Below are 144,179 nucleotides of genomic sequence, written 5' to 3' on the forward strand. Positions count from 1 at the left end.
TCTCCGTTTGTACTCAAGATCACTAATTCTATCTTCTTTTGCAGTTACCCTAGCATTTAGAGAATTTAGATTCAATTGGAACTCATTGAAAACATTGTGAACTTCATCCATGGTGGCTTTCAGTTCTGCCCCATTCATACTTTTGTTGTTGTTGTTGTTGTTGTTGTTGTTGTCATCCATGGCTTTCTGAAACCTACCTATTGCCTGGATAATTGTGAGCCTGTATTCTCTTTCATACATATTGACTTTGTTGAAAGCCATTAGCTCTGTTGCAGAAGGCCCATGCTCTGCATGTTTCTTCTCTGTTACATTCCTCTTCATAGTCATTTTTGTGACAGATGATTGAACGGATATAGCTGGATGTATCGACCGAGGTGCAGTCAAGGTGCACCCTGGAATGCATCTGAGCAAACAGAATTCCCCACCGAAATGAGAGAAAAAAGAAAAGGTAAAGAAAATAAAGAGAGATGGAGAGTGAGGGAAAAAAAGGGAATATAAACAATTTTCAGCCCATATGTGCCCTAAGGAAAGATTTAAAAACACAGACAAACAAAAAGACTGATAAATGATACATATCATGTCATATACTTTTATATGGATATATAGCGGGTGATCCTGATGTGCTTTCCTTGATATATATATATATATCTATCACCTCATCAAAAAGAACACCGAGTATAAGAATTGTATAATATCAGGACAAACACAAAAATACGGAAACACTGGCGAAGATAAAGATAGGAGATTGATTATAAATTCTGTGTGGGTGAGAAAGTTTATTTTCATTCTTCCTGGATGTATCTTCATATTTTTGATATCTTTGTTAAAAAACTCAACTTTCCTAGATAAAGGGGGATTAAAAATTGGTTTACCTATAGAGGTAGCATTGATTGGGTAAAGGGGATTACCTTGAAGTTTAACTCTATATTAACATTAAAAAATAAAAATTAAAAAAATAAACCAGACTAAACTATTCTAAATTTAAAAAAATTAAAAATAGAATGCATATACTATATGCATATAGTATTTACTATACTAAATTTAAAAATTTAAAAATAGAATGCAAAAGAAAAACCAAGGTGTATGATTCAAAAAGTTCAGGTTAGAAGGTTAATATGGAATTTGATGTACTGGACATCTCAGTGTGATGGGAAATTGGTTAAAAAATTATCTATATATAACAAATGAACCAGAATAGTGGAAAAGGGTTAAAAATCAAAGTTGTGTCTCTGAAGTAGTGGTGGTTGTTCTCTTGTAGTCTTTGTTTTTTTTTTTTTTTCTGGCTGGTATTTTGGGGGAGGGGCCTGCCATGTGGTTTTCAGTCAATGATGTTCCCTGATTTAAGTCCTTCCACCTCTCTCAAGTGGGTGGGCTTTGAGGAAACTTATGTTTTAAGCCTTTCTTCTCTGAAGGTTTTGTTTGTTCAGTTTTTTTTTCTCTTGCCTTGACTGCTTTTGATAGTTTTTGGAGGTTTAGAGGAAAGCAAACTGCACCCCGACCTCCCTCTCAGAGAGAAGCCTCAGTCTGCTCACCTGCGGGTGCTGCAGTTTCCATATAAATTTCCCCTTGGCTGTTGGCAGAGCAGATTTTTAGTCACGGTCCTGGGGTATGCAAGATCTTTTGCTTGTAGAAAAACCATGGCAGCAGACATTCTCTGGGCAGCTCCAGACCGCCAGAGAAGTTAAAAGGAGTGAAGGCACACTGAGATTTTCATGTTTGCCCGTGCTGGGAGTGCCTGGCATTTCATGGTCTAAGATTGCCTGGCTTGCAAGCACCTCTCTCAGGGAAGGGTTTGGGTCACATCCATATTAGGTTCTGATAGAAGGGCACGGGTCCAAGAGAACGAGCCTGGACCTTCGCACACCGATCTCAGAGTGTGTGAGGCACGCACGCATCTCAGGCTCTGATGGTATGGTGTTCGTCGAAAAGCACCGGGCAGGGCCTTTGCACACCTTTCTCAGGTGAAGTAAGGGGTGCATGTGTCTCAGACTCTGTTAGCAAGGCTCACTTTTCTGCTGTCTGGTGAGGCTCCCAGCCCATCACAGGAGCCAGATCCCACACGATCTTGGGCTCACTGGTGGCTCAGGGACCAAGACCTGCTTTCCCCACCACACTCCCTCTGGCTCAGTGTCAGGGGAGGCTGTCCTGGGTTCAGGGACTTAAGTCCCTGTCCTTAGCCACCTGATTCCCACAATTTACCACCATGATGCTTTGCTCTTTTTAAGTGCTGTCAAACAGTCCAAGTTAATGCTGGTCCCCAGATGCAGGACACTCTAGTATTGGGGTATTACTTTTCAACTGGCCACCTTGGGTGGCTCCATTCCATTTTTGTTTGTCTTTTAATCTCAGTCTGTTGTTCTCACTCTGCTTTTCCTGCTCACTTGTGTCTTCTGCCCCTGTATAGATCTAGACATGTACAATTCGAATCTCAGGCTGATGTCTTGGGTTATTGGAGTTCTTTGGTAGGAAATCACCATCCTATGCGGTAAAGGCTGAGACGGTGACTTTTCCTACTTTCCCGTTATCTTGTCTCATCTCACATAACACTTATTATGAAATTTCAAGAGATAAGAGGTCGGCCATTATGGATAGCAAATCAATTTTATATGCCTTGAAAACTCACATTTTATCACGTTCAACATTTTCTTCAAATTATGTCCCATTTAGTCCTCTTTTATAAACACGTATTCCCACTAACCTGCCTTAAACACAAAATTTTGTGTGTCTGGGGAAAGTCGTATTTTTTGTCCCTTTACCCCTGCTTTTTCACATGTTTTATTACTACCATGAGAGAGTGAAATCACATATTATTTGTCTTACAGAGACTGAGATATGTGAAGTAGCCCAATGCTCTCCATAACTATGCCACATGAGGCAAGTGGCAAGAATTCATTCTTCCTTAAAGCTGGGTAATAGTCTGTGGTGCCTTTGCAGATAGTAGTAGTGTCTGGGAACTCCAGGCTTGTCATTAGCCATAAAAACAAAAGGAAGATAACTACATCAACTGCACATGGCAGAAATTCACCTGAAGCCTACAAAGTAAGTGCTACATCAAAAGAGAAAAAAGTTGCAGAGTCTATGGAAGAAAATTGGAGCATGGCTTAGGGACGTTTGGTGCTTTAGAGGGCAGTAAGCCAATGCAAAAGACAAAGATACAGGAGAGAGGAGAACACTGGGGAAACCCCTAAGGAGCAAGTTTGTCAATGCCATTGGCTGTGGCCAGCAGAGGATCTGGAGGACACAAGTTACTGCCAAAAAAATGTCTTGAGGTCGGATTGTTCAGATCAGCAGGCTTGGCAGATATCAATTTGAGACAACATGAGACAACACTGTTTTGCTCCTAGAGATGACACCAACAAGCAACCTGGAGATGACACGAACAAGACAGCCTGGAAACCATGATCAGAGACAGTACGAGGGGTCACAGTGGGAAGATGGTGTGTTCTGGCAGTGCATCTGAGAGAGGCAGTGTTCGTAGAGATGACTTGATGGGGGTACAATAAATTTGGGGCTCTTGCACAATCAGCATAAAGACCGAACTACTGGCAAAGACTTGACGGTGAGGACATTAGCTGCCTCATGTACAAAAATCAAGTCCCAACCTTGGAACACTGGGGGACTGCCTTGCTAAGTCCAAGTTGCTTAGTTAAAGGAGAAGAGATTTTCCATTAGGGTCTAGAAGAAACCCTGCTCACAAGCTCTCTACTGACCAAAGCATTCCGCAGGCTTTCTTTCTGTTGAGTTGTTGACCAATTCATTTCACAGGCAAACCAGTGCATACCAAGCTAAACCTCACCATGTACAGCACAGAAACCAAACGCACGAAATGGCAGGCAAGGAGAGACTCTGCAGATGACTGTCTTTAAGGACAGGGAACAGCCACAACACAACAGCAAAGGGCATGCATGCCACACTCAACCGAGTCTCCCTCAAGGTCCATCCCTTGGACACTCCATGATCTCTTCATCCTAATGCCATTAACCTAAGGGGGTAGAAAACAGAATGGGCTTTGTGAATAGAGGAAGACAGAGACCTAGATACAATGTAAAGATGGAAGAGTCAACTGATGCTGAGGAAAAAGAATAAGAATTGATCATGGCCAGGCAATCAAAGTGAAACCTCTAAATGTAACACGCCCAATGGAGGATTAAAAGGAACAAACAGGATACTCACTGTACATCAGAAACACACAGAAGACATCAGGGAGTCTCAAATCGTAGAGATAAAACTGATAAAAAATATAATAAAGTATTAGGTCCCTGATGAAAAGATTTGTAGCAGACTGGATGCAAAGTCAAAAAATCTGGCAGAAGCATGGGATGAAATTAATGACCTGTAAGACAAATACTGTAAGAAAATGAAGAAAAGAGAAAGAGAGAAGGAAGAATGATGGAAGATGACAATGAGCTTGGGAAATCATCAACTCCAAAAAATGGAAAAAAGGTGCCTATTGTAGGAGACCTAGGAGCAAGAGAATGTAGAAGGCCAAACATTTCTTTGAGAAATCAGAGCTGAAAATGTCCTTCATCTGGGAGAAGAAACAGAGATCCAGATTCAGAGGCACAGAGGACTCCCATCACCATCAACAGAAGCAGAGCACCAAAAGACAAAGTGTCATTCCCCTTGCAAAAGCTATCAATGGAGTAAATCCTTTTACCCAAATTCGTGTGGGAGAGTAGTGTGTCCATAGCCAAGTCATTTACTTCAAGATGATAAGTCATACCAGCTCTTGAAGCAGGTTGGATAGAACAAGACAAGCTAGTTCAAGACAAAATCCTTACACCCTGCATTTCTGAACAATGACAGAGCAGTGGTTCTTGTCTAGAACTCTGAGCTAATAAGAAAACAAAAATTGGGTCCTGTTGTTTGTCCACCAGTTCAGAGGCAGCCTTCAGCTCATATCTATGATCCCAGGGCCATGGCCTTGACTGTGATCTCAGCTTCCCTGCTCAAGGGCAAGTGTGATTCTCCTCCCAATCTCCACCCTCTGTATGTGATATTTCTGTCTCTCTCTCAAATACGTGCCTGTGCATTCTGTGACAAAAAACAAACAAATGAACAAACCCTAAGAAATGCAGTCAGATACAGAGCACCTCCCACTATCCTAAAATGCCAGACCTTTGTTCTGTGCTCCCTTGTTCATTCTCCTGTTCTTTGTCTTTCTGTACTTCCTCACCAACTTGTAGCATCCGCTGTGTGTCCCGCTGCTGTGGACTTTGGTTGTCACATTGTTCTTCCTCTCCTGGCTCCATTAGAACATGCACATTTTCTGCAAGAGACACTGGTTATCGCGTGAATGCAATAGGGGGATTTTCATGAGAGGGTTAAGGCTTGTGCTGCCATATCTCCATCTGTTCCTCCAGGGTAGCTGCATCACCTTCTGGGAATGCTCAAGGTTCTTCAACATTTGAATCCTCTTCCATGTTTCCTTTTGGAAATACATGTTTACTTCTTGAAACGGGGAGGAGTGTCTTTCAGATGGCTTTCCTTCTGCAATATGTCTATTCCAACATACTTCACACTTGATCCTGTGGACTCTAAGTACATGAGCTCGTCCTGGGACTCATGTTCTAGGGTGTAGAGTCTGACTTTCATGCTTGGTCACTTTGAATATCGGGAAGCCCTCTTGGCATGATTTCCTGAGATGCTAGAAGAACTCATGTCTTTGCTGTTAAAAACTCCAGGCTTACCTTTGGCAAGGTTGTGGGTGCTTCCGGTGAAGCTTCCTTGGATGGGCTTTCCCTAGTCAGAAGTGCCCTGATTGGGTGGGAGGACCATATACATGTGGGGGACATGGAGTTCCTCCCAAGTCTCTGTTTAATACCTGATTCTTTCTTCGCCTATCGTGGATGAGATGGAATGGTGGATTCTTGTCTTTTGCTGTAGTCCAGATGACTGGTGCTGTCTGTCACGACAATAGACTGCAAAAGTGGCCTTGGGGAGTGTGACACCGACTCGCTTTGCAAACTGTTTTAGTGAGAGACCCAGGCAGCTCCAGTGGATTGGGAGGACTTGGAATTCTCTTGGCCCACCCATGACTAATCCAGCCAAGTGTAGATCATGTGTGGTTTGGGGAGGAGTGGTTTCTATGACTTCCAAGCTTGGTGACATCACATAAGTTGGCTTCACTGAAGCAGCCATCCCTTTCCCATGACCTTTGATTCCTATGGCTTTAGGTAGGAAGCCGGGGGAAGGACAGAAAAAGAACCCTCTGAGTATGGCCAAGAACTCAGGATGTCCTGGGTGTTAATGTCCCACTACCCCTTTCTAGACAAAGAGAAAAGAAAATGATGTCTGATATAGTGACCTGGAAAAAAAGACTGGAAAATAAGGAAGGAAATCCAAAGAGAGAAGGAAGAATGATGGAACATGGCAATGAGATTAAGGAAATCATTGACTCCAAGGAATGGAAAAAGGTGCCTATTGTAGGAGAACTAGGAGTGAGAGAAAAAAAAAAAAAAAGAGGGCCGAACCTGTCTTTGAGAAATTAGATCTGAAAATGTTCTCATCTGGGAGCAGAAAAAGAGATCCAGATTCAGAGGCACAGAGGACTCCCATCACCTTCCACAGAAGCAGAGCACCAGAAGACATAGTGTCAATCCCCCTGCAAAATCTAACAGTGGAGGAATTATCTTTACCTAAATATGCATGGGAGTGTATTGTCTCCATAGCCATGTCACTGACTTCAAGAGGACAAGATATCCAAATCAGGTGAATAGCTCAAGCAACACCAGCCCAAGCCAAAATCGGTATCCTTTGCATTTCTGAACAATGACAGGGCAGCGGCTCTTGTCTAGAACAAGGATGTATTCAGAAGTCAAAAGTTGGGTCCCCGGTGTGTCCATCAGTTCAGAGGCGGCTTTAAGCTCAATTCATGATCACAGGGTCTTGGCATAGACTCTGGTCTCAGGTTCTCTGCTCAGGGAGAAGCCATCTTCTCCCTCTCCAGATCCACCCCATGATTGTTATCTCTCTGTCTCTCTGTCCAATATGGGCATGTGCATTGTTTGACAAAAACAAAACAAACAAACAACAACAACAACAACAACAACAAATTCAGTGTGCCAGCATTGACTGGGCCAGAGAATGTTTTATTTAATTTGAACCTAGGTCCCTATGGAATGAAGCAAGTTAGAGAGAACCTCCCACCATCCTAAAATGCCATACCTTCGCTCAAAGATCCCTTGTTCTGTCTCCTGTTCTTTGTCTTCCTGTATCCCATTAACAACCTGTAGCATTCATTCTCTGTCACGCTGTAATGGCCTCTTGTTGACACATTGTACATTTCTACTGGCTCTATTAGAACATGCCCATCTTCCACAAGAGGGACAGTTTCCTTATTGCATGAAACCATTTGGGGGATTGTGATGAGAGGGTTAAGGCAAGCTTGTGCTTTCACATCTCCATGCAGTTCCCCAGACAGAAGCTGCTACACCTTGTGGAAATGCAAAAGGTTCTTCAACATTTGAATCCTCTTCAAAGCGTCCTTTTGGAGCTACAAGTTGTCATTCTAAAACAGGCATGGAAGTCTTTCAGATCACTTCACTTTGGCTATAGGTCTCTTCCAACATGCTCCATGCTTGCTTCTGTGGACTCCAAGTACATGTATCCTTCCTGGATCTAACGGTATAGGATGTAGAGTGGTGCATTGTCACTTTGAATATAAGGAGGCCATTTTGGCACAATTTCTAGAGATGCTCGAAGTACACGTGTCCTAGCTCTTGAAGACTCCAGACATGTCTTTGGCACTGTTCCGAGTGTTCCCGTTGAGCTTTCCTTGGGTGGCCTTATTCCTGGTCAGAATTTCCCTGTTTGGGTGGGAGAACAATAATCATGTCCAGGGCTCGCATTTCCTCCCTTGAGGCTTTGTTTGAGGCGTGATTTTTTTTTTCGGCCTTTTATGGCTAAGATGGAATGGTGGATCATGCCTTTCTCCGAAGTCCAGAAGGCTGGTGATGACAGTCACGACCAAAGACTATGAATTCGGCCATGGAAAATGTGACAACGACTTGCTTTGCAAACAGTCTTGATGAGAGACCCAGGCAGCTCCAGCAGTTTGGAAGGGCTTGTGTTCCTCTTGTCTCACCCATGACTATTCCAGCCAAGTGTAGTGATCAGGCGTGGGTTAATGAGGACAGGTTGTTATAACCTCAATGCTTTGGTATTCACAGAAGGTGGCTTAACTGAAGCAGCCATTCCTCTAACGTGAACTTTGAGTCCTACAGCTTTATGTAGGAAGCCCCGAGAAGGACAGAAAAAGAGCCCTCTGAGCCTGATCATGAACTCAGTTTGTCTTGTGTGTTAATATCCCACTTCCCCTTCTACACAAAAAGAAAAGAAAATGAGATTAGGTATACCAGGATTTAGTCCAGAATTTCTCCAGAGACAGCAAGGCTTTGCTATTTCCACTACAATTTCTAGAGATCTCAAGAAACAGTAAAGCCTCTTGGGTATCATCAGCTCTCTGTGAGGTTTTCATCCTGTGCGTGAGAGAGTTCTTTGTCATCATCTTTAACCTATGGATCAGTAATGACTAAGGGACGAAAAGTCTCTTTTCAAGGAAAGATGTTAGGGCATGGAAATATTGTGCTGTCTGGGCCCACATCTCCTAGTTTTAAGAAATACTAGTCATAAACGATTAGGGGGCTCTGTTTACCTGGCTTTACCTTAAATGTCTTTGCAAAGGCTTCAAGGAGTTTGTCCTTCTGCATCATAGATAACCCTTAAGGAAGAGCACTTGACAGCAGTCCTTGTCATCACTAGTTAACTCTATCTTCTGTGGTAATGGGTATAGCCATGTTTACTAAGTCTTTTTAATCAGAGGAAAATGAATGACCTATATTGATGCCCTACAAGGTCCAACTGAACAGAACTGTAGATTGAGCCTCAATGCCTTTGCAAAGATTAGTGGTTAAAGAAGGTGTAGTCCATATTGCCAACAGAGTATTCCTCAGCCATCAGGGAGTTTGAACCCCTGGTACTTGCATTGACACAAATGCCACAGTACTGGGTGATGTGAAATGGAAAAGGTGAAAAAGGGCGATATCATATGACTTCCTTCATAAATGCCCCCAGGAAGAATACCATGGCCTTAGTAGAAGGAAGGGAAAACTGAAAAGAATATGTAGAGAAGGAGACAAACCAGGAGTGACTCAGGTCTCTGAAAACCATGCTGAGGGTTACAGTAAAGAGAGACATGCAGGGAATGTGGGAACTGGCTAATGGGTGTTTAGGAGTTGTGGTATATCTATGAGTTGTGGTATAATCTATGAAATAGCCAAGATGGCGGGGAAGTAGGAGGGGGCACCCTTTCAACCTGCACCCCAAAGTGAGCTGGTTATCTTCCAAGGATCTCCAATCATCCACGAAATCAGCCTGAGATCAGATTTATACATGTCTGGATCTCTACTGGAGCAGAAGACGCCAGTGGGCAGGTAAAGAGGAGTGGGAAAGTCAGACTGATATTGGAAGATAAACAAAAGGGGGAGGGAGCCACCAGAGGTGACCCTTTGGAAAGTAATATCCCAATACGAGAGTGCCCTGCACCTGGGGATGAGCATTAACTCTGGAGTCTGTTAGAAATCAGTCAAAAAGAGCAAAGGATTACGGGGGGTAAATTGCGGGAATCTGGGTGTATGGGTCGGGGCTTAAATCCCCAGACCCAGGACAGCCACCCCTAGCCCATAGCCAGAGAGAGTGCAGTAGAGAAACCATGTCTTGGTCCCTGAACCACCAGCACGCCTGAAGGTGCGTGGCACCCAGCTCCCGTGAGGGGCCAGGAGCCTAACCAGCCAACAGAAGCACAGCCTTTTTGCAGTCCCCACACAAGTGCCTTGTTTTGCCTTCAGAGTTCTTTCAATTCATGCCACAGACCGTCCCCTGAGATCGGGGCACACAAATGCCAGCCAGGTGCTCTCAGACTGGAAAGACCAGGCACTCCCAGCCAGTGGGAAAATCTCAGTGTGCAATCGTTGCTTCGATCTTCTCTGGCTGTCTGGAGCTGCCCAAACAGCCACCACTGCCATGGTTTTGGGTACAAGCAAAAAGTCCTGAGTCCCCAGGGACCACGACAGGGAACCTGCTCTGCCAGCGGCCAAGGGGGGATTTATTTGGGCTCTGCAGCCAGATTGAAGCATCTCTATGAGAGGGAGGTCAGGGTACAGTTTGCTTTCCTCTAAACCTACAAAAACCATCAAAAGCAGTCTAGGAGAAAAAGAGAAGCAAAAGTGAACAAATAGAAAAACTTCCAGAGAACAAAAGCCCAAAAAAACAGTTTCCTCAGAGCCCACCCCCTTGAGGGTGGCGGGAGGACATAGCTGAGAGAACTTCAAGGACTGAAAACCCACATGGTAGGCCTCTCCCCCAAATAACTAACCAGAAAAGGAAAAAAAAAAAAAGATGACAAGAGAACAACCACCCCTACTGCATAGGAAAATTTTTATTATTAATTAGATCCCACTATTCTGGCTTATATTTTTTATAGTTAATTTTTTATTATTATATAGATAATTTTTAACCTATTTACCGTCACAGTGAGATGTCCAGTACATCAAATTCCATAATAAACTTCTAACCTGAATTTTTGATTCAAACACCTGTGTTTTCCTTTTGCATTTCTATTTTTTAAACTTCTTTTTTTAAATTTTAGTTTAGTTTATTCTAGTTAATTCATTTTTTAAATTTTTATTTTCGAATATTCAGATAGAGCTTAACTTCAAGGTAATACCCCTTCCCCAATCAATGCCACTCCTATAGGTAAACCAATTCATTATCCCCCCTTACCTTAAGAAAGTTGAGTCCTTTAACAAAGATATCAAGATTCATCCAGAAAGAATCAAAACAAACTTCCTCAACCACACAGAGAATTTACAACCACTCTCCCAACTTTTTCTTCTACCATAATTCTGTGTCTCTGTGTTTGTTATAATAGCATATAAATCTTACAATCAGGGTTCTTTTTGGGGAGGTTCTTCCTTTATTTGCATATATATATATTTTTTTTTCTCTTGTCATATACGTTTATCAGTCTTTTTGTTTGTCTGTGTCTGTTTGTATACTTCATATATGTTACCTTGGAGCCCATTTTGGCTAAATCTTGTTTTATCTCACCTTTCTTACCTGTCTCTCTCCCTCTCTCTTTTTTTCCTTTTCTTTTTCCTCTCATTTGGGTGGGGAACCCTGGTTCTCAGAAGCATTCCAGGGTGCACCTTGACTGCACCACAGTTGATACAGGCAGCTACACCCATTAAGCAATTTCACCCAAAATGACTAGGAGGAGGAATGCCCAACAGAAGAAAAATACAGAGGATGGTCCTTTTGAAACAGAGATAACGGCTATCAACATAGACAATATGTTGGATAGAGAATTCAGGCTAACAATTATCCAAGCAATAGCTAGGTTGGAGAAAGCCATGGGTGATCAAATGGAATTGACTAGGGCTGAACTAAAAATGACCTGAGATCATATTTTTAATATAAGGAAAGAGCTGAAAGCTACCAGGGATAATCTTCACAATGCTCTCAATGAGTTCCAATCTAATCTAAATTCTCTCAATGCTAGAGCAACTGAGACATAATAGAATTAGTGATCTAGAGGACAAACAGATAGAGATAAAGGACCAGGAGGAAGCCTGGAACAAACAGCTTAGGAGCCACGAAAACAGAATTAGGGAAATAAATGATGCCATGAAAAGTTCCAACGTCAGAATTATTGTAATCCCTGAAGGGGAGGAGAAATAAAGAAGTCTAGAAGATATAGTGTAACATGTTCTACATGAAAATTTTCCAAATTGGGAATGGAACCAGGTTCATGTACTAGAGGCTGAAAGGTTTCCCCCCAAGATTACAGATCCTCGAAAGTCCTTGATACACCTAATAGTAAGAATGAAGAATTATAATTGTAGGCAGAACCTCTTGAAAGCAGTTAGGAAAAAGAAGATCCTTATGTACAGAGGAAAGCCCATCAGAATAACGTCAGACCTGTCCACAGAGATCTGACAAGCCAGAAAGGGCTGTCAAGATATATTAAGGGCACTGAATGAGAATAACATGTAACCAAGAATACTTTATCCAGGAAGAATGAAATTCAAAATTGATGGAGAGATAAAGAGTTTCCAGGACCGGCATGGCTTAAAAGACGATGCAACCACCAAACCGAAACTGCAGGAAATATTAAGAGGGCTTTTTTAAAGGAGGAAAAAGCCCAAGAATAGCATTGAACAGAAATATAGCGACAGTCTACAAAAAGAAAGTCTTCAAAGGTAACATGATGATAATAAAAACGTATCTATCAATAATCACCTTCAATGTGAATGGCCTAAATGCGCCCATAAAATGGCACAGGGTTGCAGAGGGGTAAAACGACAGGACCCATCTATATGTTGTCTACAGAAGACCCATTTTAAACCTAAAGATACACCCATACTGAAAATGAAGTAATGGAGCAGCATCTTTAATGCCAATGGGCCTCAAAAAAAGGCTGGGGTAGCGATTCTCATATCAGACAAATTCGATTTTAAACTAAAGACTTTAGTCAGAGATACGGAAGGACAATACATCATTCGTTTTTTTAAATTAATTTTTTATTTTTTATAAACATATATTTTTATCCCCAGGGGTACAGGTCTGTGGATCACCAGGTTTACACACTTCACAGCACTCACCAAAGTACATACCCTCCCCAATGTCCATAATCCCACCCCCCTTCTCCCAAATCCCCTCCCCCCACCTACCCTCAGTTTGTTTTGTGAGATTAAGAGTCACTTATGATTTGTCTCCCTCCCAATCCCATCTTGTTTCATTTATTCTGCTCCTACCCACTTAAGCCTCCATGTTGCATCACCAATTCCTCATATCAGGGAGATCATATGATGTCTTTCTCTGCTTGACTTATTTCGCTAAGCATGATACGCTCTAGTTCCATCCATGTTGTTGCAAATGGCAAGATTTCATTTCTTTTGATGGCTGCATAGTATTCCATTGTTTATATATACCACATCTTCTTGATCCATTCATCTGTTGATGGACATCTAGGTTCTTTCCATAGTTTGGCTATTTTGGACATTTGCTGCTATAAACATTTGGGTGCACGTGCCCCTTTGGTCACTACATTTGTATCTTTAGGGTAAATACCCAATAGTGCAATTGCTGGGTCATAGGGCAGTTCTATTTTCAACATTTTGAGGAACCTCCATGCTGTTTTCCAGAGTGGCTGCACCAGCTTGCATTCCCAACAACAGTGTAGGAGGGTTCCCCTTTCTCCACATCCTCGCCAGCATCTGTCATTTCCTGACTTGTTGATTTTAGCCATTCTGACTGGTGTGAGGTGTTATCTCATTGTGGTTTTGAGTTGTATTTCCCTGATGCCGAGTGATGTGGAGCACTTTTTCATGTGTCTGTTGGCCATCTGGATGTCTTCTTTGCAGAAATGTCTGTTCATGTCCTCTGCCCATTTCTTGATTGGATTATTTGTTCTTTGGGTGTTGAGTTTGCTAAGTTCTTTATAGATTCTGGACACTAGTCCTTTATCTGATATGTCGTTTGCAAATATCTTCTCCCATTCTGTCAGTTGTCTTTTGATTTTGTTAACTGTTTCCTTTGCTGTGCAAAAGCTTTTGATAGTGATGAAATCCCAATAGTTCATTTTTGCCCTTGCTGCCCTTGCCTTTTGCGTTGTTCCTAGGAAGATGTTGCTGTGCCAGAGGTCGAAGAGGTTACTGCCTGTGTTCTACTCAAGGATTTTGATGGATTCCTTTAGCACCTTGAGGCCCTTCATCCATTTTGAGTCTATTTTTGGGTGTGGTGTAAGGAAATGGTCCAATTTCATTTTTCTACATGTGGCTGTCCAATTTTCCCAGCACCATTTATTGAAGAGGCTGTCTTTTTTCCATTGGACATTCTTTCCTACTTTGTTGAAGATTAGTTGGCCATAGAGTTGAGGGTCTATTTCTGGGCTCTCTATTCTGTTCCATTGATATATGGGTCTGTTTTTGTGCCAGTACCATGCTGTCTTGATGATGACAGCTTTGTAATAGAGCTTGAATTCCGGAATTGTGATGGCACCAACGTTGGCTTTCTTTTTCAATATCCCTTTGGCTATTCGAGGTCTTTTCTGGTTCCATATAAATTTTAGAATTATTTGTTCCATTTCTTTGAAAAAGATGGATGGTACTTTGGTAGGAATTGCATTAAATGTGTAGATCGCTTTAGGTAGCATAGACATTTTCACAATATTTATTCTTCCAATCCAGGAGCATGGAACATTTTTCCATTTCCTTGTGTCTTCCTCAATTTCTTTCATGAGTACTTCATAGTTTTCTGAGTATAGATTCTGTGTCTCTTTGGTTAGGTTTATTCCTAGGTATCTTATGGTTTTGGATGCAATTGTAAATGGGATTGACTCCTTAATATCTCTTTCTTCTGTCTTGCTGTTGGTGTAGAGAAATGCAACTGTTTTCTGTGCATTTATTTTATATCCTGACACTTTACTGAATTCCTTTATAAGTTCTAGCAGTTTTGGAGTGGAGTCTTTTGGGTTTTCCACATATAGTATCATATCATCTGCGAAGAGTGATAATTTGACTTCTTCTTTGCCAATTTGGATGCCTTTAATTTCCTTTTGTTGTCTGATTGCTGAGGCTAGGACCTCTCGTACTCTGTTGAATAGCAGTGGTGATAATGGACATCCCTGCCGTGTTCCTGACATGAGCGGAAAAGCTTTCACTTTTTCTCCATTGAGAATGATATTTGCGGTGGGTTTTTCATAGATGGCTTTGATGATATTGAGGTGTGTGCCCTTTATCCCTACACTTTGAAGAGTTTTGATCAGGAAGGGATGCTGTATTTTGTCAAATGCTTTTTCAGCATAAACAAAAGCCCAGGGCCAGACGGCTTCCCGGGGGAATACTACCAAACATTTAAAGAAGAACTAATTCCTATTCTCCTGAAACTGTTCCAAAAAATAGAAATGGAATGAAAACTTTGAAACTCATTTTATGAGGCCAACATCACCTTGATCCCAAAACCAGACAAGGATCCCATCAAAAAAGAGAGCTATAGACCAATATCCTTGATGAACACAGATGCGAAAATACTCAACAAAATACTAGCCAATAGGATTCAACAGTACATTACAAAGATTATTCACCACGACCAAGTGGCATTTATTCTAGGGCTACAAGGTTGGTTCAACATCCACAAATCAGTCAATGTGATACAACACATCAATAAAAGAAAGAACAAGAACCATATGATACAATACATCATTCTTAAAGTGACTATCCACCAAGATGATCTAACAATTGTAAATATATATGCTCCCAATATGGGAGAAGCCAATTACATAAGAAAATTGTTAATCAAGATATGAATCATATTGATATTAATACACAAATCTTAGGAGATCTTAACCCACCTCTCTCAGAAATAGACAGATCATCGAAGCAGAAAATCAATAATGAAACAAGATCATTGAATGACACATTGGGCCAGATTGACCTCATAGATATGCAGAACATTCCACCCCAGGCAAAAGAATACTCATTCTTCTCAAGTGCACATGAAACCTTCCCCAGAACATACTGGGGTCACAAATCAGGACTCAACCAATACCAAAAGACTGAGATTATTCCCTGCACATTTTCAGATCACAATGCTTTGCAACTTGAGCTCAATCACAAGGAAAAGTTCCGAAGGAACTCAAACACCTGGAAGCTAAAGAACACCTTGCTTAAGAATGCTTGGATCAACCAGGAGATCAAAAACAATTCATGGAAACCAATGACAATGAAGACATTTTGATCCAAAACCTATGGGATACAGCAAAGGTGGTCCTAACGGGAAATACATAGCCATCCAAGCCTCCACAAAAACCTGAAAAATCCTGAACACAGCTGCATTCTCTACACCTTAAAGAACTGGAGAATCAACAGCAAATCAAACCAACTTGACAGATAAGAAGGGACATAATGGAGATGAGAGCTGGTATCGATGAGGTAGAAACCAGAGATACAGTAGAACGTATCAATGAAACTAGAAGCTGGTTTTTTGAAAGAATCAATAAGATCGATAAGCCATTGGTGACACTAATCCAGAAGAAAAGAGAGAAAGCTCAAATATATAAAATTTTGAATGACAAGGGAGAGATCACAATGAACACCAAGGAAGTAGAAACAATCATCAGAGGTTATTATCAACAGTTATATGCCAATAAGCTAAGCAACCTAGATGAAATGGATGCATTCCTGGAAATCTATAAACTCCCTAAATTGAATCAGGAAGAAATTGACAACCTGAATAGACCAATATCTAGTAACGAGATTGAAGTGGTGATTAAAAACCTCCCAAAAACCAAGAGCCCAGGACCTAATGGATTCCCTGGAGAATTCTACCAAACTTTCAAAGAAGAAATAACACCTATTCTTCCGAAACTGTTTCAAAAATATTGAAGCAGAAGGGAAACTTCCTGACTCTTTCTATGAAGCCAGCATTACCCTGATCCCCCAAACAGGCAACCACCCAACCAAAAAGAATATTTTCTGACCAATATCACTAATGAATATGGATGCTAAGATTCTCAATAAGATCCTAGCAAAAAGGATCCAACAGCACATTAAAAAGATTTTTCACCATGACCAGGTGGGATTCATCCCTGGGCTACAAGGATGGTTCAGCATTCGCAAATCAATCAATGTGATAGAACAAATTAATAAGAAAAGAGAAAAGAACCACATGTTCCTCTCAATTGATGCAGAAAGAGCATTTGACAAAATCCAGCATCTGTTCCTGATTTAAACGCTTCAAAGAATAGGGATAGAGGGAACATTCCTGACCTTCATCAAATCTATCTAAGAAAGACCCACAGCAAATATCATCCTGAATGGGAAAAAAAAAAAAAAAACTTGCGTCCTTCCCGTTGAGATCAGGAACAAGACAAGGATGCCCACTCTCACCACTCTTGTTCAACATAATATTAGAAATCCTAGCAACATCAATCAGACAACAAAGGGAAATAAAATGTATCCAAATTGGTAATGAAAAAGTCAAACTCTCTCTCTTTGCAGATGACATGATCCTTTATATGGAAAACCCAAAAGACTCCACTCCCAAACTACTAGAACTCATACAGCAATTCAGCAACGTGGCAGGATACAAAGTCAATGTACATAAATCAGTGGCTTTCTTATACACTAACAATGAAAATACAGAGAGGGAAATTAGAGAATTGATTCCATTTACTATAGCACCAAAAACAATAAGATACCTGGGAATAAACCTAACCAAAGAGGTAAAGGATCTGTACTCAAGGAACTACAGAACACTCATGAAAGAAATTGAAGAAGACATAAAAAGATGGGAGACCATTCCACGCTCTTGGATCCGAAGAATAAACATTGTAAAATGTCTATACTGCCTAGAGCAATCTATACTTTTAATGCTATTCCAATCAAAATTCCACCGGTATTCTTCAAAGAGCTGGAGCAAATAATCCTAAAATTTGAATGGAATCAAAAGAGACTCTGAATCACGAAGGAGATGTTGAAAAACAAAAATAAAACTGGGGGCATCACGTTACATGGTTTCCAGCCTTACTACAAAGCTGTGATCATTAAGACAGCATGGTACTGGCATAAAAACAGACACATCGACCAGTGGAACCGGGTAGAGAGCCCATATATGGACCTTCAACTCTATGGTCAAATAATCGACAAAGCAGGAAAAAATATACAGTGGAAAAAAGATTGTCTCTTCAATAAATGGTGCTGGGAAAACTGGGCAGCTATATGTAGGACAATTAAACTCGACCATTCTCTTACACCGTACACAAAGTTAAACTCAAAATGGATAAAAGACCTCAACGTGAGACAGGGGTCCATCAGAATCCTAGAGAACATAGGCAGTAATCTCTTTGATATCAGGCACAGAAACTTCTTACAAGATATATCTCCAAAGGCAAAGGAAACAAAAGCAAACATAAACTTTTGCGACTTCATCAAAATCGGAAGCTTCTGCACAGCAAAGGGATCAGTCAAGAAAACAAAGAGGCAACCCACGGAATGGGAGAAGGTATGTGCAAATGACAGTACAGACAAAAGATTGATATTCAGGATCTATAATGAACTTCTAAAACTCAACCCACACAAACAGACAATCATATCAAAAAATGGGCAGAAGATATGAACAGACACTTCTCCAATGAAGACATGCAAATGACTATAAGACACATGAAAAAATGTTCATCATAACTAGCTATGAGATAAATTCAAATTAAAACTACATTGAGATATCACCTTTCACCAGTTAGAATGGCCAAAATTAGCAAGACAGAAAACAACATGTGTTGGAGGGGATGTGGAGAAAGGGGAACCATCTTACACTGTTGGTGGGAATGCAAGTTGGTGCAGCCTCTTTGGAGAAAGTATGGAGATTCCTCAAGAAATTAAAGTAGAACTTCCCTATGACTCTGCAATTGCACTACTGGGTATTTACCCCAAAGATGCAGATGTAGTGAAAAGAAGGGCCATCTGTACCCCAATGTTTATAGCAGCAATGGCCATGGTCGCCAAACTGTGGAAAGAACCAAGATGCCCTTCCATGGACGAATAGATAAGGAAGATGTGGTCCATATACACTATGGAGTATTATGCCTCCATCAGGAAGGATGAATACCCAACTTTTGTACCAACATGGACAACTGAAAGAGCTTATGCTGAGTGATATAAGTCAAGCAGAGAGAGTCAATTATCATATGGTTTCACTTATTTGTGGAGCATAACAAATAGCATGGAGGACATTGGAGTTACAAGGGAGCTGGGGATTTTGAACGGGAGGTGAATCATGAGAGAATATGGACTCAGAAAAACAATATGGGGGGTTTGAAGTGGCAGGGGGAGGGAGGTTGGTGTACCAGGTGGTGGGAATTATAGAAGGCATGGGTTGCATGGAGCACTGGGTGTGGTGAAAAATAATGATACTATTATTCTGAAAATCAATAAATTGAAAAAATAATGATACTATTATGCTGAAAATAAATGAATTTTTTAAAAAAGGGAAAAAAAGAGCTGTGTTATATCTTAGGATGAACACTAGGTCGTATATGAAACTAAGGCATCAGCGACTAATCTGTCAAAAAGCTATGATGGATGACAGGCTGGATTCCTCAACGTAACAAAAAAGTTAACATAAAAACAAACTGGCCCTTTCAAAGCAGTTGAAGACAGAGAAAAGGAATGGAGTATATTTTTCTTATCTTTACTTATTAAAATGGCATGGAATTTGGTTTCTATAATGTCCTTATCTGAATTGGGTCTTTATACTTCTAAATTAGAATATACATGCCTCCTCCATTTCTGGAATTGATGAAATGAAACGACCTTGTCTTCATTAAATGTCTAGGTGAGTTGACCAGGAAAATGATTTGGACCTGGCCTTCTGTGTGTTGGCAGGTGTTTGATTACTGATTCTAATGCCTTAGTCACTAGTAGGAAGTTCAGATTATGTAGGAATTCTGACATAATCTTGGGAGTTGATATGTTTCTTGGAATTTATCCTTTTCTCTCAGTTCTTGGATTTGCTGACATAATTCTACAGACGGGTCCTTAGGTTATTTTTTTCCCCCTTCTATCAGGGTCATGGGGTCTCAAACTTCCAACTGTGTGCTTGTCTCCATGTTTTAGCCAGGAAATGGCTTCTTCAGTTTGTGAGCTTTCAAAACTGACATGTGAGTTCTCTCACTTTTTCCTAATGGTTGGTTTGTATTTCTTTTATTTCAATGAACATTTGTACTATATCATTTTGTCTGTTAGCTTTGGAGTTCGTTTGTCCTTTTCCAGTTCCTTATGGAGTCAAGGTAGGTTGCTTTTTACCTGTGTTTTTAATTGCTTAAAATACATGCGTTTACCCTTATATATTTTCTTCATAATATGTTTTGGCATCATCCCATTTTTTTTTTTTTTTTTTACTTTCCATTGTTCATGGCACTTTCTGATTTTCCTTTCAATTTCCTTTCTTTGATTCATTAGTTGTTAATGAGTGTGTTGTGTTTTTCACCTATTAGTGCCCGGATGTATTTACCTTTGGAGAGTGATTTCTTTCCATTTTCATACCTTCGTGGTCATAAGTATTCAAGATAGGATTTGAATTTTCTTCCATTAATTAGGACTTGTTTTGGACCCCAGCACAGGATCTGTGATAGACAAGTCTGCAATTGGGATGAACTTTTGTTATGGTCACGAGAGACACAACTTATGCATTCTTCCCCAAAATTCAAGGTGTCTAGAGCGCCCATGATGATGTCTGTTGATATTTACTACCTTTCCTTCTGGATGATCTATCCTATGCAAAAAGTGGACATCCTAGTCCCCAAATATATTGGATGGAGTTCCACAACTCCCTTCCTTTATTTTCACATGCTTTCAACATTAAATACACCCATGTTGGTGGTGTATATGTTGGCAGTTCTTCCATGTTTCTTACGTTTTGATAATCCACCAAGACAATACACCTTCCAGTAACCTTTTGTCTCTCGAAGGGATAAAATCTCTCTATCTGCTATAGGCACAATCACATTGGCTCTCTTCTCCTTGAAAATTGCATAACCTATGTCTTCCCCATTCCCTCACTTTCGAGCTAAGCGTATCTTTATATTAGAAGGAAATCTCCTATGGGCAACAAAAGGTTGAGCTTGTTGTGTTTTTTATCTTTTCTTATTGGAATTTTTTGCCCTTTTTATTTTTAATTATCCAGCCCAACAATCTGTTTCTAGTGGTACGAGAACTTAGTCCTGAATACTTGAACTAACTATTCATAGGTAAGTACTTATCTTTCTTATTTCGGTTGGTTTCTGATGTGGATTCTCTGTGACTTCTACTTTGTAGTATTTCATTTGGGGTTTCCATCCTTTATACTATTCCTCACTTCCTACTCATCTTTTGTGTGTCTTATCTGTGTGTGTGAGTATTGTCTCTGTGTTTCACATAACACATAATTTGAAATTTCAAGAGATAGAAGCCAGTCTTCTTTGGATATCAATTTAATTTGATATGCCTTAAAAACTCACATTCCATCACTTTCAGCCACATTTCCTACAAAGAATGTCCAATTTAGTCCTCTTTTATAAACACGTGATATCACTAACCTGTCTACAACCAAACTCCAAATTTTGGGTGCCTGGTTAGAGTCGTATTCTTTGTCCCCTTTCCCTTGTTTTTTTTTTTTTTTTTTTTTTTTTTTTTTTTTGTTTGTTTGTTTGTTTGTTTTTATATTTCTCTTGACTAAAAGGAGAGAGTGAAATCGTATGTTATTTGTCTTTCTGGCACTGATAGATATGACATAGGCTAATGTTCTCCACAATTCTGCCACATGAGGCAAGTGGCAAGAATTCATTCTTGCTTATGGCTGGGTAAGATTCTGTGGAGCTTTGCAGGACAGTGAGATGGTAGTAGTGTCTGGGAACTCCAGACTTGTCTTTAGCCAGGAACACAACAGGAATATTACCACATCAACTTCAACATGGCAGTAATGGACCTGGTGCCTACAAAGCAAACTCTATAGCAAAAGAGAGAATATGTTGCAAGATTGGAAACATGGTTTACAGGGAAAGTGGGCGGTTGGTGCTTCAGAGGGTTGTGAGACAATGCAAAAGACAAAGTTATAGGAGAGTGGAGAACACTGAGAACCCACAAGGAGCATGTTTCCCAATGCTATTGGCTGTGAACAGCAGAGGTTCCAAATGGCATGAGTTCTTGCCAACAGAGGGTTTTGAGAGCCGGAGATTTCAGATTTGCCAGCTTTGAAGATATCGACTTGAGATAACACTGTATTTCTCTTTGAGAGGACACCAACAAGCAAGAAGCAACCAGGTTCAGACAGCCTGGAAACCATGAAAAATGACAATACCAAGAGACACAATGGGAATATGGTGTGTTCTGACAGTGCATGTGTGAGAGGCAGTGTTCGTGGAGATCACTCAATAAGAAATTTTGGGCTCTCACAAAAGCAGCATAAAGACGGAGCTACTGGCCAAAGATAGGACTGTGAGCACATTACTGCCTAACCTTCAAACACGAGGTCCCAACAGTCAAACACAGGGGGGACTGCCTTCCTCACCCAAGTTGCTAGTTCGAGGAGAACAGACTCTCTTGTAGAGGAATAGAAGAAAGCCCTGCCCACATGCTCTCTCATGAGCAAAACATTCTGCAACCTTCGTTCTGTTGAGTTGTTTATAGGTCTCCTTTCACATGAACACAAGTGACCACCAAGATAAACCTCACTGTATTCAACCCAGACACTAGGTAATCAAAACTGCAGGCAAGGAGAGCCTCTGCAGATGACTGGCCTCAATGACAGGGGAGAGCCACAACACAACAGCAGAGGGCATTTATGCCACAAACAATCGAGACTCCCTCTTAGGCCATCCCTTGGCCACTCCATGATCTCTTCTTCCAGGTTAGAAAAAAGAATCCGCTTTTTGAATACAGAGAAGAAGAGAGAGACCTAATTGCAATTCCAACATGGAAGAATCAATTGCTACCGAAGAAATAGAACAAGAAATGATCAAGGCCAAGCAATCGAAGTGAAACCTGTACATGTAACAGGACCGAGGGAGGATGGAAAGCAGCAGTCAGGATACTCACTGTACATCAGAAAAACATAGAAGTCATTGGGGAGTCTAAAACTACAGAAAGAAAAGAGATTAAAAAAATAAAATAATGAGGCCCTGATGAAAGATGGGTAGCAGACTGGATGCAAAGTCGATATACCTGGCAGAAGCAGAGGATCAAATTATAATGATGGAACATGACAATGAGCTTAGAGAAGTCATCAACTCCAAGGAATGCAAAGGTTCCTATTGTAGGAGAACTAGGAGTGAGATAAATAAAGATGGCTGAACATTTCTTTGAGAAATCAGTGCTGAAAGTGTCCCTCATCTGGGAGCAGAAACAGAGATGCTGATTCAGAGGAACAGAGGTGTCCCATCACCAGCAACAGAAGCAGAGTCCAAGAAAACATAGTGTCGTTCCCCCTGGAAAACCTAGCAATGGAGGAATTCTCTTACCCAAATATGCTTGGGAGAGTAGTTTGTCCATAGCCAAGTCACTGACTTCAAGACTAAAAGCTATACCAGTTTTAGAAGCAGGTCAGATAGAGCAAACAACACCTGCCAACTCTAAATACCGTATCCCCTCCATTTCTGAGCAATGGCAGTGCAGCTGTTCTTGTCTAGAACTAGGAGGTATTCACAAGACAAAAATTGGGTCCTGTGGTGTGTCCATCAGTTCAGAGGCGGCCTTCAGCTCAACTAAGGATCCCAGGGTCATTGCATCGATCTTGGTCTCAAGTTCCTGCTCAGAGGCAATTCTGCTTCTATCTCTCCAGCTCCACCCCCAATTGTGATATCTCTGTTTCTCTACCAAATTTGTGCATGCCCATATTTTGATAAAAATAAAAACAAAAACTGTTAAAAAAATTGACTGGGTCCAGAGGATGGTTTATTTAATTTGGATTTAGGTCCCAGTGGAATGCTGCCAGGTACAAAGAACACCCCACATTCTAAAATGCCAGACTGTCACTCTTAGCTTCCTTGTTCATTATCTTGTTCTCTGTTTTTCTGGATCGCCTCACCAACCTGTAGCATCTGATGTCTGTCCCGCTGTAATGCCCCCTTTTGACACATTGTCATCCTTTCCTCGCTCCTTTAGAACATGCCCACTACCACAAGAGGCACTGTTTGCTTATCGCATGATATGTTACCACTTGGGGAATGATCATGAAAGCATTAAGGCAGGCTTGTGCTGCCACATCTCCATTCATTTTCCAAGAAGGTAGCTGCGCCAAACTGTGGAAATGCTCAAGGTTCTTCAACATTTGAATCCTCTTCAATGCATCCCTTTGGAGATACACGTTGTTATCTTCAAATGGGGACGAAAGTCTTTCAGATGAATTCACATGGTCTATGGGTCTATTCCAGCATGCTCCACACTTGCTCCTGTGAAATCCAAGTACTTGAGTCTGTCCTGGGCCTCAGGATTTTGGGTGATGAGTCTGCCTTTGGTGCTTGTTCACTTCTAAAGAACGGGAGGCCATTATGGCCCAATATCTTGAGATGCTAGGGATACTCATGTCCTTTCTATTGAAGACTCCAGACATATTTTTGGCATGGTTGTGGGTGTTACCTGGGAGCTTTCCTTTGGTGACCATTTTCCTGGTCAGAAGTGACCTTATCGGGAGGGAGATCCATAGCCATGTGTTCAGTGTGGAGTTCCTCCCCCCAGTCATTGTTTGACGCCTGACTCTTCCTTGGCCTATCATTGGTAAGATGGAATGGTGGATTCCTGCCTTTCTCCGGAGTCCATAGGGCTGGTGCTGACAGTCATGACCAAAGACTACAAATTCGGCCATGGGGAAGATGACACCGACTCGCTTCACAAACTGCCTTGGTGAGATACCCAGACAGCTCCAGCTGTTGGGGAAGGCTTGGGATACTCTTGGTCCACCCATGACTACTCCAGCCAAGTGCCGTAATCAGGCATGGTTTGGAGAGGAGTGGTTGCTAAACTCAAACTTGGCGACATCAAAGAAGTTGGTTTCACTGAAACAGCAGTCCCTCTCTTATGACCTTTGAGTCCTATGGCTTTAGGTTTGAAGCTCCGGGAAGGATAGAAAAGGAGCCCTCTGAGATTGATCAAAAACTCGGTCATCTTGTGTGTTAATTTCCCACTTTGCCTTTCTAGACAAAGAAAAAATAAAATGACATACAGTATACCATCCGTTTGGCCAACATTTCTCCAGAGATGGCAGGGTTTTCCTATTTCAACTGTAATTTCTGAAGATCTCAAGAAACAGTGGGGCCTCTTGGGTATCAACAACTCTCTTTGAGTTTTGTCATCCTGCGGTTCAGAGAGTCCTTTCTCAGAGACTTCTCCATATGGGTTAGTGATGACTAAGGGATGGAAAGTCCCTTTTCAAGAAAAAATGTTAGGGAATAAATGTATTGTGCTGTCTGTGTCCTTAGCACCCAGTGTTCTGAAACAGGAGTCATAAGGGATTAGGGCTCTGTCTACCTGTTTTTACTTTAAACATCTTTGCAAATTCTTCAAGGAGAGTGGAATTCTACATAGTATCTACCCTTACGGAGAAGCCCTGGAGAGCACTCCTTGTTATCATTAGTTAACTCTACCTACTGCGGTAATGGGTATAGCCATGTTAACGAAGTCTCTTAATCAGAGGAAAAGGAATTAACTATATTAATGCCCACTCGAGCAGAAGTGTGGATGGAGCTGCAATGCCCTTGCAAAGACTAGTGAATAAAGAAAGTGTGATCCGTATTGGCAACAGAGTATTCCTCAGGCATCAGAGAAAATAAACCACTGCTTCTTTCACTGCCATAAATGCCACACGACTGGGTGTTGTGAAATTAAAAAGGCAAGCAGACAAATCAAAATATCATATGGGCTTTCTCATATGTACCCCAGGAGGAATACCATGGGCCTTAGTAGAAAGAAGGAAAAATTGAAGGGTAAGAAGTCAGAGAAGGAGACAAACCAGGAGTGACTCAGGACTCTGAGGAACCAAACTGAAGGTTAGAGAAAAGAGAGACATGCAAGAAATGAGGGAACTGGCTAATGGGTGTTGAGGAGTTGTGCCATATATTAGGAGGAGCACTAGGTCGTATATGGAACTAAAGCATCCGTGAATACTCTGTCAAAACAGATGATGGATGAGAGGCTGGCTTCCTCAACATAAAAAAATAAAATAAAATAAAATAAAAACAAACTTGCCCTTTGAAAAGGAGGTGAACACAGAGAAAAGGAAAGAATTTTATTTTTATTATCCTTTCTTATTAAAACAGTATGGAATTTGTTTCTGATAACGTCCTTATCTGAATTGGGTCTTTGTCCTTGTAAATTAGAGTCTACCCGCCTCCTCTATTTCTGGTATAACTGAGAAGAAACGACATTGCTTTCATTAAATGTCTAGGTGAGATGACCAGGAAAATGATTTGGATTTGACCTTCTGTTTTAGAGAGGTGTTTGATTACTGCTTCAAACACTTTAGTCACTAGTAGAGAGCTCAGATTTTCTAGGTTTCCTGACCCAATCTTGGGAGTTGATGTGTCTTGCATTTTATTCTTACCTCACAGTTCTTGGATTTGCTGTCATAATTGTGTAATGGGTCTTTTAGGTTATTTTTTTTTTCTTTTGATAAATTGTCAGGTAGTCTCATACTTTCAACTATATCCTTGTTTCCCTGTTGAATCCAGGTAATGGCTCCTCCAGTTTGTTAAAGTTTTCAAAACTGACGTGAGATTTCTCCTGATTTTTTCCTATTGCTTTGTTTGTATTTCTTTTATTTCAACGATCATATATATTATGTCTTTTATCTGTTCACTTTGGGGTTTGTTTCATCTTTTTCTAGTTTCTTATGCTGTCGGTTAGAAGGCTTTTTTTCGGTGTTTTTAATTTTTCGAAATAAACGCATTTAACCATATATTCTTTCCCCATAAAAAATTTTGGAATCATCCCATATGTTTCTTGACTTTCCTTTGTTCAAGGTACTTTCTGATTTTCCTTTTGATTGCCCCTCTTTGACTCACTGCTAGTCCGGGAGTGTGTTGTGTTTTCCACATATTAGTGTCTGGCTGTGTTTCCCATTCCTAAGTGATTTCTTTCCATTATCATATTTTCGTGGTCATAATTTCCAAGATAGGATTTGAATTTTCTTCTATTAATTACAACTGGATTTGGACTCCAGAACAGGATCTATGATAGACAATGTTAGGTCTACCCTTGGGAAGACCTCCTCTTATGGTCCTCAGGAACACAATCTTAAGCATATTTTCCCAAACTCAAACAGGATGACGTCTGTTATTCCTTAACACCTTTCCATCTGGATGATCTGTCCTGGGCTGAAAGTGGATATCGTAGTTTCCAACGATATTAAATTGTGGTCCCCATCTCCCTTCCTTCCTGTTCATATGCTTCCAAAATTTAGATATACCCATGTTAGTGGTGTATATGTTGGCAATTCTTCCAAGTTTCTGATGATTTGATGCTCTATCAAGGCAAAACTCCTTCCGATAATCTTTTCTCTCTCGAAGGCATAAAATCTCTCTAGCTGCCATAGGCACAATCACTTCAGCTCTCCTCTCTTTGCCAATTGCATAACCTATGTCTTCCCAATTCTTTCACTTTCAAACTATGTGTATCTTTATTGTCGAAGGAGATCGCCTATGGCCAACATAAGCTCGAGCTTGTTTTGTTTCTGTTGTTTTATTGTTGACCTTTTTTGCTTTTTTTTTTTTTTTTTTTTGCTTTTTTTCCCTAAATTTTCATCCAGTCCAACAATTTGTTTGCAGTGACGGGAGAATTTAGTCCTAAATACTTGAACCACTTCTTGTTAGGTAAGGAGTTAACGTTCTCATTTTCGGTGTTTTCTGACTCAGATTCTCTGTGCCTTTCCCGTTTATGATATTTTTTTTGAGTTTGCTTCCTTTAGTCCGAATCCTCACTTCTTACCCGTCTTTTGTGTGTCTTATCTGTGTGTGTGAGAGTGTATGTGTTTGTGTTTTGTCTGTGTGTATTGTCTGTTTGTGTTTCACATAACACTTATAATGAAATTTCAAGAGATAGGAAGTTGGTCTTTTATGAATAGCAATGCAATTTGATATGCCATGAAAACACGCATTCCATCACTTTCAGCCCCATTTCCTGCAAAGAACGTCCCATTTAGTCCTCTTTTATAAAACGTGATCTCACTATCCTGCGTTCAATCAAACACCAAATTTTGGGTGTCTGGTTAGAGTCATAGTGTTTGTCCCCTTTTCCCTTGATTTTCACAGGTAACTTGACTACCATAAGAGAGTAAAATCCTGTTATTTGTGTTTCTGAGACTGATAGATATGACATACGCCAATGCTCTCCACAATTCTGCCATATGAGGCAAGTTGCGAGAATTCATTTTTGCTTATGTATTGGTAAGATTCAGTGGTGCTTTTGGAGGACAGTGATATGGTAGTAGTGTCTGGGATCTCCAGGCTTGTCTTTAGCCAGGACCACAACTGGATGATTTCCACATCAGGTACAACATGGTGGAAATGGACCTGAAGCCTACAAAGCAAACTCCACAGCAAAAGAGAACAGAAGTCACAGATACATTGGGGGAAGCCTGGAGACATGGTTTAGAGGAGACGTGTGCATTTGGTGCTACAGAGAGCAGTGAGCCAATGCAAAGAACAAAGTTACAGGAGAGAGGAACACACTGGAAACCCACAAGGAGCATGTTTCTCAGTGCCAGTGGCTGCGACCAGCAGAGGTTCCAAATGGCATGAGTTCTTGCCAACAAAGGATTTTGAGACCCGGAGATTTCAATCCGCAGGCTTTGCAGCCATCGACTGGAGAGAACACTCTGTTTCTCCTAGAGAGTACACCAACAAGCAACAAGGTGCAGACAGCCTGGAAACCATGATCAGAGACAATACCAGGAGACACAGTGGGAAGATGGTGGTTTCTGACAGTGCATCCATGACAGGTAGTGTTCGTCGAGATGACTCAAAGTGGGCACATTAAATTTTGGGCTTTTGCACCAGCAGCATAAAGATGAAACTACTGGTCAACGATAGGACGGTGATGACATTAGCTGCTGAACATGCAAACACGAAGTCCCAACCGTGGAACACCTTTGGGACTGCTATACTTAGTCCAAGTTGCTTTGTCCCAGAAGAACAGACTTTCCTGAGGGGACTAGAAGAAAGCCCTGTCCACATTCTTTTCACCGACCAGAGCCTTCTACAGGCCTACATTCTGTTGAGTTGGTTGAATGTCTCCTTTCACAGGCACACCAGAGCCCACCAAGGTCTAGGGTGTACAGTCGACCTTTGGTGCTTGGACACTTTTAAAGATTTGGAGACCATTTGGCATGATGTCTGGAGACAATGGGGTTACTCCTGTCCTCACTGTTGAAGACTCCAGACATGTTTCCAGGTATTCCCTTGGAGCTTTCCTTGGGTGGCCCTTTTCCTGGTCAGAAACACCCTAATTGGGGGGAGGATCATAGCCATGTGCAGGATGTGGAGTTCCTTTCCTTAGTCATTGTTTGATGCATGATTCTTTCTCGCCCTATTGTGGGTAAGTTGGAATGATGGTTCCTTGCTTTTCTCTGGAGTTTAGAGGGCTGGTGGTGACAGTGACGAGCAAAGTCTGTGAATTCAGCATACAGAAGTTGACACTCATTCGCTTCACAAACTGCCTTGCTGAGAGACAAAAGCAGGTCCCATTGTTGGGGTGGGCTTGGGATTTTCTTGCCCCACCCATGACTGCTCCAGCCAAGTGTAGTGATCAGGAGTGCTTTGGGGAGGAGAGGTTGCTATGAGCTCAAAGCTTGGTGACATCACAGAAGTGGGATTCACTGAAACAGCAGTTCCTCTCTCATTACCTTTGAACCCTATGGTTTTAGATAGAAAGCCATGGGAAGGGCAGAAAAAGAACCCTCTGAACCTGATCAAGAAATCAAGTTATCTTGTGTGTTCACTTCCCACTTCCCTTTCAAGACAAAGAGAAAAGAAAATGAAGTTCAGTATATGATCTTTAGGCCAACCTTTCTCCAGAGGTGGCAAAGTTTTCCTATTTCTTCTGAAATTTCTAGAGACATCAGAAACAACAAGGCCTCTTGTATATCATCCCGTCTCTCTGAGGTTTGTCATCCTGTGGATGAGAGAGTGACATTATACATAATAGCTAAGCCTTAAGGAGGAGCAATGGACAGCACTCCTTGTTACCATTATTTATCTCTACCTACTGTGTTAATGGGTATAACCCTGTTGACCAAGTTTTTTTAATCAAAGGAAAATTAATGGCCTATATCGATGGCCTGCAAGGCTCACTTGAACAGAACCTAGAATTGAGCTGCAATGTCCTTGCAAAGACAGTGGATAAAGAAGGTGTGGTCCATATTGGCAACGGAGTATTCCACAGCCATTAGGGAGGATGAACTCTTGGTTCTTGCACTGACATGAATGCCACAGGACTGGGTTTGTGAAATGAAAAGGGCAAGGAGACAAAGGGAAATATAATATGGCTTCTCTCATATGTGCCCTAGGAGGAATACCATGGCCCTTAGTAGAAAGAAGGAAAAACTGCAGGGGGATAAGTCAGAGAAGGAGACAAACCAGGAGTAACTCAGAACTCTGAGGAATCAAGCTGAGAGTCAAGGAAAAAAAGAGACATGCCGGGAATGAGGGAACTGGCTAATGAGTTTTGAAGAGTTCTGGCATATCTTAGGAGGAATACTAGGTCATATATGGAACTAAAGCATCAGTGAATACTCTGTCAAAAATGGATGATGGATGACAGGCTGGCTTCCTCAACAGTACAAAATAATAAAACAAAAACAAGGTGGCCCTTTCAAATGCAGGTGAAGACAGACAGAGAAAAGGAAAGAATTATATTTTTATTATGTTTAATTATTGAAATGGAATATAATTTATTTCCTAAAATGACATTATTTGAATTGGGTCTATATACTAGTAAATTAGAGTTCATCCACCTCCTCTGTTTGTGGAATTGATGAGAAGAAAATGGCATTGCCTTATCTAATGTCTAGAAGAGTTGAACAGGAAATGATTTGCACTTTACCATCTGTGTGTTGACAGGGCTTTAATTACTGCTTCAAACGCTTTAGTCACTAATACAGAGCTGAGATTTTGTAGGTTTCCTGACCTAGCCTTTGGAATGAATATGTGTCTTGGAATTTATCCTTTTCTCTCAGTTCTTTTATTTTGGGTTTGCTTCATTAGTGCTATTCTTCACTTCCTCCCCATCTTTTGGGTGTCTTATCTGTGTGTGTGTGTTTATTTTTGTGTGTGTGTGTGTGTGTGTGTGTGTGTGTGCTGTCTGAGTGTGTTTCAAATTACAATTATAATTAAATTGATGGATAGGAAGTCGGTATTTAATGAATGCAATTCAATTTGACGTGCCTTGAAAACTCACATTCCCTCTCTTTCAGCCTCATTTCCTACAAAGAATGTCATCTTTTGTCCTCTTTGATAAACACATATTCTCTAAAACCTGACCTAAACAAACACCACATTTTGTGTGCCTGGTTAGTGTCATATTGTTTGTCCCTTTTTCCCTTGCTTTTTCATATGTCTCTTGACAGTCATGAGAGAGTGAAATTGTATGTGATTTTTCTGTCTGGGACTGATAGATGGGACGTAGGCTAATGCTCTCCACAGTTCTGCCACATGAGGCAAGTGGTAAGAATTCATTCTTGCTTATGGCTGCATAAGATACTGTGGGGCTTTTTCAGGACAGTGAGATGGTAGTAGTTTCTGGAAACTCCAGACTTCTCTTTAACCAGGAACACAACAGGAAGATTACCACATCAACTTCAACATGGTAGAAATGAACTGGAGCCTACAAAGCAAACTCCATAGCAAAAGAGAGAATAAGTCGCAAACACTATGGGAGAAGATTGGAGACACGATTTAGGGGGAAAGTGGGAAGTTGGTAATTCAGAAGGCAGTGAGACAATGCAATGGACAAAGCCACTAGAGATCGGAGCACACTTGGAACCCACAAGGAGTACGTTCTTCAATTCCATTGATTCTGACCATCAGGGGAACTGCTTCATACTAGTTTATGCCAAAAAAGGGCTTTTAGGTCTGGAGATTTTATACAGCAGCCTTGGCATATCAACTCAAAAGAACACTGTATTTCTCTGGCAGAAAACACCAACAAATAGCCAGGTGAAGACAGCCTGGAAACCACGATTAGAGACAATACCAGGTGACACAGTGGGAAGATGGTGGGTTCTGGCTGTACATTAGTGAGAGGCAGTGTTCTTGGAGATGATTTGATGGGGCCAAAATAAATTTGGGGCTCTCGCACAGGCAGCATCAAGTCCGAGCTACTGGACAAAGACAGGATGGTGAGGGCTTTAATTGCCTCTCCTGAAAACACGAAATTATAACCATGGAACACATAGGGTACTGTGTTCCTCAGTACAACTTGCTTCATTTTAAGAGAACAGATTCTCTCATAGGGGACTAGAAGAAAGCCCTGTCCACAGGCTGTCCCCTGACCACAGAATACTACAGGCCTTCATTTTGTTGTGTAGGTTGTATTTCTCCTTTTGCAGGCTCACCAGATCCCACCAAGCTAAACCTCATCCTATTCAGCCCAGACACCAAACACACCAAAAGGCTGGCAAAGAGAGCCTCTGCAGATGACTGGTCTCAAGGACAGGGGACAGCTATGATACAACAGTAGAGGGCATGCATGCCACACACATACCCGAGACTCCCTCAAGGGCCACTCCCTGATCTCTGATTTCTAAAGAAATTACCATCAGGATAAAAAACAGAATTGATTTTTCAAATACTGATAAAAAGTCAGAGACCTATATCCATGACAAAGATGGAAGAATCAATTGTTGCCAAGGAAGAAGACAAGAAAATATCATGGCCAGGTAATCGGAGTGAATCCTCACATATAACATGTCCAATTGAGGATTGAAAGCAGAAAGATATCAGGGAGTCTCAAACCACATAGATAAACTGATAGAAATAAAATAAAATAAAGTAAATAAAATAAAATAAATTAAAATAAAATAAAATAAAATAATAAAATAAAAAGAGTTCCTGAAGAAAAGATTGGTAGCAGACTGAAAGAAAAGTCTAAGAAGCTGGCAGAAGCAAAGGACCAAATTTTTGACCTGGCAGAAAAGGATTGGTAAATAAGGAAGTAAATCCAAAGAAAGAAGGATGAATGATGACACATGACAATGAGCTTAGGAAAGTCATCGACTCCAAGGAATAGAAAGAGGTGCTTATTGTAGGAGAAGTAGGAGTGAAAGAAAAAAAAAAAGAGTGCTGAACATGGATTTGATAATTCAGAGGTAAATCTGTCCCTCATCTGGGAGCAGAAACAGAGATCCAGATTCAGAGGCAAAGAGGACTCACATCACCATCCACAGAAGCATAGAACCACAAGACATAGTTTCCTTCTACCTGCAAAAGCTATCAATGGAGGAATTCTATTTGCTAAATATGCGTGGTAGTGTAGTTTGTACATAGCCAAGTAACTTACCTCAAGAGGACAAACTACACCAGCTCTCGAAGCAGGCCAAATAGCTCAAGCAACAACATCCCAAGCCAAAATTTATTTCCCCTGCATTTGTGAAAAATGACAGAGCCGTGGTTCACAACTAGAACTAGGACGTATTCAAAAGTCAAAGATTGTGTCATGGATTGTGTCTATCAGTTCAGAGGCGGCCTTCAGCTCAACTCATGATCCCAGGGTCTTGGCATCGACTCTGGTCTCAGGTTTCCTGCTCAGGGGTAAGTCAGCTTTTCCCTCTCAAGCTCTACACCCTGATTGTGATCTCTCTGTCTCTCTGTCAAATATGTGCATGTGCATTGTTTGACAAAAAGACAAAAACATAAACAGGGTACAAGGATTGACTGTGGCCAGGGGATGTTTTCTTTAATTTGGACCTAGATCTCTATGGAAGGCAACCAGGTTCAGAGAATCTCCCACCATCCTCAAATGCCAGACCTTCGCTCAGAGCTCCAATGTTCATTCTCCACTTCCTTGTCTTCCTGAATATCCTAACCAACCTGTAGCATACGCTGTCTGTGGCTCTATAATGGCCCTTTGTGGACCCACTGTTCATTTCCTGCTGGCTCCATTAGAACACGCCCATCTTCCACAAGAGGCACTGTTTGCTTATCCCATAAAACCATTTGGAGGAAGTTCATGAGAGGGTGAAGGCAGGCTTGTGCTGTCACATCTACATGTACTTCTCCAGAGGGAATCTGCAGGACCCTGTGGGAATGCTCCAGGTTCTTTGACATTTGAATCCTCTTCAATGCGTCCTTTTGAAGATACAAGTTGTCTTCTTGTAACGGGCACGGAAGTCTTTCAGATGTCTTCCCTTGGGCTATGGGTCTTTTCCAACATGCTCCATGCTTGCTCCTGTGGACTCCAAGTACATGAGTCCATTCTGGACCTAAGGTTCTAGGATGTAGAATCTGCCTTTGGTATATCATCACTTTTGAAGATTTGGAAGTCATTTTGGCCCGATCTAGAGATGCTAAGGTACTCCTTATAAGGGCTGCTAGGCCAGAGGGAGTCATTTTGTGTTTCTGTAGTAAACTTATATTGAACCCATGCAGTAAACTAAATTGACCCTACTCCTCCAAGAGGAGCTTACTCTCAAAGCCTAGATACAAGGGTGAATCAGGACAGGTGAAGACATCCCATAGTGTGGCATGCATATATGTACTAGGGTAATTTGAGATCCAATTGTCCACCCATGTGTTACCTAGCATTTTTGTTTTTGTGGTGTAACCGACTTGGCACGACTGTGCAGTTTTTTCTGTATTGTTATCTCATTGGCCACCTTTGTATAGCCTGGCTAAACTACCGCTATAAATGTTAGTCTGTGAGGCTGGGAGGGGTCGCCTCTTTGCAAGAGAAGGCCCTGACCGGTCAATATGATTCTCGATGCTTTGTGCAAAATTAACGTTTGCTTGACTTTCATTTTGTATCAGTCTCGCTCATTTGAATAAGGACCTTATCTTTGGAGGGCCACCCAAATTCAAATGATGAGAACTGAGCCAGCACTGGAATTTTTGGAAAAGCCTCTGGAGGTAAGATCATGGGATACTGCATTGATCTGCAGGGTATGATCCAGTGGTAGAAGCCGGCAGCAGCCATGCTCCCCAGAGCTGGTGTGGATGTGGAGATACCCCATGCTGGTAGATAGTATGTGGGTTCAATTCCCCCTTGTTGGTCAGGGGGTTCGAGTCCCCCTAGATAGTCAGTGGGCTCGAGTACCCCTTGGCGGTTAGAGGGGGTTCAAATACCCCTAGATGAACTCCAGGGGGTTTGTGTACTGCTGGACAGTCAGCGGGGTTCGAGTCCCCCTAGACATTTAGGGGTTCAAGTCCCCCTGGGCGGTTTGAGGTTTTGAGTCCTCCTAGGCATCGGGATAAAGAAAGCCCCCACTAGTAACAGGTTATTGGTAGAATCATTGGGCCTACAATTTTCTTTGCCTGGTCCATTTTTTGTCTATTGTATTGTTTGTTATGATTGAAGAAATGGGGCAAGCAGAGAATAAAGGGACTCTGACTTTCATCTCTCTGTTCTTCATAATAGATGTGAGGCTTCTCACTCATTTCGTGTGTTAAGGGCTATGACTGTAGCCAACTGGGGTTAGTCTAAGAGTGAGTTAAGGTGCCCAATGCTGATGCTCATTGGAGCTGAGCGTGGTATATGAGTGCCAAATGGACCACTTTTGGTAAGCAGAACTGGCACTGTGGGATGAACCGACCTTGAGCTAAAGACTCTAAAAAATATTCCCAAGCATCTGCCGAAACCCACTTTGTTTTGGGGAATTCTTTGCCTTCTCTGGCCTGATATGGACTGCCTAGCCCCTCCCCCTTGTTGGAGGGAGAGCACTGCATCTGAAGTGGAGATTGAGTAATTGTTATAGTGGCTTCCAACGTCTTTGGTATCTGAAACTGCGAAGGGTTGCTAGAATGACAAATGGAATTAAATTCGTTGGACAGGTAGGTCTTAACCAAATGAGATATAATGCTAGACCATTAGGTCAAAATCTCATCTTGATCGCCACACATGCTATCGCGGACCTTCGTAGACTCCAACCGACTGATGATGGTGAATACCCGAGTGACAGGGTATCAGTCCCTCCTCCTCAACAAACCAAGAGTGATCTCACAGCCACCAGTGGTGCTAAATCCAGCCACACTGCTCCCAGAGGAGCTGGCTGACCATCCATACAACTGTGGGGAGGTCCTAAACCAAGACACAGGAATAAGACTGGATCTCAGAGACATGCCCTTCCCAAATGCAGAGATGACTGTTCATGGAAAGAGGTATGTGAGGTATGTGAGGGCTGTGGTAGTTTATCCTGAGCAGGAATTCTGGGCATCACCCTGCCACATAGAACTTTAGCACAACAAGCAGAACTGATTGAAATCTCTAAGGCACTGCAGATGGCTAAAGGTAAAACCACCAACATCAATACGGATCACAGGTATGTCTTTGCTACTCTCCATATACATGGAGCTACTTACAAATGAAGGAGCCTATTAACAGTAGAAGGAAAATGAATTAAGACAGAAGAGAAATATTGGGACCCAAAAGAGGTGGCTGTTATGCATTTCTTGTGACACCAAAAGGGGACTGGTCTGATTTCAAAAGGAAACCAATTATCAGATCGAGATAAACTGGAGAATTAAGAGGAAGATTTAAAGTATTTACAAAAATGGCCTAATTATATTACAAAGGGGAATGGCCTAAACTAAAAGAGGAAATTTAATTCTTTAATTCTTCCTCGAAGACGAGGAAAGAAGTTAGTAGACCAGATACATTAGGGTACTCACCTGGGGTCACTCAAAATCAAGGAACTTAAAGGCAAGCAGTTCCAGGCTTCTATAATACGGTGTATGGTCCAGGATATAGTTGATAGATGTGCTTAGTGCCAGGCAGTTAATGTGGGAGGAACTCGATTTGGAAGAGGGAAAAGAGAAAGAGTTAGGGTACCAGGAATTTATTGGAAAATAGATATTACAGAAATAAAACCTGGGAAATTGGGGACAAGTATATATTAGTTTTTGTAGATACCATTTCAGGCCAGGTTTAGGCTTTTTCCGAGAAACGTGACACAGCAGGAGTGGTAGCCATAAAGCTATAAGAAAAATAATTCCTAGATCGAGGCTGCCTCTCACGATTGGGTCATTCAATGGCCTTGCATTTTGAGTTCAGTCTCACAGGAATTGGCCAAGGCCATGGGCACAAATTGGAAACTACATTGTGCCATCAGACCCAGAGTTCTGGGCATGTAGAGAGAATGAACTGGACTCTTAAAGAGACCTTGACAAAACTAACCCTGGAGACGGGCAGTGGATGGGTGGATCTCCTTCCTTTCACTTTGCTCAGGGCAAGATGTACACACTATTTAAACAGGGTGACCCCATTTGAAATGTTTGGGAGAAACCCTGCTCCCGCTCTGTCCTCGGCTACAAAAGGTTGCCCTAGCAGAAATGACTGATCAGTCTGTACTCCAGTCACTGCAGGCATTACAGTCTGTATTAAAAAAAATGCAGGGATCCAGACTGCCCACACTGGTATGGAGACTGAGGTGGAACCACATCCTTTCCAACCCAATCACCTGGTTTGGATATGACATTATCAATTGAGGAGCTTGGAGCCTCGCTGGATGGGACCTTTTACTGTTACCTTGAACACACCACAGCAGTAAAAGTAGAACACATCAGTGCCTGAATTCACGCATGTCACATCAAACGAGCCAAGGATGAAGATGACCCCCAAAGGTGGAAGCCACAGCCAAAGATCCCGCTCACTCTGGACTAAATCTAAGACTGAAAAGACTATGCGTTTGTTGTTGCTCCTATTTTTACCTGTTTATGTAAAGTATAGGTAGTTAATTAGATAATGAAAATTAGAAAAAAAATGTAAGGTTTCTACGAAGCGGTAAATGGGTAAGTCATCAGCCGACTGTGCACTAGTGTCATTTACACTAGTGTAAATATACAGCAGACTGTACACTAGTGCCATTTACAAAAGAAAATGAGAACGATAAAAATGTTAGAATTAAATGCTCAATAAACCCTTTATAAACAGAGCATGTAGAACTGGATGAAAAGTCAAGGATTGGACTAACCTCCAAAGATTAGGGAGGAATGTAAGAGCCTGGGTGGCCAGAGGGAATCATTTTGTGTTTATGCAGTATACATAGATTGGCCTCATGCAGTAAATTTAGATTGATACTGCCCCTACCAAAGGTATTTACTCTCAAAGCCTAGATATAAGGGAGGTCGGGCCAGATGAAGATATCCACTCAGTGGGGAGCTTATATCTACTAGGTAAATTGAGATTCAATTGTCCTTCCGTGTGTTACTAGCAGTTTTTTCTATGTCTGGCAGACGTAGCACCACTGTGCAGTTTTCTCTGTGTATTGCAATCTCAAGGCCACCTGTGTATAGCCCAGCTAAACTACATCTATACATGTTAGTCTGTGATGCTGGAGGGGGTCGAATATGGAAGAGTAGGCCCTGACCAGTCAGTATGATTCTCGATGTTTGGAATGAAATTAAGTTTTGCTTGACCTTCACTTTGTATCAGTCTTGCTCATTCGATTAAAAACCCTAACACTTCTTTCTGCACTGTTGAGGACACCAGACATGTCTAAGTCATGATTGGAGGTGTTCCCTTTGAGCTTTCCTTGGGTGGCTCTTCTGCCGTTCAGAAGATTTGTGATTGGGTGGTAGGGCCTAACACTTGTGCAGGGCTCAGATTCCCTCTCCTGAGATTTGCTTGAGGCCTGATTGTTACTTGACATTTCCTGGCTAAGATGGAATGGTGGATTCTTGCCTTTCTCCGGAATCCAGAGGGCTGGTGCTGACAGTCAGGACCAAACACTAAGAATTGGGCCATGGAGAAGGTGATACTGAATCGCTTCACAAATTGCTTTGGTGAGAGACCCAGGCAGATCCAGCGGTTTGGGACGGCTAGGGGTCCTATTGGCTCACCCATGAATACTCCAACCAAGTGTAGTGATCAGGCATGGGTTTATGAGGATTGGTTGCTATGACCTTAAAGCATTGTGACATCACAGATGCTGGCTTAACTGAAGTAGCTGTCCCTCTCCCATGACCTTAGTATCCTATGGTTTTAGGTAGGAAGCCCCGGGAATGACTGAGCAAGAGCCATCTGAGCCTGATTAGGAACTCAGGTTGTCTTGTGGGTTAATGTCCCACTTCCCCTTTCTAGATAAATAGAAAAGAAATTATGTTCATTATACCTTCCTTTAGGCCAACATTTCTCCAGAGACAGCAAGGTGTCCTATTTTCACTACAATTTCTAGATCTCAAGAAACAGTGAGGCATCTTGGGTGCCAACAGCTCTCCGTGGGGTTTGTCATCCTGTGGGTGAGCAAGTCCATTGTCAGTGTCTATTCACAATGGGTCAGTGATGACTAATGGACAGAAAGTCCCTTTATGAGGAAAAAATTGAGGGCATGGATATATGGTGTTGCCTTGGTCCTCATCTCCAGGAGTTCTGAAACATAAGGTTAAGGGATTAGGGCCTGTCTACCTGGTTTTCCCTTAACTTTGCAAAGTCTTCGAGGAAAGTGACGTTCTGAATCAGAGCTAACTCTTCAGGAAGAGGCCTGGACCGCACCTGTTGTCATCATTAGTTAAGTGTACTTTTAGTGGAATGGGTATAGACATGTTGCCCAAGTCTCTTTAGTAAAAAGGAAAGGGACAGCCTATATCGACGGCTTGCAAAGCCCACTTGAGCAGAACTGTGGACTGAGCTTCAAGGTCCTTGCAGACTAGTGATGAAGAAGGTGTGGTCCATCTTGGTAACAGAGTATTCCTCAGCCATCGAGGAGGATGAACCCCTGGACCTTGGTAACAGAGTATTCCTCAGCCATCGGGGAGGATGAACCCCTCACCTTACATTGACATGAACGTCCATGTCTGGATGATGGGAAATGGAAAAGACAGGCAGAACAATGGAAATATCATCTAGCTTTCCACAATATGTTCCTCAGGAGGATTTCCTTGGTCCTTAGTAAAGAAAAGGAAAACTGAATGGAAAGAATGCAGAGAAGGAGACCAACCAACAGTGACTCAGGATTCTGAGAACCAAGCTGAGGGTTACAGAGAAGAGACACATGCAAGGAAAAAGTGAAATGCTTAATTGGTGTTCAGGAGCTGTGGCATATATTAGTAAAAGCACTAGGTCACATATGAAACTAATTGATCCGTGAATACTGTGTCAAAATAAATGACAAAAAAATTCCAAGAAAAATTCTAAGATTTTCAACAAAAAAATTCAGAGAAAAACAATGTGACCCTTTCAAAACCTAAAGAAGGCACAGGGAGAAAAGGAAAGAATTATATTTTTTTATTATCTTTCCTTATTGAAATGGCATGGAATTTGATTCCTAAAATGTCCTTGTCTGAATTGGGTCTTTATCCTTGTAAATTAGAGTCTACCCGCCTGTTCCATCTCTGAAATTGATGAGAGGACATGACATTGCCTTCGCTAAATACCTGGAAGAGTGGCCCAGGAAAATGACTTGGACCTGGCCCTCTGTGTGCTGGCAGGTGTTTGATTACTGCTTCAAACGCTTCAGTCACTACTAAAGAGCTGAGATTTTGTAGGTTTCCTGACCTAATCGTGGGAGTTTCTATATGTCTGGGAATTTAACCTTTTCTATCTGGTCTTGGATTTGCTAGCATAAATGTGTGTATGTGCCTCTTAGGTTATTCTTTATTCCTTTATACCAGTTGTCATGTGGTTTCTTACTTTCAGCTGTGTGCTTGTCTCCCTGCTATATCCCAGTAATGGCTTCTGCAGTTAGTTCATGTTTTCAGAACTGAAGTGTGATATTTCCGGATTTTTTTTTCTAATGGTTTGTTTGTATTTCCTTTATTTCGATAATCATATGTAGGATTTCATTGTTTCTGTTAACTTAGGAGTTCAGCTCTTCTTCTACTTGTTCCTTCAGGCGTCCAGTTAGGTTCCTTTTGTGTGTGTGTGTGTGTGTGTGTTTAAATTTATGGAAATTCATGCGTTTGACCCTTTATGGTTTTCAAATAAAATGTTTTAGCATCACTGCTTATGTGTCATGACATTCCCTTGTTCATGGCTCTTTCTACATTTCCTTTGGATTTTCTTTCTTGCATTCGTTGCTAGTTCATGAGTGTGTTGGTTTTCCAACCTTTAGGTTATGGCTGTATTTCCAATTTGAAAGTGATATCTTCCCGTTTTCATACCTTCGTGATCATAAGTGCCCAGGATAGGTTTTGACTTCCCTTCCATGAATTACGACTGGATTTGGACTCGAGCTCATGACCCGAATAGACAAAGATAGGTCTGCCGCTGGGAAGAACATATATTATTGTCCTCAGAGACGCAATCTTACTCATGGATCCCCAAAGATCAGGTGGTCTCGAGAGCCCATGTGGACGTCTGTTATTCCTTAGCACCTTTCCATCCAGATGATCTGTGCTGTGCTTAACGTGGATATCATAGTCCCCAACAATATTGGATTAAAGTCCCCATCTCCCTTCCTCTCTGTTCATATGCTTCCAACGTTTAGATACAGCCATGATCTGGTATATATGTTGGCAGTTCTTCCAGGTTTCTGATGTTTTGATGCTCCATCATGACAAAACAATTTCTGCTCTCTTTGGTCTCTCAAAGGCATAAAATCACTCTAGATGACTTAGACACAATCACTTTGGCTCTCTTCTTCTTGGCAAGAGCATAACCTACGTTTCCAAATTTTGTCACTTTTAAGCTATGTGTTCTTGTTAGTCAAAGGAAATCTCCTATGGGCAACTGAGGTTCGAGCTTGTTTAATATATGTTGTTTTATGATGGATCTATTCTCATTTTTTTTCTTTTTTGTTTATTTTATTATTTTATTTTCATTTATTTTATTTTATTTTTTGTAATTTAAACCACTCCTACAAAATGTTTGTATTGACGGGAGACTTTTGCCCTTAATGCTGAATGAATTATTGTTAGGTAAGAAGTTCACTTTCTCAATTCGGTTGACTTCTGACTTGAATTTTCTGTGCCTTTCCCTTTTATGGTATTTTCTTTGGGGATGCTTCATTAGTGCGATTTCTCACTTCCTCCCCCTATTTGTGTGTCTTATCTGTGTGTGTGTTTGTGTGTGTGTCCATGAGCATGTATTAATGTGTGCGTGGTCTATGTGTTTCACACATAACTTATAATTAAATTTCAAGAAGTAGGAATTGGGTCTCTTAAGGTTAGCAATTCAATTTGACATGCCTTGTAAACTCACATTTTATCCGTTTCAAGAACATCTTCTGGAAGGAATGTCATCATTTGTCCTCTTCCATAAACACGTATTCTCACAAAACTGCCTTCAAACAAACACCACATTTTTGTGCCTCATTAGAATTCTATTGTTTGTCCCTATACCCCTTGATTTTTCATATGTTCCTTGACTGTCTTGAGGGAGTGAAATAGTCTGTTAGTTTTCTTTCTGAGAATGATAGATATGACAGAGCCCAAAGCTCACTGCAAGCCTGTCACATGAGACATGTGAAAGAGTTCATTCTTGCTTAAGTCTCAGTAAGAATTTGCGGTGTCTGTTGTTTGGATGCTTCATCAAGACAAAACACCTTCTGCTAATCTTTTGTCTCTCGGAGGCATAAAATCGCTCCATTTGACGTAGGAACAATCACTTTGGCTCTCTTCCTCTTGGCAATAGTGTATCCTATGTATTCCCAATATCTTCGCTTTCAAGCCCTATGTATCTTTATATTCGAAGGAAATTTCCTATTGTCAAGAGAAGGTCGAGCTTTATAATATTTTTGTTTTCTTATGGATCTTTTCTGCCTTTTTTTTTTTTTTGGAGATTTCAAGCACTCTTATGAAAAGTTTGTATTGTCGGGAGACTTTAATCCTGAATACTGAATGAATTATTGATAGATAAGTAGTTCACATCTCATTTTGGTTGGCTTATGACTGATTCTCTTTGCATTCCCCTTTATGGTATTTTCTGTGGGGTTGATTCCTTAGCGTGATTCTGAATTCCTCTCTCTCTTTTGCGTGTCTTATATGTTAGTGTGTTCAGGTGTGTGTGCATGTGCTGGTGTTAATGTGTGTGTGGTCTGTGTGTGTTTCACATAACACTTATAATTAAATTTCAAGAGATAAGAATTCGGTCTCTTAAGGATAGCAACTGAATTTGAGATGCCATGAAAAATCACATTCCATTCATTTCGGAACATCTTCTGCAAAGGACGTCATCTAGTTTCCTCTTCAAAAAACACATATTCTCACAAAACTGCCTTCAAACAAACACCAAATTTTTGTGCCTCATAAGAGTAGATTTTTTGTCCCTATACCCTTTAGTTTTTCATATGTTTCTTGACTGTTTTGAGGCAGTGAAATCTTCTGGTTTTTGTCCTTCTGAAACAAACAGTCTGTTTTCTTTCTGAGAATGATAGATGTGATGAAGCCCAATGGTCTCCCCAACCCTGCCACATGAGACATGTGGAAGAATTCATTCTGGCTTATGTCTTAGTAAGAATTTGCGGTGACATGGAGGACAGTGAGATGGTAGTAGTGGCTAATAGCCTCGTGTTTGTATTCAGCCATGAAAGCAACAGAAAGAGGACAACATAAACTGCAATGGGGTGGATATTGACCTGAACCCTACAAAGTAATCTCCACAGCGAAGAGAATGGAAAGTGCAGAGACTAAGGGAGAAGGTTGGAGACATGGCTCAGTGGAGATTTGTGTGGTTCATGCATCAGAGGGCAGAGATACCATTCAAAGGACAAAGGCACAGGAAAGCATGGCTCACTGGGAACCCACAAGAAACCTGTATCCCAGTGCCATGGGCTGTTATGAGCATAGAATCTGAAGGGCACAAGTTCTTGAAACACAAGTTGTGAGGGCTAGATTTTTGAAATCAGTAGGCTTGGCAGACATCCGCTTGAAAGAACACCACATTTTTCCTGCACAGGACACCAAGAAGCAACCAGGTGTAGACTGCCTGGAGACAATGATCAGAGACAATACCAGGAGAAGCATTGGGAAGATGGTGGGACCTGGCAGTGCATCCATGAGAGGCATTGTTTGTGGAAATGACTCAATGGGGGCATAAGAAATTTTGGGCTCTCTCACCAGCAGCATCAAGACAGAGCTATTGGCCAAGAAGGACAGTGAGGACATTTGCTGCCAAGCCTGCCAACACGAAATCCCAACCATGGAGCACTTGGAGGACTGGCTTCCTCAGTCCAAGATGCTTAGTCCACGGAGAACAGACTCTCCCATTGGGCACAAGAAGAAAGCCTTGACCACATGCTCTCTTCTGAACACAGCATTCTGCAGACCTGAATTCTTTTGAGTTGGTGGAATGTCTCCTTTCACAGGCACACCAGAGCCCACCTATGTAAACCTCAGCATATTCAGCCCGGACCAAAAACACATCAAACGTCAGGAAAAAAGGGCCCTTGCAGTTGATTGGTCTCAAGGAAGGGTCAGACGTACACAACAGCAGATGGCATGCATGCCATAAACATACACAAACACACACACACACACACACACACACACACACACACACACACACACACACATAAAGAGCTCCTGAAGAGAAGATTGGTTGGAGACTGGATGCAAAGTACAGGAACATGGCATAATTGGAAGATCCAAACAGTGACTGAGAACAATAAGCCTAGAAAATAAGGAAGCAAATTCTAAGAGAAAAGGCAGAATGATGGAACATGATACTGAGCTTAGGGAATCATCATCTCCAAGGAATTGAAAGAGGTGCTTTTGTAGGAGAGTAAAAGTGATAAAAAGAAAAGAGCACTGAACATGGATTTGAGAAATCAGGGTCGAAATGACCCTCATCTGGGAGCAGAAACAGAGGTCCAGAATTAGAGGTACAGAGGACTATCATCTCCTTTCACAGCAACAGAGCACAAAAAGACATAGTGTCATTCTCCCTGGAAAATCTAGGCATGGAAGAAAATCTTTTGGCAATAGTCATGGGTGAATAGTTTGTCCATAGCCCAGTCACTGACTTCATGAGGAAAAGCTATACCAGCTCTCGAAGCAGGCCAGGATAGCTCAAGCAACACCAGCCCAAGCCAAAATCCTAATCCCCTGAATTTTGAAAAATGACAGAGCAGCTCTCTTGTCTAAAACCAGGAGGTACTCAGACGTCAATGGCTGAGTCCCGGGTTGTGTCCATCAGACCAGACGCGGACTTGAGATCAACTCATGATTCCAGGGTCTTGGTATCGAATCTGGTCTCAGGTTCTCTGCTCAGGAGCAAGTAAGCTTCTCCCTCTCCAGTTCCACACCCTGATAGGGATCTCTCTGCCTCTCTGTCCAATACAAGCATGCACATATTTGTACAGGATAACAAAGACAAAACCAGTGAACAATAATTGACTGGGTCCTGAAGATGTTTTATTGAATTTGGACCTAGGTTCCTATGGAGGGCAGCCAGGTACAGAGAAACTCCCACCATCCTAAAATGCCCGACATTTGCTCAGAGCTCCTTTGTTCATTCTCCTGTTCTTTGTCTTCCTGGATCTCCTCACCAACTCGCAGCATCTGCTGTGTGTCATGCTGTACTAACCCCTTGTTGATATATTATGCATCTTATCGGGGCTCCTAGGAACAGGCCCATCTTCCACAAGAGGCACTGGGCACGCATGAAACCTTCCGCAATGGGCACGCATGAAACCATTTGGGGGATGGACATGAGAGGGTGAAGGCAGGCTTGTGCTGCCACATCTCCATGCAGTACCACAGATGGTAGCTACTCCACCCTGAGTGAGTGCTCAAGGTTCCTCCATATTTGAAACCTCTTCAATGCTTCCTTTTCTACATACATTTTGTCTTCCTGTAACGGGCACGGAAGTCTTTCAGATTGCTTCACTTGGGCTACGGGTCTCTTCCAACACGCTCTCCGTTGTCTCCTGTGGACTCCAAGTACATGAGTCAATTTTGGACCTAAGGTTCTAGGGTGTGGAGATTGCCTTGGATGCATGGTCATTTTGGAAGATTGGAACGCTTTGTTTGCACCGTATCTGGAGACGCTCGAGGTCTCGTTCCTTGCTGTGGAAGATCCAGACATGTCTTTGGCATGGTTGCGGGGCTTCACTTTGAGCTTTCGTTGAGTGGCCCTGATGGAATGAGGGATGCTTGCCTTTCTCCGGAGTCCAGAGGGCTGGTGCTGAAAATCACGAGCAAACTCTATTTTATGGGCCATGGAGAAGGTGACACCGACTCGCTTCGCAAACTGCCTTGGTGAGAGGCCCAGGTGGCTGCAGTGGTTTGGGATGGCTTCTGGTCCTCTTGCCCACCCATGACTACTATAGAAAAGTGTACTGATCAGGCAAGGGTTAATGAGGAGTGGTTGCTACGAACTCAAAACTTTGTAACATCACAGATGCTGGCTTCACTGAAGCAGCTGTCCCTCTCCCATGACCTTGGTGTCCTATGGCTTTAGTTAGGAAGTCCCGGGAAGGACAGAACAACAACCCTCTGAGCCTGAACAAGAACTCAGGTTGTCTGGTGCGATAATGTCCCACTTCCCCTTCCTAGAGACTAAGAGGAAAGAAAATGACATTTAGTATACCTTCATTTAGGCCACCATTTCCGCAGAGACATTAAACTGTCCTAGTTCCACTACTATTTCTAGAGATCTCAAGAAACAGTGAGGGCTCGCGGGTATGATCAGCTCTCCGTGGGGTTTGTCATCCTGTGGGTGATAGCGTTTCTCAGCGTCTTTTTCCTTTGTTAGGTGATGACTAAGGGACGGAAAGTCCCTTTTCGAGTAAAAAAATGAGGGCATTGATATATGGTGCCGTCTGTGGCCACGTCTCCTAGTGTTCTGAAACACGCGGCTAAGGGATTAGACCTCTGTCTACCTGGATTTCGCTTAAAAACCTTTGCAAAGTCTTCGAGGAGAGTGATATTCTGCATCAGAGCTAACACTTAAGGAAGAGGCCTGGACCTCACCTGTTGTCATCATTATTTAACTGTACTTGTTGTGGTAACGGGTATAGACATGTTGACCAAGTCTCTTTAGTCAAAAGGAATGGGACGGCCTATACTGACGACTTGCAAGGCCCATTCGAGCAGACCTTTGGAGTGAGCCACAATGCCCTGGCAAGATCTAGTGGATCAGGAAGTTTGGGTCCATTTCGGCACCACAGGATTCCTAAGCAGTTGAAGTGAATGAACCCCTGGAACATGCCTTGACATGAATGTCCAATGCCTGGCTGATGGGAAATGGAAAAGGCAAGCAGACAAAGGGAAATATCATATGGCTTCCCACAATATGTTCCTCTGGAGGAATACCTTGACCCTTAGTAAAGGAAGGAAAAAAAGGAAGGGGAAGAAGTCAGCAATGGAGACCCACCAGGAGTGACTCAGGAATTTGAGAACCAAGCTGAGGGTTACAGAAATGAGAACCGCCTAATGGTGTTCAGGACTTGTGGCATATATTAGGAGGAGCACTACGATGTACATGCAACTAAAGCATCGATGAATACTCTGTCAAAAACAGATGATGGATTATAGGAAGGCATTCTCAACAGAATAGCAACAACAACAACATAAATTCAGAGGAAAACAATCTGGCCCTCCCAAAACCTAAAGTATTCACTGGGAGAAAAAGAAAGAATGATATTTTTTATTATCTTTTTTATTGAAATGACATGGGATTGGTTTCCTAAAATGTCCTTCTCTGAATTGGGTTTTTATGCTTGTGAATTAGAGTCTACCCGCCTCTTCCATCTTTTCCTTTCGATTTTCTTTCTTGCACTCATTGCTAGTTCATGAGTGTGTTGTGTTTTCCAACCTTTAGGGTATGGCTATATTTCCAATTTGAAAGTGATATCTTCTGGTTTTCATACCTTCGTGATCATAAGTGCCCAGGATAGGTTTTGATTTCTCTTCCATGAATTACGACTGGATTTGGACTCGAGCTCATGACCCGAATAGACAAAGATAGGTCTGCCGCTGGGAAGAACATATATTATTGTCCTCAGACGCAATCTTACTCATGGATCCCCAAAGTTCCAGTGGTCTCAAGAGCCCTTGTGGACGTCTTTTCTTCCTTAGCTCCTTCCCATTCAGATGATCTGTCCTATGCTTAACGTGGATATCCTAGTTGCCAACAGTATTGGATAAAAGTCGCCATCTCCATTCCTGTGTGTTCATAGGCTTCCAACGTTTAGAAACACCATTGTTCTTGGTGTATATGTTGGCAATTCTTCCAGGTTTTGTTGTTTTGATGCTCCATCAATACAAAACACCTTCCGCTAATCTTTTGTCTCTCGAAGGCATAAAATCATTCTCACTGATTTAGGCACAAACACTTTGGCCATGTTCTCCTTGGCATGACCATATCTTGGGTTTTCCCAATTTCTTTTCCTGAAAGCTTTACATATCTTTATAGTCTAAGGAAATCTCCTATGGGCAACAGAAGATCGAGCTTGTTTAATATTTTTTGTTTTATTATGGATCTTCTTTACCATTTTTTTTTTTTTTGAATTTCAAACACTGCTACAAACTGTTTCTATTGACGGGAGACTTTAGTCCTGAATACTGAAGGAATTATTGATAGGTAATAGTTCACTTTCTTATTTTGGTTGGCTTATCATTGGATACTATTTGCCTTTCCCCTTAATTGTATTTTATTTGGGGTTGCTTCATTAGTACGATTCATCTCTTCCTCCCCATCTATGGCATGTCTTATCCTTCTGTGTATTCATGTTTGTGGGCATGTGAATATGTTAATGTGTGTGTGGTCTGTGTGTGTTTCATATAACACTTATGATTATATTTCGAAGGATAGGAATTCAGTCTCTTATGGGTAGCAATTAAAATTGACATACCTTGAACACTCACTTTCCATCAGTTTCAGAAAAATTTTCTGTGAGAAATGTTATCTCTTGTCCTCTTCGAGAAACAGGTGTTCTCACAAACTGCCTTCAAACAAACACCTCCATTTGAGTTCCTCATTAGAGTCGTACTGTTTGTCCCAATACCCTTGCTTTTTTGTATGTTTCTTGACTTTCATGAGGGAGTGAAATCGTCTGTTTGTTGTCTTTCTGAGAATGATAGATGTGACGAAGCCCAATGCTCTCTGCAACACTGCCATATGAGACAAGTGGAAGAATTCATTCTTGCTTATGTCTCAATATGAATTTGCAGTGACATGGAGGACAGTGAGATGGTAGTAGTGTCTAATAACCTCATGCTTGTCTTCATCCATGAAGGCAACAGGAAGATGACCACAACAACTGCAATGGGGTCGATTTTTACCTGAAGACTACAAGGTAAACTCCACAGCGAAAGAGAACGAAAGTTGCAGAGATCATGGGAGAAGGTAGGAGACATAGCTCAGGGGTGATTGGGTTGGTTTGTGGATTAGAGAGCCGTGAGCCCATGCAGAGGGTAAAGGCACAGGAGAGCAGGGCACATTGAGAACCCACAAGGAACCTGTCACCCAGTGCCCTTTGCTGTGACACACTGAGGGTCTGAAGGGCACGAGTTCCTGACAACACAAGTCTTGAGGGCTGGAGTTTTCAGCTCAGCAGGCTTGGCAGACATCGAATCGAATGAACACTTCCTTTTCCCTCATAGGACAACAACAAGCAAGAAGGGGCAGGAGCATGGAGACAATGATCAGAGACAATGTCAGGAGATGCAGTGGGAAGATGGTGAGTCCTGGGAGTACATCCGTGAAAGGCATTGTTTGTGGAGATGTCTCAATGGGTACATAAAAATTTGGAGCTCTCGCACTAGCAGCATCAAGACAGAGCAATTGGCCAAGAGAGGTAGTTGATGACATTGGATGCCTACCCTGCCAACACAAAATCCCAACCGTGGAACACTTGGAGGACTGCTTTCCTCAGTCCACGATGCTTTGTCTAGGAGAAAAGATACTCCCATAAGGGACGAGAAGAAAGCATTGACCACATGTTCTCTCTGAACACAGCATTCTGCAGCCCTGCGTTCTGTTGAGTTGATGATTCCAGGGTCTTGGCATTGTCTCCTGTAGGTTCTCTGATCAGGGGCAAGTAAGATTCTCCTTCTCCAACTCCACCCCCGGATTGGGATCTCTCTGCCTCTCTGTCCAATACGTGCATGTGCATCGTTGGACAAGATAACAAAGACAAAACCAGTGCACAATAATCGATTGGGGCCAGAGGATGTTTTATTGAATTTAGACCTAGGTTCCTAAGAAGGGCAACCAGGTACAGAGACCCCCCACCACCCTAAAATGCCCGACCTTCGCTAAGATTTCCCTTGTTCATTCTCCTGTTCTATGTTCCTGGAACTCCTAAATAACCTGCAGCATCCGCTGTCGCGCTGTACTGACCCCTTTTTGACACACTGTGAATCCTCTTGGGCTCCATTGGAAAGTGCCCATCTTCCGCCAGAGGCACTGTTTGCTTATTGCATGAAACCATGTGGGAATTGTCATGAGTGTGAAGGCAGGCTTGTGCTGCCACATCTCCATGCAGTTCCACAGATGGTAGCTGCTCCACCCTGAGGGAGTGCCGCAGGTTCTTCACATTCGAAACCTCTTCAATTGTCCTTTTGGACATACAGGTTGTCTTCCTGAAATGGGCACGAATGTCTTTCAAATGGTTCACTTGGGCTATGGGTCTCTTCCAACAGGCTCTCCGTTGGCTCCTGTGGACTCCAAGAACATGAGTCCGTTCTGGACCTATGGTTCTAGGTTGTAGTGTCTGCCTTGGATGCATGGTCATTTTGGAAGATTGGGAGTCCTTGTTACACCATTTCTGGAGACGCTTGAGGTACTTGTGTCCTCGCTGTGGAAGAATCCAGACATGTCTTTGATACAGTTGTGGGGGTTCACTTTGAGCTTTCCTTGGGTGTCCGTTTTCCTCTTCAGAGCTCCGTGATTGAGTGGGAGGGCATCACCCTTGCACAGGGCTCGGATTTCCTCCCCTGAGCCTGCTGCTTTCGGTCTTATTGTTCCTTGACCTGTCGTGGCTCTGATGGAATGAGGGATTCCTGTCTTTCTTCAAATTCCAGAGGGCTGGTGCTGACAGTCACGACCAAAGACTACGAATTGGGCCTTGGAGAAGGTGACACTGACTCGCTTCGCAAAATACCTTGGTGAGAGAGCCAGGCAGCTCCAGCGATTTGGGACAGTGGGGTCTTCTTGGCCCACCCATGATTACTCCAGCCAAGTGAAGTGATCAGGCATGGGTTGATGAGTAGTGGTTGCTATGACCTCAAAGCTTTGTGACATCACAGATGCTGGCTTCACTGATGCAGCTGTCCCTTTATGATGATATTAGTGTCCTATGGCTTTAGTTAGGAAGCCCCTGAAGGACAGAACAAGAGCCCTCTGAGTCTGGTCAAGAACTCAGCTTGTCTTGTGGGTGTATGTCCCACTTCCTTTTTCTAGACACAGAGAAGAAAGAAATTGACATTCAGTATACCTGCCTTTAGGCCAACATATCCCGGAGACAGCAAGGTCACTTATTTCCACTACAATTTCTAGAGATCTCAAGAAACAGTGAGGCCTCGCAAGAATGAGCAGCTCACCATGGGGATTGTCATCCTGTGGGTGTAAGCATTCTTTGCAAGCTTCTTTGCCTATAAGTCAGTGTTGACTAATGGCCGGAAAGTCCCTTTTCGAGGAGAAAGGTGAGGTCATCGATATATGGTGCTGTCTGTGGCCTCGTCTCCTAGTGTCTGAAACAAGAGGCTAAGGGATTAGGCCTCTGTCTACCTGGATTTTCCTGAAACACATTTGCAAAGTCTTCCAGGAGAGTGATATTCTGTGTCAAAGCTAACTCTTAAGGAAGAGGCCTGGACCACACCAGTCATCATCATTAGTTAACTGTACTTGTTGTGGTAACGGGTATAGACATGTTGACCAAGTGTCTTTAGTCAGAAGGAAAGGGATGGCCTATACCGACGTCTTGCAAGGCCCATTCGAGCAGACCTTTAGATTGAGCCACAATGCCCTGGCAAGAACTTGTGAATCAGGAAGTTTGGGTCCATTTCAGCACCACAGTATAACTCAATCGCCTAAGTGAATTAACCCCTGGACCTTGCAATGACATGAAGGCCCCATGCCTGGCTGATGGGAAATGGAAAAGGCAAGCAGAGAAAGGGAAATATCATATGGCTTCCCAATATGTGCATTTCCAACTTGAAAGTGATATCTTCCTCTTTTCATACCTTCGTGATCACAAGAGCACAGGATAGGTTTTGACTTCTCTTCCATGCATTACCACTGGATTTGGATTCGACCTCATGACCTGGGATAGACAAGGTTAGGTCTCTCGTGGGAAGAACATATCTTATTGTCCTCAGAGACGCAATCTTACTCATTGATCCTCAAAGTTCCGGTTGTCTTGAGAGCGCATGTGGACGTCTTTTATTCCTTATCTCCTCCCCATCCAGATGTTCTGTCCTGTGCTTATCGTGGATATCATAGTTTACAACAGTATTGGATTAAAGTCACCATCTCTCTTCCTGTCTGTTCATAGGCTTCCAACGTTTAGATACACCCTTGTTCGTTGTGTATATGTTGGCAATTCTTCCAGGTTTCTGTTATTTTGATGCTCCATCCAGACAAAACACCTTCCGCTAATCTTTTGTCTCTCGAAGGCATAAAATCACTCTCGCTGACTTAGGTACAAACACTTTGGCTCTCTTCTCCTTGGCAAGAGCATAACCTACGTCTTCCCAATTTCTTCACTCAAAAGCTATGAGTATATTTATAGTCGAAGAAAATCTCCTATGGGCAACAGAAGGTCGAGCTTTTTTAATATATGCGTTTTCTTGTGGATCCTTTTTACCTTTTTGTTTGTTTGTTTTGTTTTGGAACTTCAACCACTCCTATCAACTGTTTGTATTGACGGGAGACTTTAGTCCTGAATACCGAATGAATTATTGATAGGTAATAGTTCACTTTCTCATCTCAGTTGGCTTCTCACTTGGATTCTATTATCCTTTTCTCTTTATGGTATATTCTTTGCTGTTGCTTCATTAGTACTATTCCTCGCCCCCTCCCCATATTTTGCATGTCTTATGTTTTTGTTTGTTCTTGTGTGTGTATGTGAATGTTTTAATGCGTGTTGGTCTGTGTATGTTTCACATAAAAGTTATTATTAAAATATTAGAGGTAGGAATTCGGTCTCTTATGGGTAGCAATTCAATTTGATATGCTTTGAAAACTCACATTCCATCCATTTCAGGAAAATCTTCTGTGAGGAATGTCATCTCTTGTCCTCTTCGAGAAACACGTGTTCTCACAAAACTGCCTTCAAACAAACACCAGCATTTGAGTTCCTCATTAGAGTCGTACCGTTTGTCCCAATACCCTTCCTTTTTCATATGTTTCTTGACTGTCATGAGGGAGTGAAATTCTCTGTTTGTTGTCTTTCTGAGAATGATAGATGTGACGAAGCACAATGCTCTCCGCAACACTGCCATATGAGACAAGTGGAAGAATTCATTCTTGCTTATTTCTCAGTACGAATTTGCGGTTACATGGAGGATAGTGAAATGGTAGTAGTGTCTAATAATTTATTCTTGTATTCTGCCATGAAGTCAACAGGAAGATGCCATCAACAACTGCAATGGGGTGAAATTAACCTGAAGCCTACAAGGTAAACTCCACAGCCAAAGAGAACGAAAGTCGCAGAGATGATGGGAGAATTTGGAGACATGGCTCAGGTCAGGGGAGATTTGGTTGGTTCGTGGATCAGAGGGCCATGAGCCCATGCAGAGGACAAAGGAGAGCGGGACACACTGGGAACCCACAAGGAACCTGTTTACAATTGCCGTTAGCTGTGACATGCAGAGGGTCTGGAGGGCATGAGTTCTTGACAACACAAGTCTTGAGGGCTGGAGTTCTCAGATCAGTAGGCTTGTGAGATATCGAATCGAAAGAACACCATCTTTTTCCTGCATAGAGAAGGCAGAATGATGTAACATGAAATTGAGCTTAGTGAATCTCCACGGAAATGAAAGAGGTGCCTCTTGTAGGAGAAGTAAGAGTGAGAGAAAGAAAAGAGCCCTGAACGTAGATTGGAGAAATTGGGGCTGAAAATGACCCTCATCTGGGAGCAGAGACAGAGGTCCAGAATCAGGGGCACCGAGGACTACCATCACCTTCCAAAGAAGCAGAGCACCAAAAGACATAGTTCCATTCCCCTTGGAAAATCTAGGCATGGAGGTATTCTCTTTAGGCAAATAGGCATCGGAGAATAGTTTGTTCATAGCCCAGTCACTGACTTCAAGAAGAAAAGCTATACCAGCTCTCGAAGCAGGCCGGATAGCTCAAGCAACACAGCCAAAGCCAAAATATTTATCCCCTGCATTTCTGAACAATGACAGAGCAGCAGTTCTTGTCTAGAACCAGAAGGTTTTCAGAGGTCAATGGTTGGGTCCCTGGTTGTGTCCATCAGTTCAGAGGCGGCCTTCATATTAACTCATGATTCCTTGGTTTAGGCATTGAATCTGGTCTCAAGTAAGCTTCTCCCTCTCCAGCTCCACCCCTTGACTGGGATTTCTATGCCTTTCTGTTCAATACGAGCATGCACATCGTTGGACAATATAACAAAACAAAACCAGTGCACAATAATTGACTGAGTCCTGAGGATGTTTTATTGAATTTTGACCTAGCTTCCTATGGAGGGCAGCCAGGTAAGGAGAACCTCCCACCATCCTAAAAAGCCCGACTGTCGCTCAGAGCTCCTTGTTAATTCTCTTGTTCTTTGTCATCCTGGATCTCCTCACCAACCTGCAGCATCCGATGTCTGTTGTGCTGTACTGACCACGTGTTGACACATTGTGCATACTCTCGGGGATCCATTGGAACATGCCCGTCTTCCACAAGAGGCACTGTTTGCTTATCGCATGAAGCCAATGGATAATGGTCATGAGAGGTGAAGGCAGGCTGGTGCTGCCACATCCCAATGCAGTTCCACAAAGGTAGCTGCTCTACCCTGAGGGGGTACTCCAGGTTCTTCCACATTCGAATCCTCTTCAATGCGTCCTTTTGGACATACAAATTGTCTTCCTGAAACGGGCACGGAAGTCTTTCAGATGGCTTCACTTGGGCTAAGGGTCTCTTCCAACACTCTCTCCATTGGCTCCTTATACTCCAAGTACATGAGTCCATCCTGGACCTAAGGTTCTAGGGTTAGATTCCGCCTTGATGCATGGTTTTGAAGATGGGGAAGCCTTTTTGGCACCGTGTCTGGAGAAGCTCGAGGTACTCGTGTCCTCGATGTGGAAGAATCTAGACATGCCTTTGGCTCGGTTCCATGGGATTACTTTGAGATTTCCTTGGGTGGCCCTTTTCCTGTTCAGGAGCTCCGAATTTGGGTGTAAAGGCCTCACCCTTGCACAGGGCTCGTATTTCCTCCCAAGGTTTTGCTGGCGTTATGATTGTTTCCTGGCCTGTCATGGCTAAGATGGAATGAAGGATGCTTGCCATTCTCCGGAGTCCAGAGGGTTGGTGCTGACAGTCACGACCACACACTACAAATTGTGCCAGGGAGAATGTGACACCAACTCACTTCGCAAACTACCTTGGTGATGGATCCAGGCGGGTCCAGCAGTTAGGGACAGCTTGAGGTCCTCTTAGCGCACCCATGAATACTCGAGCCTAGTGTCGTGATCAGGTGTGGGTTGATGAGGAGTGGTTGCTATGTCCTCAAAGCTTTGTGACATCACAGATGCTGGCTTCACTGAAGCAGCTGTCCCTCTCCCATGAATTGGTGTCCTATGGCTTTAGGTATGAAGCCCCGGGAAGGACAGAACAGGAGCCCTCTGAGCCTGAACAAGAGCTCAGGTTGTCTTGTGGGATAATGTCCCACTTCCCCTTTCTAGAGACAAAGTGGAAAGACAATGACATTCAGTATACCTTCCTTTAGGCCAACATATCCCTTGAGACAGCAACATATCCTCTTTCCACTACAATTTCTAGAGATATCAAGAAACGGTGAGGCCTCATGGGTATGAGAGCTCCACGTGGGGTTTGTCATCCTGTGGGAGAGAGCGTACTTTGTCAGCGTCGTTAGCCTATGGGTCAGTGATGACTAAAGGGCGGAAAGTCCCTTTTCGTGGAAAAAGGTGAGGGCATTGATATATGGTGCCGTCTGTGGCCTCGTCTCCTAGCGTTCTAAAACACGTGGCCTAGGGATTTGTCTTCTGTCTACCGGCTTTAACTTAACAAACTTTGCAAAGTCTTCGAGGAGAATGACATTCTGCATCAGAACTAATTTTAAGGAAAAGGCCTTGACTGCAAACGTCGTCATCATTAGTTAACTATACTTGTTGTGGTAACGAGTATAGATATTTTAAACAAGTCTCTTTTGTCAGAAGGAAAGGGATGGCCTATACTGATGGCTTGCAAGGCCCATTCGAGCAGACCTTTGGAGTGAGCCACAATGCCCTTGCAAGGACTAGTGTATCAGGAAGTTTGGGTCCATTTCAGCATTACAGTATTCCTCAGCCATCGAAGTGAATGAAACCCTGGACCTTACCTTGACATGAATGTCCCTTGCCTGGGTGAGGGGTAATGGAAAAGGCAAGCAGACAAAGGGAAATATCATATGTCTTCCCTCAATGTGCCTCGGGAGGAATACCTTGGCCCTTAGTAAATTAAGGGAAAACTGAATTGGAATAAGTCAGAGAAGGAGACCTACCAGGAGTGACTCAGGAATCTGAGAACCAAGCTGAGGGTTACAGAAAAGAGAACTGCTTATTGGGTGGTCAGGAGTTGTGGCATATATTAGGAGGAGCACTAGGACGTACAAGCAACTAAAGCATCCATGAATACTCTGTCAATAACGGATGATGGATGATAGGCAGGCTTTTTCAACAGAACAGCAATAACAACAACAAAAATTCAGAGGAAAACTTTCCCTCCCTCTGAATACCAAAGGAAGTCACAAGGAGAAAAGGAAAGCATTATATTTTTTATTATCTTTCCTTATTGAAATGACATGCAATTGGATTCCCAAAATGTCATTCTTTGAATTAGGTCTTTATTCTTGTGAATTAGAGTCTACCCGCCTCTTCCATCTCTGGAATCGATGAGAGGACATGACAAGGCCTTCGCTAAATACTTAGAAGAGTGCCACAGGAAAATGACTTGGACCTGGCCTTCTGTTTGTTGGCAGATGTTGGATTACTGCTTCAAACGCTTCAGTCACTACTAGAGAGCTGAGATTTTGAAGGTTTCCTGACCTAATCTTGGATGTTTCTATGTGTCTGGGAATTTATACTTTTCTCTCAGATCTTGGATTTGCTAGCATAAATGCGTGGATGTGCCTCTTAGGTTATTCTTTTTTGATTTTTACCACTTGTCATTTGGTTTCATATGTCAGCTGTGTGCTTGTCTCCCTGTGTTTTCCAGTAATGGCTTAGACGGTTTGTTCTTGTTTTCAAACCGAAGTGTGGGATTTACTGATTTTTTTATTCCTATTGGTTTGTTTATATTTCCTTAATTTTGATAATCACTTGTATGATTTCAATTTTTCTGTTAACTTTGGAGTTTGGTTTTTCTTCATTCTGTTCCTTCAGTTGTCCTTTTGGGTGGCTTTCTTTTTTGGTGTTTTTAAATTTTGGAAATGCATGCATTTAACCCTATATGGTTTCCCCATAAAATGTTTTGGCACCATCCTCTAAGTTTCTTAGAATTCCTTCGATTATGGCACTTTCTTCTTTTCCTTTGGATTTTCTTTCTTGCATTCATTGCTAGTTTGTGAGTTTGTTTTGTTTTACAACTTTTAGCGTCTGGCTGTATTTCCAATTTGAAAGTGATATCTTCCTGATTTCATACCTTCGTGATCATAAGTGCACAGGATAGGTTTGACTTCTCTACCAGGTATTATGACTGGATTTGGACTCGAGCTCATGACCTGCGATAGGAAAAGTTATGTCGGCTGGTGGGAGGAACATATCTTATTGTCCTCAGAGACGAAATCTAACTCATGGTTCCCCAAAGTTTCGGTCTCAAGAGCCCATGTGGACGTCTGTTATTCCTTAGCACATTTTCATACAGATGATCTGTCCTATGCTCTAAGTGGATATCATAGTTGCCAACAGTATTGGATGAAAGTTGCCATCTCACTTCCTTTGTGTTCATGGGCTTCCAACGTTAGATACACCCTTGTTCGTAGTGTATATGTTGGCAATTCTTCCAGGTTTCTGTTGTTTTGATGCTCCATCAAGACAAAACACCTTCCACTTATCTTTGTCTCTCGAAGGCATATGATCACTCTCGCTGACGTAGGCACAAACATTTTGGCTCTCTTCTCCTTGAGAATAGCATAACCTACGTCTTCCCCGATTTCTTCATATGCAAGTTAAGAGTATCATTATAGTCGACGGAAATCTCCTATGGGCATCAGAAGGACGAGCTTGTTTAATATTTGTCGTTTTCTTATGGATCTTTCCTAACTGTTTTTGGTTTTTTTTTTTTGGAATTTCAACCACTCTTACAAACTGTTTGTATTGACGGGAGACTTTAGTCATGAGTACTGAATGTATTAACGATAGGTAATAGTTCACTTTCTCATTTCGGTTGGCTTCTCACTTGGATTCTATTTGCCTTCATCTATATGGTTTTTTGTTGGGGTTGCTTGGTATGATTCCTTGCTTCTTCCCCATCTTTTGAATGTCTTATCATTGTGTGTGTTCATGTGTGTGTTCATGTGCATGTGTTAATGTGTGTGTGGTGTGTGTGTGTTTCACATCACAATTATTATTAAAATACGAGAGAATGGAATTCGGTCTCTTGTGGGTAGCAATTTGACATGCCTTGAAAACTCACATTCCATCAGTTTCAGGAAATCTCCTGCAAGGAATGTTATCTCTTTTCCTCTTCAAGAAACTCGTGTTCTCACAAAACTGCCTTCCAACAAACACCACCATTTGAATTCCTCATTAGAGTCATACTGTTTGTCCCAATACCCTTGCTTTTTCATATGTTTCTTGATTGTCATGAGTTAGTGAAATCGTCTGTTTGTTGTCTTTCTGAGAATGATAGATGTGACAAAGCCCAATGCTCTCCGCAAGACTGCCATAAGAGAAAAGTGGAAGAATTCCTTCTTGCTTATGTCTCATTATGAATTGCGGTGACATGGAGGAGTGTGAGATGGTAGTAGTGTCTAATAACCTCATGCTTGTCTTCAGCCATGAAGGGAACAGGAAGATGACCACAACAACTGTAGTGGGGTGGAAATTAATTTAAAGCCTACAAGGTAAACACCATAGTGAAAGAGAACGGAAGTTGCAGAGATGCTCGGAGAAGGTTGGAGACATGCCTCAGGGGAGAATTGGTTGGTTCGTGTATCAGAGGGTCGGGGTCCATGCAGAGGACCAAGGCACAGGAGAGAGAGGCACACTGGGACCCACAAGGAACCTGTTTCCCAGTGTTGTTGACTGTGACATACAGAGTGTGTGAAGGGCACAAGTAGTTGAAAACACAAGTGTTGAGGCCTGGAATTTTCATATCAGCAGGCTTGGCAGACATCGACCTGAAAGAACACCATCTTTTTCCTCCATAGGACACCAACAAGCAACCAGAGGCAGACAGCCTGGAGACAATGATCAGAGACAATACTAAGAGACACAGTGGGAAGATGGTGAGTCTTGGGAGTGCATCCGCGAATAGAGTGCATCAGTGTTATTCAAGATGTTAATGTGGACATAATAATTTTTGGGCTCTCACAACAGCAGCATCAAGAGAGACTTACGAGCCAAGACCGGTAGTTGAGGACATAGGCTGCCAAGCCAGTCAACACGAAATCCCAATCATGGAATACCTGGAGGACTGCCAACCTCAGTCCAAAATGCTTAGTTCAAGGAGAACAGATTCTCCCATAGGGGACGAGAAGAAAGCTTTGACCACATGTTCTCTTCTGAACACAGCATTCTGCAGGCCTGCGTTCTGCTGAGTTGGAGGAATTTCTCCTTTCACAGGCACACCAGAGCCCACCAAGGTAAACCTCAGCATAGTAAGGCCGTCCCTAAAAACACAAAAGGGCAGGAATGGAGAGGCACTACAAATGACTGGCCTCAGGACAGGTCATCCACTACACAAACAGCTGATGGCAAGCATGCCACATACACACACACACACACACACACACACACGCATGTTGCACTCAACAAACATAAAGGGCCAGCCCTGTGTCACTCCCGGATCTCTTCTTCCTAAAGATATAACCCTCAGGTTAGAAAACAGAACGAGTTCAACGAATACAGAGAGGTGACAGAGACATAGATAAAATGCAAAAATGAAAGAATCAATTGATTCCCAGGTAAAGGAAAAAGGAATCATTATGGCTAGGCAATCAGAGTGAAACCTCTACGAAGAACACCCCCAATGCGGGGTTGAAAGCAGCGGCCTGGATACTCGCTGTATATCAGAAAACATAGAAGATATCAGAGAGTCTCAGACCACAGAGATAAAAGTGATAAAGATAAAGGCACCTAAAGAATTCCTGAAGAGAAGATTGGCAGGAGACTGGATGCAAAGTCCGGGAACATGGCAGAAGTGGAGGATCCAATTAGGGACCGGGAAGAACAAGCCTAGAAAATAGGGACGCAAAATCTAGAGAGAAGGCAGAATGATGTAACATGATAGTGAGCTTATGGAATCTCCAAGGAAATGAAAGAGGTGCCTCTTGTAGGCGAAGTAAGAGTGAGAAAAAGAAAAGAGGGCTGATCCTATATTGGAGAACTCGGGGCTGAAAAGGACCCTCGTCTGGGAGCAGAGAAAGTGGTCCAGAATCAGAGGCACAAAGGACTCCCAAAACCTTCCACAGAAGCGAAGGACCTAAAGACATAGTGTCATTCCCCCTGGGAAATCTAGGCATGGAGGTATTCTCTTTAGGCAAATAGGCATCGGAGAATAGTTTTTCCATAACCCAGTCCCTGACTTCAAGAGGAAAAGCTATACCAGCTCTCAAAGTAGGCCGGATAGCTCAAGCAAAAACAGCCCAAGCCAAAATCCGTATCCCCTGCATTTCTGAACAATGACAGAGCAGCCGTTATATCTAGTACCAGGAGGTATTCAGAAGTCAATGGATGGGTCCCGGGTTGTGTCCATCATTCAGAGGCGGCCTTAAGATCAACTCGTGATTTAGGGTCTTGGCATTGACTCTGTTCTCAGGTTCTCTGCTCAGGGGCAAGTAAGCTTCTCCGTCTCCAGCTCCACCCCCTGATTGTGATCTTTCTGCCTCTCTGTCCAATATGTGCATGTGCACGTTGGAGACGATAACAAAGACAAAACATTGCACAATAATTGACTGGGGCCAAAGGATGTTTTATTGAATTTGGACCTAGGTTCTGGTGGAGGGCAGCCAGGTACAGAGAACCTTCCACCATCCTATAATGCACGACCTTCGCTCAGAGCTCACTTATTCTTTCTCCTGTTCTTTGCCTTCTTGGATCTCCTCACCAACTTGCAGCATCCGCTGTCTGTCGCACTGTACTGACCCCTTGTTAACACATTGTGCAATCTCTCGGGGCTCAATTGGAACATGCCCATCTTCCACAAGAGGCACTGTTTGCTTATCGCATGTAACCATTTGGGGGATGGTCATGAGAGGGTGAAGGCAGGCTTGTGCTGACACATCTCCATGCAGTTCCACAGAGGGTAGCTGCTCCACCCTGAGGGAGTGCTCAAGGTTCTTCCACATTCGAATCCTCTTCAATGTGTCCTTTTGCACATACAAGTTATCTTCCTGAAACGGGCACAGAAGTCATTCAGATGGCTTCACTTGGGCTATGGGTCTCTTCCAACATGCTCTCCGTTGGCTCCTGTGGACTCCAAGAACATGAGTCCGTCCTGGACCTAAGGTTCTAGGGTGTAGAGTGTGCCTTGGATGCATGGTCTTTTTGGAAGATTGGGAGGCATTGATGGCACCATTTCTGGAGACGCTCGAGGTACTCGTTTGCTCGCTGTGGTAGACTCCAGACATGTCTTTGGCACGGTTGTCGGGATTCACTTTGAGCTTCCCTTGGGTGGCCCTTTTCCTGTTCAGATGCTCCGTGATTTGGTGGGAGGCCCTCACCCTTGCACAGCGCTCAGATTTCCTCCCTTTAATCTTTGATTGTGGTCTGTTAGTTTCTTGGACAGTCGTGGCTAATATGGAATGAGGGATCCTTGCCTTTCTCCGAGGTCCAGAAGGCTGGTGCTGACACTCACGAACAAACACTACGAATTAGGCCATTGAGAAGGTGAAACAAACACGCTTCGCAAACAGCCTTGGTGAGAGACCCAGGCGGCTCCAGCTGTTTGGGACGGCTTGGGGTCCTCTTGGCCCACCCATGATTACTCCAGTAAAGTGTAGTGATCAAGCCTGGTTAAAGAGGAGTGGTTGCTATGACCTCAAAGCTTTGTGACATCACATATGCTGGCTTCACTGAAGCAGCTGTCCCTCTCCCATGGCCTTGGTGTCCTATGGCTTTAAGTAGGAAGCCCCAGGATGGACAGAACAAGAACCCTCTGAACCTGATCAAGAACTCAGGATGTCTTGTGGGTTAATGTCCAACTTGCCCTTTCTGGAGACATAGAGGAAGGAAAATGACATTCAGTATACGTTCCTTTAGGCCAAAATATCCCTGGAGACGGCAAGCTGTCCTTTTCCACTTCAATTTCTAGATATCTCAAGAAAAGTTAAGGCCTCGTGGGTATGAGCAGCTCTCCGTGGCTTTGTCGTCCTGTGGGTGAGAGCGTTCTTTGTCAGCGTCTTTTGCCTATGGGTCACTGATGACTAAGGCACGGCAAGTCCCTTTCCGAGGTAAAAGGTGAAGGAATCGATATATGGTGCCATCTTTGGGCTCGTCACCAAGTAATCTGAAACACGCGGCTAAGGGATGAGGCCTCTGTCTACCTGGCTTTCCCTTAAATAACTTTGCAAAGTCTTCGAGGAGAGTGACCTTCTGCATCAGAGTTAAATCTCAATGAAGAGGCCTGGACCGAACCCGTTGTCATTATTAGTTAACTGTACTTGTTGTGGTAACGGGTATAGACATGTTGACCTAGTCTCTTTAGTCAGAAGGAAAGGGACGGCTTATACCAACGGATTGCAAGGCCCATTCTAGCAGACCTTTGGAGTGAGCCACAATACCCTTGCAAGGACTACAGGATCAGGAAGTTTGGGTCCATTTCAGCACCACAGTATTCCTCTGCCATCAAAGTGAATGAAACCATGGCCCTGCCTTGACATGATGTCCATGCCCTGCTGTTGGAAAATGGAAAAGGAAGTGAATACTGTAGGGCAAGAAGTCAGAGAAGGAGCCCCTCCAGGAGTGACTCAGGACTCTGAGAATCCAGCTGAGTGGTACAGAAAAGAAAACTGCTTAATGGGTGGTCAGGAGTTGTGGCATATATTAGGAGAAGCACCAGTACGTCCATGCAATTAAAGCATCCGTGAATACACTGTCAAAACGGATGATGGATGATAGGCAGGCTTTCTCAACAGAACAGCAACAACAACAACATCAATTCAGAGGAAAACAATGTGGCCCTCTCAAAAGGAAGTCACAGGAGAAAGGGAAAGAATTATATTGTTTATTATCTTTCCTTATTGAAATGACATGGGTGGGTTTGCTAAAATGTCCTTCTTTGAATTGGTTCTTTATCCTTGTGAATTAGAGTTTCCCCGCTTCTTCCATCTCTGGATTTGATGAGTGGACATCACAATGCCTTCACTAAATAACTAGAAGAATGGCCCAGGAAAATGACTTGACTTGGCCTCCTGTGTGTTGGCAGGGGTTGTATTACTGCTTCAAATTCTCCTGTCACTACTAGAGGGCTGAGATTTTGTAGGTTTCCTGATCTAATCTTGGAAGTTTCTATGTGTCTGCGAATTTATCCTTTTCTCTCAGTTCTTGGATTTGCTAGCAGAAATGTGTGGATGTGCCTCTTCGGTTATTCTTTTTCCTTGCTACCAGTTGTCATGTTGTTTCATACTTGCAGCTGGGTGCTTGTCTCCCTGTTTTATCCCTGTAATGGCTTCTGCGGGTTGTTCATGTTGTCAAAACTCAAGTGTGAGATCTCCTGATTTTTTTCCTATTGGTTTGTTTGTATTTCCTTCATTTTGATAATCACATGTCTGATTTCAATTTCTCTGTTATCTTTGGAGTTCGGTTTTTCTTCATTTGTTCCTTCACTTGTTCCTTTTAGGTGGCTTTCTTTTTCGCTGTTTTTAAATTTTGGAAATGCATGCATTTAACCCTATATGGTTTCCCCATAAAAAATTTTGGCATTATCCTCTAAGTTTCATAGAATCCCTTCGTTCATGGCTCTTTCTGCTTTTCCTTTGGATTTTCTCTCTTGCATTCATCGTAGTTCGTGAGTGTGTTGTGTTTTCCAACTTTTAGTGTCTCTCTGTATTTCCAATTTGAAAGTGATATCTTCCTGGATTCATACCTTCGTGATCATAAGTGCACTGTATAGGTTCTGACTTCTCTTCCATGAATTACGACTGTATTTGGACTCGGCTCATGACATGCAATAGACAAAGTTAGGTCTGCCCTTTGGAGAACATATCTTATTGTCATCAGAGATGCAATCTTACTCATGGATCCCCAAAGTTCAGGTGATCTCGAGAGCCCATGTGGACATCTGTTATTCCTTAGCACCTTCACATCCAGATGATCTGTCCTGTGCTTAACGTGGATATCATAATTCCCAACATTATTAGAGTAAGGTAGCCATATCCCTTCCTCTGAGTTCATGGGCTTCCAACGTTTAGATACACCCTACAAGGTAAACTCCACAGCAAAAGAGAATGGAAGTTGCATAGATGATGGGAAAAGGTTGGAGACATGGCTCAGGGGAGATTTGTTTGGTTCGTAGATCAGAGGGCTGGAGCTCATGAAGAGGACCGAGGCACAGGAGAGCAGGGCACACTGGGAACCCACAGCCCGGAGACAATGATCAGAGAGAGACAATACCAAGAGACGCATGGGAAGATTGTGAGTCGTGGGAGTGATTCCGTGAAAAGGCAGTGTTCCTGGAGTTGACTCAATGTGGACATAATAATTTTTGGGCTCTCGCAACTACAGCATCAAGACAGAGCTACTGGCCAAGACAGGTAGGTGATGACATTGGATGCCTAGCAAGCCAACACGAAATCCCAACAGTGGAACACTTGGAGGACTGCCTTCCTCAGTCCAAGATGCTTAGTCCAAGGAGAACAGACTCTCCCATAATTGTCGAGAAGAAAGCTTTGACCACATGTTCTCTTCTGAACACAGCATTATGCAGGCCAGCGTTCTGTTGAGTTGGTGGAGTTTCTCCTTTCACAGGCACACCAGAGGCCACCTAGTTAAACCTCAGCATATACAGCCCGGAACCTAAAAACAACAAATGGCCGGAAAGGTGACCTACAGAAAATGACTGGCCTCCAGGACAGGGTAAGCCACAACACAAACAGCAGGTGGCATGCATGCCACATACACACTCACAAACACACACACACGCACACATTCAACAACCTTAAGGACCAGCCCTGGGTCACTCCCAGATCTCTTCCTCCTAAATAAATAACCCTCAGGTTAGAAAACAGAATGAGTTTAACAAATACAGAGAGGTGACAGAGAATAAGATCCAATGCAAAGATGAAAGAATCAACTGATGCCCAGGTAAAGGAAGAAGGAAAATCACGTCTAGGCAATCAGAGTGAAACCTCTACATAGAACACGCCAGATGCGGGATTGAAAGCAGCGGCCTGGATACTCGCTGTATATTAGAAAACATAGGAGTTATCAAGAGTCTCGAACCACAGAGATAAAACTGAAAAAGATACAAGCACCTAAATAACTCCTAAAGAGAAGTTAGGTAGGAGACTGGATGCAAAGTCTGGGAAAATGGCAGAAGTGGAGGATCGAATTAGGGACCGGGAAGAACAAGCCTAGAAAATAAGGGCGCAAATTCTAAGAGCAAAGGCAGAATGATGGAACATGATAGTGAGCTTAGGGAATCTCCAAGGAAATGAAAGAGGTGCCTCTTGTAGGCGAAGTAAGAGTGAGAGAAAGAAAAGAGGGCTGATCCTATATTGGAGAACTCGGGGCTAAAAGGACCCTCGTCTGGGAGCAGAGAAAGTGGTCCAGAATCAAAGGCACAGAGGACTCCCAATACCTTCCACAGAAGCAGAGCACCTAAAGACATAGTGTCATTCCCCCTAGAAAATCTAGGCATGGAGGTATTCTCTTTAGGCCAATAGGCATCGGAGAATAGTTTGTCCATAGCCCAATCACTGACTTCAAGAGGAAAAGCTATACCAGCTCTCAAAGCAGGCCAGATAGGTCAAGCAACAACAGCGCAAGCCAAAATCCTTATCCCCTGCATTTCTGAACTATGACAGAGCATCTGTTCTGTTAGAACCAGGAGGTATTCAGAATTCTTGGATGGGTCCCGGGTTGTGTCCATCAGTTAAGAGGAGGCCTTCAGATCATCTCATGATTTCAGGGTCTTGGCATTGACTCTGTTCTCAGTTTCTCTGCTCAGGGGCTAGTAACCTTCTCCCTCTCCAGCTCCACCCCTTGAATGGGATCTCTTTGCCTCTCTATCCAATACTTGAACGTGCACGTTGACAAGATAACAAAGACAAAAATATTGCACAATAATTGACTGGTGCCAATGTATGTTTTATTGAATTTGGACAGAGGTTCCTATGGAGAGCAGCCAGGTACAGAGAACCTCCCACTATCCTAAAATGCCCGACCTTCGCTCAGAGCTCCCCTATTCATTCTCCTGTTCTTTGCCTTCCTGGATCTCCTCACCAACCTGCAGCATCCGCTCTCTGTTGCGCTGTATTGACCCTTTCTTAACACATTGTGCATCCTCTCGTGGCTCCATTGGAACATGCCCATTCTGCAGGAGGCACCTTTGCTTATCCCATGTAACCATTTGGGGGATGATCATGAGAGGTTGAAGGCAGGCTTGTGCTACCACATCTCCATGCAGTTCCACAGAAGGTAGCCTCTCCACCCTGAGGGAGTGCTCAAGGTTTCTGCACATTCGAATCCTCCTCAATGCGTCCTTTTGGACATACAAGTTGTCTTCCAAAAAAGGACACGGAAGTCTTTCAGATGGCTTCAATTGGGCTATGGGTCTCTTCCAACATGCTCTCCGTTGGCTTCTGTGGTCTCCAAGAACATGAGTCCATCCTGGACCTAAGGTTCTAGGGTGTAGAGTGTGCCTTGGATGCATGGTCTTTTTGAAAGACCATTTGGCACAATTTCAGGAGACGCGCGAGGTTATCATGCACTCGCTGTGGAAGACTCCAGACATGTCTTTGGCACGGTTGCAGGGGTCCACTTTGAGCTACTCTTCGGTGGCCCTTTTCCTGTTCAAATGCTCCGTGATTTGGTGGGAGGGCCTTATCCTAGCGCAGGGCTCAGTTTTCCTCCCCTGAGGCTTTGCTTGCGGTCTGTTATTTTCTTGGCCAGTCGTGGCTAAGATGGAATGAAGGATCCTTGCCTTTCTCCCTGGTCCAGAGGGCTGGTGCTGACACTCACGACAAAACACTACAAATTGGGCCATGGAGAAGGTGACACTGACTCTCTTCGCAAACTGCCTGGGTAGGAAACCCAGGCGGCTCCAGCGGTTTGGAACGGTTTGGGGTCCTCTTGGCCCACCAATGACTACTCCAGTCAAGTGTAGTGATCAGGACTGGGTTGATGAGGAGTGGTTCCTATGACCACAAATTTTTGTGACATTGCACATGCTGGCTTCACTGAAGCATCTGTCCCTCTCCCATGGCCTTGGTGTCCTATGGCTTTAAGTAGGAAGCCCCGGGAAGGACAGAACAAGAGCCCTCTGAACCTGATCAAGAACTCAGGATGTCTTGTGGGTTAATGTCCAACTTCCCCTTTCTGGATACATGGAGGAAGGAAAATAACATTCAGTATACCTTCCTTTAGACCAAAATATCCTGGAGACGCCAAGGTTTCCTTTTACACTACAATTTCTAGATATCTCAAGAAAAGGTGAGTCCTCACGGGTATGAGCAGCTCTCTGTGGGCTTTGTCGTCCTGTGGGTGACAGCGTACTTTGCCAGCGTCTTTTGCCTATGGGTCAGTGATGACTAAGGTTCGGAAAGTCCCTTTCCAAGGTAAAAGGTGAGGGCATCATTTTATGGTGCCGTCTGTGGCCTCATCTCCTAGTGTTCTGAAACACGCGGCTAAGGGATGAGGCCTCTGTCTACATGGCTTTCCCTTAAATCCCTTTGAAAAGTCTTTGAGTAGAGTGACATTCTGCGTCAGAGCTAACTCTCAATGAAGAGGCCTGGACCGAACACGTTGTCATTATTAGTTAACTGTACTTGTTGTGGGAACGGGTATAGACATGTTGACCAAGTCTCTCTAGTCAGAAGGAAAGGGGCAGCCTATATCAGGGGCTTGCAAGGCCCAGTTGAGCAGACCTTTGGAGTGAACTGCTATGCCATGCAAAGACCAGTGCATCAGGAAGTTTGGGTCCATTCTGGCCCACATTATTCCTCTGCCGACGAGGTGAATGAACCCCTGTACCTTCCCTTGACATGAAGGTCCCATACCCTGCTGCTGGGAAATGGAAAAGGCAAGCTGTCAAAGGGAAATATCTTATGGCTTCCCACATCATGTGCCTCGTTTGGAATACCTTGGCCCTAGTAAGGAAGGGAATACTGAAGGGCAAGAAGTCAGAGATGGAGCCCCACAAGAGTGACTCAGGACTCTGAGAATCAAGCTGAGGTTTATCGAAAAGAGAACTGCTTAATGGGTGGTCAGGAGTTGTGGCATATATTAGGAGGAGCACTAGGACTTACATGAAACTAATGCATCCGTGAATTCTCTGTCAAAAACGGATGATGGATGATAGGCAGGCTTTCTCAAAAGAATAGCAACAACAACAACATAAATTCAGAGTAAAATAATGTGGCCCTCTCAAAACCAAAGGAAGCCACAGGGAGAAAAGGAGCCATTATATTGTTTATCATCTTTCCTTATTGAAATGATATGGGATTGGTTTCATAAAATGTCCTTCTTTGAATTGGGTCTTTATCCTTGTGAATTAGAGTTTACCCCCCTCTTCCATCTCTGGATTTGATCAGAGGACATGACAATGCCTTCACTAAATACCTAGAAAAGTGGCCAAGGAAAATGATATTTTGCGCCAACCTTCTCTAGAGATGGAAAGTTTTCTTATTTCCTCTGAAATTTCTAGAGACATCAGAAACAAAAAGGCTCAGAATATCATCCCGTCTCTCTGCGATTTGTCATCCTGTGGATGAGAGAGTGACATTATACATAATAGCTAAGCCTTAAGGAGGAGCAATGGACAGCACTCCTTGTTACAATTATTTATCTCTACCTACTGTGTTAATGGGTATAACCCTGTTGACCAAGTCTCTTTAATCAAAGGAAAATTAATGGCCTATATTGATGGCCTGCACGGCTCACTTGAACAGAATTGAGGATTGAGCTGCAATGTCCTTGCAAAGACTAGTGGATAAAGAAGGTGTGGTCCATATTGGCAACGGAGTATTCCACAGCCATTATGGAGGATGAACTCTTGGTTCTTGCACTGACATGAATGCCACCGGACTGGGTTTGTGAAATGAAAAGGGCAAGGAGACAAAGGAATATATCATATGGCTTCTCTCATATGTGCCCTAGGAGGAATACCATGGCCCTTAGTAGAAAGAAGGAAAAACTGCAGGGGGATAAGTCAGAGAAGGAGACAAACCAGGAGTAACTCAGAACTCTGAGGAATCAAGCTGAGAGTCAAGGAAAAAAAGAGACATGCCGGGAATGAGGGAACTGGCTAATGAGTTTTGAAGAGTTCTGGCATATCTTAGGAGGAATACTAGGTCATATATGGAACTAAAGCATCAGTGAATACTCTGTCAAAAATGGATGATGGATGACAGGCTGGCTTCCTCAACAGTACAAAATAATAAAAAAAAAACAAGGTGGCCCTTTCAAATGCAGGTGAAGACAGACAGAGAAAAGGAAAGAATTATATTTTTATTATGTTTAATTATTGAAATGGAATATAATTTATTTCCTAAAATGTTATTATTTGAATTGGGTCTATATACTAGTAAATTAGAGTTCATCCACCTCCTCTGTTTGTGGAATCGATGAGAAGAAAATGGCATGGCCTTCCCTAATGTCTAGAAGAGTTGAACAGGAAATGATTTGCACCTCACCATCTGTGTGTTGACAGGGGTTTGATTACTGCTTCAAACGCTTTAGTCACTACTACAGAGCTGAGATTTTGTAGGTTTCCTGACCTAATCTTTGGAGTGAATGTGTGTCTTGGAATTTATCCTTTTCTCTCAGTTCTTTTCTTTTGGGTTTGCTTCATTAGTGCTATTCTTCACTTCCTACCCATCTTTTGGGTGTTTTATCTGTGTGTGTGTGTGTGTGTGTGTGTGTGTGTGTGTGTGTGTGTGTGTGCTGTCTGAGTGTGTTTCAAATAACAATTATAATTAAATTAATGGATATAGGAAGTCGGTATTTAATGGATGCAATTCAATTATACATTCCTTGAAAACTCACATTCCCTCTCTTTCAGCCACATTTCCTACAAAGAATGTCATCTTTTGTTCTCTTTGATAAACACATATTCTCTCAAACCTGACCTAAACAAACACCACATTTTGTGTGCCTGGTTAATGTCGTATTGTTTGTCCATTTTCCCTTGCTTTTTCATATGTCTCTTGACAGTCATGACAGAGTGAAATTGTATGTTATTTGTCTTTCTGAGACTGATAGATGTGACGTAGGCTAATGCTCTCCACAATTCTGCCACTTGAGGCAAGTGGCAAGAATTCATTCTTGCTTATGGCTGGGTAAGATTCTGTGGGGCTTTTTCAGGACAGTGAGATGGTAGTAGTGTCTAGGAACTCCAGACTTCTCCTTAGCCAGGAACACAACAGGAAGATTACCACATCAACTTCAACATGACAGAAATGAACTGGAGCCTACAAAGCAAACTCCATAGCTAAAGAGAGAATAAGTTGCAAACACCATCGGATAAGATTGGAGACATGGTTTAGGGGGCAAGTGGGAAGTTGGTAATTCAGAAGGAAGTTGAGACAAGGCAATGGACAAATCCACAAGAGATCAGAGCACACTTGGAATCCACAAGGAGTACGCTCTCCAATTCCATTGATTCTGACCATCAGGGGGTCTGAATCGTACTACTTCATGCCAACAAAGGGCCTTGATGCCTGGAGATTTTAGATCATCAGCCTTGGCATATCAACTCAAAAGAATACTGTATTTCTCTGGCAGAGAACGCCAACAAATAGCCAGGTGAAGACAGCCTGGAAACCACGATTAGAGACAATACCAGGTGACACAGTGGGAAGATGGTGGGTTCTGGCTGTACATTAGTGAGAGGCAGTGTTCTTGGAGATAATTTGATGGGGGCAAAAGTAATTTGGGGCTTTCGCACAGGCAGCATCAAGTCCGAGCTACTGGCCAAAGACAGGATGGTGAGGGCTTTAATTGCCTCTCCTGAAAACACGAAATTATAACCATGGAACACATAGGGTACTGTGTTCCTCAGTCCAACTTGCTTCATTTTAAGAGAACAGATTCTCCCATAGGGGACTTGAAGAAAGCCCTGTCCACAGGCTGTCCCCTGACCACAGAATGCTACAGGCCTTCATTCTGTTGTGTAGGTTGAATTTCTCCTTTCACAGGCGCACCAGATCCCACCAAGCTAAACCTCAGCCTATTCGGCTCAGACACCAAACACACCCAAAGGCTGGCAAAGAGAGCCTCTGCAGATGACTGGTCTCAAGAACAGGGGGCAGGTATGATACAACAGCAGAGGGCATGCATGCCACACACACATACCCGCTAGTCCCTCAAGGGCCAGCCCTTGGGCACTCCATGATCTCTTATTTGTAAAGAAATTACTATCAGGATAAAAAACAGAATTGATTTCTCAAATACTGAGAAAAATGCAGAGACCTATATCCAAGACAAAGATGAAAGCATCAATTGTTGCCAAGGAAGAAGACAAGAAATGGTCATGGACAGGTAATCGGAGTGAAACCTCACATATAACACGCCCAATGGAGGATTGAAAGCAGAAAGATATCAGTGAGTCTCAAACCACATAGATTAAACTGATAGAAATAAAATAAAATGAAATGAAATGAAATTAAATTAAATTAAATTAAATTAAATTAAATAAATAAAGAGTTTCTGAAGAAAAGATTGGTAGTAGACTGAAGGAAAAGTCCAAGAAGCTGGCAGAAGCAAAGGACCAAAATTTGAGCTGGCAGAAAAGGATTGGTAAATATTAAGTAAATCCAAAGAAAGAAGGATGAATGATGAAACATGAAAATAAGCTTAGGAAAGTCATCAACACCAAGGAATAGAAAGAAGTGCTTATTGTAGGAGAAGTAAGAGTGAGAGAAAAAAAAGAGGGCTGAACATGGATTTGAGAATTCAGAGGTAAAACTGTCCCTCATCTGGGAGCAGAAACAGAGATCCAGATTCAGAGGCAAGGAGGACTCACATCACCATCCACAGAAGCATAGAACCACAAGACATAGTTTCATTCCCCCTGCAAAAGCTATCAATGGAGGAATTCTCTTTACCTAAATATGCGTGGGAGTGTAGTTTGTACATAGCTAAGTCACTTATCTCAATATGAAAAACTATACCAGCTCTCGAAGCAGGCCAGATAGCTCAAGCAACACCAGCCCAATCCAAAATCCATTTCCCCTGCATTTGTAAAAAATGACAGAGCTGTGGTTCACGTCTAGAACTAGGACGTATTCAGAAGTAAAAGATTATGTCATGGATTGTGTCTATCAGTTCAGACGTGGCCTTCAGCTCAACTCATGATCCCAGGGTCTTGGCATCGACTCTGGTCTCAGGTTCCCTGCTCAGGGGTAAGTCAGCTTTTCCCTCTCCAGCTCTACACCCTGATTGTGATCTCTATGTCAAATATGTGCATGTGCATTGTTTGACAAAAAGACAAAAACAAACCAGGGTACAAGGATTGACTGTGGCCAGGGGATGTTTTCTTTAATTTGGACCTAGGTCTCTATGGATGGCAGCCAGTTTCAGAGAACCTCCCAACATCCTCAAATTCCAGACCTTCGCTCAGAGCTCCAATGTTCATTCTCCACTTCCTTATCTTCCTGAATATCCTCACCAACCTGTAGCATACGCTGTCTGTGGCTCTGTAATGGCCCTTTGTTGACCCACTGTTCATCTTCTGCTGGCTCCATTAGAACACGCCCATCTTCCACAAGAGGCACTGTTTGCTTATCCCATAAAACCATTTGGGGGATGTTCATGAGAGGGTGAAGGAAGGCTTGTGCTGTCACATCTACATGTACTTCTCCAGAGGGTATCTGCAGGACCCTTTGGGAATGCTCCAGGTTCTTTGACATTTGAATCCTCTTCAATGCGTCCTTTTGAATATACATGTTGTCTTTCTGAAACGGGCACAGAAGTCCTTCAGATGGCTTCCCTTGGGCTATGGGTCTTTTCCAACATGTTCCATGCTTGCTCCTGTGGACTCCAAGTACATGAGTCCATTCTGGCTCGATTTCTAGAGATGCTAAGGTACTCCTTATAAGGGCCGCTAGGCCAGAGGGAGTCATTTTGTGTTTCTGCAGTAAACTTATATTGAACCCATGCAGTAAACTAAATTGACCCTACTCCTCCCAGAGGACTATAGAACTCTCAAAACCTAGATAAAAGGGTGAATCAGACCAGGTGAAGACATCTCATTAGAGAGGCATGCATATATCTACTAGGATAAATTGAGATCCAATTGTTCACCCATGTTTTACCTAGCATTTTTGTTTTTGTGGTGTAGCCGACTTAGCACGACTGTGCAGTTTTTTTTTTTTTTTTCTGTATTGTTATCTCATTGGCCACCTCTGTATAGCCTGGCTAAACTACCGCTATAAATGTTAGTCTGTGAGGCTGGGAGGGGTCGCCACTTTGCAAGAGAAGGCCCTGACCAGTCAATATGATTCTCGATGCTTTGTGCACAATTAACGTTTGCTTGACCTTCACTTTGTATCAGACTCGCTCCTTTGAATAAGGACCCTATCTTTGGAGGGCAACCCGATTTCCAATGATGAGAACTGAGCCAGCATTGGAATTTTTGGAAAAGCCTCTGGAGGTAAGATCTTGAGATTCTGCATGGAGCTGCAGGGTATGGCCCACTGGTATAAGCTTGCAGCAGCCATGCTCCCCAGAGCTGGTGTGGATGCAGAGATGCCCCATCCTCTCCTGGTAGATCATATGGGGTTTCAAGTCCCCCTGGGTGGCCAGGGGGTTCGTGTCCCCCTAGATGGTCAGGGGGCTCGCTTTCCCCTTGGCGGTTATAGGGGGTTCAAATACCCCTAGGTGAACTCCAGGGGGTTCGAGTCCCCCTAGACATTCAGGGGGTTAAAGTCCCCCTGGGCGGTTTGGTGGTTCGAGTTCTCCTAGGCCATCAGGGGATAAAGAAAGCCCCCACCAGTGTAAGGTTATTGGTAGGAATTGTTGGGCTTACGGTTTTCTTTGCCTGGTCCCTTTGTTTTCTGTTGTATTGTTTGTTATGATTGAAGGAATGGGGAAAGCAGAGAGTAATGGGATTCTGACTTCATCTCTCTGTTCTTCATAATAGATGTGACGCTTCTCACTCACTAATTTCGTGTGTTAAGGGCTATGACTGTAGCCAACTGGGGTTAGTCTAAGAGTGAGTTAAGGTGCCCAATGCTGATGCTCATTGGAGCTGAGCGTGGTATATGAGTGCCAAATGGACCACTTTTGGTAAGCAAAACTGGCACTGTGAGATTGACCTACCTTGAGCCAAAGACTTTAAAAAATATTCCCAAGCAGCTGCCCAAACCCACCTTTGTTTTGGGGAATTCTTTGCCTTCTCTGGCCTGATATGGACTGCCTAGCCCCTCCCCCTTGTTGGCGGGAAAGCATGGCATCTGAAGTGGAGATAGTTATTTGTTTGTCTCAAGGTTTTAATGGGTAATTGTTAAAGTGGCTTCCAAAGTCTTCGGTAACCTGAAACTGTGAACGGTTGCTTGAATGACAAATGGAATTAAATTCGTTGGACAGGTAGGTCTTAACCAAATGAGATATAATGCTAGACCATTAGGTCAAAATCTCATCTTGTCCACCACACACGGTATCACGGACCTTCGTAGACTCCAACCGACTGATGATGGTGAATACCCGAGAGACAGGGTATCAGACCCTCCTCCTCAACAAACCAAGAGTAATCTCACAGCCACCAGTGGTGCTAAATCCAGCCACACTGCTCCCAGAGGAGATGGCTGACCATCGGCACAACTGTGGGGAGGTCCTAAACCAAGTCACAGGAATAAGACTGGATCTCAGAGGCATGCCCTTCCCAGATGCAGAGATGACTCTGTACATGGAAAGAGGTATGTGAGGTATGTGAGGGCTGTGATAGTTTATCCTGAGCAGGAATTCTGGGCAGCACCCTGTCACAGGGAACTTCGGCACAACAAGCAGAACTGATTGAAATCTCTAAGGCACTGCAGATGGCTAAAGGTAAAACCACCAACATCAATACGGATCACAGGTATGTCTTTGCTACTCTCCATATACATGGAACTACTTACATTAACATTAGAAGGAAAAGGAATTAAAACAGAAGAGAAATATTGGGATCCAAAAGAGGTGGCTCTTAGGCATTTCTTGTGTCAACAATAGCGGACTGATCTGATTTCAAAAGGTAAACAATTATCAGTTTGATATTTAAAGCAAGCAGCCTGAGAAACAATGCAATAGCTGGTTACACACCTGGATCTATCCCTACCAGATAAACTGGAGAATTAAGAGGTAGATTTAAAGTTTTTACAAAAATGGCTAAATTATATTATAAAGGGGACTGGGCTAAGACTAAAAGAGGAAATTTAATTATTCTGCAAAGACTAGGTAAGAAGTTAGTAGACCAGATACATTAGGGTACTCACCTGGGGTCACTCAAACTCAAGGAACTTAAAGGCAAGCAGTACTAGGGTTCTAAATTATGGTGTATGGTCAGGATATATTGATAAATATGCTCAGTGCCAGGCAGTTAATGTGGGAGGAAATAGAATTGGAAGAGGGAAAAGAGAAAGAGGTAGTGTACCAGGAAATTATTGGAAAATAGATATTACAGAAATAAAACCCGGAAAATATGGGGACAAGTATGTTAGTTTTTGTAGATACCATTTCAGGCCAGGTTGAGGCTTTTCCCGAGAAATATGAGATGGCAGGAGTGGTATCCAGAAAGCTACAAGAAAAATAATTCCTAGGTCTGGGCTGCCTCTCATGATTGGGTCATTCAATGGCCTTGCATTTTGTGGTCAGTCTCACAGGAATTGGCCAAGGCCATGGGCACAAATTGGAAACAACATTGTGCCATCAGACCCAGAGTTCTGGGCATGTAGAGAGAATGAACCGGACTCTTAAAGAGACCTTGACAAAACTAACCCTGGAGACGGGAAGTGGATGGGTGGATCTCCTTCTTTCACCCTGCTCAGGGCAAGATGTACACACTATTTAAACAGGGTGACCCCATTTGAAATGTTTGGGAGAACCCTGCTCCCGCTCTGTCCTCGGCTACAAAAGGTTGCCCTACCAGAAATGACTAATCAGTCTGTACTCCAGTCACTGCAGGCATTACAGTCTGTATTTAAAAAAAAAAAATGCAGTGATCCAGACTGCCCACACTGGTATGGAGACTGAGGTGAAACCACCTTTCAACCCAATCACTTGGTTTGGATATGACATTATCAATTGGGGCGCTTGGAGCCTCGCTGGATGGGACCTATTACTGTTACCTTGAACACACCACAGCAGTAAAAGTAGAACACATCAGTGCCTGGATTCACGCATGTCCCATCAAACGAGCCAAGGATGAAGATGACCCCCAAAGGTGGAAGCCACAGCCAAAGATCCCGCTCACCCTGGATTAAATCTAAGACTGAAAAGACTATGCGTTTATTGTTGCTCCTATTTTTACCTGTTTATGTAAAGCATAGGTAGTTAATTAGATAAAGGAAATTAGAAAAAAAATGGAAAGGGTTTTATGAAGCGGTAAATGGGTAACTCATCAGCCGACTGTGCACTAGTGTCATTTACACTAGTGTAAATATACAGCAGACTGTACACTAGTGTCATGTACAAAATAAAATGAGAATGATAAAAATGTTAGAATTACATGCTAAATAAACCCTTTATAACCAGAGCATGAAGAACTGGATGAAAAGTCAAGGATTGGACTAAACTCCAAAGCATAGGGAGGAATGTAAGATCCTGGGTGGCCAGAGGAAATCATTTTGTGTTTATGCAGTATACATAGATTGGCCTCATGCAGTAAATTTAGATTGATACTGCCCCTCCCAAAGGTATTTACTCGCAAAGCCTAGATATAAGGGCAGGTCGGGCCAGATGAAGATATCCACTCAGTGGGGAGCTTATATCTACTAGGTAAATTGAGATTCAATTGTCCATCCGTGTGTTACTGGCAGTTTTTTCTATGTCTGGCAGACGTAGCACCACTGTGCAGTTTTCTCTGTGTATTGCAATCTCAAGGCCACAAGTGTATAGCCCAGCTAAACTACATCTATACATGTTAGTCTGTGATGCTGGAGGGGTCGAATATGGAAGAGAAGGCCCTGACCAGTCAGTATGATTCTCGATGTTTGGAATGAAATTAAGTTTTGCTTGACCTTCGCTTTGTATCAGTCTTGCTCCTTTGATTAAAAACCCTAACACTTCTTTCTGCTCTGTTGAAGACTCCAGACATGTCGAACTCATGATTGGAGGTGTTCCCTTTGAGCTTTCCTTGGGTGGCTCTTCTCCTGTTCAGAAGTTTGGTGATTGGGTGGTAGGGCCAAACACTTGTGCAGGACACAGATTCCCTCCCCTGAGGTTTGCTTGAGGCCTGATTGTTACTTGACCTTTCCTGGCTAAGATGGAATGGTGGATTCTTGCCTTTCTCCGGAATTCAGAGGGCTGGTGCTGACAGTCAGGACCAAACACTATGAATCGGTCCATGGTGAAGGTGATACAAAATAGCTTCACAAATTGCCTTGGTGAGAGACCCAGGCGGCTCCAGTGGTTTGGGGCGGCTAGGGGTCCTATTGGCAGACCCATGAATACTCCAACCAGGTTTAGTGATCAGGCATGGGTTTATGAGGATTGGTTGTTATGACCTCAAAGCGTTGTGACATCACAGATGCTGGCTTCACTGAAGCAGCTGTCTCTCTCCCATGACCTTAGTATCCTATGGCTTTAGGTAGGAAGCACCGGGAAGGACAGAACATGAGCCCTCTGAGCCTGATCAGGAACTCAGGATGTCTTGTGGGTTAATGTCCCACTTCCCCTTTCTACATAAATAGGAAAAAAATGATGTTCATTATACCTTCCTTTAGGCCAACATTTCTCCAGAGACAGCAAGGTGTCCTATTTCCACTACAATTTCTAGATCTTAACAGTGAGGCATCTTGGGTACCAACAGCTCTCCATGGGATTTGTCATCCTGTGGGTGATCAAGTCCATTGTCAGTGTCTTTTCCCAATGGGTCAGTGATGACTAACGGACAGAAAGTCCCTTTTGAGGAAAAAGGTAAGGGCATGGATATATGGTACTGCCTTTGTCCTCATCTCCTAGAGTTCTGTAACACAAGGTTAAGGGATTAGGGCTCTGTCTACCTGGTTTTTCCTTAACTTTGCAAAGTCTTCGAGGAAAGTGACTTTCTGAGTCAGAGATAACTCTTCAGGAAGAGGCCTGGACCACACCTGTTGTCATCATTAGTTAAATGTACTTGTAGTGGAACGGGTATAGACATGTTGCCCAAGTCTCTTTAGACAAAAGGAAAGGGAGAGCCTATATCGATGGCTTGCAAAGCCCACTTGAGCAGAACTGTGGACTGAGCCTCAAGGTCCTTGCAGACTAGTGATGAAGAAGGTGTGGTCCATCTTGGTAACACAGTATTCCTCAGCCATCGGGGAGGTTGAACCCCTGGAACTTACATTGAAATGAACGTCCCATGTCTGGGTGATGGGAAATTGAAAAGACAGGCAGAACAATGGAAATATCATATAGCTTTCCACAATATGTTCCTCAGGAGGAATACCTTGGCTCTTAGTAAAGGAAAGGAAAACTGAATGGGAAGAATGCAGAGACAGAGACCAACCAAGAGTGACTCAGGACTCTGAGAACCAAGCTGAGGGTTACAGAGAAGAGACACATGCAGGGAATAAGTGAAATGCTTAATGGGTGTTCAGGAGCTGTGTCATAGATTAGGAAAAGCACTAGTTCGCATATGAAACTAACATCCATGAATACTGTGTCAAAAAAAAAATGACAAAAAAATTCCAAGAAGAATTCTAAGATTTTCAACAAAAAAATTCTGAAAAAAACAATGTGACCCTTTCAAAACCTAAAGAAGGCACAGGGAGAAAAGGAAAGAATTATATTTTTTTATTATATTTCCTTATTGAAATGGCATGGGATAATCTTAAAATGTCCTTATCTGAATTGGGTCTTTATCCTTGTAAATTAGAGTCTACCTGCCTCTTCCATCTCTGAAGTTGATGAGAGGACATGACATTGACTTCGCTAAATACCTAGAAGAGTGGCCCAGGAAAATGACTTGGACCTGGCCCTCTGTGTGCTGGCAGGTGTTTGATTAATGCTTCAAACACTTCAGTTACTACTAGAGAGCTGAGATTTTGTAGGTTTCCTGACCTAATCATGGGAGATTCTATGTGTCTGGGAATTTAACCTTTTCTCTCCGGTCTTGATTTGCTAGCATAAATGTGTGTATGTGCCTCTTAGGTTATTCTTTTTTCCTTTCTACCAGTCGTCATGTGGTTTCTTACTTTCAGCTGTGTGCTTGTCTCCCTGCTATATCCCAGTAATGGCTTTGCAGTTTGTTCATGTTTTCAGAACTGAAGTTTGAGATCTCCGGATTTTTTTTAATTGGTTTGTTTGTATTTCCATTATTTCAAAAATCATATGAATGATTTCATTTTTTCTGTTAACATTGGAGTTCGGCTCTTCTTCTACTTGTTCCTTCAGGCGTCCAGTTAGGTTCCTTTTTTTTTCGGTGTTTTTAAATTTTGGAAATGCATGCGTTTAACACTTTATGGTTTCCCAATAAAATGTTTTGGCATCACTGCTTAAGTTTCTTGACATTCTTTTGTTCATGGCTCTTTCTGCATTTCCTTTGGATTTTCTTTCTTGCATTCATTGCTAGTTCGTGAGTGTGTTGTGTTTTCCAACTTTTAGCGTCTGTCTGTATTTCCAATTTGAAAGTGATATCTTCCCGTTTTCATACCTTCCTGATCATAAGTGCCCAGGATAGGTTTTGACTTCTCTTCCATGAATTAAGACTGGATTTGGTCTCGAGCTCATGACCTGCGATAGACAAAGTTAGGTCTGCTGCTGGGAAGAACATATCTTACTGTCCTCATAGACGCAATCTTACTCATGGATCCCCAAAGATCAGGTGGTCTCGAGAGCCCATGTGGACTTCAGTTATTCCTTACCACCTTTCCATCCAGATGATCTATCCTGTGCTTAACTTGGATATCATAGTCCCCAACAATATTGGATTAAAGTCTTCATCTTCCTTCCTCTCTGTTCATAGGCTTCCAACGTTAAGATACAGCCGTGTTCTGGTATATATGTTGGCAGTTCTTCCAGGTTTCTGATGTTTTGATGCTCCATCATGACAAAACACCTTCCGCTCTCTTTTGTCTCTCAAAGGCATGACAGCACTCAAGATGACTTAGGTACAATCACTTTGGCTCTCTTCACCTTGGCTAGAGCAGAACCTACGTTTCCAAATTTCTTCACTTTCAAGCTATGTGTATCTTTATAGTCAAAGGAAATCTTCTATGGGCAACAGAATTCGAGCTTGTTTAATATTTGTTGTTTTCTGATGGATCTATTCTCGTTTTTGTTTGTTTGTTTTATTTTATTTTATTTTATTTTATTTTATTTTATTTTATTTTATTTTATTTTATAATTTCAACCACACCTACAAAATGTTTGTATTGACGGGAGATTTTCGTCCTGAATGCTGAAATAATTATTGTTAGGTAAGAAGTTCACTTTCTTATTTTGGTTGACTTCTGACCTGAATTCTCTGTGCCTTTCCCTTTTATGGTATTTTCTTTGGGGATGCTTCATTAGTGCGATTTCCCACTTCCTCCCCCTCTTTCACGTGTCTTATCTCTGTGTGTGTTCGTGTGTGTGTGCGCATGTGCATGTCTTAATGTGTAAGTGGTCTGTGCGTGTTTCACACAAGACTTATAATTCAATTTCAAGAGGTAGGAATTGGGTCTCTTAAGGTTAGCAATTCAATTTGACATGCCTTGACAACTCACATTCCATCTGTTCAAGAACATATTCTGCAAGGAATGTCATCATTTGTACTCTTCCATAAACACGTATTCTCACAAAACTGCCTTCAAAAAAACACCACATTTTGTGTGACTCATTAGAATCGTATTGTTTCTCAGTATACCCTTTGATTTTTCATACGTTTCTTGACTGTCTTGAGGGAGTGAAATTGTCTGTTTGTTTTCTTTCTGAGAATAATAGATATGACAGAGCCCAAAGCTCTCTGCAAGCCTGTTACATGAGTCATGTGGAAGAATTCATTCTATTTTAAGTCTCAGTAAGAATTTGCGGTGACATCGAAGACAGTGAGATGGTAGTAGTGTCTAATAATATCGTGCTTATCTTCAGCCATGAAGGCAAAAGGAAGATGACAACAATGATGGAGGCGGGGTGGAGATTGACCTGAAGCCTACACAGTAAACTCCACAGAGTAAGAGATCGGAGGTCGCAGAAACTATGGGAGTTTGGAGACATGGCTCATGGGAGATTTGGGTTGTTCGTGCATCAGAGGGCAGTGATCCCATGCAAAGGACAAAGGCACAGGAGAAAAGGGCACACTGGGATCTGACAAGGAACCTGTTTCCCAGTGCAATTGGCTGTGACCAACAGAGGGTCTGAGTTCATGACAACAAAATTTTTGAGGGCTGGAGTTTTCAGATCAGCAGGCTTGGCAGAATATGACTCGAAAGAACACCATGTTTTCCTTGCAGGGGACACCAACAAGCAATCAGGTGCAGACAGCCTGGAGACCATGATTAGAAACAATACCAGGAGATGTAGTTGGGGGAGACTGGGTCCTGGCAGTGCATCCATGAGAGGCAGTGTTTGTGAAAATGATTCAATGGGTGCATAAGAAATGTTCGGCTCTCAAACCTGTAGAAACAAATCTGAGCTACTGGCCAAAACAGGATGGTGAGACTTTTGCTGTCTACCCTGCCAACACAAAAACCCAACCGTGGAACACTTGAGGGACTGCGTTCCTCAGTCCAAGATGCTTAGTCCAAGGAGAACACATTCTCCCATAGGGGAAAAAAGAATCCCTTGACCACATGCTCTCTTCTGAACACAGCATTCTGCAGGCCTGCATTCTATTGGGTTGTGGAATGTCTCCTTTCACACGCACACCAGATCCTACTAAGTGAAACCTCAGCATATTCAGCCCGGGCCCCAAACATAGCAAACGCCAGACAAGGAGGGCCCTTGCAGTTGACTGGTCTCAAGGACAGGGTCAGCCACAACACAACAGCAGATGGCATGCATCACACACACACACACACACACACACACACACACACACACCTCCATCATCGTTAAGGGCCAGCACTTGGTCACTCACGGAATTCCTCTACTTAAAGACATTCACCTCAGGATGGAAAATGAATGAGCATTCAGAATACGGAGAGGAAGACAAAAACTTATATCCAAGGGTTATTCATTCTCCTGTTCTTTGTCTTCCTGGATCTCCTCACCAACCTTAAGCATCCGCTGCGTGTCACGCTATACTGACCCCTTGTTGACACATGTTCATTCTCTTCTGGCTCCATTATAACATGCCCATCTTCTACAACAGGCACTGTTTGATTCTCACATGACATCATTTGGCTGAGGGTCATGAGATGTAGAAAGCAGGCTTGTGCTGCCACATCTCCATGCAGTTCCACAGGGGTAGCTGCTCCACCCTGAGGGAGTGCTCAAGGTTCTTCCACATTCGAATCCTCTTCAATGCGTCATTTTGAACATACAAGTTGTCTTCCTGAAACGGGCACGGAAGTCTTTCAGATGGCTTTTCTTGGGCTATGGGTCTCTTCCAAAATGCTCTCCATTTGCTTCTGTGGACTCAAAGTACATGAGTCCATCCTGGACCTAAAGTTCTACACCTAAGGTGTAGAGTCTGCCTTTGATGCATGGTCATTTTTGAATATTGGGAGGCCTTGGCAGCATTTCTGGAGAGGCTCGAGGTACTCGTGTCCTCCCTGTTGAAGACAACCGACATGTCTTTGGCACGGTTTCGGGTGTACAGTTTTCTTTCCTTGGGTGGCCCTTCTCCTGTTCAGAGCTCTGTGATTGTGTGGGAGGGCCTTATCCTTGTGCCAGGCTCAGATTTCCTCCCCTCAGGCTTTGCTTGAGGCCTGATTGTTTCTTGCCCTGTCGTGGTTACGATGGAATGGTGGATGCTTGTCTTTCTCTGGAGTCCAGAGGGTTGGTGCTGATAATCATGACCAAAGACTATGAATTGGGCCCTGTAGAAGGTGACTCCGACTCGCTTCATAAACTGCCTTGTTGAGAGACCAGACAGCTCCAGCGGTTCAGGATGGTCTGGGGTGCTCTTGGCCCACTCACGACTACTCTAGCCAATTGTAGTGATCAGGCGTGATGTAATGAGGAGTGGTTGCTATGAACTCAAAGCATTGTGTCATCACAAATGCTGCCTTCACTGAAGCAGCTGTCCCTCTCCCATGACCTTGGTGTCCTAAGGCTTTAGGTGTGAAGCCCCCAAAGGACAGAACAAGAGCCCTCTGAGTCTAATCAAAAACTCAGGTTGTCTTGTGGGTTAGTGTCCCACTTTCTCTTTTTGGAAAAAGGGGAAAGAAAATGATGTTTAGTATACCTTCTTTTAGGCCAACATTTTTCCAGAGACGGCAAAGTGTCCTATTTCCACTAAAATTTCTAGCGATCTCAAGAAACGGTGAGGCCTCATGGGTATCAACTCTTAGTTGGCCTCATTTCTTAGTTTTCTGAAACACACGGCTAAAGGTTTAAGGCTCTGTCTACCTGGCTTTCCCTTACATACCTTTGCAAAGTCTTATAGAGAGAGTCATTCTGCATCAGGGCTATCTAAGGAGAGGCCTGGACCGCACTCATTGTCATCATTAGTTGTCCTTGTTGCGGTAATGGGTATAATCATGTTGACCATGACTCTTTAGTCAGAAGGATAGGTACGGCTAATATCGATGGCTTGCATGGCCCATTCGAGCAGACATTTGCAGTGAGCTGCAATGCCCTTGCAAAGACTAGTGGATAAGGAAGGCTTGGTCCATTTTGGCAAGACAGTATTCCTCGGCCGTTGAAGAGAATGAACGCACTGGACCTTGCCTTGACATGAATGTCCCATGCCTGGCTGATGTGAAATGAAAAGGCAAGCAGAAAAAGGGAAATATCATATGGCTTCCCACAATATGTTCCTCATAAGGAATACCTTGGCGCTTTGTCCTCTTCAATAAACACGTATTCTCATAAAACTGCCTTCACACAATCACCATGATTGTGTGCCTCATTAGTGTCATATTGTTTGTCCCTATACCCCTTGCTTTTTCATCTGTTTCTTGACTGTCATGAGGGTGTGAAATCATCTGTTTGTTGTCTTCTGAGAATGATAGATGTAACGAAGCCCAATGGTCTCCGCAGCACTGCCACATGAGGCAACTGGAAAAATTCATTCTTTCTTATGTCTCAGTAATAATTTGTGGTGACATGGAGGACAGTGAGGTGGTAGTAGTGTCTAATAACATCGTGCTTGTATTCAGCCAAGAAGGCAACAGGAAGATGACCACAACAACTGCAACAGAGTGAACATTGACGGTAAGCCTACAAGGTAAAATCCACAAAGAAGAAAGGTAGTTGCAGAGACTAAGGGAGAAGTTTGGAGACATGGTTTATAGGAGATTTCGTTGGTTTTTGCATCAGATTCCAGTGATCCCTTGCAAAGGACAAAGACACAAGAGAGGAGGGCACGCTGGAAAACCACAAGGCACCTGTTTCTCAGTGCCATTGGTTCTGACAAGAAAAGGGTCTGAAGGGCACGAGTTCTTGACAACACAAGTCTTGAGTGCTGCAGTTTTCAGATCAGCAGGCTTGGCAGATATAAACTTGAAATAACTCCATGTTTTTCCTGCATAGGTCACCAACAAGAAACCATGTGCAGACAACCTGGAGACCATGATCAGCGACAATACCAGGACACGCAGTTGGAATATGGTGGGTCCTGGCAGTGCATCCATGAGAGGCAGTGTTTGTGGAGTTGTCTCAATGGGGGCATACGAAATATTGGGCTCCCACACGAGGAGCATCAAGACCGAGCTACTGGCCAATACAGGATGGTGAGGAGCATCCTCACCTCATACAGAGCACAAAAAGACTACCCAATCTGCCCATACGAAGTCCCAACCGTGGAACACTTGAGGGATAGCCTTCCTCAATCCAAGTTATTTATTCCAAGTAGAACAGACTCTCCCATAGGGGACGAGAAGAATGCCTTGACCACATGATCTCTTCTGAACACAGCATTCTGTAGGCCAGCGTTCTGATGAGTTTGTGGAATGTCTCCTTTCACAGACACACCAGAGCCCACCAAGGTAAACCTCAGCATATTCAGCCCAGGCCCCAAGCACACCAAATGGCAGGCAAGGAGAGCCACTGCAGATGGCTGGTCTCAAGGAAAGCGTCAGCCAAAACACAAACATCAGATGGCATGCATGCCACACACACAAACACACACACACACACACACACACACACACACACACACACACACATGACAAAATTTAAGAGCCCGCCCTTGGTCACTCAATGATCTCTTCTACCTAAATAAATTACCCACAAGATAGAAAACAGAATAAGTATTTCAAAACAGAGAGGACACAGAGATCTAGATCTAATACAAGATGGAAGAATCAATAGATGTCAAGGAAAAAGAACAGAAAAGGATCATGGCTAGGAATTCAGTGTGAAGCTTCTACATATAACATGCCCTATGTGGGTTTGATAGCAGCGGCCTGGATCCTCCCTATACATCAGAAAACATAGAAGATATCAGAGAGTCTCAAACCACAGAGATAAAACTGATAAAGATAAAAGAACCTAAAGAGCTCCTGAAGAGAAGATTGGTAGGAGACTGGATGCAATGACTCTGAACATGGCAGAAGTAGAGGATCCAATTAGTGACCTGGAAGTACAAGCCTAGAAAATAAGGAAGCAAATTCTAAGAGAGAAGGAAGAATGACGGAACATGACAATGAGCTTAGGAAATCATCATCCAAAAAGAAATAAATAGGTGCCTATTGTAGGATAAGTAAGAGTGAGAGAAAGAAAAGAGGACTGAACATGGATTTGAGAATCGTTGCTGTCAATGACGCTCATCTGGGAGCTGAAACAGAGGTCCAGAATTGAGGCACACAGGACTCCCATCACCTTCCACAGAAGCAGAACACCAAAAGACATAATGTCCTTTCCCCTGGAAAATCTAGGCATGGCGGAATTCGCTTTAGGCAAATAGGCATCAGAGAATAGTTTGTCCATAGCCCAGTCACTGACTTCAAGAGGAAAACTATACCAACTCTCAAAGCAATCTGGATAGCTCAAGCAAAACCCGACCAAGCCAAAATCCTTATCCCCTGCATTTCTGAACAATGACAGAGCAGCGGTTCTTGTCTAGAACCAGGAGGTATTCAGAAGTCAAAGGTTGTGTCCCTTGTTGTATCCATCAGTTCACAGGCGGCCTTCAGATCTACTCATTATTCCAGGGTCTTGGCTATGACTCTGGTCTCAGGTTCTCTGCTCAGGGGCAAGTATACTTCTCTGTCTCCAGCTCCAACCCCTGATAGCGATCTCTCTGTCTATCTGTCCAATACGTGCATGTGCATCATTTGACAAGATAACAAAAACAAAACCAGGGTACATTAATTGATTCATGCCAGAGGATGTTTTCTTGAATTAGGACCTAGGTTCCTGTGGAGGGTAGCCAGGTACAGAGAACCTCTCACCATCCTAAAATGCCCTACCTTCGCTTCGAGCTCCCACAGTTATTCTACTGTTCTTTGTCTCCCTGGATCTCCTCACCAAACTGAAGCATCTGCTGTCTGTCGCACTGTAATGACACCTTGATGACAATTGTGCATCTTCTCTGGGCTCCATTAGAACATGCCCATCTTCCGCAAGAGGCACTGTTTGCTTATCTCATGAAACAATTTGGGGGATGATCATGAGAGGGTGAAGGAAGGTTTGTGCTGCCACATTTCCATGCAGTTCCTGAAAGGGTAGCTGCTCCAACCTGAGGGAGTGCTCAAGGTTCTTCCACATTAGAATCCTCTTCAATGGGTCCTTTTGAACATAAATGTTGTCTTCCTGAAGTGGTTAGGAAGTCTTTCAGATGGCTTCACTTGGGCTTTGGGTCTCTTCCAACATGCTCTCCATTTGCTCCTGTGGACTCCAAATACATGAGTCCATCCTGGACATAAGGTTAAGGGTGTAGAGTCTGCCTTGATGCATGGTCATTTTTGAAGATTGCGAGGTTTTGTTGGCACCCTTTCTAGAGACGCTCGAGGTACTTGTGTCCTCGCTGTGGAAGACTCCAGACATGTCTTTGGCACGGTTGCAGGGATTCATTTGGAGCTCTCTTTGGGTGGCCCTTTTCCTGTTTAGAAGCACGATGATAGGGTGAGAGGGCCTTACCCTTGTGCCAGGCTCAGATTTCATCCCCTGAGGCTTTGCTTGAGACCTCATTGTTATTTGGCCTGTTGTGGTTAAGATGGAATGGTAGATGCTTGCCTTTCTCTGGAGTCCAGAGGCCTGGAGCTGACAGTCACGACAAAACACTACGAACTGGGCCATGGAGAAGGTGACACCAACTCGCTTCGCATACTGCCTTGAATTGAGACCGAATCAGCTCCAGCAGTTTGGGACGGCTTGGTGTCCTCTTGTCCCACCCAGCCAAGTGTAGTGATCAGGCGTGGGTTGATGAGGAGTTGTTGCTATGACCTCAAAGCTTTGTGACATAACAGATGCTGGCTTCACTGAAGCAGCTGTCCCTCTCCAATGACCTTGATGTCCTACGGCTTTAGGTAGGAAGCCCCAGGAAGGACAGAACAAGAGCCCTCTGAGTCTGATGAAATACTCAGGTGTCTTGGGGGTTAATGTCCCACTTCCCCTTTCTAGACTAAGAGGAAAGAAAATGACGTTCAGTATACCATCCTTTAAGCCAACATTTCCCCAGATATGGAAAGGTGTCCTATTTCCACTAAAATTTCTAGAGAGCTCAAGACACAGGAGACCTCGTGTGTATCAACAGCTCTCCGTGGGTTTTTTCATCCTGTGGGTGAGAGCGTCTTTGACAGCGTCTTTTGCCTATGGGTCAGTGATGAGTAAGGATGGAAAGTCCCTTTTCGAGGAAAAGGTGAGGGCTTCGATATACAGTGCTGTCTGTGGCCTCATCTCCTAGTGTTCTGAAATGCACGGCCAGGGAATAGGGTTCTATCTCCCTGGTTTTTCCTTAATTACCTTTGGAAAGTCTTCGAGGAGACTGACCTTTGGCATCACAGCTAACTCTTAAGGGAGAGGACTGGACTGCAACCGTTGTCATCATTAGTTAACTATACTTGTTGTGGTAACGGGTATAGACACGCAGACCAAGTCTCTTTAGTCAGAATGAAAGGGACGGCCTATGCCGACGACTTGCAAGGCACATTCGAGCGGACCTTTGGAGTGAGCCGCAATGCCATTACAAGGACTAGTTGATAAGGAAGGTTCGGTCCATTTTGGCAATACAGTATTCCTCAGCCATCGAAGAAAATGAACCCGTGGACCTTGCCTTGACATGAATATCCCAGGCCCTGCTGATGGGAAATGGAAAAGGCAATCAGAAAAAGGGAAATGTCATATGGCCTCCCACAATATGTGCCTCGGGATGAATACCTTGGACCTTAGTAAAGGAAGGGAAAACTGAAGGGAAAGAAGTCAGAGAATGAGACCCACCAGGAGTGACTCAGGATTCTGAGAATCAAGCTGAGGGTTACAGAAAAGACAACTGTTAAAGGGGTGTTCAAAAGTTGTGGCATATATTAGGAGGAGCACTGGGATGTACATGCAACTAAAGCATCCGTGAATAATCTGTCAAAAACGGGGTAGGATGATAGGCAGGCCTCTCAACAGAACAGCAACAACAACAACAAAAATTCAGAGGAAAACAATCTGGCCCTTTCAAAACCAAAGGAAGTCACAGGGAGAAAAGGATAGCATTATCTTGTTTATTATCTTTCCTTATTGAAATGACATGGGATTGCTTTACTAAAATGTCCTTCTCTGAATTGTGTCTTTATCCTTGTGACTTATATTCTACCCGCCTCTTCCATCTCTGGAATCGATGAGAGGACATGGCAATGCCTTTGCTCAATACCTAAAAGAGTGGCCCAAGAAAATGACTTGGACCTGGCCTTCCGTGTGTTAGCAGGTGTTGGATTACTGCTTTAAACGCTTCAGTCACTACTAGAGAGCAGAGATTTTGTAGGTTTCCTGACCTAATCTTGGGAGTTGCTATGTGTCTGATAATTTATTCTCTTCTCTCCAGTCTTGGATTTGCTAGCATAAATGTGTGGATGTGTCTCTTAGGTTATTCTTTTTCCCTTTCTACCAGATCTCAAGTTGTTTTATACTTCCAGCTGTGTTCTTGTCTCCCTTTTTTATCCCAGTAATGGCTTCTGCAGGTTGTTCATGATTAAGACACTGAATTGTGAGATCTCCTGATTCTTTTTCCTATTGGTTTCTTTGTATTTCCTTTATTTTGATAACTATATGTATGATTTTATTTTTTCTGTTAACTTTGGAATTTGGTTCTTCATCTTCTTGTTTCTTCAGCTTTGAGGTAGTTTGCTTTTTTGTGTGTGTGTTTGTGTTTATATTTTGGAAATGTGTGCATTAACACTATTTGGTTTCCCCATAAAATGTTTTGGCATTACCCCATAAGTTTCTTGACATTCCTTTGTTCATGGCTCTTTCTGCTTTTCCTTTGGATTTTTATTCTTGCATTCATTGCTAGTTCGTGATGTGTTGTTTTTTTCCAACTTTTAGTGTTTGGCTGAATGTCCAATTTGAAAGTGATATCTTCCCGTTTTCATACCTTCATGATCATAAGTGCACAGGGTAGGTTTTGACTTATCTTCCATGAATTACCCCTGGATTTGGATTCCAGCTCATGATCTGTTATATACAAAGGTCGGTCTGCCTTTGGGAAGAACATATATTATGCTCCTCAGATACGCAATGTTGCTCATGGATCCCCAAAGCTCAGGAGGTCTAGAGAGCCAATGTGGACGTCTGTTATTCCTTACCGCCTTTCCATCCAGATGATCTGTGCTGTGCCTAACAGGGATATCATAGTCCCCAACAATATTGGATTAAAGTCCCCATCTCCCTTCCTCTCTGTTCATATGCTACAAACGTTTAGATACAGCCATGTTCTGGTATATACGTTGGCTGTTCTTCCAGGTTTCTGATGTTTTGATGCTCCATCATGACAAAACAACTTCCGCTCTCTTTGGTCTCTCAAAGGCATAAAATCACTCGAGATGACTTAGGCACAATCCCTTTGGCTCTCTTCTCCTTGGCAAGAGCAGAACCTACGTTTCCAAATTTCTTTACTTTCAAGGTTTGTGTATCTTCATAGTCAAAGGAAATCCCCTTGGGCAACAGAGGTCGAGCTTGTTTAATATTTGTTGTTTTCTGATGGATCTTTTCTCGTTTTTTTTTTGTTTGTTTGTTTGTTCTATTTGATTTATTTTATTTTATTTTGTATTTTCAACCACAGCTACAAAATATTTGTATTGACGGGAGACTTTCGTCCTGAATGCTGAATGAATTATTGCTAGATAAGAAGTTCACTTTCTCATTTCGGTTGACTTCTGACTTGAATTTTCTGTGCCTTTCCCTTTTATGATATTTTCTTTGGGGATGCTTCATCAGTGCGATTTCTCACTTCCTCCCCCTCCTTCGTGTGTCTTCTCTGTGTGTGTGATCGTGTGTGTGTGCATGTGCATGTCTTAATGTGTGCGTGGTCTGTGTGTTTTTCACACAAATCTTATAATTCAATTTCAAGAGGTAGGAATTGGGTCTCTTAAGTTTAGCAATTCAATTTGACATGCCTTGACAACTCACACTCCATCCGTTTCAAGAACATCTTCTGCAAGGAATGTCATCATTTGTACTCTTCCATTAACACGTATTCTCACAAAACGGCTATGACCCTAAAGCTTTGTGACTTCACAGATGCTGGCTTCACTGAAGCAGCTGTCCCTGTCCCATGACCTTGGTGTCTTATGGCTTAAGGTAGGAAGCCCCCTAACAAGTACAGTACAAGAGCCCTCTGAGCCTGAACAAGAACTCAGGTTGTCTTGTGGGATAATGTCCCACTTCCCTTTTCTAGAGACAAAGAGGAAAGAAAATGACATTCAGTATACCTTCCTTTATGCCAACATATCCCCTGAGACGGCAAGTTCTCCTATTTCCACTACAATTTCTAGAGATCTCAAGAAACGGTGAGGCCTCCCGGGTTGAGCACTCTCCGTGGGGTGTGTCATCCTATAGGTAGAGCTTCCTTTGTCAGCGTCTTTGGCCTATGGGACAGTGATAACTGAGGGATGGAAAGACCCTTTTCGAGGAAAAAGGTGAGGGCATCAATATGTGATGCTGTCTGTGGCCTTATCTCCTAGTGTTCTGAAACACGTGGTTAAGGGATTAGGCCTCTGTGTATCTGGCTTTCACTTAAAAGCCTTTGCAAAGTTTTCGAGGAGAGTGATATTCTGCATCAGAGCTAACTCTTAAGGAAGAGGCCTGGACCACACCCATTGTCATCATTAGTTATCTGTACTTGTTGTGGTAACGGGTATATATATATTGACCTAGACTTTTTAGTCAGAAGAAAAGGGATGGCCTATACCGATGGCTTGAGAGGCCCATTGGAGCAGACCTTTGGAGTGAGACACAATACCCTTGCAAGGATTAGTGGATCAGGAATTTTGGGTCCATTTCGGCACCACAGTGTTCCTCAGCCGTCGAAGTGAATGAAACACTGGACCTTCCCTGACATGAATGTCCCTTGCCTGGCTGACGGGTAATGGAAAGGGCAAGCAATTTAAGGGAAATATCATATGGCTTCCCACAATATGTGCCTCGGGAGGAATACCTTGGCCCTTAGTAAAGGCATGGAATACTGAGGGGCAAGAAGTCAAAGAAGGAGACTCACCAGGAGTGACTCAGGACTTGAGAACCAAGCTGAGGGTTACTGAAAAGAGAACTGCTTAATGGGTGTTCAGGAGTTGTGGCATATATTAGGAGGAGCACTAGGACGTCCATGCAACTAAAGCATCCATGAATACTCTGTCAAAAACGGATGATAGATGATAGGCAGACTGTCTCAACAGAACAGCAACAACAACAACAACAACAAATCAGTGGAAAACAATCTGGCCCTCTCAAAACCAAAGGAAATCACAGGGAGAAAAGGAAAGCATTATATTGTTTATTTCTTTCCTTATTGAAATGACATAGGATTGGTTTCCTAAAATGTCCTTCTTTTATTAGGTCTTTATCCTTCCTTGTGAATTAGAATCTACCTCCTCTTCCATCTCTGGAATCAATGAGAGAACATGACAATGCCTTCGCTCAATACCTAGAAGAGTGGCCCAAGGAAAATGACTTGGACCTGGCCTTCTGTGTGTTGGCAGGTGTAGGATTACTGCTTCAAACGCTTCATTCACTAGTAAATAGCTGAGATTTTGTAGGTTTCCTGACATAATCTTGGAAGTTTCTATGTGTCTGGGGATTTATCCTTTTCTCTCAGTTCTTGGATTTGCTAGCATAAATGTGTGGAGATGCCTCTTGGGTTATTTTTTTTTTCATTTATACCACTTGTCATGTGGTTTAATACTGTGAGCTGTGTGCTTTTCTCCCTGTTTTTTTTTTTTTTTTTTTTTTTTTTACAAATAATGGCTTCGGCACTTTGTTCTTGTTTTCAAACCGAAGTGTGGGATCTCCTGATTTTTTTTCCTATTGGTTTGTTTGTATGTCCTTAATTTTGATAATCACATGTATGATTTCTATTTTTCTGTTATCCCTGGAGTTCGGTTTTTCTTCATTCTGTTCCTTCAGTCGTCCAGTTAGGTGGATTTCTTTTTCGGTGTTTTTAAATTTTGGAAACGCATGAATTCAACCCTATATGGTATCCCCATAAAATGTTTTGGCAACATCCCATAAGTTTCTTGACATTCCTTTGTTCATGGCTCTTTCTGCTCTTCCTTTGGATTTCCTTTCTTGCATATTTTGCTAGTTCATGAGTGTATTGTGTTTTCCAACTTTTAGTGTCTGGCTGTATTTCCATTTGAAAGTGATATCTTCCTGTTTTTGTACCTTCGTGATCATAAGTGCACAGGATAGGTTTTGACTTCTTCGATGAATTGCGACTGGCGTTGGACTCGAGCTCATGACCTGTGATAGACAAAGTTAGGTCTGACGCTGTTAAGAACATATGTTATTGTCCTCAGAGACGCAATCTTACTCATGGATCCCCAAAGTTCAGGTGGTCTCGAGAGCCCATGTGAACGTCTCTTATTCCTTAGCACCTTCCCATCCAGATGATCTGTCCTGTGCTTAACGTGGATATCATAGTTTCCAAGAGTATTGAATTAAAAACGCCATCTCCCTTCCTGTCTGTTCACAGGCTTCCAACGTTTAGATACACCCTTGTTCGTGCTGTATATGTTGGCAATTCTTCGAGGTTTCTGTTTTGTTCTGTTGTGTTGATGCTCCATCAAGACAAAACACCTTCAGCTAATCTTTTGTCTCTCGAAGGCATAAAATCACTCTCGCTGACTTAGGCACAAACACATTGGCTCTTTTCTCCTTGGCAATATCATAACCTACCTACTCCCAATTTCTTCACTTGCAAACTATGAGTTTCTTTCTTATTCGAAGGAAATTTCCTATGGGCAACAGAAGGTCGAGGTTGTTAATATATGCTCTTTTATTGTGGATCTTTTCTACTTTTTTTATTTTTTTTGGTTTGGTTTTCAAATTTCAACCACTTCTACAAACTGTTTGTATTGATGGGACACATTAGTCTCATTTCGGTTGGCTTCTCACTTGGATTCTATTTGCCTTTCCCCTTTATGGTGTTTTCTTTGGGTTTGCTTCATTGTTACGATACCTCGCTTCCTCCCCATCTTTTGCATGTCTTATTTTTGTGTGTGTTCTTGTGTATGCATGCGCATGTGTTAATATGTGTGTGAATTTCATATAACACTTATTATTAAAATATGAGAGATAGGAATTCAGTATCTAATGCGTAGCAATTATTTGACATGCCTTGAAAACTCACATTCCATCTGTTTCTGAAAATCTCCTGCAAGGAATGTCATTTCTTGTCCTCTTCGAGAAACACGTGTACTCACAAAACTGCCTTCAAACAAACACCACCATTTGAGTTCCTCATTAGAGTCGTACTGATTGTCCCAATACCCTTGCTCTTTTGTAAGTTTTCTGACTGTCATGAGGGAGTGAAATCGTCTCTTTATTGTCTTTCTGAGAATGATAGATGTGATGAAGCCCAATGCTCTCCGCAACACTGCCATATGAGACAAGTGGAAGAATTCATTCTTGCTCTTGTCTCAGTAAGAATTTTCGATGACATGGATGAAAGTGTGATGGTAGTAGTGTCTAATAACTTCATGCTTGTTCAGCCATGAAGGCTACAGGAAGATGACCACAACAACTGTATTGGGGTGGAAATTGACCTGAAGCCTACAAGGTAAACTCTACATTGAAAGAGAACGGAAGTTGCAGAGATAATGGGAGAAGTTTGGTTACATGTCTCAGGGTATATTTGGTTGGTTCCTGGATCAGAGCCCCGTAGCCCATGCAGAGGACAAAGGCACAGGACAGCAGGGCACACTGGGAACCCACAAGGAACCTGTTTCTTAGTGCCGTTGGCTGTGACATGCAGAGGGTCTGAAGGGCACGAGTTTTTGACAACACAAATCTTGAGGGCTGGTTTTTCTTTTTAGATAAGCAGGGTTGGCAGATATCGACTCGAAAGAACACTGTCTTTTTCCTGCATAGAGAAGGCAGAATGATGTAACATGATAATGTCTTTAGGGAATATCTTGTAGGAGAAGTAAGAGTGAGAGAAAGAAAAGAGCCCTGAACGTAGATTGGAGAAATCAAGATTGAAAGTGACCCTCATCTGGGAGCAGAGACAGAGGTCAAGAACCAGAGGCACCGAGGACTGCCATCACCTTCCACAGAGCAGAACACAAAAGACATACTGTCATTCCCCCTGGAAAATCTAGGCATGGAAGTATTCTCTTTAGGAAAATAGGCATAGGAGAATGTTTTGTGATAGCCCAGTCACTGACTTTAAGAGGGAAAGCTATACCAGCTTTCGAAGCAGGCCAGATAGCTCAAGCAACACCTGACCAAACCAAAATCGTTATCCCCTGCATTTCTGAACAATGACAGAGCAGCGGTTCTTGTCTAGAAACAGGAGGTATTCAGAATTCAAAGGCTGGTCCAGGGTTGTGTCCATCAGTTCAGAGGCAGCCTTCAGATCAACTCATGATTCCAGGGTCTTGGCATTGAATCTGGTCTCAGGTTTTCTACACAGGGGCAAGTAAGAATCTCCCTCTCCAGCTTCAAACCCTGATTGGGATCTCTATGTCTCTGTTCAATACGTGCATGTGCATCGTTGGACAAGAAAACAAAAACTAAAGCAGTGCACAATAAATGACTGGGGCCTGAGGATGTTTTATTGATTTGGACCTAGGTTCCTATGGAGGGCAGCAAGGTACAGAGAGCCTCCCACTATCCTAAAATGCCAGACCTTCACTCGGAGCTCCCTTGTTCATTCTCTGGTTCTTTGTCTTCCTGGATCTCCTCACCAACCTGCAGCATCCGCTATCTGTTGCGCTGTACTGACCCCATGTTGACACACTGTGCATCCTCTCGGGGCTCCATTGGAACATGCCCATCTTCTGTAAGAGGCACTGTTTGCTTATTGCATGTAACCATTTGGGGGATGGTCATGAGAGGGTGAAGGCAGGCATGTGCTGCCACATCTCCCTGCAGTTCCACAGAGGGTAGCTGCTCCACCCTGAGGGAGTGCTCAACGTTTCCGCATTCGAATCCTCTTCAATGCGTCCTTTGGACATACAAGTTGTCTTCCTGAAACGGGCATGGAAGTCTTTCAGATGGCTTCACTTGGGCTATGGGTCTCTTCCAACATGCTTTCCGTTGGCTCCGGTGGACACCAAGTACATGAGTCCATCCTGGACATAAGTTTCTATGGTGCCGAATCTGTCTTTGATGCATGGTCATTTTGGAAGTTTTGGAGGCCTTGTTGGCACCGTTTCTGGAGACGCTCGAGGTACTCATGTCCTCACTGTGGATGACTCCAGACATGTCTTTGCACAGATGCAGGGGTTCACATTGATCTTTACTTAGGTGAACCTTTTCCTTTTCTGTAGCTCTGAGTTTGTATGGTATGGGCGGCCTCACCTTCTGCATGGCTCAATTTCTTCCCCTGAGGTTTTGCTGGCGGTCTGATTGTTTCTTTGCCTGTTGTTGTTAAGATGGAATGAAGGATGCTTGTCTTTCTCTGGAGTCCAGAGGGTTGGTGCTGACAGTCACGACCACACAGTACAAATTGGGCCATGGAGAAGGTCACACCGACTCGCTATGTAAACAGCCTCGGTGAGAGATCCAGGCGCTCCAGCAGTTAGGGACAGTGAGGTTCTCTTGCTGCACCCATGAATACTCCAGCCAAGTGTAATGATCAGGCATGGGTTGAGTAGGAGTGGTTGCTATGACCTCAAAGCTTTGTGACATCACAGATGTTGGCTTCACTGAAGCAGCTGTCCCTCTCCCATGACCTTGGTGTCCTATGACTTTAGGTAGGAAGCCCGGGGAAGGACAGAACAGGAGCCCTCTGAGTCTGAACAAGAACTCAGGTTGTCTTGTGGGATAATGTCCCACTTACCCTTCTAGAGACAAAGAGAAAAGATAAAGACATTCAGTATAACTTCCTTTAGGCCGACAGATCCCCTGAGACGGCAAGTTGTCCTATTTCCACTACAATTTCTAGAGATCTCAAGAAACGGTGAGGACTCCGGGTATGAGCGCTCTCCGTGGGGTTTGTCATCCTGTAGGTGAGAGCTTCCTTTGTCAGTGTCTTTTGCCTATGGGTCATTATGACTAAGGGACAGAAAGTCCCTTTTCTAGGAAAAAGTAAGGGCATCGATATATGGTGCCGTCTGTGGCCTCATCTCCTAGTGTTCTGAAACACGTGGCTAAAGGATTAGGCTTCTGTATATCTAGATTTCACTTAAAAACCTTTGCAAAGTCTTCGAGGAGAGTGATATTCTGCATCAGAGCTAACTCTTAAGGCAGAGGCCTGGACCGCACCCGTTGTCATCATTAGTTTACTGTACTTTAGTGGTAATGGGTATAGACTTGTTGACCAAGTCTCTTTACTCAGATGGAAAGGGACGGCCTATACCGACGGCTTGCAAGGCCCATTCGAACAGACCTTTTGAGTGAGCCACAATGCCCTTGCAAGGACTAGTGTATCAGAAAGTTTGGGTCCATTTCGGCACTACAGTATTCCTCAGCCGTAGAAGTGAATAAAACCCTGGACCTTGCCTTGACATGAATGTCCCTTGCCTGGCTGAGGGGTAATGGAAAAGGAAGCAGAAAAAGGGAAATGTCATATGGCATCCCTCAATATGTGCCTTGGGAGGAATACCTTGGCCCTTAGTAAAGAAAGGGTGAACTGAAGGGAAAGAAATCAGAGAAGGAGACCCATCAGGAGTGACTCAGGACTCTGAGAACTAAGCTGAGGGTTACTGAAAAGAGAACTGCTTAATGGGTGTTCAGGAGATGTGGCATATATTAGGAGGAGCACTAAGACGTACATGCAACTAAATCATCCGTGAATACTCTGTCAATAACGGATGATGGATGCTAGGCAGGCTTTCTCAAAAGAACAGCAACAACAACAACAAAAATTCAGAAGAAAACATTCTGGCCCTCTCAAAAGCAAAGGAAGGCACAGGGAGAAAAGGAAAGCATTATATTTTTTTATTATCTTTCCTTATTGAAATGACATGGGATTGGTTCCCTAAATTGTCCTTCTCTGAATTAGGTCTTTATCCTTGTGAATTAGAGTCTACCCTCCTCTTCCATCTCTGGAATCGATGAGAGGACATGACAAAGCCCTTCGCTAAATAATTAGAAGAGTGGCTCAGGAAAATGACTTGACCTGGCCTTCTGTGTTTTGGCAGGTGTTGGATTCCTTCTTCAAATGCTTCAATCACTACTAGAGAGCTGAGATTTTGTAGGTTTCCTGAACTAATTGTGGGAGTTTCTATGTGTCTGGGAATTAATCCTTTTCTCTCAGTTCTGGGATTTGCTAGCATAAATGTGTGGATGTGCCTCCTAGGTTATTCTTTTTTTTATTTCTACCGCTTGCCATGTGGTTTATTACTGTGATCTGTGTGTTTGTCTCCCTGTGTTTTCCCAGTAATGGCTTCGATGGTTTGTTCTTGTTTTCAAACTGAAGTGTGGGATCTCCTGATTTTTTTTTCCTATTGGTTGGTTTGTATTTACTTAATTTTGATAATCACTTGTATGAAATCTATTTTTCTGTTAACTCTGTAGTTTGGTTTATCTTCATTCTGTTCCTTCAGTCGTCCAGATAGGAGTCTTTCTTTTTTGGTGTTCTTAATATTTGGAAATGCATGCATTTAAACCCTATATTGTTTCCCCATAAAATGTTCAGGCATCATCCCATATGTTTCTGAACATTCCTTTGTTCATGGCTCTTTCTGCTTTTTCTTTGGATTTTTGTTCTTGCATATTTTGCTAGTTCCTGAGTGTGTTGTGTTTTCCAACTTTTAGCGTCTGTCTGTATTTCCAATTTGAAAGTGATATCTTCCTGTTTTCATACCTTCGTGATCATAAGTGCACAGTATAGGTTTTGATTTCTCTTCCAGGAATTACGACTGGCGTTGGACTCGAGCTCATGACCTGCGATAGACAAAGATAGGTCTGCCGCTGGGACGAACATATCTTATTGTCCTCAGAGACACAATCTTACTCATGGATCCCCAAAATTCTAGTGGTCTCAGAGCCCTTGTGGACGTCTTTTCTTCCTTTGCTCCTTCCCATTGTCCTGTGCTTAACGTGGATATTATAGTTCCCAACAGTATTGGATTAAAGTCGCCATCTCCCTTCCTGTCTGTTCATAGGCTTCCAAAGTTTAGATACACTCTTGTTCGTGGTTTATATGTGGCAATTCTTCCAGGTTTCTGTTGTTTTGAAGCTCCATCAAGACAAAACACCTTCCACTAATATTTTGTCTCTCAAAGGCATAAAATCACTCTCGCTGACTTAGGCACATGCGCATTGGTTCTCTTCTCCTTGGCAATAGCATAACCTTTGTCTTCCCGATTTCTTCACTTGCAAGCTATGACTGTCTTTATAGCGAGGAAAATCTCCTATGGGCAACAGAAGGTCTAGCTTGTTTAATATTTGTTGTTTTCTTAGGGATATTTTCTACCTTTTTTTGTTTGTTTGTTTTGGAATTTCAACCACTCCTACAAACTGTATTGAAGGGAGACTTTGGTTCTGAATACTGTATGAATTAATGATAGGTAATAGTTCCCTTTCTCATTTTGGTAGGCTGCTCACTTGGATTCTATTTGTCTTTCCCCTTTATGGTATGTTCTTTGGTTTTCTTCATTGGTACGATTCCTCGATTCCTCCCCATCTCTTGCATGTCTTATCCTTGTGTGTGTTCATGTGTGTTTGCATGAGCATGTGTTAATGTTTGTGATGTCTGTGTGTTTCACATCACACTTATTATTAAAATACGAGAGATAAGAATTCGGTCTCTTATGGGTAGCAATTAAATTTGATATGCCTTGAAAAGTTACAATCCATCAGTTTCAGGGCAATCTCCTACAAGGAATGTTATCTCTTGTCCTCTTTGAGAAACACATGTTCTCACAAAACTGCCTTCAAAAAACACCACCATACCAATTCCTCATTAGAGTCGTACTGTTAGTCCTGATACTAACAGTTAGTCCTGATCAGTATTTTTGGTTTGTTTCTTGACTGTCATGAGTTAGTGAAATCGTCTGGTTGTTGTCTTTCCGAGAATGATAGATGTGATGAAGCCCAATGCTCTCCGCAACACTGCCATATGAGACAAGTGGAAGAATTCATTCTTGCTTATGTCTCAGTAGAAATTTGCAGTGACATGGAGGACAGTGAGATGGTAGTAGTGTCTAATAACCTCATGCTTGTCTTCAGCCATGAAGGCAACAGGAAGATGACCATGACAACTGCAGTGGGGTGGAAATTGACCTGAAGCCTACAAGGTAAACTCTAAGCAAAAGAGAATGGAAGTCATAGAGATGATGGGAGAGGGTTGGAGACAGGGAAGATTTGGTTGGTTCATGGCTCAGGGAAGATTTGGTTGGTTCGTGGATCAGAGGTTGGTTCGTGAGCCCATGCAGAGGAACAAGGCACAGGAAATCAGGGCACACTGGGAACCCACAAAGAACCTGTTTCCCAGGGCTGTTGACTCTGACACACATAGGGTCTTAAGGGCACGAGTATTTGACAACACAAGTCTTGAGGGCTGGAGTTTTCAGATCAGCAGGCTTGGCAGACATCGCCTTGAAAGAACACCATATTTTCCTTCATAGGATGCCAACAAGCAACCAGGTGCAGACAGCCTGGAGACAATGGTCAGAGACAATACCAGGAGACGCAGTGGGAAGATGGTGAGTCGTGGGAGTGCATCCGTGAAAGGCAGTTTTCCTGGAGGTGTCTCAATGTGGACATAATAAATTTTGGGCTCTCACACCAGCAGCATCAAGACAGAGTTACTGGCCACACAGGTAGGTGAGGACATTGGCTGCCTACCATGCCATCACGAAATACCAAACGTGGATTATGGAGGACTGCCTTCCTCAGTCTAAGATGCTTTCAATGGGTGGCGCTTTTCCTGCTCAGGAGCTCTGAGATTGGGTGGGAGGGCCTCACATTTGCACAGGGCTCGGATTTGCTGCCCTGAGGCTTTGCTTGTGGTTTGATTGTTTCTTGGCCTGTAGTGGCTAAAATGGAATGAAGGATGCTTGCCTTTTTCCGGAGTCCAGAGTGCTGGTGCTGACAGTCACAATCAAACACTATGAATTGTGCCATGGAGAAGGTGACATTGAATGGCTTCCCAAACTGCCTTGGTGAGAGACCCACGAGGCTCAGCGGTTTGGGACGGCTTGGCATCCTCTTGGCCACCTATGACTATGCCAGCCAAGTGTAGTGATCAGGCCTGGGTTGATGAGGAGTGGTTTCTATGACATCAAAGCATAGTGACATCACAGAATGTGACTTCACTGAGGCAACTGTTTCTCTCCAATGACCTTGGTGTCCTATGGCTTTAAGTAGGAAGCCCCGGGAAGGACAGAACAAGAGCCCTCTGAACCTGATCAAGAACTCAGGATGCCTTGTGGGTTAATGTCCAACTTTCCCTTTCTGGAGACATAGAGGAAGGAAAATTACATTCTGTATACCTTCCTTTACACCAACATATCCCTGGAAACGGCACGGTGTACTTTTCATTATAATTTCTCTAGAAAAGGTAAAGCCTCGCGAGTATGAGCAAATCTCGGTGGGGTTTGTCGTCCTGTGGGTGAGGGCATAAAATGACAGCGTCTTTTGCCTATGGGTCAGTGATGACTAAGATACGGAAAATCCCTTTCTGAGGTAAAAGGTGAGGGTATCGATATATGGTGCCGTGTGTGGCCTCGTCTCCTAGTGTTCTGAAACATGTGGCTAAGGGATGAGGCCTCTGTCTACCTGGCTTTCCCTTAAACACCTTTGCAAAGTATTCGAGGAGAGTGACCTTCTGCATCAGAGCTAACTCTCAATGAATAGGCCTAGACCGCACCCATTGTCATCATTAGTTAACTGTACTTGTTGTGGTAACGGGTATAGACATGTTGACCAAGTCTCTTTAGTCAGAATGAAAGGGACGGCCTATACCGATGGCTTGCATGGCCCCGTCGAGCAGACCTTTGGAGTGAGCCACAATACCCTTGCAAGGACTACAGGATCAGGAAGTTTGGGTCCATTTCGGCACCACAGTATTCCTCAGCCTTCGAAGTGAATGAACCAACCCCTGGACCTTGCCTTGACATGAATGTCCCATGCCCTGCTGATGGGAAATGGAAAAGGCAAGCAAACAAAGGGAAATATCATATGACTTCCCACAATTTGTGCCTCTGTGAATACCTTGGCCCTTAGTAAATGAAGGGCATACTAATGGGCAATAAGTCAGGGAAGGAAACCCACCAGGTGTGACTCAGGACTCTGAGAATCCAGCTGAGGGTTACAGAAAATAGAACAGCTTAATGGGTATTCAGGAGTTGTCGCATATATTAGGAGGTGCACTAACACGGACATGGAACTAAACCATCCATGAATACTCTGTCAAAAACGGATAATGGATGACTGGCTGGCTATCTCAACAGAACAGCAATAATAACAACATAAATTCAGAGGCAAACACTTTGCCCCTCTCTAAACGAAAGGAAGTCACTGGGAGTAAAGGAAAGAATTATATTGTTTATTATCTTTCCTTAATGAAATGACATGGGATTGGTTTCCTAAAATGTCCTTCTTTGAATTGGGTCTTTACCTGTGAATTAACGTTTACCCACTTCTTCCATCTCTGCATTTGATGAGAGGACATGACCATGCCTTCACTTAATACGTAGAAGAGTGGCCCAGGAAAATGACTTGGACCTGGACTTCTGTGTGTTGGCAGGTGTTTGATTAATGCTTCAAACGCGTCAGTCACTAGTAGAGAGCTGAGATTTTGTAGATTTCCTGACCTAATCTTAGAAGTTTCTATGTGTCTGGGAATTTATCCTTTTCGCTCAATTCTTGGATTTGCTAGCATAAATGTTTGGATGTGCCTCTTCGGTTATTCTTTTTTCCTTGACCAGTTGTCATGTGGTTTCATACTTGCAGCTGGTTCTTGTCTCCCACTTTATCCCAGTAATGGCTTCTGCGGGTTGTTTGTGTTGTCAAAATGAAATGTGAGATCTGATTTTTTTCCTATTGTTTTGTTTGTATTTCCTTAATTTTGATAATCACATGTATGATTTCAATTTTTCTGTTACCTTTGGAGGTCGGTTTTTCTTTATCTTGTCCTTCAGTCGTCCTTTTAGGTGGCTTTCTTTTTCGGTGTTTTTAAATATTGAAAATGCATGCATTTAACCCTATATGGTTTCCCCATAAAATGTTTTGGCATCATCCTCTAAGTTTCTTAGAATTCCTTTGTTCATGGCTCTTTCTGCTTTTCCTTTGGACTTACTTACTTGCATTCATTGCTAGTTAATGATGGTGTTGTGTTTTCCAATTTTAGTGTCTGGCTGTATTTCCAATTTGAAAGTGATATCTTCCTGGTTTCATACCTTTGTGATTATAAGTGCACAGGATAGGTTTTGACTTCTCTTCCATGAATTACGACTGGATTTGTACTTGAGCTCATGACCTGCGATAGACAAAGGTAAGTCTCCCGCTGGGAAGAACATATCTTATCCTCCTCAGAACTCAATCTTACTCATGGATCCCAACAGTTCAGGTGGTATCGAGAGCCAATGTGGACATCTGTTATTTCTTAGCACCTTCAAATACAGATTATCTGTCCTGTGCTTAACTTGGACATCATAGTTCCCAACAGTATTGGATAAAAGTTGCGATATTCGTTCCTGTGTGTTCATAGGCTTCCAACGTTTACATACACTCTTGTTCGTGGTGTATATTGGCAATTCTTCCAGGTTTCTGTTGTTTTGATGCTCCATGAAGACAAAACACCTTCCGCTTATCTTTTGTCTCTCGAAGGCATAAAAGAACTCCCGCTGTTAGGCACAAACACTTTGGCTCTCTTCTCCTTGGAATAGCATAACCTACGTCTTCCCAATTTCATCACTTTCAAGCTATGAGTATCTTTATAGTCGAAGGAAATCTACTATAGGCATCGGAAGGTCGAGCTTGTTTAAATTTGTTGTTTTCTTATGGATCTTTTCTTACCTTTTTTTTTTTTTTTTTTTTTGGGAATTTCAACAACTCTTAAAACTGTTTGGATTGACAGGCGACTTTAGTCCTGAGAAATGAATGTGCTATTCATAGGTTCACTTTCTCATTTCGGTTGGCTTCTCACTTGGATTCTATTTGTCTTTCACCTATATGGTATTTTCTTGGGTTTGCTTCATTGGTATTATTCCTCGCTTTCTCCCCATCTTTTGCGTGTCTTATCTTTATGTGTGTTCATGTGTGTGTGCATGTAAATGTGTTAATATGTGTGTGGTGTGTGTGTGTGTTTTACATCACACTTATTATTAAAATACGAGAGAATGAAATTCGGTCTCTTATGGGTACCAAGTCAATTTGACATGCCTTGAAAACTCACATTCCATCAGTTACAGGAAATCTCTTTCAAGGAATGTCATCCTTTGTCCTCTTCAAGAAACATGGGTTCTCACAAAACGGCCTTTAAACAAACACCACCATTTATATTCGTCATTAATGTATGTCCCAATACCCTTGCTGTTTCGTATGTTTCTTCACTGTCATCAGTTAGTGAAATCGTCTGTTTGTTGTCTTCCCGAGCATGATAGATGTGACAAAGCCCAATGCTCACCACAAGACTGCCATAAGGACAAGTGGAAGAATTCCTTCTTGCTTATGTCTCAGTACAAATTGCGTTGACATGGAGGACAGTGAGATGGTAGTAGTGACTAATAACCTCATGCTGGTCTTCAGCCATGAAGGCAACAGGAAGATGAGCACAACAACTGCAGTGGGGGGAAAACTGATCTGAAGCCTACAAGATAAACTCCACAGCAAAAGAGAATGGAAGATGCAGAGATGATGGGAGAAGGTTGGAGACATAGCTCAGGGAAGATTTGGTTGGCTCGTGGATCAGAGTGTCGGAGCCCATGCAGAGGACCAAGGCACAGGAGGGCAGGGCACACCGGGAACCCACAAGGAACCTGTTTCCCAGTGCCGTTGACTGTAACCCGCCGAGGGACTGAAGGGCAAGAAAATATATTATTGTCCTCAGATACGCAATCTCCCTCATGGATCCCCAAAGTTCAGGTCTCGAGAGCCCATGAGTACATATGTTATTCCTTAGCACCTTCCCATCCAGATGATCTGTCCTGTGCTTAACGTGGATATCATAGTTGCCAACAGTATTGGATAAAAGTAGCCATCTTCATTCCTGTGTGTTCATAGGCTTCCAACGTTTAGATACACCGTTGTTCGTGGTGTATATGTTGGCAATTCTTCCAGGTTTCTGTTGTTTTGATGCTCCATCAAGACAAAACACCTTCCACTTAGCTTTTGTCTCTCGAAGCATAAAATCACTCTCGCTAACTTAGGCACAAACACTTTGGCTCCCTTCTCCTTGGAAATAGCATAACCTACGTCTTCGTGATTTCTTCACTTGCAACCTATGAGTATCTTTATAGTCGAAGGAAATCTCCAATGGACATCAGAAGGATTAGCTTGTTTAATATTTGCTGTTTTTTTATGAATGTTTTCTAAGTTTTATTTGTTTTGTTTTGTTTTGGAATTTCAACCACTCCTACCAACTGTTTTTATTGACGGGAGACTTTAGTCCTGAGTACTGAAAGTATTATTAATACGTAATAGATCACTTTCTCATTTCGATTGGATTCTCACTTGGATTGTATTTGACTTTCACCTATATGGTATTTTCTTGGGGTTGCTTCATTGGTACGATTCCTCGCTTCCGACCCATCTTTTGCATGTCTTATCTTTGTGTGTGTTCATGTGTGTGTGCATGTGCAAGTGTTAATATTGTGTGGTGTGTGTGTGTTGCACATCACAATTATCATGAATATACGAGAGAATGAAATTCGGTCTCTTGTGGGTCGCCATTCAATTTGACATGCCTTGAAAACTCACATTCCATCGGTTCCAGGAAATCTCCTGCAAGGAATGTCATCTCTTGTCCTCTTCAAGAAATCCTGTCTCACAAAACTGCCTTCCAAGAAACACCACCATTTGAATTCCTCATTAAAGTCATACTGTTTGTCCAATACTCTTTCTCTGTCGTATGTTTTTTGACTGTCATGAGTTAGTGAAATCGTCTGTTTGTTGTCTTCCCGAGCATGATAGAGGTGACAAAGCCCAATGCTCTCTGCAAGACTGCCATAAGAGACAAGTAGAAGAATTCCTTCTTGTTTATGTCTCAGTACGACTTGTGGTGACATGGAAGATAGTGAGATGGTAGTAGTGACTAATAACCTCATGCTTCTTCAGCCATTAAGGCAACAGGAAGATGAACACAACAACTGCAGTGGGGTGGAAATTAACCTCAAACCTACAAGGTAAACTTCAGAGCGAAAGAGAACGGAAGTTGCAGAGATGATGGGAGAAGGTTGGAGACATGGCTCAGGAGAGATTTGGTTGGTTTGTGGGTAGGAGAGCTGGAGCCCATGAAGAGGACCAATGCACAGGAGAGCAGGGCACACCGGGAACCCACAAGGAAACCTGTTTCCCAGTGCCATTGACTGTGACAAGCCGAGGGTCTGAAGGGCACGACTACTTGACAACACTAGTGTTGAGGGCTGAAGTTTTCATGTCAGCAGGCTTGGCAGACATTGACTTGAAAGAACACCAACTTTATCCTGCATATGACACCAACAAGCGACCAGGAGCACACAGCCTGGAGACAATGATCAGAGAGACACAATACAAAGAGACGCAGTGGGAAGATGGTGAGTTGTGGGAGTGATTCCATGAAAGGCAGTGTTCGTGGAGATGACTCAATGTGGACATCATAAATTTTGGGCTCTCGGAACAACAGCATCAAAACAGAGCTACTGGCCAGACAGGTAGGTGAGGATATAGGCTGCCTAGCCAGGAAACATGAAATCCCAACAGTGGAGCACTTGGAGGACTGCTTTCCTCAGTCGAAGATGCTAAGTCCAAGGAGAACAGACTCTCCCATAGGTGACGAGAAGAAAGCTTTGACCACATGTTCTCTTCTGAAGACAGAATTCTGCAGGCCTGCGTTCTGTTGAGTTGGTGGAGTTTCTCCTTTAACAGGCACGCCAGAGCCCACCAAGGTATACGTGACCATATTCAGCCCAGACCCTAAAAACATCAAACGCCCGAAAGGAGAGCTACTACAAATGACTTGCATCCAGGACAGGGTCAGTCACAACACCAAAAGCAGATGGCATGCATGCCACATACACACTCAAACACACACACACACACGCACGAACTCAACAAATCTGAAGGGCCAGCCCTGGGTCACTCACGGATCGTTTCCTCCAATAGAAATTACCCTAACGTTAGAAAACAGAATGAGTTTAACGAATACAGAGAGGTGACAGAAACCTAGATCCAACCAAAGATGGAAGAATCAATTGATGCCCAGGTAAAGGAAGAAGGAATGATCACGGCTAGGCCAACAGAGTGAAACCACTACATAGAAAATGCCCAATGCGGGATTGGAAGCAGCGGCCTGGATACTCGCTGTACATCAGAAAACAGAGGAGATATCTGAGAGTCTCGAACCACAGAGTTAAAACTGATAAAGATAAAATCACCTAAAGAACTACAGAGGAGAATATTGGCAGGAGACTGGATGCAAAGTCCAGGAACATGGCAGAAGTGTTGGATCCAATTAGGGACCGGGAAGAACAAGCCTAGAAAATAAGGAGGCAAATTCTAAAAGTGAAGGCAGAATGATGGAACATGATAGTGAGCTTAGGGAATCTCCAAGGAAATGAAAGAGGTGCCTCTTGTAGGCGAATTAAGAGAGAGAAAGCTAAGAGAGCTGATCCTAGATTGGAGAACTCGGGGCTGAAAAGGACCCTCGTCTGGGAGCAGAGAAAGTGGTCCAGAATCAGAGGCACAGAGGTCTCCAAACACCTTCCACAGAAGCGGAGCACCTAAAGACATAGTTCCATTCCCCCTGGGAAATCTAGGCATGGAGGTATTCAGTTTAGGCACATAGGAGGCATCAGAGAATAGTTTGTCCATAGCCCAATCACTGACTTCAAGAGTGAAGGCTATACCAGCTCTCGAAGCAGGTGGATAGCTCAAGCAACACCACCCCAAGCCACAATCCTAGCCCCTGCATTTCTGAACAATGACAGAACAAGGGTTCTATCTAGAACAAGGAGGTATTCAGAAGCCAACGGTTGGGTGCCGGGTTGTCTCCATCAGTTCAGAGGCAGCCTTCAGATCAATCATGATTCCAGGGTCGTGGCATTGACTCTTTTCTCAGGTTCTCTTCTCAGGGGCAAGTAAGCTTCTCCCTCTCCAGCTCCACCCCCTGATTGGGATCTCTCTGCCTCTCTGTCCAATACGTGATTGTGCACGTTGGATAAGATAACAAAGACAAAAACAGTGCACAATAATGACTGGGGCCAAAGGATGTTTTATTGAATTTGGACCAAGGTTCATATGGAGGGCAGCCAGGTACAGAGAACCTCCCACCATCCTAAAATGCCCAACATTCTCTCGGAGCTCCCTTGCTCATTCTCCTGTTTTTTGCCTTCCTGGATCTCCTCACCAACCTGCAGCATCCGCTGTCTGTCGTGCTGTACTGACCCCTTGTTAACACATTGTGCATCTTCTCAGAGCTCCATTGGAACATGCCCATCTTCCTCACAGGGCACTGTTTGCTTATTGCATGTAACCATTTTGGGGATGGTCATGAGAGGGTGAAGGCAGGCTTGTGCTGCCACATATCCATGCAGTTCCACAGAGGGTAGCTGCTCCACCCTGAGGGAGTGCTCAAGATTCTTCCACATTCGAATCCTCTTCAATGCGTCCTTTTGGACATACATGTTGTCTTCCTGAAACGGGTCTGGAAGGCTTTCAGATGGCTTCATTTGGGCTATGGGTCTCTTCCAACATGCACTCCGTTGGCTCCTTTGGACTCCAGTCCGTCCTCTACCTAAGGTTCTACGGTGGAGAGTCTGCCTTGGATGCATGGTCTTTTTGAAAGATTGAGAGGTCTTGTTGGCACCGTTTCTGGAGATGCTCTAGGTACTCGTGTCCTCGCTGTGGAGGACTCCACACATATCTTTGGCACGGTTGTGGGGATTCACTTTGAGCTTCCCTTAGGTGGCCCTTTTCCCTTTCAGATGCTCCGTGTTTGGATGGGAGGGCCTTACACTTGTGCAGGGCTCGGATTTCCTCCCCTGAGGCTTTGCTTGCAGTCTGTTAGTTACTTGGCCTGTCGTGGCTAAGATGGTGTGAGCGTTCCTTGCGTTTCTCTGATGTCCAGATGGCTGGTCCTGACACTCACGACCAAACACTATGAATTGGGCCATGGAGAAGGTGACACCGACTCGCTTCACAAACTGCCTTGGTGAGAGACTCAGGCGGCTCCAGCGGTTTGGGATGGCTTGGGGTCCTCTTGGCCCACCCATGACTACTCCAGTCAAGTGTTGTGATCAGGCCTTGGTTGATGAGGAGCGGTTGCTATGACCTCAAAACTTTGTGATATCACATATGCTGGCTTCACTGAAGCAGCTGTCCCTCTCCCATGACCTTGGAGTTCTATGGCTTTAAGTAGGAAGCCCCAGGAAGGAGAGAACAAGAGCACTCTGAACCTGATCAAGAACTCAAGATGTTTGGGGTCAATGTCCAACTTCCCCTTTCTGGAGACATATAGGAAGGAAAATTACATTCAGTATACCTTCCTTTAGGCCAATATATCCGGAGACGGCAAGGTGTCCTTTTCCACTACAATTTCTAGATATCTCAAGAGTGTGTGCCTCGCGGGTATGAGCAGCTACCCATGGAGTATGTGGGGGAGAGCATACCTTGTCAGTGTCTAATGCCTATGGGTCAGTGATGACTAAGTTACGGAAAGTCCCTTTCTGAGGTAAAAGGTGAGGGCATCGCAATATGGTTCCATCTGTGGCCTCGTCTCCTAGTGTTCGAAAACACGCGGCTAAGGGATGAGGCCTCTGTCTACCTGGCTTTCCCTTAAACACCTTTGCAAAGATTTCGAGGAGTGTGACCTTCTGCATCAGAGCTAACTCTCAATGAAGAGGCCTGGATCGAATCCGTTGTCATTATTAGTTAACTGTATTTGTTGTGGTAACGGGTATAGACATGTTGACCAAGTCTCTTTAGTCAGAAGGAAAGGGACGGCCTATAACGACTGCTTGCAAGGCCCAATCAAGCAGTCCTTGGACTGAGCCTCAATGCCCTTGCACGGACTAGTGGATCAGGAAGTTTGTATCCATTTCAGCAACACAGTATTCCTCTGCCGCCGATGTGATGAACTCCTGGACTTACGTTGACATGAATGTACCATGCCCTGCTGATGGGAAATGGAAAAGGCAAGCAGACAAAGGGAAATGCCATATGGCTTCCCCGAATATGTGCCTGAGGAGGAATACATTGGCCCTAAGTAAAGGAAGGCAATACTGAAGGGCAAGAAGTCAGAGAAGGAGACCCATCAGTAGTGACTCAGGACTCTGAGAATCCAGCTGAGGGTTACCGAAAAGAGAACTGCTTAATGGGTGGTCAGGAGTTGTCGCATATATTAGGAGGAGCACCAGTACGTCCATGCAACTAAAGCATCCGTGAATACTCTGTCAAAAACGGATGATGGATGATAGGCAGGCTTTCTCAACAGAACAGCAACAACAACAACATCAATTCAGAGGAAAACAATGATGCCCTCTCAAAACCAAAGGAAGTCACAGCGAGAACAGGAAGAATTATATTGTTTATTATCTTTCCTTATTGAAATGACATGGGTGGGTTTGCTAAAATGTCCTTCTTTGAATTGGTTCTTTATCCTTGTGAATTAGAGTTTACCCGCTTCTTCCATCTCTCGATTTGATGAGTGGACATCACAATGTCTTCACTAAATACCTAGAAGAATGGTCCAGGAAAATGACTTGACTTGGCCTCCTGTGTTTTGGCAGGGGTTGTATTATTGCTTCAAATTCTTCTGTCACTACTAGAGAGCTGAGATTTTGTAGGTTTCCTGATCTAATCTTGGAAGCTTCTATGTGTCTGCGAATTTATCCTTTTCTCTCAGTTCTTGGATTTGCTAGCATAAATGTGTGGATGTGCCTCTTCGGTTATTCTTTTTTCCTTGCTACCAGTTGTCATGTGGTTTCATACTTGCAGCTGTGTGCTTGTCTCCTTGTTTTATCCCAGTAATGTCTTCTGCAGGTTCTTCGTGTTGTCAAAATTCAAGTGTGAGATCTCCTGATTTATTCCAAATTGTTTGTTTGTATTTCCTTAATTTTGATAATCACATGTATGATTTCAATTTCTCTGTTACCTTTGGAGTTCGGTTTTTCTTCATCTTGTTCCTTCAGTCATCGTTTTACGTGGCTTTATTTCTCGGTGTTTTTAAATTTTGAAATGCATGCCTTTTTCCCTATTGGTGTCCCCATAAAATGTTTTGGCATCATCCTCTAAGTTTCTTAGAATTCCTTTGTTCATGGCTCTTTCTGCTTTTTCTTTGGATTTTCTTTCTTGCATCCATTGCTAGTTCGTGAGTGTGTTGTGTTTTCCAACATTTAGTGTCTGGCTGTATTTCCAATTAGAAAGTGATATCTTCCTGGTTTCATACCTTCGTGATCAAAAGTGAACAGGATAGGTTTTGACTTCTCCTCCATGAATTATGACTGGATTTTGCTTCGAGCTCATGACCGGAGATAGAGAAAGATAGGTCTGCTGCTGGGACGAACATATCATATTGTCCTCAGAGACGCAATCTTTCTCATGGATCCCCAGAGTTCAGGTGGTCTCGAGAGCCCATGTGGACATCTGTTATTCCTTAGCAAATTCCCATCCAGATGATCTGTCCCGTGCTTAACGTGGATATCATAGTTGCCAACAGTATTGGATAAAAGTCACCATCTCCATTCCTGTGTGTTCATAGGCTTCCAACGTTTACATACAGCATTGTTCGTGGTGTATATGTTGGCAATTCTTCCAGGTTTCTGTTGTTTTGATGCCCCATCAAGACAAAACACCTTCCACTTAGCTTTTGTCTCTCGAAGGCATAAAATCACTCTCGCTGACTTAGGCACAAACACTTTGGCTCTCTTCTTCTTGGAAATAGCATAATCTACGTTTTCACGATTTCTTCACTTGCAAGCATGAGTATCTTTATAGTCGAAGGAAATCTCCAATGGGCATCAGGTTTAGCTTTTAATATTTGCTGTTTTTTTATGAATGATTCTAACTTTTATTTGTTTTGTTTTGTTTTGGATTTTTACCACTCCTACCAACTGTTAATATGGAAGGGAGACTTTAGTCCTGAGTACTGAATGTAATATAGATAGGTAATAGTTCACTTTTTCATTTCGATTGGCTTCTCACTTGGATTCTATTTGCCTTTCACCTCTATGGTATTTTCTTGGGGTTGCTTCAATGGTACGATTCCTCGCTTTCTCCCCATCTTTTGCAAATCTTCTCTTTGTGTGTGTTCATGTGTGTGTGCATGTGCATGTGTTAATGTTGTTTGGTGTGTGTGTGTTGCACATCACAATTATTATGAAAATACGAGAGAATGGAATTCGGTCTCTTGTGGGTCACAATCAATTTGACATGCCTTAAAAACTCACATTCCATCGGTTTCACGAAATAGCCTGCTATGAATGTCATCTCTTGTCCTCTTCAAGAAACTCGTGTTCTCACAAAATTGACTTCCAACAAACAACACCATTTAAATTCCTCACAGAGTCATACTGTGGGTCCCATTACTCTTTCTCTTTGGTATGTATCTTGACTGTCATGAGTTAGTGAAATCGTCTGTTTGTTGTCTGCCCGAGCATGATAGAGGTGACAAAGTCCAATGCTCTCTGCAAGACTGCCATAAGAGACAAGTGGAAGAATTCCTTCTTGCTTATGTCTCTGTACGACTTGTGGTGACATGGAAGACAGTGAAATGGCAGTAGTGACTAATAATCTCATGCTTCTTCAGCCATGAAGGCAACAGGAAGATGAACACAACAAGTGCAGTGGGGTGGAAATTGACCTGAAACCTACAAGGTAAACTCCAGAGTGAAAGAGAACGGAAGTTGAATAGATGATGGGAGAAGGTTGCAGACATGCATTAGGGGAGATTTGGTTGGTTTGTTGTGTGGTGTGTGTAGGTCTGGAGCCTATGAAGAGGACCAAGGCACAGGAGAGCAGGGCACATCGGGAACCCACAAGGAACCTGTTTCCCTGTGCCGTTGACTGTGACACGGCGAGGGTCTGAAGGGCACGACTACTTGACAACACAAGTGTTCAGGGCTGAAGTTTTCATGTCAGCAGGCTTGGCAGACATTGACTTGAAAGAACACCATCTTTTTCCTGCATATGACACCAACAAGCGACCAGGAGCACACAGCCTGGAGACAATGATCAGAGAGACACAATACCAAGAGACGCAGTGGGAAGATGGTGAGTGTGGGAGTGATTCCGTGAAAGGCAGTGTTCGTGGAGATGACTCAATGTGTACATCATAAACTTTGGACTCTCGCAACAGCAGCATCAAGACAGAGCTACTGGCCAGACAGGTAGGTGAGACATATGCTGCCGAAACAGCCAACATGAAATCCCAACAGTGGAACACTTGGAGGACTGCTTTCCTCAGTCGAAGATGCTAAGTCCAAGGAGAACAGACTCTCCCATAGGTGACGAGAAGAAAGCTTTGACCACATGTTCTCTTCTGAACACAGCATTCTGCAGGCCTGCGTTCTGTTGAGTTGGTGGAGTTTCTCCTTTCACAGGCACACCAGAGCCCACCAAGGTATACCTCAGCATATTCAGCCCGGACCCTAAAAACATCAAACGGCCCAAAAAAAGAGCTACTACAAATGACTTGCCTCCAGGACAGGGTCAGTCACAACACCAACAGCAGATGGCATGCATGCCACATACACACTCAAAAGTTCACACACACACACACGCACTCAACAAATCTGAAGGGCCAGCCCTGGGTCACTCACGGATCCTTTCCTCCTATAGAAATTACCCTAACGTTAGAAAACAGAATAAGTTCAAGGAATACAGAGAGGTGACAGAAACCTAGATCCAACGCAAAGATGGAAGAATCAATTGATTCCCAGGGAAAGGAAGAAGGAATGACCACGGCTAGGCCACCAGAGTGAAACCACTACATAGAACAAGCTCGATGCGGGATTGGAAGCAGCGGCCTGGATACTCTCTGTACATCAGACAATATAGGAGATATCAGAGAGTTTTGAACCACAGAGAAAAACCTGATAAGGATAAAATCACCTAAAGAACTCTGAAGAGAAGATTTGCAAGAGACTGGATGCCAAGCCCGCAAACATGGAAGAAGTGGAGGATCCAATTAGGGACCGAAAAGAACAAGCCTAGAAAATAAGGAGGCAAATTCAAAGAGCGAAGGCAGAATGATGGAACATGATAGTGAGCTTAGGGAATCTCCAAGGAAATGTAATAGGTGCCTCTTGTAGTCGAAGTAAGAGTGAGAGGAAGCTAAGAAAGCTGATCCTAGATTAGTACTCGGGGCAGAAATGGACCCTCACCTGGGAGCAGAGAAAGTGGTCCATAATCAGAGGCACAGAGGACTCCCAACACCTTCCACAGAAGCGGAGCACCTAAAGACATAGTGCCATTCCCCCTGGGAAATCTAGGCATGGATGTATTCAGTTTAGGCAAATAGGCATCGGAGAATAGCTTGTCCATAGCCCAATCACTGACTTCAGGAGGAAAAGCTATACCAGCTCTCGAAGCAGGCCAGATAGCTCAAGCAACACCAGCCCAAGCCAAAATCCTTATCCCCTGCATTTCTGAGCAATGATAGAGCAGCCGTTCTAACTAGAACCAGGAGGTATTTAGAAGCCAAAGTTTGGGTCCCGGGTTGTCTCCATCAGTTCAGAGGCGGCCCTCAGATCAACTCATGATTCCAGTTCTTGGCATTGACTGTTTTCTCAGCTTGTCTGCTCAGGGGCAAGTAAGCTTCTCCCTCTCCAGCTCCACCCCCTGATTGGGATCTCTCTGTTTCTCTGTCCAATACGTGCGTGTGCACGTTGGTAGGATAACAAAGACAAAAACTGTGCACAATAATTCACTGGGGCCAAAGGATGTTTTATTGAATTTGGACCAAGGTACCTATGGAGGGCAGCCAGGTACAGACAACCTCCCACCATCCTAAAATGCCCGACCTTCGCACGGAGCTCCCTTGTTCATTCTCCTGTACTTTGCCTTTCTGGATCTCCTCACCAACCTGCAGCATCTGCTGTCTGTCGCGCTGTACTGATCCCTTGTTAACACATTGTGCATGCTCTCGGGGCTCCATTCGAACATGTCAATTTTCCGCAAGAGGCACTGTTTTCTTATCGCATGTAACCATTTTGGGGATGGTTATGAGAAGGTGAAGGCTGGCTTGTGCTGCCACACCTCCATGCAGTTCCACAGAGGGTAGCATCTCCATCATGAGGGTGTGCTCAAGGTTTTTCCACATTCGAATCCTCTTCAATGCGTCCTTTTGGACATACATGTTGTCTTCCTGAAACGGGTCCGGAATTCTTACAGATGGCTTCACTTGGGCTCTGGTTCTCTTCCAACATGCTCTCCGTTGGCTCCTGTGGACTCCAAGAACATGAACCGTCCTGGACCTAAGGTTCTAGGGTGGATAGTCTGCCTTGGATGCATGGTCTTTTAGGAAAATTGGGAGGCCTTTTTGGCACCGTTTCTAGAGACGCTCGAGGTACTCGTGTCCTTGCTGTGGAGAACTCTAGAAATGTCTTTGGCATGGTTGTGGGGATTCGCTTTGAGTTTCCCTGGGTGTCCATTTTCCTGTTCAGATGCTCCGTGTTTGGGTGGGAGGGCCTTACACTTGTGCAGGGCTCGGATTTCCTCCCCTGAGGCTTTGCTTGTGGTTGTTAGTTTCTTGGTCTATAGTGGCTAAGATGGAGTGATGGTTCCTTGCCTTTCTCTGAGGTCCAGAAAGCTGGTGCTGACACTCACGACCAAACACTACGAATTGAGCCATGGAGAAGGTGACACCGACTCGCTTCGCAAAGTGCCTCCGTCAGAGACCCAGGCGCCTCCAGCGGTTTGGGATGGCTTGGGGACCTCTTGGCCCACCCATGACTACTTCAGTCAAGTGTAGTGATCAGGCCTGGGTTGATGAGGAGCGGTTGCTATGACCTCAAAGCTTTGTGACATCACAGATGCTGGCTTCACTGAAGCAGCTGTCCATCTCCCATGACCTTGGTGTCCTATGGCTTTAAGTAGAAAGCCCCGGGTAGGACAGAACAAGAGCCCTCTGAACCTGATCGAGAACTCAGGATGTCTTGTGGGTTAATGTCCAACTTCCCCCTTCTGGAGACATGGAGGAAGGAAAATGACATTCAGTATACCTTCTTTTAGGCCAACATATCCCCGGAGACGGCAAGGTGTCCTTTTCCACTACAATTTCTAGATTTCTCAAGAAAAGGTGTGGCCTCGCGGGTATGAGCAGCTCTCCATGGGGTTTGTGGGGGAGAGCGCACCTTGTCATTGTCTATTGCTTATGGGTCAGTGAGACGAAGGTAAGGAAAGTCCCTTTCCAAGGTAAATGTTGAGGGCATCGCAATATGGTCTGTGGCCTCGTCTCCTAGTGTTCTGAAACACGCAGCTAAGGGATGAGGCCTCTGTCTACCTGGCTTTCCCTTAAACACCTTTGCAAAGACTTCGAGGAGAGTGACCTTCTGCATCAGAGCTAACTCTCAATGAAGAGGCCTGGATCGAATCCCTTGTCATTATTAGTTAATTGTACTTGTTGAGGTAACGGGTATAGACGTGTTGACCAAGTCTCTTTAGTCAGAATGAAAGGGACAGCCTATAACGACGGCTTGCAAGGCCAAATCGAGCAGTCCTTTGGACTGAGCCGCAATGCCCTTGCCCGGACTAGTGGATCAGGAAGTTTGGGTCCATTTCAGCAACACAGTATTCCACTGCTGCCGAAGTGATGAACCCCTGGACTTACGTTGACATGAATGTCCCATGCACTGCTGATGGGAAATGGAAAAGGCAAGCAGACAAAGGAAAATACCATATGGCTTCCCAGAATATGTGCCTCGGGAGGAATACCTTGGCCCTTAGTAAAGGAAGGCAATACTGAAGGGCAAGAAGTCAGAGATGGAGACCCATCAGGAGTGACTCAGGACTCTGAGAATCAAGCTGAGGGTTACCAAAAAGAGAACTGCTTAATTGGTGGTCAGGAGTTGTCGCATATATTAGGAGGAGCACCAGTAAGTCCATGCAACTAAAGCATCCGCGAATACTCTGTCAAAAACGGATGATGGATGATAGGCAGGCTTTCTCAACAGAACAGCAACAACAACAACATCAATTCAGAGGAAAACAATGATGCCCTCTCAAAACCAAAGGAAGTCACAGCGAGAACAGGAAGAATTATATTGTTTATTATCTTTCCTTATTGAAATGACATGGGTGGGTTTGCTAAAATGTCCTTCTTTGAATTGGTTCTTTATCCTTGTGAATTAGAGTTTACCCGCTTCTACCATCTCTGGATTTGATGAGTGGACATCACAATGCCTTCACTAAATACCTAGAAGAATGGCCCAGGAAAATGACTTGACTTGGCCTACTGTTGTAGGCAGGGGTTGGATTACTGCTTCAAATGCTTCCGTCTCTACTAGAGAGCTGAGATTTTGTAGGTTTCCTGATCTAATCTTGGAAGCTTCTATGTGTCTGCGAATTAATCTTTTCTCTCAGTTCTTAGATTTGCTAGCATAAATGTGTCAATGTGCCACTTCAGTCATTCTTTTTTACTTGCTAGCAGTTGTCATGCGGTTTCATACTTGCAGCTGTGTGCTTGTCTCCTTGTTTTATCCCAGTAGTGGCTTCTGCGGGTTGTTCGTGTTGTCAAAACTCAAGTGTGAGATCTCATGATTTATTTCGTACTGTTTTGTTTGTATTTTATTAATTTTGATAATCACATGTATGATTTCAAATTTTCTGTTACCTTTGGAGTTCGGTTTTTTTTTTTCATCTTGTTCCTTCAGTCATCATTTTAGTTGGCTTTATTCTTGGTGTTTTTAAATTTTGGAAATGCATGCATTTATCCCTATATGGTTTCCCATAAAATGTTTTGGCATCATCCCCTAAGTTTCTTAGAATTCCTTCGTTCTTGGCTCTTTCTGCTTTTCCTTTGGATTTTCTTTCTTGCATCCATTGCTAGTTCTTGAGTGTGTTGTGTTTTCCAACTTTTAGTGTCTGGCTATATTTCCAATTTGAAAGTGATATCTTCCTGATTTCAAACCTTCGTGATCATAAGTGCACTGTATAGGTTTTGACTTCTCCTCCATGAATTATGTTTTTGCTTCGAGCTCATGACCGGAGATAGAGAAAGCTAGGTCTGCTGCTGGGACGAACATATCATATTGTACTCTGAGACGCAATCTTTCCCATGGATCCCCAAAGTTCAGGTGGTCTCGAGAACCCATGTGGACATCTGTTATTCCTTAGCACTTTCCCATCCAGATGATCTGTCCTGTGCTTAACGTGGATATCATAGTTGCCAACAGTATTGGATAAAATTCGCCATCTCCGTTCCTGTGTGTTCATAGGCTTCCAACGTTTACATACAGCATTGTTCGTGGTGTATATGTTGGCAATTCTTCCAGGTTTCTGTTGTTTTGATGCTCCATCAAGACAAAACACCTTTCACTTAGCTTTTGTCTCTCGAAGGCATAAAATCACTCTCGCTAACTTAGGCACAAACACTTTGGCTCTCTTCTCCTTGGAAATAGCATAACCTACATTTTTCCTGATTTCTTCACTTGCAAGCTATGAGTATCTTTATAGTCGAAGGAAATCTCCAATGGGCATCAGAAGGATTAGCTTGTTTAATATTAGCTGTTTTTTTATGAATGTTTTCTAACTTATTTTTGTTTTGTTTTGTTTTGGAATTTCAACCACTCCTACCAACTGTTTGTATGGACGGGAGACTTTAGTCCTGAGTACTGAATGTATTACTAATAGGTAATAGTTCACTTTCTCATTTCGATAGGCTTCTCACTTGGATTCTATTTGCCTTTAACCTATATGGTATTTCCTTGGGGTTGCTTCATTGGTAAGATTCCACACTTTCTCCCCAGCTTTTGCATGTCTTATCTTTGTGTGTGTTTATGTGTGTGTGCATGTGCATGTGTTAATGTTGTTTGGTGTGTGTGTGTTGCACATCACAATTATTATGAAAATACGAGAGAATGGAATTCGGTCTCTTGTGGGTCACAATCAATTTGACATGCCTTAAAAACTCACATTCCATCAGTTTCAGGAAATAGCCTGCAATGAATGTCATCTCTTGTCCTCTTCAGGATACTCGTGTTCTCACAAAACTGCCTTCCAACAGACACCACCATTTTTATTCCTTATAGAGTCATACTGTGGGTTCCAATACTCTTTCTCTTTCGTATGTTTCTTGACTGTCATGAGTTAGTGAAATCGTCTGTTTGTTGTCTGCCCGAGCATGATAGAGGTGACAAAGTCCAATGCTCTCTGCAAGACTGCCATAAGAGACAAGTGGAAGAATTCCTTCTTGCTTATGTCTCTGTACGACTTGTGGTGACATGGAAGACAGTGAAATGGCAGTAGTGACTAATAACCTCATGCTTCTTCAGCCATGAAGGCAACAGGAAGATGAACACAACAAGTGCAGTGGGGTGGAAATTGACCTGAAACCTACAAGGTAAACTCCAGAGTGAAAGAGAACGGAAGTTGAATAGATGATGGGAGAAGGTTGCAGACATGCATTAGGGGAGATTTGGTTGGTTTGTTGTGTGGTGTGTGTAGGTCTGGAGCCTATGAAGAGGACCAAGGCACAGGAGAGCAAGGCACATCGGGAACCCACAAGGAACCTGTTTCCCTGTGCCGTTGACTGTGACACGGCGAGGGTCTGAAGGGCACGACTACTTGACAACACAAGTGTTCAGGGCTGAAGTTTTCATGTCAGCAGGCTTGGCAGACATTGACTTGAAAGAACACCATCTTTTTCCTGCATATGACACCAACAAGCGACCAGGAGCACACAGCCTGGAGACAATGATCAGAGAGACACAATACCAAGAGACGCAGTGGGAAGATGGTGAGGGTGGGAGTGATTCCGTGAAAGGCAGTGTTCGTGGAGATGACTCAATGTGTACATCATAAATTTTGGGCTCTCGCAACAGCAGCATCAAGACAGAGCTACTGGCCAGACAGGTAGTTGAGACATATGCGGTCTAAACATCCAACATGAAATCCCAACAGTGGAACACTTGGAGGACTGCTTTCCTCAGTCGAAGATGCTAAGTCCAAGGAGAACAGACTCTCCCATAGGTGACGAGAAGAAAGCTTTGACCACATGTTCTCTTCTGAACACAGCATTCTGCAGGCCTGCGTTCTGTTGAGTTGGTGGAATTTCTCCTTTCACAGGCACACCAGAGCCCATCAAGGTATACCTCAGCATATTCAGCCCGGACCCTAAAAATTTCAAACGGCCCAAAAGGAGAGCTACCACAAATGACATGCCTCCAGGACAGGGTCAGTTACAACACCAACAGCAGATGGCATGCATGCCACATACACACTCAAAAGTTCACACACATGCACGCACGCAAGAAATCTGAAGGGCCAGCCATGGGTCACTCACAGATCCTTTCCTCCTATAGAAATTACCCTAACGTTAGAAAACAGAATAAGTTTAACGAATACAGAGAGGTGACAGAAACCTAGATCCAACGCAAAGATGGAAGAATCAATTGATGCCCAGGTAAAGGAAGAAGGAGTGCCCACGGCTAGGCCACCAGAGTGAAACCACTACATAGAACAAGTCCGATGCGTGATAGGAAGCAGCGGCCTGGATATTCGCTGTACATCAGACAACATAGGAGATATCAGAGAGTCTTGAACCACAGAGATAAAACTGATACGGATAAAAATACCTAAAGAACTCTGAAGAGAAGATTTGCAGGAGACTGGATGCAAAGCCCGCGAACAAGGCAGACGTGGAGGATCCAATTAGGGACCGAAAAGAACAAGCCTAGAAAATAAGGAGGCAAATTCTAAGAGCGAAGGCAGAATGATGGAACATGTTAGTGAGCTTAGGGAATCTCCAAGGAAATATATGAGGTGCCTCTTGTAGTCGAAGTAAGAGTGAGAGAAAACGAAGAAAGCTGATACTAGATTGGAGAACTCGAAGCTGAAAAGGACCCTCACCTGGGAACAGAGAAAGTGGTCCAGAATCAGAGGCACAGAGGACTCCCAACACCTTCCACAGAAGCGGAGCACCTAAAGACATAGTGCCATTCCCCCTGGGAAATCTAGGCATGGAGGTATTCAGTATAGGCAAATAGGCATCGGAGAATAGCTTGTCCATAGCCCAATCACTGACTTCACGAGGAAAAGCTCTACCAGCTCTCGAAGCAGGCCAGATAGCTCAAGCAACACCAGCCCAAGCCAAAATCCTTATCCCCTGCATTTCTGAGCAATGATAGAGCAGCCGTTCTATCTAGAACCAGGAGGTATTTAGAAGCCAAAGTTTGGGTCCCGGGTTGTCTCCATCAGTTCAGAGGCGGCCCTCAGATCAACTCATGATTCCAGGGTCTTGGCATTGACTGTTTTCTCAGCTTGTCTGCCCAGGGGCAAGTAAGCTTCTCCCTCTCCAGCTCCACCCCCTGATTGGGATCTCTCTGCCTCTCTGTCCAATACGTGATTGTGCACGTTGGTAGGATAACAAAGACAAAAACTGTGCACAATAATTCACTGGGGCCAAAGGATGTTTTATTGAATTTGGACCAAGGTACCTATGGAGGGCAGCCAGGTACAGACAACCTCCCACCATCCTAAAATGCCCGACCTTCGCACGGAGCTCCCTTGTTCATTCTCCTGTACTTTGCCTTTCTGGATCTCCTCACCAACCTGCAGCATCTGCTGTCTGTCGCGCTGTACTGATCCCTTGTTAACACATTGTGCATGCTCTCGGGGCTCCATTCGAACATGTCAATTTTCCGCAAGAGGCACTGTTTTCTTATCGCATGTAACCATTTTGGGGATGGTTATGAGAAGGTGAAGGCTGGCTTGTGCTGCCACACCTCCATGCAGTTCCACAGAGGGTAGCATCTCCATCATGAGGGTGTGCTCAAGGTTTTTCCACATTCGAATCCTCTTCAATGCGTCCTTTTGGACATACATGTTGTCTTCCTGAAACGGGTCCGGAATTCTTACAGATGGCTTCACTTGGGCTATGGGTCTCTTCCAACATGCTCTCCGTTGGCTCCTGTGGACTCCAAGAACATGAGTCCGTCCTGGACCTAAGGTTCTAGGGTGGATAGTCTGCCTTGGATGCATGGTCTTTTAGGAAAATTGGGAGGCCTTTTTGGCACCGTTTCTAGAGACGCTCGAGGTACTCGTGTCCTTGCTGTGGAGAACTCTAGAAATGTCTTTGGCATGGTTGTGGGGATTCGCTTTGAGTTTCCCTGGGTGTCCATTTTCCTGTTCAGATGCTCCGTGTTTGGGTGGGAGGGCCTTACACTTGTGCAGGGCTCGGATTTCCTCCCCTGAGGCTTTGCTTGTGGTCTGTTAGTTTCTTGGCCTATCGTGGCTAAGGTGGAGTGATGGTTCCTTGCCTTTCTCTGAGGTCCAGAAAGCTGGTGCTGACACTCACGACCAAACACTACGAATTGAGCCATGGAGAAGGTGACACCGACTCGCTTTGCAAACTGCTTGGTGAGAGACTGAGGCGGCTCCAGCGGTTTGGGATGGCTTGGGGTCCTCTTGGCCCACCCATGACTACTCCAGTCAAGTATAGTGATCAGGCCTGGGTTGATGAGGAGCGGTTGCTATGACCTCAAAGCTTTGTGACATCACAGATGCTGGCTTCACTGAAGCAGCTGTCCATCTCCCATGACCTTGGTGTCCTATGGCTTTAAGTAGAAAGCCCCGGGAAGGACAGAACAAGAGCCCTCGGAACCTGATCAAGAACTCAGGATGTCTTGTGGGTTAATGTCCAACTTCCCCTTTCTGGAGACATGGAGGAAGGAAAATGACATTCAGTATACCTTCCTTTAAGCCAACATATATCCAAGACGGCAAGGAGTCCTTTTCCACTACAATTCTAGATTTCTCAAGAAAAGGTGTGGCCTCGCGGGTATGAGCAGCTCTCCATGGGGTTTGTGGGGGAGAGCGCACCTTGTCATTGTCTATTGCTTATGGGTCAGTGATGACTAAGGTAAGGAAAGTCCCTTTCCGAGTTAAAAGGTGAGGGCATCGCAATATGGTTCCGTCTGTGGCCTCGTCTCCTAGTGTTCTGAAACACGCGGCTAAGGGATGAGGCCTCTGTCTACCTGGCTTTCCCTTAAACACCTTTGCAAAGACTTCGAGGAGAGTGACCTTCTGCATCAGAGCTAACTCTCAATGAAGAGGCCTGGATCGAATCCCTTGTCATTATTAGTTAATTGTACTTGTTGTGGTAACGGGTATAGACGTGTTGACCAAGTCTCTTTAGTCAGAACGGCCTATAACGACGGCTTGCACGGCCCAATCGAGCAGTCCTTTGGACTGAGCCGCAATGCCCTTGCCCGGACTAGTGGATCAGGAAGTTTGGGTCCATTTCAGCAACACAGTATTCCTCTGCCGCCGAAGTGATGAACCCCTGGACTTACGTTGACATGAATGTCCCATGCACTGCTGATGGGAAATGGAAAAGGCAAGCAGACAAAGGAAAATACCATATGGCTTCCCAGAATATGTGCCTCGGGAGGAATACCTTGGCCCTTAGTAAAGGAAGGCAATACTGAAGGGCAAGAAGTCAGAGATAGAGACCCATCAGGAGTAACTCAGGACTCTGAGAATCAAGCTGAGGGTTACCAAAAAGAGAACTGCTTAATGGGTGGTCAGGAGTTGTCGCATATATTAGGAGGAGCACCAGTAAGTCCATGCAACTAAAGCATCCGTGAATACTCTGTCAAAAACGGATGATGGATGATAGGCAGTCTTTCTCAACAGAACAGCAACAACAACAACATCAATTCAGAGGAAAACAATGATGCCCTCTCAAAACCAAAGGAAGTCACAGCGAGAACAGGAAGAATTATATTGTTTATTATCTTTCCTTATTGAAATGACATGGGTGGGTTTGCTAAAATGTCCTTCTTTGAATTGGTTCTTTATCCTTGTGAATTAGAGTTTACCCGCTTCTACCATCCCTGGATTTGATGAGTGGACATCACAATGCCTTCACTAAATACCTAGAAGAATGGCCCAGGAAAATGACTTGACTTGGCCTACTGTTGTAGGCAGGGGTTGGATTACTGCTTCAAATGCTTCCGTCTCTACTAGAGAGCTGAGATTTTGTAGGTTTCCTGATCTAATCTTGGAAGCTTCTATGTGTCTGCGAATTAATCTTTTCTCTCAGTTCTTAGATTTGCTAGCATAAATGTGTCAATGTGCCACTTCAGTCATTCTTTTTTACTTGCTAGCAGTTGTCATGCGGTTTCATACTTGCAGCTGTGTGCTTGTCTCCTTGTTTTATCCCAGTAGTGGCTTCTGCGGGTTGTTCGTGTTGTCAAAACTCAAGTGTGAGATCTCATGATTTATTTCATACTGGATTGTTTGTATTTCATTAATTTTGATAATCACATGTATGATTTCAAATTTTCTGTTACCTTTGGAGTTCGGTTTTTTTTTCATCTTGTTCCTTCAGTCATCATTTTAGTTGGCTTTATTCTTGGTGTTTTTAAATTTTGGAAATGCATGCATTTATCCCTATATGGTTTCCCATAAAATGTTTTGGCATCATCCTCTAAGTTTCTTAGAATTCCTTCGTTCTTGGCTCTTTCTGCTTTTCCTTTGGATTTTCTTTCTTGCATCCATTGCTAGTTCTTGAGTGTGTTGTGTTTTCCAACTTTTAGTGTCTGGCTATATTTCCAATTTGAAAGTGATATCTTCCTGATTTCAAACCTTCGTGATCATAAGTGCACTGTATAGGTTTTGACTTCTCCTCCATGAATTATGACTGGATTTTGCTTCGAGCTCATGACCGGAGATAGAGAAAGCTAGGTCTGCTGCTGGGACGAACATATCATATTGTACTCTGAGACGCAATCTTTCCCATGGATCCCCAAAGTTCAGGTGGTCTCGAGAACCCATGTGGACATCTGTTATTCCTTAGCACTTTCCCATCCAGATGATCTGTCCTGTGCTTAACGTGGATATCATAGTTGCCAACAGTATTGGATAAAATTCGCCATCTCCGTTCCTGTGTGTTCATAGGCTTCCAACGTTTACATACAGCATTGTTCGTGGTGTATGTGTTGGCAATTCTTCCAGGTTTCTGTTGTTTTGATGCTCCATCAAGACAAAACACCTTTCACTTAGCTTTTGTCTCTCGAAGGCATAAAATCACTCTCGCTAACTTAGGCACAAACACTTTGGCTCTCTTCTCCTTGGAAATAGCATAACCTACATTTTTCCTGATTTCTTCACTTGCAAGCTATGAGTATCTTTATAGTCGAAGGAAATCTCCAATGGGCATCAGAAGGATTAGCTTGTTTAATATTGGCTGTTTTTTTATGAATGTTTTCTAACTTATTTTTGTTTTGTTTTGTTTTGGAATTTCAACCACTCCTACCAACTGTTTGTATGGACGGGAGACTTTAGTCCTGAGTACTGAATGTATTACTAATAGGTAATAGTTCACTTTCTCATTTCGATAGGCTTCTCACTTGGATTCTATTTGCCTTTAACCTATATGGTATTTCCTTGGGGTTGCTTCATTGGTAAGATTCCACTCTTTCTCCCCAGCTTTTGCATGTCTTATCTTTGTGTGTGTTTATGTGTGTGTGCATGTGCATGTGTTAATGTTGTTTGGTGTGTGTGTGTTGCACATCACAATTATTATGAAAATACGAGAGAATGGAATTCGGTCTCTTGTGGGTCACAATCAATTTGACATGCCTTAAAAACTCACATTCCATCAGTTTCAGGAAATAGCGTGCAATAAATGTCATCTCTTGTCCTCTTCAGGAAACTCGTGTTCTCACAAAACTGCCTTCCAACAGACACCACCATTTTTATTCCTTATAGAGTCATACTGTGGGTTCCAATACTCTTTCTCTTTCGTATGTTTCTTGACTGTCATGAGTTAGTGAAATCGTCTGTTTGTTGTCTGCCCGAGCATGATAGAGGTGACAAAGTCCAATGCTCTCTGCAAGACTGCCATAAGAGACAAGTGGAAGAATTCCTTCTTGCTTATGTCTCTGTACGACTTGTGGTGACATGGAAGACAGTGAAATGGCAGTAGTGACTAATAACCTCATGCTTCTTCAGCCATGAAGGCAACAGGAAGATGAACACAACAAGTGCAGTGGGGTGGAAATTGACCTGAAACCTACAAGGTAAACTCCAGAGTGAAAGAGAACGGAAGTTGAATAGATGATGGGAGAAGGTTGCAGACATGCATTAGGGGAGATTTGGTTGGTTTGTTGTGTGGTGTGTGTAGGTCTGGAGCCTATGAAGAGGACCAAGGCACAGGAGAGCAAGGCACATCGGGAACCCACAAGGAACCTGTTTCCCTGTGCCGTTGACTGTGACACGGCGAGGGTCTGAAGGGCACGACTACTTGACAACACAAGTGTTCAGGGCTGAAGTTTTCATGTCAGCAGGCTTGGCAGACATTGACTTGAAAGAACACCATCTTTTTCCTGCATATGACACCAACAAGCGACCAGGAGCACACAGCCTGGAGACAATGATCAGAGAGACACAATACCAAGAGACGCAGTGGGAAGATGGTGAGGGTGGGAGTGATTCCGTGAAAGGCAGTGTTCGTGGAGATGACTCAATGTGTACATCATAAATTTTGGGCTCTCGCAACATCAGCATCAAGACAGAGCTACTGGCCAGACAGGTAGTTGAGACATATGCGGTCTAAACATCCAACATGAAATCCCAACAGTGGAACACTTGGAGGACTGCTTTCCTCAGTCGAAGATGCTAAGTCCAAGGAGAACAGACTCTCCCATAGGTGACGAGAAGAAAGCTTTGACCACATGTTCTCTTCTGAACACAGCATTCTGCAGGCCTGCGTTCTGTTGAGTTGGTGGAATTTCTCCTTTCACAGGCACACCAGAGCCCATCAAGGTATACCTCAGCATATTCAGCCCGGACCCTAAAAATTTCAAACGGCCCAAAAGGAGAGCTACCACAAATGACATGCCTCCAGGACAGGGTCAGTTACAACACCAACAGCAGATGGCATGCATGCCACATACACACTCAAAAGTTCACACACATGCACGCACGCAACAAATCTGAAGGGCCAGCCATGGGTCACTCACAGATCCTTTCCTCCTATAGAAATTACCCTAACGTTAGAAAACAGAATAAGTTTAACGAATACAGAGAGGTGACAGAAACCTAGATCCAACGCAAAGATGGAAGAATCAATTGATGCCCAGGTAAAGGAAGAAGGAGTGCCCACGGCTAGGCCACCAGAGTGAAACCACTACATAGAACAAGTCCGATGCGTGATTGGAAGCAGCGGCCTGGATATTCGCTGTACATCAGACAACATAGGAGATATCAGAGAGTCTTGAACCACAGAGATAAAACTAATAGGGATAAAATCACCTAAAGAACTCTGAAGAGAAGATTTTCAGGAGACTGGATGCAAAGCCCGCGAACATGGCAGACGTGGAGGATCCAATTAGGGACCGAAAAGAACAAGCCTAGAAAATAAGGAGGCAAATTCTAAGAGCGAAGGCAGAATGATGGAACATGTTAGTGAGCTTAGGGAATCTCCAAGGAAATATATGAGGTGCCTCTTGTAGTCGAAGTAAGAGTGAGAGGAAACGAAGAAAGCTGATACTAGATTGGAGAACTCGAAGCTGAAAAGGACCCTCACCTGGGAACAGAGAAAGTGGTCCAGAATCAGAGGCACAGAGGACTCCCAACACCTTCCACAGAAGCGGAGCACCTAAAGACATAGTGCCATTCCCCCTGGGAAATCTAGGCATGGAGGTATTCAGTATAGGCAAATAGGCATCGGAGAATAGCTTGTCCATAGCCCAATCACTGACTTCACGAGGAAAAGCTCTACCAGCTCTCGAAGCAGGCCAGATAGCTCAAGCAACACCAGCCCAAGCCAAAATCCTTATCCCCTGCATTTCTGAGCAATGATAGAGCAGCCGTTCTATCTAGAACCAGGAGGTATTTAGAAGCCAAAGTTTGGGTCCCGGGTTGTCTCCATCAGTTCAGAGGCGGCCCTCAGATCAACTCATGATTCCAGGGTCTTGGCATTGACTGTTTTCTCAGCTTGTCTGCCCAGGGGCAAGTAAGCTTCTCCCTCTCCAGCTCCACCCCCTGATTGGGATCTCTCTGCCTCTCTGTCCAATACGTGATTGTGCACGTTGGTAGGATAACAAAGACAAAAACTGTGCACAATAATTCACTGGGGCCAAAGGATGTTTTATTGAATTTGGACCAAGGTACCTATGGAGGGCAGCCAGGTACAGACAACCTCCCACCATCCTAAAATGCCCGACCTTCGCACGGAGCTCCCTTGTTCATTCTCCTGTTCTTTGCCTTCCTGGATCTCCTCACCAACCTGAAGCATCTGCTGTCTGTCGCGCTGTACTGACCCCCTGTTAACACATTGTGCATCCTCTCGGGCCTCCATTCGAACATGTCCATTTTCTGCAAGAGGCACTGTTTTCTTATCGCATGTAACCATTTTGGGGATGGTTATGAGAAGGTGAAGGCTGGCTTGTGCTGCCACACCTCCATGCAGTTCCACAGAGGGTAGCTTCTCCATCCTGAGGGAGTGCTCAAAGTTTTTCCACATTCGAATCCTCTTCAATGCGTCCTTTTGGACATACATTTTGTCTTCCTGAAACGGGTCCGGAATTCTTACAGATGGCTTCACTTGGGCTATGGGTCTCTTCCAACATGCTCTCCGTTGGCTCCTGTGGACTCCAAGAACATGAGTCCGTCCTGGACCTAAGGTTCTAGGGTGGATAGTCTGCCTTGGATGCATGGTCTTTTAGGAAAATTGGGAGGCCTTTTTGGCACCGTTTCTAGAGACGCTCGAGGTACTCGTGTCCTTGCTGTGGAGAACTCTAGAAATGTCTTTGGCATGGTTGTGGGGATTCGCTTTGAGTTTCCCTGGGTGTCCATTTTCCTGTTCAGATGCTCCGTGTTTGGGTGGGAGGGCCTTACACTTGTGCAGGGCTCGGATTTCCTCCCCTGAGGCTTTGCTTGTGGTCTGTTAGTTTCTTGGCCTATCGTGGCTAAGGTGGAGTGATGGTTCCTTGCCTTTCTCTGAGGTCCAGAAAGCTGGTGCTGACACTCACGACCAAACACTACGAATTGAGCCATGGAGAAGGTGACACCGACTCGCTTTGCAAACTGCTTGGTGAGAGACTGAGGCGGCTCCAGCGGTTTGGGATGGCTTGGGGTCCTCTTGGCCCACCCATGACTACTCCAGTCAAGTATAGTGATCAGGCCTGGGTTGATGAGGAGCGGTTGCTATGACCTCAAAGCTTTGTGACATCACAGATGCTGGCTTCACTGAAGCAGCTGTCCATCTCCCATGACCTTGGTGTCCTATGGCTTTAAGTAGAAAGCCCCGGGAAGGACAGAACAAGAGCCCTCGGAACCTGATCAAGAACTCAGGATGTCTTGTGGGTTAATGTCCAACTTCCCCTTTCTGGAGACATGGAGGAAGGAAAATGACATTCAGTATACCTTCCTTTAAGCCAACATATATCCAAGACGGCAAGGAGTCCTTTTCCACTACAATTCTAGATTTCTCAAGAAAAGGTGTGGCCTCGCGGGTATGAGCAGCTCTCCATGGGGTTTGTGGGGGAGAGCGCACCTTGTCATTGTCTATTGCTTATGGGTCAGTGATGACTAAGGTAAGGAAAGTCCCTTTCCGAGTTAAAAGGTGAGGGCATCGCAATATGGTTCCGTCTGTGGCCTCGTCTCCTAGTGTTCTGAAACACGCGGCTAAGGGATGAGGCCTCTGTCTACCTGGCTTTCCCTTAAACACCTTTGCAAAGACTTCGAGGAGAGTGACCTTCTGCATCAGAGCTAACTCTCAATGAAGAGGCCTGGATCGAATCCCTTGTCATTATTAGTTAATTGTACTTGTTGTGGTAACGGGTATAGACGTGTTGACCAAGTCTCTTTAGTCAGAACGGCCTATAACGACGGCTTGCACGGCCCAATCGAGCAGTCCTTTGGACTGAGCCGCAATGCCCTTGCCCGGACTAGTGGATCAGGAAGTTTGGGTCCATTTCAGCAACACAGTATTCCTCTGCCGCCGAAGTGATGAACCCCTGGACTTACGTTGACATGAATGTCCCATGCACTGCTGATGGGAAATGGAAAAGGCAAGCAGACAAAGGAAAATACCATATGGCTTCCCAGAATATGTGCCTCGGGAGGAATACCTTGGCCCTTAGTAAAGGAAGGCAATACTGAAGGGCAAGAAGTCAGAGATAGAGACCCATCAGGAGTAACTCAGGACTCTGAGAATCAAGCTGAGGGTTACCAAAAAGAGAACTGCTTAATGGGTGGTCAGGAGTTGTCGCATATATTAGGAGGAGCACCAGTAAGTCCATGCAACTAAAGCATCCGTGAATACTCTGTCAAAAACGGATGATGGATGATAGGCAGTCTTTCTCAACAGAACAGCAACAACAACAACATCAATTCAGAGGAAAACAATGATGCCCTCTCAAAACCAAAGGAAGTCACAGCGAGAACAGGAAGAATTATATTGTTTATTATCTTTCCTTATTGAAATGACATGGGTGGGTTTGCTAAAATGTCCTTCTTTGAATTGGTTCTTTATCCTTGTGAATTAGAGTTTACCCGCTTCTACCATCCCTGGATTTGATGAGTGGACATCACAATGCCTTCACTAAATACCTAGAAGAATGGCCCAGGAAAATGACTTGACTTGGCCTACTGTTGTAGGCAGGGGTTGGATTACTGCTTCAAATGCTTCCGTCTCTACTAGAGAGCTGAGATTTTGTAGGTTTCCTGATCTAATCTTGGAAGCTTCTATGTGTCTGCGAATTAATCTTTTCTCTCAGTTCTTAGATTTGCTAGCATAAATGTGTCAATGTGCCACTTCAGTCATTCTTTTTTACTTGCTAGCAGTTGTCATGCGGTTTCATACTTGCAGCTGTGTGCTTGTCTCCTTGTTTTATCCCAGTAGTGGCTTCTGCGGGTTGTTCGTGTTGTCAAAACTCAAGTGTGAGATCTCATGATTTATTTCATACTGGATTGTTTGTATTTCATTAATTTTGATAATCACATGTATGATTTCAAATTTTCTGTTACCTTTGGAGTTCGGTTTTTTTTTCATCTTGTTCCTTCAGTCATCATTTTAGTTGGCTTTATTCTTGGTGTTTTTAAATTTTGGAAATGCATGCATTTATCCCTATATGGTTTCCCATAAAATGTTTTGGCATCATCCTCTAAGTTTCTTAGAATTCCTTCGTTCTTGGCTCTTTCTGCTTTTCCTTTGGATTTTCTTTCTTGCATCCATTGCTAGTTCTTGAGTGTGTTGTGTTTTCCAACTTTTAGTGTCTGGCTATATTTCCAATTTGAAAGTGATATCTTCCTGATTTCAAACCTTCGTGATCATAAGTGCACTGTATAGGTTTTGACTTCTCCTCCATGAATTATGACTGGATTTTGCTTCGAGCTCATGACCGGAGATAGAGAAAGCTAGGTCTGCTGCTGGGACGAACATATCATATTGTACTCTGAGACGCAATCTTTCCCATGGATCCCCAAAGTTCAGGTGGTCTCGAGAACCCATGTGGACATCTGTTATTCCTTAGCACTTTCCCATCCAGATGATCTGTCCTGTGCTTAACGTGGATATCATAGTTGCCAACAGTATTGGATAAAATTCGCCATCTCCGTTCCTGTGTGTTCATAGGCTTCCAACGTTTACATACAGCATTGTTCGTGGTGTATGTGTTGGCAATTCTTCCAGGTTTCTGTTGTTTTGATGCTCCATCAAGACAAAACACCTTTCACTTAGCTTTTGTCTCTCGAAGGCATAAAATCACTCTCGCTAACTTAGGCACAAACACTTTGGCTCTCTTCTCCTTGGAAATAGCATAACCTACATTTTTCCTGATTTCTTCACTTGCAAGCTATGAGTATCTTTATAGTCGAAGGAAATCTCCAATGGGCATCAGAAGGATTAGCTTGTTTAATATTGGCTGTTTTTTTATGAATGTTTTCTAACTTATTTTTGTTTTGTTTTGTTTTGGAATTTCAACCACTCCTACCAACTGTTTGTATGGACGGGAGACTTTAGTCCTGAGTACTGAATGTATTACTAATAGGTAATAGTTCACTTTCTCATTTCGATAGGCTTCTCACTTGGATTCTATTTGCCTTTAACCTATATGGTATTTCCTTGGGGTTGCTTCATTGGTAAGATTCCACTCTTTCTCCCCAGCTTTTGCATGTCTTATCTTTGTGTGTGTTTATGTGTGTGTGCATGTGCATGTGTTAATGTTGTTTGGTGTGTGTGTGTTGCACATCACAATTATTATGAAAATACGAGAGAATGGAATTCGGTCTCTTGTGGGTCACAATCAATTTGACATGCCTTAAAAACTCACATTCCATCAGTTTCAGGAAATAGCGTGCAATAAATGTCATCTCTTGTCCTCTTCAGGAAACTCGTGTTCTCACAAAACTGCCTTCCAACAGACACCACCATTTTTATTCCTTATAGAGTCATACTGTGGGTTCCAATACTCTTTCTCTTTCGTATGTTTCTTGACTGTCATGAGTTAGTGAAATCGTCTGTTTGTTGTCTGCCCGAGCATGATAGAGGTGACAAAGTCCAATGCTCTCTGCAAGACTGCCATAAGAGACAAGTGGAAGAATTCCTTCTTGCTTATGTCTCTGTACGACTTGTGGTGACATGGAAGACAGTGAAATGGCAGTAGTGACTAATAACCTCATGCTTCTTCAGCCATGAAGGCAACAGGAAGATGAACACAACAAGTGCAGTGGGGTGGAAATTGACCTGAAACCTACAAGGTAAACTCCAGAGTGAAAGAGAACGGAAGTTGAATAGATGATGGGAGAAGGTTGCAGACATGCATTAGGGGAGATTTGGTTGGTTTGTTGTGTGGTGTGTGTAGGTCTGGAGCCTATGAAGAGGACCAAGGCACAGGAGAGCAGGGCACATCGGGAACCCACAAGGAACCTGTTTCCCTGTGCCGTTGACTGTGACACGGCGAGGGTCTGAAGGGCACGACTACTTGACAACACAAGTGTTCAGGGCTGAAGTTTTCATGTCAGCAGGCTTGGCAGACATTGACTTGAAAGAACACCATCTTTTTCCTGCATATGACACCAACAAGCGACCAGGAGCACACAGCCTGGAGACAATGATCAGAGAGACACAATACCAAGAGACGCAGTGGGAAGATGGTGAGGGTGGGAGTGATTCCGTGAAAGGCAGTGTTCGTGGAGATGACTCAATGTGTACATCATAAATTTTGGGCTCTCGCAACAGCAGCATCAAGACAGAGCTACTGGCCAGACAGGTAGTTGAGACATATGCGGTCTAAACATCCAACATGAAATCCCAACAGTGGAACACTTGGAGGACTGCTTTCCTCAGTCGAAGATGCTAAGTCCAAGGAGAACAGACTCTCCCATAGGTGACGAGAAGAAAGCTTTGACCACATGTTCTCTTCTGAACACAGCATTCTGCAGGCCTGCGTTCTGTTGAGTTGGTGGAATTTCTCCTTTCACAGGCACACCAGAGCCCATCAAGGTATACCTCAGCATATTCAGCCCGGACCCTAAAAATTTCAAACGGCCCAAAAGGAGAGCTACCACAAATGACATGCCTCCAGGACAGGGTCAGTTACAACACCAACAGCAGATGGCATGCATGCCACATACACACTCAAAAGTTCACACACATGCACGCACGCAACAAATCTGAAGGGCCAGCCATGGGTCACTCACAGATCCTTTCCTCCTATAGAAATTACCCTAACGTTAGAAAACAGAATAAGTTTAACGAATACAGAGAGGTGACAGAAACCTAGATCCAACGCAAAGATGGAAGAATCAATTGATGCCCAGGTAAAGGAAGAAGGAGTGCCCACGGCTAGGCCACCAGAGTGAAACCACTACATAGAACAAGTCCGATGCGTGATTGGAAGCAGCGGCCTGGATATTCGCTGTACATCAGACAACATAGGAGATATCAGAGAGTCTTGAACCACAGAGATAAAACTAATAGGGATAAAATCACCTAAAGAACTCTGAAGAGAAGATTTTCAGGAGACTGGATGCAAAGCCCGCGAACATGGCAGACGTGGAGGATCCAATTAGGGACCGAAAAGAACAAGCCTAGAAAATAAGGAGGCAAATTCTAAGAGCGAAGGCAGAATGATGGAACATGTTAGTGAGCTTAGGGAATCTCCAAGGAAATATATGAGGTGCCTCTTGTAGTCGAAGTAAGAGTGAGAGGAAACGAAGAAAGCTGATACTAGATTGGAGAACTCGAAGCTGAAAAGGACCCTCACCTGGGAACAGAGAAAGTGGTCCAGAATCAGAGGCACAGAGGACTCCCAACACCTTCCACAGAAGCGGAGCACCTAAAGACATAGTGCCATTCCCCCTGGGAAATCTAGGCATGGAGGTATTCAGTATAGGCAAATAGGCATCGGAGAATAGCTTGTCCATAGCCCAATCACTGACTTCAGGAGGAAAAGCTCTACCAGCTCTCGAAGCAGGCCAGATAGCTCAAGCAACACCAGCCCAAGACAAAATCCTTATCCCCTGCATTTCTGAGCAATGATAGAGCAGCCGTTCTATCTAGAACCAGGAGGTATTTAGAAGCCAAAGTTTGGGTCCCGGGTTGTCTCCATCAGTTCAGAGGCGGCCCTCAGATCAACTCATGATTCCAGGGTCTTGGCATTGACTGTTTTCTCAGCTTGTCTGCCCAGGGGCAAGTAAGCTTCTCCCTCTCCAGCTCCACCCCCTGATTGGGATCTCTCTGCCTCTCTGTCCAATACGTGATTGTGCACGTTGGTAGGATAACAAAGACAAAAACTGTGCACAATAATTCACTGGGGCCAAAGGATGTTTTATTGAATTTGGACCAAGGTACCTATGGAGGGCAGCCAGGTACAGACAACCTCCCACCATCCTAAAATGCCCGACCTTCGCACGGAGCTCCCTTGTTCATTCTCCTGTTCTTTGCCTTCCTGGATCTCCTCACCAACCTGAAGCATCTGCTGTCTGTCGCGCTGTACTGACCCCCTGTTAACACATTGTGCATCCTCTCGGGCCTCCATTCGAACATGTCCATTTTCTGCAAGAGGCACTGTTTTCTTATCGCATGTAACCATTTTGGGGATGGTTATGAGAAGGTGAAGGCTGGCTTGTGCTGCCACACCTCCATGCAGTTCCACAGAGGGTAGCTTCTCCATCCTGAGGGAGTGCTCAAAGTTTTTCCACATTCGAATCCTCTTCAATGCGTCCTTTTGGACATACATTTTGTCTTCCTGAAACGGGTCCGGAATTCTTACAGATGGCTTCACTTGGGCTATGGGTCTCTTCCAACATGCTCTCCGTTGGCTCCTGTGGACTCCAAGAACATGAGTCCGTCCTGGACCTAAGGTTCTAGGGTGGATAGTCTGCCTTGGATGCATGGTCTTTTAGGAAAATTGGGAGGCCTTTTTGGCACCGTTTCTAGAGACGCTCGAGGTACTCGTGTCCTTGCTGTGGAGAACTCTAGAAATGTCTTTGGCATGGTTGTGGGGATTCGCTTTGAGTTTCCCTGGGTGTCCATTTTCCTGTTCAGATGCTCCGTGTTTGGGTGGGAGGGCCTTACACTTGTGCAGGGCTCGGATTTCCTCCCCTGAGGCTTTGCTTGTGGTCTGTTAGTTTCTTGGCCTATCGTGGCTAAGGTGGAGTGATGGTTCCTTGCCTTTCTCTGAGGTCCAGAAAGCTGGTGCTGACACTCACGACCAAACACTACGAATTGAGCCATGGAGAAGGTGACACCGACTCGCTTTGCAAACTGCTTGGTGAGAGACTGAGGCGGCTCCAGCGGTTTGGGATGGCTTGGGGTCCTCTTGGCCCACCCATGACTACTCCAGTCAAGTATAGTGATCAGGCCTGGGTTGATGAGGAGCGGTTGCTATGACCTCAAAGCTTTGTGACATCACAGATGCTGGCTTCACTGAAGCAGCTGTCCATCTCCCATGACCTTGGTGTCCTATGGCTTTAAGTAGAAAGCCCCGGGAAGGACAGAACAAGAGCCCTCGGAACCTGATCAAGAACTCAGGATGTCTTGTGGGTTAATGTCCAACTTCCCCTTTCTGGAGACATGGAGGAAGGAAAATGACATTCAGTATACCTTCCTTTAAGCCAACATATATCCAAGACGGCAAGGAGTCCTTTTCCACTACAATTCTAGATTTCTCAAGAAAAGGTGTGGCCTCGCGGGTATGAGCAGCTCTCCATGGGGTTTGTGGGGGAGAGCGCACCTTGTCATTGTCTATTGCTTATGGGTCAGTGATGACTAAGGTAAGGAAAGTCCCTTTCCGAGTTAAAAGGTGAGGGCATCGCAATATGGTTCCGTCTGTGGCCTCGTCTCCTAGTGTTCTGAAACACGCGGCTAAGGGATGAGGCCTCTGTCTACCTGGCTTTCCCTTAAACACCTTTGCAAAGACTTCGAGGAGAGTGACCTTCTGCATCAGAGCTAACTCTCAATGAAGAGGCCTGGATCGAATCCCTTGTCATTATTAGTTAATTGTACTTGTTGTGGTAACGGGTATAGACGTGTTGACCAAGTCTCTTTAGTCAGAACGGCCTATAACGACGGCTTGCACGGCCCAATCGAGCAGTCCTTTGGACTGAGCCGCAATGCCCTTGCCCGGACTAGTGGATCAGGAAGTTTGGGTCCATTTCAGCAACACAGTATTCCTCTGCCGCCGAAGTGATGAACCCCTGGACTTACGTTGACATGAATGTCCCATGCACTGCTGATGGGAAATGGAAAAGGCAAGCAGACAAAGGAAAATACCATATGGCTTCCCAGAATATGTGCCTCGGGAGGAATACCTTGGCCCTTAGTAAAGGAAGGCAATACTGAAGGGCAAGAAGTCAGAGATAGAGACCCATCAGGAGTAACTCAGGACTCTGAGAATCAAGCTGAGGGTTACCAAAAAGAGAACTGCTTAATGGGTGGTCAGGAGTTGTCGCATATATTAGGAGGAGCACCAGTAAGTCCATGCAACTAAAGCATCCGTGAATACTCTGTCAAAAACGGATGATGGATGATAGGCAGTCTTTCTCAACAGAACAGCAACAACAACAACATCAATTCAGAGGAAAACAATGATGCCCTCTCAAAACCAAAGGAAGTCACAGCGAGAACAGGAAGAATTATATTGTTTATTATCTTTCCTTATTGAAATGACATGGGTGGGTTTGCTAAAATGTCCTTCTTTGAATTGGTTCTTTATCCTTGTGAATTAGAGTTTACCCGCTTCTACCATCCCTGGATTTGATGAGTGGACATCACAATGCCTTCACTAAATACCTAGAAGAATGGCCCAGGAAAATGACTTGACTTGGCCTACTGTTGTAGGCAGGGGTTGGATTACTGCTTCAAATGCTTCCGTCTCTACTAGAGAGCTGAGATTTTGTAGGTTTCCTGATCTAATCTTGGAAGCTTCTATGTGTCTGCGAATTAATCTTTTCTCTCAGTTCTTAGATTTGCTAGCATAAATGTGTCAATGTGCCACTTCAGTCATTCTTTTTTACTTGCTAGCAGTTGTCATGCGGTTTCATACTTGCAGCTGTGTGCTTGTCTCCTTGTTTTATCCCAGTAGTGGCTTCTGCGGGTTGTTCGTGTTGTCAAAACTCAAGTGTGAGATCTCATGATTTATTTCATACTGGATTGTTTGTATTTCATTAATTTTGATAATCACATGTATGATTTCAAATTTTCTGTTACCTTTGGAGTTCGGTTTTTTTTTCATCTTGTTCCTTCAGTCATCATTTTAGTTGGCTTTATTCTTGGTGTTTTTAAATTTTGGAAATGCATGCATTTATCCCTATATGGTTTCCCATAAAATGTTTTGGCATCATCCTCTAAGTTTCTTAGAATTCCTTCGTTCTTGGCTCTTTCTGCTTTTCCTTTGGATTTTCTTTCTTGCATCCATTGCTAGTTCTTGAGTGTGTTGTGTTTTCCAACTTTTAGTGTCTGGCTATATTTCCAATTTGAAAGTGATATCTTCCTGATTTCAAACCTTCGTGATCATAAGTGCACTGTATAGGTTTTGACTTCTCCTCCATGAATTATGACTGGATTTTGCTTCGAGCTCATGACCGGAGATAGAGAAAGCTAGGTCTGCTGCTGGGACGAACATATCATATTGTACTCTGAGACGCAATCTTTCCCATGGATCCCCAAAGTTCAGGTGGTCTCGAGAACCCATGTGGACATCTGTTATTCCTTAGCACTTTCCCATCCAGATGATCTGTCCTGTGCTTAACGTGGATATCATAGTTGCCAACAGTATTGGATAAAATTCGCCATCTCCGTTCCTGTGTGTTCATAGGCTTCCAACGTTTACATACAGCATTGTTCGTGGTGTATGTGTTGGCAATTCTTCCAGGTTTCTGTTGTTTTGATGCTCCATCAAGACAAAACACCTTTCACTTAGCTTTTGTCTCTCGAAGGCATAAAATCACTCTCGCTAACTTAGGCACAAACACTTTGGCTCTCTTCTCCTTGGAAATAGCATAACCTACATTTTTCCTGATTTCTTCACTTGCAAGCTATGAGTATCTTTATAGTCGAAGGAAATCTCCAATGGGCATCAGAAGGATTAGCTTGTTTAATATTGGCTGTTTTTTTATGAATGTTTTCTAACTTATTTTTGTTTTGTTTTGTTTTGGAATTTCAACCACTCCTACCAACTGTTTGTATGGACGGGAGACTTTAGTCCTGAGTACTGAATGTATTACTAATAGGTAATAGTTCACTTTCTCATTTCGATAGGCTTCTCACTTGGATTCTATTTGCCTTTAACCTATATGGTATTTCCTTGGGGTTGCTTCATTGGTAAGATTCCACTCTTTCTCCCCAGCTTTTGCATGTCTTATCTTTGTGTGTGTTTATGTGTGTGTGCATGTGCATGTGTTAATGTTGTTTGGTGTGTGTGTGTTGCACATCACAATTATTATGAAAATACGAGAGAATGGAATTCGGTCTCTTGTGGGTCACAATCAATTTGACATGCCTTAAAAACTCACATTCCATCAGTTTCAGGAAATAGCGTGCAATAAATGTCATCTCTTGTCCTCTTCAGGAAACTCGTGTTCTCACAAAACTGCCTTCCAACAGACACCACCATTTTTATTCCTTATAGAGTCATACTGTGGGTTCCAATACTCTTTCTCTTTCGTATGTTTCTTGACTGTCATGAGTTAGTGAAATCGTCTGTTTGTTGTCTGCCCGAGCATGATAGAGGTGACAAAGTCCAATGCTCTCTGCAAGACTGCCATAAGAGACAAGTGGAAGAATTCCTTCTTGCTTATGTCTCTGTACGACTTGTGGTGACATGGAAGACAGTGAAATGGCAGTAGTGACTAATAACCTCATGCTTCTTCAGCCATGAAGGCAACAGGAAGATGAACACAACAAGTGCAGTGGGGTGGAAATTGACCTGAAACCTACAAGGTAAACTCCAGAGTGAAAGAGAACGGAAGTTGAATAGATGATGGGAGAAGGTTGCAGACATGCATTAGGGGAGATTTGGTTGGTTTGTTGTGTGGTGTGTGTAGGTCTGGAGCCTATGAAGAGGACCAAGGCACAGGAGAGCAGGGCACATCGGGAACCCACAAGGAACCTGTTTCCCTGTGCCGTTGACTGTGACACGGCGAGGGTCTGAAGGGCACGACTACTTGACAACACAAGTGTTCAGGGCTGAAGTTTTCATGTCAGCAGGCTTGGCAGACATTGCCTTGAAAGAACACCATCTTTTTCCTGCATATGACACCAACAAGCGACCAGGAGCACACAGCCTGGAGACAATGATCAGAGAGACACAATACCAAGAGACGCAGTGGGAAGATGGTGAGGGTGGGAGTGATTCCGTGAAAGGCAGTGTTCGTGGAGATGACTCAATGTGTACATCATAAATTTTGGGCTCTCGCAACAGCAGCATCAAGACAGAGCTACTGGCCAGACAGGTAGTTGAGACATATGCGGTCTAAACATCCAACATGAAATCCCAACAGTGGAACACTTGGAGGACTGCTTTCCTCAGTCGAAGATGCTAAGTCCAAGGAGAACAGACTCTCCCATAGGTGACGAGAAGAAAGCTTTGACCACATGTTCTCTTCTGAACACAGCATTCTGCAGGCCTGCGTTCTGTTGAGTTGGTGGAATTTCTCCTTTCACAGGCACACCAGAGCCCATCAAGGTATACCTCAGCATATTCAGCCCGGACCCTAAAAATTTCAAACGGCCCAAAAGGAGAGCTACCACAAATGACATGCCTCCAGGACAGGGTCAGTTACAACACCAACAGCAGATGGCATGCATGCCACATACACACTCAAAAGTTCACACACATGCACGCACGCAACAAATCTGAAGGGCCAGCCATGGGTCACTCACAGATCCTTTCCTCCTATAGAAATTACCCTAACGTTAGAAAACAGAATAAGTTTAACGAATACAGAGAGGTGACAGAAACCTAGATCCAACGCAAAGATGGAAGAATCAATTGATGCCCAGGTAAAGGAAGAAGGAGTGCCCACGGCTAGGCCACCAGAGTGAAACCACTACATAGAACAAGTCCGATGCGTGATTGGAAGCAGCGGCCTGGATATTCGCTGTACATCAGACAACATAGGAGATATCAGAGAGTCTTGAACCACAGAGATAAAACTAATAGGGATAAAATCACCTAAAGAACTCTGAAGAGAAGATTTTCAGGAGACTGGATGCAAAGCCCGCGAACATGGCAGACGTGGAGGATCCAATTAGGGACCGAAAAGAACAAGCCTAGAAAATAAGGAGGCAAATTCTAAGAGCGAAGGCAGAATGATGGAACATGTTAGTGAGCTTAGGGAATCTCCAAGGAAATATATGAGGTGCCTCTTGTAGTCGAAGTAAGAGTGAGAGGAAACGAAGAAAGCTGATACTAGATTGGAGAACTCGAAGCTGAAAAGGACCCTCACCTGGGAACAGAGAAAGTGGTCCAGAATCAGAGGCACAGAGGACTCCCAACACCTTCCACAGAAGCGGAGCACCTAAAGACATAGTGCCATTCCCCCTGGGAAATCTAGGCATGGAGGTATTCAGTATAGGCAAATAGGCATCGGAGAATAGCTTGTCCATAGCCCAATCACTGACTTCAGGAGGAAAAGCTCTACCAGCTCTCGAAGCAGGCCAGATAGCTCAAGCAACACCAGCCCAAGCCAAAATCCTTATCCCCTGCATTTCTGAGCAATGATAGAGCAGCCGTTCTATCTAGAACCAGGAGGTATTTAGAAGCCAAAGTTTGGGTCCCGGGTTGTCTCCATCAGTTCAGAGGCGGCCCTCAGATCAACTCATGATTCCAGGGTCTTGGCATTGACTGTTTTCTCAGCTTGTCTGCCCAGGGGCAAGTAAGCTTCTCCCTCTCCAGCTCCACCCCCTGATTGGGATCTCTCTGCCTCTCTGTCCAATACGTGATTGTGCACGTTGGTAGGATAACAAAGACAAAAACTGTGCACAATAATTCACTGGGGCCAAAGGATGTTTTATTGAATTTGGACCAAGGTACCTATGGAGGGCAGCCAGGTACAGACAACCTCCCACCATCCTAAAATGCCCGACCTTCGCACGGAGCTCCCTTGTTCATTCTCCTGTTCTTTGCCTTCCTGGATCTCCTCACCAACCTGAAGCATCTGCTGTCTGTCGCGCTGTACTGACCCCCTGTTAACACATTGTGCATCCTCTCGGGGCTCCATTCGAACATGTCCATTTTCTGCAAGAGGCACTGTTTTCTTATCGCATGTAACCATTTTGGGGATGGTTATGAGAAGGTGAAGGCTGGCTTGTGCTGCCACACCTCCATGCAGTTCCACAGAGGGTAGCTTCTCCATCCTGAGGGAGTGCTCAAAGTTTTTCCACATTCGAATCCTCTTCAATGCGTCCTTTTGGACATACATTTTGTCTTCCTGAAACGGGTCCGGAATTCTTACAGATGGCTTCACTTGGGCTATGGGTCTCTTCCAACATGCTCTCCGTTGGCTCCTGTGGACTCCAAGAACATGAGTCCGTCCTGGACCTAAGGTTCTAGGGTGGATAGTCTGCCTTGGATGCATGGTCTTTTAGGAAAATTGGGAGGCCTTTTTGGCACCGTTTCTAGAGACGCTCGAGGTACTCGTGTCCTTGCTGTGGAGAACTCTAGAAATGTCTTTGGCATGGTTGTGGGGATTCGCTTTGAGTTTCCCTGGGTGTCCATTTTCCTGTTCAGATGCTCCGTGTTTGGGTGGGAGGGCCTTACACTTGTGCAGGGCTCGGATTTCCTCCCCTGAGGCTTTGCTTGTGGTCTGTTAGTTTCTTGGCCTATCGTGGCTAAGGTGGAGTGATGGTTCCTTGCCTTTCTCTGAGGTCCAGAAAGCTGGTGCTGACACTCACGACCAAACACTACGAATTGAGCCATGGAGAAGGTGACACCGACTCGCTTTGCAAACTGCTTGGTGAGAGACTGAGGCGGCTCCAGCGGTTTGGGATGGCTTGGGGTCCTCTTGGCCCACCCATGACTACTCCAGTCAAGTATAGTGATCAGGCCTGGGTTGATGAGGAGCGGTTGCTATGACCTCAAAGCTTTGTGACATCACAGATGCTGGCTTCACTGAAGCAGCTGTCCATCTCCCATGACCTTGGTGTCCTATGGCTTTAAGTAGAAAGCCCCGGGAAGGACAGAACAAGAGCCCTCGGAACCTGATCAAGAACTCAGGATGTCTTGTGGGTTAATGTCCAACTTCCCCTTTCTGGAGACATGGAGGAAGGAAAATGACATTCAGTATACCTTCCTTTAAGCCAACATATATCCAAGACGGCAAGGAGTCCTTTTCCACTACAATTCTAGATTTCTCAAGAAAAGGTGTGGCCTCGCGGGTATGAGCAGCTCTCCATGGGGTTTGTGGGGGAGAGCGCACCTTGTCATTGTCTATTGCTTATGGGTCAGTGATGACTAAGGTAAGGAAAGTCCCTTTCCGAGTTAAAAGGTGAGGGCATCGCAATATGGTTCCGTCTGTGGCCTCGTCTCCTAGTGTTCTGAAACACGCGGCTAAGGGATGAGGCCTCTGTCTACCTGGCTTTCCCTTAAACACCTTTGCAAAGACTTCGAGGAGAGTGACCTTCTGCATCAGAGCTAACTCTCAATGAAGAGGCCTGGATCGAATCCCTTGTCATTATTAGTTAATTGTACTTGTTGTGGTAACGGGTATAGACGTGTTGACCAAGTCTCTTTAGTCAGAACGGCCTATAACGACGGCTTGCACGGCCCAATCGAGCAGTCCTTTGGACTGAGCCGCAATGCCCTTGCCCGGACTAGTGGATCAGGAAGTTTGGGTCCATTTCAGCAACACAGTATTCCTCTGCCGCCGAAGTGATGAACCCCTGGACTTACGTTGACATGAATGTCCCATGCACTGCTGATGGGAAATGGAAAAGGCAAGCAGACAAAGGAAAATACCATATGGCTTCCCAGAATATGTGCCTCGGGAGGAATACCTTGGCCCTTAGTAAAGGAAGGCAATACTGAAGGGCAAGAAGTCAGAGATAGAGACCCATCAGGAGTAACTCAGGACTCTGAGAATCAAGCTGAGGGTTACCAAAAAGAGAACTGCTTAATGGGTGGTCAGGAGTTGTCGCATATATTAGGAGGAGCACCAGTAAGTCCATGCAACTAAAGCATCCGTGAATACTCTGTCAAAAACGGATGATGGATGATAGGCAGTCTTTCTCAACAGAACAGCAACAACAACAACATCAATTCAGAGGAAAACAATGATGCCCTCTCAAAACCAAAGGAAGTCACAGCGAGAACAGGAAGAATTATATTGTTTATTATCTTTCCTTATTGAAATGACATGGGTGGGTTTGCTAAAATGTCCTTCTTTGAATTGGTTCTTTATCCTTGTGAATTAGAGTTTACCCGCTTCTACCATCCCTGGATTTGATGAGTGGACATCACAATGC

Source organism: Mustela nivalis (genome assembly GCF_964662115.1).
Source record: "Mustela nivalis genome assembly, chromosome: Y".
Lineage (NCBI taxonomy): Eukaryota > Metazoa > Chordata > Mammalia > Carnivora > Mustelidae > Mustela > Mustela nivalis.